Source organism: Echeneis naucrates, chromosome 10 (genome assembly GCF_900963305.1).
Source record: "Echeneis naucrates chromosome 10, fEcheNa1.1, whole genome shotgun sequence".
Lineage (NCBI taxonomy): Eukaryota > Metazoa > Chordata > Actinopteri > Carangiformes > Echeneidae > Echeneis > Echeneis naucrates.
In genome coordinates this window covers 11,915,023-12,057,274 of record NC_042520.1, presented here as the reverse complement: position 1 = coordinate 12,057,274, position 142,252 = coordinate 11,915,023, and the positions used below count along the sequence as shown (strand labels likewise).

The 142,252-nt window shown below is 41.9% G+C and overlaps 9 protein-coding genes across 16 annotated transcripts; 3 read left to right on the top strand and 6 right to left on the bottom strand.

Annotated features, from left to right (window-relative positions):
- The first annotated feature begins 6,389 nt into the window (after nt 1-6,389).
- Nucleotides 6,390-9,117, top strand: hrh2a (histamine receptor H2a). The gene is made up of 4 exons (XM_029513000.1): nt 6,390-7,392; nt 7,533-7,704; nt 7,977-8,134; nt 8,985-9,117. The coding sequence occupies exons 1-3, from the start codon at nt 6,390-6,392 to the stop codon at nt 7,984-7,986; spliced, it is 1,185 nt and encodes a 394-aa protein (XP_029368860.1). The 3' UTR covers nt 7,987-8,134; nt 8,985-9,117.
- Nucleotides 9,118-20,958: 11,841 nt separating this feature from the next.
- tlx3a (T cell leukemia homeobox 3a) lies at nt 20,959-24,042 on the top strand. The gene is made up of 4 exons (XM_029512878.1): nt 20,959-21,087; nt 21,190-21,626; nt 22,620-22,857; nt 23,545-24,042. The coding sequence occupies exons 2-4, from the start codon at nt 21,200-21,202 to the stop codon at nt 23,726-23,728; spliced, it is 849 nt and encodes a 282-aa protein (XP_029368738.1). The 5' UTR covers nt 20,959-21,087; nt 21,190-21,199; the 3' UTR covers nt 23,729-24,042.
- Nucleotides 24,043-26,601: 2,559 nt separating this feature from the next.
- On the bottom strand, nt 26,602-61,255 carry kcnip1a (Kv channel interacting protein 1 a). 3 transcript variants are annotated; one of them, XM_029512174.1, is made up of 8 exons: nt 61,168-61,255; nt 29,414-29,538; nt 28,227-28,296; nt 28,059-28,129; nt 27,810-27,917; nt 27,609-27,713; nt 27,011-27,073; nt 26,602-26,649 (listed from the first exon to the last, which is right to left on the bottom strand). In XM_029512174.1, exons 1-8 carry the CDS (start codon nt 61,253-61,255, stop codon nt 26,602-26,604), a joined length of 678 nt encoding a protein of 225 aa, XP_029368034.1. The 3 variants fall into 3 exon arrangements, with proteins under 3 accessions (XP_029368034.1, XP_029368035.1, XP_029368033.1); XM_029512175.1 differs by lacking the exon at nt 61,168-61,255 and adding an exon at nt 37,540-37,656; XM_029512173.1 differs by lacking the exon at nt 61,168-61,255 and adding an exon at nt 31,933-32,041.
- A 10,691-nt stretch (nt 61,256-71,946) lies between these two features.
- Nucleotides 71,947-80,179, bottom strand: LOC115050140 (uncharacterized). Of its 3 annotated transcripts, none has more exons than XM_029512893.1 (14): nt 79,926-80,179; nt 79,714-79,800; nt 79,244-79,399; nt 78,950-79,066; nt 76,493-76,615; nt 76,334-76,390; nt 75,709-76,236; nt 75,224-75,472; nt 74,503-75,112; nt 73,913-74,043; nt 73,776-73,829; nt 73,513-73,679; nt 73,351-73,419; nt 71,947-72,931 (listed from the first exon to the last, which is right to left on the bottom strand). In XM_029512893.1, the coding sequence occupies exons 1-12, from the start codon at nt 80,049-80,051 to the stop codon at nt 73,551-73,553; spliced, it is 2,367 nt and encodes a 788-aa protein (XP_029368753.1). In that variant the 5' UTR covers nt 80,052-80,179; the 3' UTR covers nt 71,947-72,931; nt 73,351-73,419; nt 73,513-73,550. The 3 variants fall into 3 exon arrangements, with proteins under 3 accessions (XP_029368753.1, XP_029368754.1, XP_029368755.1); XM_029512894.1 differs by having other exon boundaries at nt 74,503-75,109; XM_029512895.1 differs by having other exon boundaries at nt 79,316-79,399.
- On the bottom strand, nt 80,063-81,717 carry LOC115050421 (protein FAM184A-like). The gene is made up of 3 exons (XM_029513264.1): nt 81,398-81,717; nt 80,528-81,308; nt 80,063-80,076 (listed from the first exon to the last, which is right to left on the bottom strand). Exons 1-3 carry the CDS (start codon nt 81,659-81,661, stop codon nt 80,063-80,065), a joined length of 1,059 nt encoding a protein of 352 aa, XP_029369124.1. The 5' UTR covers nt 81,662-81,717.
- A 650-nt stretch (nt 81,718-82,367) lies between these two features.
- LOC115050420 (protein lava lamp-like) lies at nt 82,368-85,335 on the bottom strand. The gene is made up of 4 exons (XM_029513263.1): nt 85,140-85,335; nt 84,325-84,497; nt 83,855-83,984; nt 82,368-83,282 (listed from the first exon to the last, which is right to left on the bottom strand). The coding sequence occupies exons 3-4, from the start codon at nt 83,909-83,911 to the stop codon at nt 82,368-82,370; spliced, it is 972 nt and encodes a 323-aa protein (XP_029369123.1). The 5' UTR covers nt 83,912-83,984; nt 84,325-84,497; nt 85,140-85,335.
- A 351-nt stretch (nt 85,336-85,686) lies between these two features.
- Nucleotides 85,687-105,137, bottom strand: jakmip1 (janus kinase and microtubule interacting protein 1). The gene is made up of 23 exons (XM_029512217.1): nt 104,881-105,137; nt 99,623-99,933; nt 98,708-99,040; nt 98,016-98,177; nt 96,530-96,742; nt 95,875-95,988; nt 95,564-95,710; nt 94,547-94,717; nt 93,787-93,846; nt 92,391-92,519; nt 92,073-92,201; nt 91,830-91,913; nt 90,758-90,820; nt 90,267-90,365; nt 89,267-89,368; nt 89,121-89,180; nt 88,973-89,038; nt 88,737-88,805; nt 88,451-88,528; nt 87,264-87,473; nt 86,092-86,157; nt 85,818-85,894; nt 85,687-85,716 (listed from the first exon to the last, which is right to left on the bottom strand). Exons 2-22 carry the CDS (start codon nt 99,776-99,778, stop codon nt 85,844-85,846), a joined length of 2,562 nt encoding a protein of 853 aa, XP_029368077.1. The 5' UTR covers nt 99,779-99,933; nt 104,881-105,137; the 3' UTR covers nt 85,687-85,716; nt 85,818-85,843.
- Nucleotides 105,138-110,653: 5,516 nt separating this feature from the next.
- wfs1b (Wolfram syndrome 1b (wolframin)) lies at nt 110,654-118,133 on the top strand. 2 transcript variants are annotated; one of them, XM_029512294.1, is made up of 10 exons: nt 110,654-110,814; nt 111,877-112,260; nt 113,344-113,420; nt 113,596-113,740; nt 113,838-114,011; nt 114,221-114,301; nt 114,491-114,657; nt 114,760-114,996; nt 115,115-115,233; nt 115,509-118,133. In XM_029512294.1, the coding sequence occupies exons 2-10, from the start codon at nt 111,879-111,881 to the stop codon at nt 117,064-117,066; spliced, it is 2,940 nt and encodes a 979-aa protein (XP_029368154.1). In that variant the 5' UTR covers nt 110,654-110,814; nt 111,877-111,878; the 3' UTR covers nt 117,067-118,133. The 2 variants fall into 2 exon arrangements, with proteins under 2 accessions (XP_029368154.1, XP_029368155.1); XM_029512295.1 differs by lacking the exon at nt 110,654-110,814 and having other exon boundaries at nt 112,122-112,260; nt 112,687-113,420.
- Nucleotides 118,134-120,492: 2,359 nt separating this feature from the next.
- Nucleotides 120,493-137,836, bottom strand: LOC115049558 (serine/threonine-protein phosphatase 2A 55 kDa regulatory subunit B gamma isoform). Of its 3 annotated transcripts, none has more exons than XM_029511858.1 (9): nt 137,761-137,836; nt 128,681-128,778; nt 128,232-128,397; nt 127,210-127,322; nt 126,384-126,561; nt 125,463-125,627; nt 124,092-124,261; nt 122,098-122,189; nt 120,493-120,862 (listed from the first exon to the last, which is right to left on the bottom strand). In XM_029511858.1, the coding sequence occupies exons 1-9, from the start codon at nt 137,834-137,836 to the stop codon at nt 120,568-120,570; spliced, it is 1,353 nt and encodes a 450-aa protein (XP_029367718.1). In that variant the 3' UTR covers nt 120,493-120,567. The 3 variants fall into 3 exon arrangements, with proteins under 3 accessions (XP_029367718.1, XP_029367717.1, XP_029367719.1); XM_029511857.1 differs by lacking the exon at nt 137,761-137,836 and adding an exon at nt 134,429-134,510; XM_029511859.1 differs by lacking the exon at nt 137,761-137,836 and adding an exon at nt 134,429-134,510 and having other exon boundaries at nt 128,232-128,373.
- Between the last annotated feature and the right edge of the window lie 4,416 nt (nt 137,837-142,252).

Sequence of the window (142,252 nt, the reverse complement as noted above, 5' to 3'; positions counted from 1 at the left end):
TGGTGCCAGTCTCCAGAGATTTACTCAACAGCCTTTCACCCAAAAAAGCTCCAAACAAACTTTAAATCATTTAAGTATATGAAGTTCTGAAACAAAAGGCATGTACGTCAACATGAGGGAAAAAAAAAAAAAAAAAAAATATGATCCACGTGTTAGAACCATTCTTTGCTGCGTCTCTCTCCACTACAAACAAGACTTATTTGCCAGCAATTCCATTAGACCTGAATGCAACCAACTCAGGTAAAGCAGCCCCGTCTCCAAAGTCAACAGTTAGTTGAGACAAACCCACTACATTGCAGCAGCTGACACATGCAAGTTAGACGGCATTATAATGGGGTGGAAGAGCTATTAAAATAATCTCAAAAGCAAATTACTCTGCAGAGATGAAGGAGAATAATATGAGGAGACACGAAGAGAGCAGAAGACGAAGATAGAGCTGTGTAAGTCCCTAGTGTGCTACTCGCACACATTCTTTCCCTCACTCCTCTTTCCCGCACACCCACTTGCACACTCATTAGACACACAAACACACGTACACACACGTACACACATTTCATGAGTGAGACTGTGGTTCTCTTGTCACAGTGGGAGCAGAGCACAGTAGCTGGGGGAGTCGTCAGACAAGAAGAAAAGCAGTACTTAGGTGAGTTGTTAAATTCTTACTTTATACATGCCAAAATACAGCTAATGTTATCATTTTGAATGAGTTGTGTGCGAAAACACTGTCAGTCCAGCTGTTTTAGTGGTGGGAAAGCATAATTAAGTTTGCTTTACTCTGCACCATTTCACGGATCGGCACACTATGAAAATATTGAATGAACCCTTAATTTCATTGGGGAAAAAAAAAACAAAAAACAGCTTTAAATCTTATTGCTTGTCACTTTCAGTTATTTGTGCGTTTCTGCTTTTTTTCCCCAATTTTAAAAATGTTTAAACTGAAACAAATCAAGGAAAGAAAAATATTTGCTAGAGAAGCAATTTGTGTGTGTGTCTATTGACCGCAGTCATAAACAGACTTGGAGAATTAAAAGTCCCTGCAGAGATTGTTTGTCAGCTCAGCTGAATGGAAATGATTTCTTTCTTATTTTGACATTGTGTTACAACTTATCTAAAATTCAGGCATAAAGTTGAAGAGGTTTCAGTGGGCTATTATTCACAAAAACAAATTTATAATACAACACACAAGGGGGTCATTGAATGAGACCTGAAAATGAGGAAGTAAGAATATTGTGTGTGTGTGTGTGTGTGTGTGTGTGTGTGTGTATGATTCTGGAGCAATCCTGGAGTAAAAGAAGTAATCTCCCCATTACCTGTTACAATATGCGTTTTAGAATTTGAAGTTTTACATTTCAGTTTCACCTTTTCATTAACTCATTCACAGAAAGATACATAAATGAACAGAGATAAAAATAAAAAAAGAAGGCGCATATTTGACCATAAACTTGTTTCCTCATTTCATTATACTGAGAAATGAGGATGGTTGATGATGGTGCCGTGGTTTGCCATCTCACCCAGGCCTTAAACCCAGGTAGTGGGGCTTTTTTCTGTTGCCCCTCCATGTGGAGGTTTCCCTTCAGGTACTCTAGATTCCACCCGCAATCCACAGACATTTCCATTAAGTAAATTAAAACGCTGAAGTACCCATAAGCACAAATGATGTGTTGGCCCTGAGGTAGCCAGTGACCTGTCTCAGTTGTACCTCTTCCCTGGCCGATGTTAGCTGGGAAAGTACTAATTAACAAAATATAGATTTTGATGCTCATTTTATTTTGATCAAATCTAACAAACCCAAGCCCTGCCATCCAGTTTAATTAAAATGTTACAATAGACTCTCAAGATATTTCAAATTGGAAGGATTAAGCCAGCTGTGCAACATAATGAACCTGCAATGTATCTTTCAGCAGAAACAGTCAACAAAACAGCGACAGGATGTGGTTAGGTGTCATGACTTGGTCAAGGAACCACATGGAGACAAGTTCCCTGCACAAAGAGATGTAGAGAAGTGTAACTGTAATATGTGACAGGAAATCTGTTCATGCAGGACATGATGGAGTGTTTATGATTGTGCGTTTTCTGTTAAACACTGGAAACATAAGTTCACATAGCAGAGGTGTGGTACGACTTACACATTGAAGGCAATCCATCATCATCCGCATTTCAACTCAACTTGCTCATGTGTCTGTGTGCGTACAATGCATGCTGGTAGCAGTGGCTCATATTTTATGCTTCTAACGTTCCTGTCTGTGTACCTGTGTGTCGGCGTGTCTGTCACTCGATTTGTCAGGATTCCACGGCTTTCCTTCATTGGTCAGGACACACAACTGTTATCAAGCAAACGCTTTCCCAGACCATTTCCCCTTTCATCTGGTTTCTCTTTTTCAAGGACAAAAAGAAAGACGAACAATCACAATCACAAAGACAGCTATAGGGTGAAAGTACAAAAGTGCAGGAAGTGACAATTTGTTGCTCAGTCGAATCATATTAGAAATGGCTGATTGTCTCATGATGCTTTGATTGATGCTGCATGTTCAAACAAAGCTGCTTTCAACATCTGTGGGCCTTTTCTAGTTTTACAGTCTCCACTGATTAAATGTTAACAGACCTGATACCAGTTTCTTATCTATTATGTATATTACATACATGGAGTGGAAAAGCAGCAGCACCGTTCAACTCCCACAACTGTCTCATATTCAGTTAACCAACCCATATCAGAGAAATCGCTGGATATCATGTAAGTGACTGCATATCCTGGTACTCAGGCCTGTTCCAATTATTACAATAATCGGCTGATCGCAATCATTTGATATGACCAGAATTATTTAGCATTCATTAAAATCGTTTCCAGTCATTTTTTTTCAGCTGGATGAAACAAACAGAAAAGTCATATTTCCATCCTATCCGACACATCACCATGGTGTTTTCCTGTTTGAAGCTCTACTGGCGCTCTTTGAACAACATCGCCTCGTCCATCCATGTGTCTGCCCATGCGGTTTCACTTTGGCGATAGAGACATTGAAAGTATGAATGAAAAATTGAATGAGTGAGTGAATGAATTCTTGATTTGTCTTTTTCAACTGGATAAATATTTTACACCATACTGGCAATTCAGAGATTCTCCCTAAATTGTGATTACAGAATAGAACTAAAACATTTCCTGACGCTGTGTAAACATTATGAGACATTATCTTGTTTAGTGACAATATGCATGTTTTTTTTTTTTTTTTGTTATTCTTTGGACTGGAGAAAATCTGTTTATTTCTAAACAGATATATCTGTTTAAAAAAAAAAAAGATTGTAAAATGAGTACTTTGTATCTGGAGAATCTAACAAATCTGGCAGTGAATCTTAGCTGAGAACCAAAAAAACCTAATGTCTCATCTGAGGGCAGACCACATCTGATAAAGAGTCACTGTTCCCAGTTCTGATCTTCCTGCCTTTTATTTCAATATCGAAAATGTTGCTCGTTTCACCCAGCCACTTACTGAAAGATCTATATGAGCGTAAATGGGGCTCATTTACATCTTTTGTATGCTTATAGATAGGAGACAAGGAAAGGAAGCAATCTAGAGGATCACTTGATATTTCTTCGGTTATTTCCACCAGTCGTTGCGTGTCGCCCCGGTCACACAGAAATGCGGATGAGACAAGCTGATGAGCTCCTTGGTCTCCTGCAGCAAGCTCCTGTAAGGACTACTGTGCAAAACACAGCACTCAATGTCCATTTGAATCCATTACAGTCCTCCAAATCCATTACCAAGACATGTTTTTTTTTATTTTATTTTTATTATTTTGTGCATTAGTGTGTTCCTGTGCACGCCTGTGGATGTGCATGTATTTGGTAATATATACAGACTCAGTAACACTCACCACAGTTTTCCATTAAGGACAATTAATGAGACATTTGTGAAAGAAAACAGATGTTGAGAAATAAAGTATCACAGACATAAATGAGTGCTGCTCCATTTAGTCATATGATATTTCTCAACATCATGATGAATGACTATTGACTTAAAATGTCATTTGCACAAACTGAAAGTGAATTAATAAATAAAAAGTAACGCTAATAAAATACATTTTGAATGAACAAAACATGTGAGCTTCTTGATGAGGGAGTGTGCAGGATTGTATATTCATATGAGCTTCATTAAAAGACATGTTTATGCAAAAAATAAACACAGGAAAGAAATATGGTTATGCTCTCAGACAAATCTACTCTAAATGGCCGGCATTGGAGCCAAGCCAAAGCTCAATCCAACTGTTTGCTTTTGTGTGTGTGTGTGTGTGTGTGTGTGTGTGAGAGAGAGCGAGAGAAAACTGTTCAAAAGTGAGTGACAGTGAGAGACAGATTTTGATGATGAAAATGGATGAAATGCGTGGGTCGTCAATTCGGTCAGTGATGCAGTCAAATATAAAAGTGGAGATGTCATGTGCATTTGAGAGCTGCATTTGATACGGTTGACTCTGTTATCGGTGTTTGCTTTGGATGCAGTTCAAAGGGGCGAGATGGTGACAGAATTGTGTCTACGGAACAAAGAAATGGAGATTAAAAGAGTTCACAGATTAGAGATGGGGGTCGGATTCCATCGACCAAGGTGTAATTAAAACCTCTCTCTGTGTTTTATTTTCATTCCAACTCTTTCTAACTGTCCTTGTACAAAGTCACTGCATCCATCTCTTGACGTCTCTCCCTCTCTTTGAGGCGATAAGTGAGTGACTCTGATCCAAGTCATGCAAATGTCCCAATACCCATTACAGTGTTAGAAAATAGACGAGCAAACATTACCCACCACCCACTGACGCAAACACATGCTCGCCACACACAATTATCAGGGAGTTATCCCCATTCCACCAAGCACACATTATAATCCACTGCCCAGATGCCATTAATAGTTCATGGAGGACAAATAACTTAACATTATTTGCAACAGTTAGTGTCTTTATTACATCTGTCTGTTCTTAAGCTTTTTCTTTTTGACAGAAAAGCGGTCATGAATCAGATTCTCTGATACCAACTCAAGATTTGCATTCGACACAGAAATATGTTTGACAGTGTTGGTTCTCTGAAAGCAAATCTAAAGGCTGACCATCTTAGCTGCAGCAGAACAGCTGACACCATAAAGAGGAAGCTGAACTTTTGCTTGTTTTATGAAACGAACTCATTACATGATAAGCAATTAAGACCAGATAGATCAGTAGATAGGTAGATGAATGTAGACGCACACAGTGGAGTCCAGGCCTCGATGACTCTGGGCTGTTTCAGTAGCAAAAGGGGGGACTTGCACATCATGTTAGGACTGAATGGTGTATATAGACCTGAAGTCAATTATTTAATGCCATTGGACATTTCAGCTGAAGATTATCGGAGAGTAAAGGCAGTATTAAAAATTAGCAGATCGCCCATTACAAAATCTGTCAGTATTGACTAATCTATCATTTTTAGCAGCTATTACTACTACAGTCCCAAATTAATATTTTAGGGCTTTAATTCTGCTCTATTCCATGTATGTATATATTTCTGTCCATGATCAACAGCCTGGAATAATGTGTGTACATTTCATTATTGTATTTTTTCTTTGTAAAGTATTATTCTAAAAAGCAGAGGCCACATTCGTCAAAAGGTATATTTGGTTGCTAGTTCACCTCAAATACTTACTAAGTACGTTAGCACAATCTATTAAAGCCATTTTGCTAAATGAGGTTTGTGGTCAGTATGTTATATACAGGTTACAGCTCGAACCTGCTCTTTGCTGTTTAACGTATGGCTGTGCATGATCTGAAAATCCAATCAAATGATTAATTGTGCTGCTCCTCGTTGTCCACTAGGTGTCACTACAGCCGTAGAAGACGCTGTTTAAGCCAACACGATGCCATGGACCACTCAGGATCAGCCACTCAAATGAAAAGCTGTTGAACAGACATTACAGACATTTCAGCGTCATGCTGATTTTCAGCTCTCAGTGGCTGCATCCATCAAAAGACAAATATGGTTAAAGCCAACGTCGTGCAAGATCTGTTTAGATGAATGTTTAGTCGATCAAGAGAAGCGAGCCGTGAAAGAGCAGATTACAGAGGAAGTACAGGGGAAGGCAGGAAAATAGAAAGATACATGTGGCCGAGATCTTAAGTCACATTTAACCATGGTGACATTAAGACAAGCTAAGGAATGGCAGCAATGAAACACAATTATATGTATACAGTATGTTTTTAAGGCCGATGGTCTCAATGTCTTCTTTGCAAAAAGTAAGACTTCATGTCTGCCTTAACACTAATTAGAAAACAACAACAACAACAACAACAAAAAAAGAAAAAAAAAAAAAAAAAAAAAAAAAGTCCACAAAAAGCTGCACCCATGATGACATCTCAGCGTTTCCAGTGAACTTACAGCAATAATGTTGTCAAAAGCGATGCTGGGTGTCATCCTGTCCCTCCTCATCCTTTTGACTGTCGGCGGTAACGTGCTGGTGTGCCTAGCTGTCTGTGCCTCTCGACGCCTCCGCTGCCTCACTAACTGCTTCATTGTGTCGCTGGCTGTGACAGACCTGCTGCTCGGCCTGCTGGTCCTGCCTTTCTCCGCCCTCCTTCAGCTCAGTGATGAGTGGCCGCTTGGCCCGGTGTTTTGCAACTTCTACATCTCCATGGACGTCATGCTGTGCACTGCCTCGATCCTCACCCTTCTGGCTATCAGCGTGGACCGCTACCTGGCAGTGACCATGCCCCTAAGATACGCTTCACTCGTGTTACCATGGAAAGTGGCTGTAGCCATGGTCAGTGTGTGGACAGTGTCCGTGGGCGTGTCTTTCCTGCCCATTCAGATGGGCTGGAACACTGTTAATGGGACAGTGCAGAACCACGGGCCTTGGGCTCCGGAGAGAAAATGTCGTTTTGAACTGAACAGGCCTTACGTACTGACAGACTCCCTTCTCACCTTCTACTTGCCTCTGGTGGCCATGTGCTGGACCTACCTCAGAATACTTCGCATTGCACGGGCACAGGCTAAGCGCATTCTAAGTGCCCGACCCACTTGCATCGCCAACTTCAACTGTAGGAACAATCCATCTACAAGTACCACTGTGGTGTCCAGTGTAACAGCAGTGGCTCTCCGGGAACACAAGGCCACAGTGACACTGGCAGCGGTGATAGGGGCTTTTGTTGTGTGCTGGCTGCCATATTTCATCCTGTTCACAGTGTTGGGCCTAAAGGAGCACCCAGATCCGAGCATAGTACCAGAATTTCCCTTTGTATTATGGCTGGGTTATGCCAACTCAGCGCTCAACCCCATCCTCTATGGAGCGCTCAACAGGGACTTCAGGTCCGCCTATGCCCATCTACTGAGATGTCGGTACCCTACTTACTTACAGAGAAGTCGACAGCCATCTCTCACCATAACAACAGGTTGTACTTAAAGCACGCATGTTTCCAAATTAGTATAATTTAAGAGTGGACATTTAAATAAAACATTGCAATCCACTGTGAATTTGTCCCATTTTCTAATCCCCAGTGCTTTATTTCTCCTTTCGTTCTCTCGACCTCAGCCAGAGAGCAGCTTACAGAGGTGACATTGCTGTGTGGCCACACCCCTGACACATGCAGCGCAGGTCTAACAGATCAAAACTTCATGCTTCAAGATATGAATAGTAGGGCGACTACAGCAACTATCCAAGTTACAAATGGCACTGCTGCCACAGATGTCAATGGCAACGAAAGGTAAATTGTGCGTCTGTATACCTCGGCTGTGAGATGGAATTTCAAATAGAATGATGCTTCATACTGTAACTGTTATATACATACTACAGTACAGTACATACTGTTATACTGTCAAACTTTTGATTGTTGATTTTTGCTGCTTGAATGCAATTCTGCTCAGTCAGTAAATATAGGCAGTGGATTATGAGTAGTATATTGTTTCTGTTTTACTTTAAAACATAGAATCCAATAAGCCACACAAACACAAATGTGTGTTCTTCCATCTCTCCCAGGTCATGCTGAGCCTGTGTGGGTGCGGTGGATGCTGTGTTCACTCCACTGAATTTATCATGAGGAGAAACTAAACCAGCTAGACAAAAAGATGGACAACGCTCACAAAATCTGTGTTTGGATGCTGTCAGTGCCACGGCAGAAGAACCAAATACAACATGTAAGTACATACACACACTGACAACCGTATTGCCCCCACAGACCTTGTCTGTCCAGAGCAAATGAACTGTGACATAGAGATCCTTGCCTTGTCATCCGCAGTGCATCAGGCCATATGGCAACATGCATATTAGGCCAAGAAATCTGCTCTCAGCGCAGCAGAGATGCATTATCCAGTTTCACATCCTGCTCTCGTTTCTTTGTTTGCATTTTGTGACCTAATCATTATCTCTCACTGAGAGCGTTGGTCAAGTGTGTATTAGTTAAAGCCTATACAGCTACAAGCTGTAGCTGTTAGTACACAAATCAATTCAGTGCTTACACATGCACACAGTGACTCACACAAAAGAACCTTGAAACTATGCTGATCTATGTATCTCACGAATACCAGCACACAAAGTACATTTTTAAAAAGCAGAAATCTTCAAAGGACTGGGGGAGAAAGAAGAAACCTACAGATATTCTCAGTAAGGGCTAGATGTCTCTGCAGCTGATACTGCACTCTGTGGGTATTGGTAACAATCTTTTATTGCTAATTTCCACTTTCCAGAACAGATTCATTGGCATGGTGTTGATTGCTTATTTCAAAGCAAATATTAAATGAAATTTGTGTTTGAAACTTTATGAAGAAATATATTATATGTGCTCACCACTATTAAGCTCCAATCTTTGTCATTCAGACAGAAAGTTTGTTTCATATGCGATTGGAGTTGACCGATCACAAGATAACAACTGAGCACTAGCCACAATACTGATTTGAATGGTTCTTTACTCTAAACTTTTAAATCCTCTCTATTTGTGCCTGTCTTTCTGCTTGCCATAACTGTGTTTGTTAACTCTAATTTAATTAGACACAGGAGAACAAGGACCTCCACAAGGCCAAAACTCAGCAGCAAGAATCAATCTCACGCACACAACTGGCCTCAGTACATCCTGGACCTGACAGATGAAAAGTGTCTAAATCCACATTTAGTCCACCGGATCCAACTGTGACACCGGGCAACAAGTGGCCCTGACATGCTCTTGAGCTACCAGCGGTTAGTATGCAGCATTGGAAGACTGGATAATTAATGTTGTTCATAAATATAATGACCTGCACTTTTTAAATTGACACAAGACTGCACTCCAGTGGAAACACAAAGTATCACAATTTCATCTAAGCAAATGGACTTCTAATTGACGATGGGCATGGCAAAATCAAAGAACAAAAGGGGAGAACGGGATAAAAAGTCTTGAATGTGTTGAAGTGTTTGACATTTAAATGTAGACCAGGCACTTTTGTGTCACTTTTGAGAAAAGTAGCTGCCTCCAGACTTTGTCGTCCATTGGCATAAAACTGGCAAATGTAATCGTTGTATCATACTTTGAAAACAACTGAGGACTGAAAAATTATCATTTACTGAGCCTCTAGAAGAGATCATTACAAACGACACTGTACAAACAAAAAGTAAATAAAGAGTATATAACATTTGCTACCATTTGGTAGCTGCAGTTCAGCATGGATAATGAAGGAATGATGAAGAAACACAGTGGGAGTGGCAAATAATGGCAGCACACTGGAAACAGTTAATGAAAGCTGGGATCAGATTAACACTTAAACTTTCCCATTTTGACCCATTTCTTCTGAGGTGAGCACTTACAAACCCACGTGTGCATGTGAGCGGCCAACTGGAATCAAGCGATGCAGTGATTGTAGACCCTCAACCGCACCGCAACTTATCAAAGTTAGAAGATGCTGTAATGGATGCTGCAGCACCCGGAAGGCTTTAGATCACATTCTCATCATCTGCTGTATGTGCTCCACAGTGAGTGGCTTCACAGCAGTTGACAAGGAACAAAAAAAGTGGACTTGAAAAGATAAGCCTGTCTTGAGCCAATAATCACTTTGGCCGATGTTTTCTAGCCATCCATCTGCTTTTCTAGTGCGTCTCACTGTAAAATGTGAGGGATAAAGTTCATGGTCCTCATTCAGTCAGACACACCTATGTTAAACACGAAACTGTTCTCAGCAGATGTTATTTGTATAGACATATTTGTCATCAAAGGCGCTTCTCTTTAAGGGCTCTCTCAGCAACAAGAGTTCTGCAGGCAGAGCTACTCCCCCAAAACACATACAGTAATAGTAGAAAATCAAAGACACGTCCGAACATAAAAAAACATTAGAGCCTGGAAAAACAATACCAAATATTAAATTATATTAGGAGAGGGGTTGAGGTAGCAGAGGGATTTGCCGCAGCAAGCAGTATTGGCATCAGAAATCAGCAGTAAAAAGTTTCAAAATAGTAAAAGTGTTCCATCTGCCGACCCAACTACAACTGTATGATCCAACTAAATTACCGCAAAGCCAGAGGTGAGTAGTGGTGAATTTAAACTGTGGTTACATTGCATTTAGGCCTCCCAAATATCGGCTTCACCGACCCTTCACTATGACTGAATCCCACAAAGTGGCCAAGCAAGTGTTTTGATGCACTTTCTGGTCAAATTCACAGGTCAAAGTTCACCTGTCATCGACTTTAACAAAGTAAATGTGTGCAACACAGATGAACAGTGTTTTAGAATGCAATATCTATGATTGTAAGATGTTTTTGCCACTGTGTTAAGTAAATTTTTAGTCTATCAATCTAAAAGTTGTATCATCTTTCTCAAACATTATTTACTGTGTCCCATTCCTCCGAGCAAAATGTATACAATAACCACTTATTCACTATTTAAAACATCTTGACCTTTGAGTTCAAACCTTTCTGATTCAAACGAGAGGTCGTGTAACTGCATCTTTTCCAATCTTTGAGCTGGCAGTTTATGCTTTTATCATCAATTTTGGCTCTTGGAAAAATACTGCCAAATAACAACCAGTACATATCTCAGCAGCAAAAAAAAAAAAAAAAGGCCATGGATTTTGTTTTCCATATCTTACAGCATAGTGTGCACCTCTTGAAGGAAAATAATTCTCATCTTTTATTAACAGTACAAGCAGTGACAAACGTATACAGTACGTGCCTTTATGAGGCTTTAAACATCTGACTCAGACTCAGTAAATACTTAATTCATTTTTCATGGTTAAAACCAGTGCTGTCCTATCTAACTGAAAGACATTTGTTATGCTTTCATCTCCCCGAGTCCCTCTGTTCCTACATAAACACCTCGTGTCCCTTGGTAATTCTGGCCACTTGCAAGTTTCTCCCTCTTTTCCAGTGACCACCAACAGCTCAGACTACATGAAAGCCATTTATCACTGCTTCTTTAACATTAGATTAATGTGTGGAATAACAGAACATATAAACTCTCTTTCTCTCCTTCTGTCACTCTAACACATGCGCATGCACACACACACACACACGCACCCGACTAGCACTGTATAAGCTATCAATCATAGATATTGTCATTATTCAACTGTGTCATCGACAAGCCTCTCTCTCCAGTCTTTGTCTCTTTTTCTTTCTCCCTTTCTGTTTTCTCTTTCACACACACACACGCAGAAGGAGAGAATCATGAATCATAAATCTTATGAATGCCATCTAAAGACTTCTCAGAGCTATGAGAAAGAGAGATGATTGATAGACATAAGTGACTGTGGCGAAAGCAAAGAAGATGGACAGAAGGTTGCAACCAGCAACACTGAGGTCAGAAACTGCAGTTCAGGGGTCAAACGTATCAGAGGGAGCACAATATGGCAGAGAAGGAAGAAAATGGATGGATGAGAGGAAGGAGGGGAGGGTGTAAATGGTTGAAGGGGAAGAGAGAGAGGAGGACGGGAGGAGGAGGAGGAGGACAGTGTTGGGGGGGGATGCTGCCACAGTGAGGCTAAAGCCATAACTCATCTTTTATTAAAAATAATGAAAAAAACTTAATGAGTTAATAATATCTGGAGAAAGAGATAGGGAGTGAGACAGAGATGGAGTAAGGGACAGGAGGACGGAGGAAAGGAAGGGAAAGAAGAAAGGAAACGAGAGAGAGGGAGGGAAAGGGGCGGAGGGACCAGTACAGGCAGGAAAAAAGAACAGGTCAGAGTGCCATCACCTTTTGGTCATTTATTGCAGTTTTAAAAGTTCAAACAAGATCCATTAGACAGCCAGAACGAAAAAAAAAAAAAAAATCATAGTGATCCCCCTCTTTCTGCCGACCCAAATCCCAAAGCCTGCTTGGTAATTAAAGGCACTTAACAACCAATTAACAGTGATGAGCTAAATTAGCAGGATATTGTCTCCTTTGACTAGGCTACTGCATTATCAGTGTATTGAAGGAGCGTAGAACAAACCTCAGTGGCCCGTGTTTGCATGTTGGCAAATGACGGATTAATTACTATTAAAACATCAGCGTCTTAATGAGCTTGGAAACAATTAGAGAGGTCGTTAGCATGTGGAGAACGACTGAGAGAAGGAGAAGGGGGGAGCCAGCGAAAACAAGAGAGAAATCTTCATTGCGAAGCAATACTGATTAAATGGACGTACGGTTGCACTCATCGTCCAATATCCATGGACTTATTAAATACATGACATCGCCATTTGTCTTTTCTACCATCAAGCTACTTTTCTCCTGCCATTATCTTTCCCCCTTCTTCACCAGCTTCCCCAACTCTCTGCCTCCTTTTCGCCTCTCATAAAAAGCCTTTTTCTTTCTCTTCTATCCCTTTTCTCCACTTTCTGCTTTTTAACTCCCATTTCTTCCTTCCCTCCTTCATGCTTGAGGGGCACAGTCCTGTGAAGGAATTTAATATGCAACTTTTATATGAGAAACCAATCGCATACGTCTGGGTCTATTGGGCTCGCAATCTATCGGCCCGGACGGCTAATGCAATAGAGGGAGCCGGGGCTATTTATCACACGGGGAGCTATCTTTTCCTCTCTCCCTCTCTCTCTCCCACTCTGCCCTCGCTCTCTCTGTCTTTATTCAAGCCCAGATTCCTGGCTGCCACTAAATCAGGCCAACTATGAGCTATGGCTGCCCAGAGGGCATCTCCTCTTTTATGGGGGATTTGGATTTTGTATCTACTGGTTCCTCAGTGGTCGTTGAGACTGTGCTAACGGAAGCTATAAACATTCAACAAACAAAGGCAACAACTTAAATGTCCCTCCATCCCCACTGCAATGATCATGAACCTGAATGTAGGGGATATAGGGGAGGAGGAAGGAACATAAACCTGATGAATAAGATATCAGTGGCATTCACAGTGATGCTGCAAAGATTTGTTTACGTGCATGTCTTCAGACAGCGAAGTAGAAACAGACACTACACATGCAGAGACGTGTGTATGCATACTATACTATTAAAGTAGCAGTCACTCATTACTAACACTGTTCTCGAACAGCAGCATACAACTTCAAATACCTCCAGCTGAAAAACAGAGACGACAGTGCACAGAGGACACTGCCCACCTGCAGCAATTAAAATGCCTCAGAAAACCAAATTCATTTCAACAAATTAGCCACATTACTGGCCACTGTGTAATCGCTGATGGCAATTAATAAGAAATTAGTCACAATCAGCCCTATATTAACATCTCACCCAGGGGTCGCGGCTGGAAATTAATAACCAGAGATTCATCTCTCTTACTGTCTTTCTGGCTCTCTCCCTTACCCTCAGACGCGCACACACAGACACACACACCTATGCCCACCTATATTTTTCATGAATCACCTCTAAGACAGATTTTTTTTCCTATGTGGATCGTCTCATATGAACTGCAATCTGCTCATGTCAGCCAGCCAGCTTCCTCTTTACTAAAGTGTGAAAACCCCCTGAAAGACATGAGAGCAAGCGTGTGCGTGTGTTTTCCTCACATATCCATGAACAATCAGCACATGTTTTACAAAGAGCTTGTCGGCATAAATATAAAGAGAAATATACCATACACTGTAAGCCACGCTACATCTGTGAGGTGTTAACTGTATTTGTGTGTGTGTGTGTGTACATGCATGTGTGCGTGAGGTGATACACCAATGGGGAGGGGGCATCAGTGGAGACAGGGCCCGCCTCTAGGGGTCCTCACACCAATCAGCAAAGCACACCAAGAATCAATTAACACCAGTGGGAGGGGGCAAAGGGTACAACACTACACATTTAAACTTCCACACACATACACACACTGCCCACATGCACACTGCCCACACACGGTACTGTCTGAGGAGATATCCATCAGATCACACATTGTGCGATATGCCAACGTGTGTGTATGTGTGTGTGTCCCTATCCTGGTGTGCCCCGGTCTCTCATGGTGTGAGGTTGGGGAACAGATTGGGGGTCAGCAGGGGGGTCAGGCCAGGGTCACCCCCATCTGAGCTGTGCGTGTGTCGATCTGTGCGCGTGTGTATGTGTGTGTGTGAAGCCTAAACACCAGTTCCTGAGCTCACTGGCAGGCAGAAGTGAATAAGATGGATGATGTTGATTCATACTACAAATTCATTGTTCCTCCCGAATCCATAGAGAATAAATACATCAAGAGAAATGATGAAGCAAGGGACTAAAATGAGTATCTCACATTTCATATTCCTCTTCCTCCCTTTCTCCCTGTGTCTCTCTCGCCATTTCTCTCTCCCTTTGTCTCAATGGTGCGGGGACAGCTGCTGGCTACATGAAAACCATTAATCATTGCATCTTTACCATAAAATTATTGACAGACAGGAGAACAAGGGGCTACACTGGCGACATTTTACAAGGTTGGAGAAAGAGAAAAGTTACACATCTCTGAATTCAGTGATAACACAAGGAAAGCGTTGTTCTCAAACACTGTTAATGAGAATACAGAGCGAGAAAGTCAGACAACAGAACAGCCAATAAAGTGATCAAAGCGTGTCTGCCATTTGCCCATGAACGTTCCGCCGCGAAAACCCCACCTCTTCCCTCTTCCTCTCTCGCTACACATCGCCTTCTCCATCTGTTAGTCCGTTGAAGTCGTGCGTCCACTACCTCCCCCCTTCCTCGATTTCTCTCCTCCCTGCCTCTCTCTGGCCTTCCTACCCTTAGGGAAGTAAGGTGATCTCCCTGTGCTGGAGTAAGTGACTGGTATTAGTCTCCTTCTCTGTCTGTCTGTTTGATCCCGGCACTAATGACTCCACAGGGACTGGGGTCTGATAATGGGAAATCAATATAGAGAACAGCGCTGGAGCGGCCTCACTTAGCTCTTGCTCTTTCACGCCTCACAGCAAAGTGCCTCTGTGCATTTTTGTGTGTGCGTGTGTGTGTGGGTGGGTGTGTGTGTGTGTGTGTAAGAGCATGGATATTGAGGAAATGTGTGTGTCTGTGTAGCTGTATTCAAATAAAGGTCTATTGTGTATACAAGTGTGCAACAACACGTCTTTTTATTACCAAGCTTTTCCGTAAAACAAAGAATTACTTGCACATACGTGGGATGAAATTATTTTGCTTTTTATGAGATAGTAACAGAGTACATTGGATCGATTCAAAGTTTCTGATGAATTGACATTTTTAGGGTCATGCGGTAGTAATATGCATGTGGGGTCGTATATATCAGAGTGTGTGTGTCTAATCTGTCACACTCCTGTGCCTCGGGCAAGACAGGTGGGGCTGGTGGCATGAGTCTGGTGCACAGACCCCCCTCCCCAACCCTGAGGGGCCAGAAGGCCCAGCGAAGCAGGGGGCTGGAGTAGCTCCCTCTGCCAGGCAGCAGAGCACTATAGCTGGTGGCAGCTGGTCCTGTGTCCCTCCCTCCCTCCTCCCCTGCGTGAGCGCCCCGCAGGCAGGCAACAGGAGGGGTGAGGAGGTCAAGAGGCAGGAGAGAATGAGTGAAACGGCGGCGACATGCAATATAATCGGCTTTTATGAAGCGGAGAGGACACAGACAGAGAGAGACTGGAAAGAGGGCTCTGACACAATGCGACCGACTACAAGCAGTAATGAATTAACACATTAGCACCACAACTATGGGGTGTTCAGGAGCGCTCAGCTGCTCTTAAACACAAGCCCACACTGGTACGCTCCCTGACACATGCACATAAATCAGTCATAAGTCATTAAAGCAAGCACACTCACTTATTAATTACATCAGTCATTTTGTCAATAGCAGATCCCTCTGAAAGCTACTGAGAACCATCCAAAGCTAAAAATGGCTCCACAAAAACAGCACAGAAACTTTTACTTAGCACTCAGAATAGATAAGACAGAGGTCAACTCTCTAAAGCGCAACCGCACACATGCACACACACAGACACACACACCAGACAAGACGATTCTATGGAAATCCTCTTATACAAACTCAAACCATGTGTTCAATTATCATCAGCCCCGAATGATCCCCATTAATGCTTTAAGTCTTTCTCTCACATCTCATCCATCCATCCTGTTTTTGCTCTCTGCTCTGCGTCCATCCCTATAATTCACGTCTGTGCGGTTTCTTACTTCCCTTTCTCACTCTCTTCCTCTCCATCCTCCCCTCTCTCCCTCCCTCTTTGACTTTTAACCAGCGTGAAGAGGCAGCCATGCATTCAACCATCAGACAGGCTAACATGGTCTACGCTCACACATGCACACACACGCGCGCGCACACACACACACACACACACACACACAGAATCTAAATGTATTGTTCCTCAAGTGTAACAAAAACGCAATGTCAGGGCATCTTTATGTCGTTAAAAGTGCATCCTGGTACTTTCAAAATTGTTGATAAGATGACCATTCCTCAATGTTGCCTTACTGAGTGCTGTTTGCATGCGTATAGATTTCCAATAATGGACCATTGCTGTCTTTTAAGTGCCACTTTGATAAGAAACTGCTACATCACCTAAAAAGCTGAATTTCTATTGTCATCAATCGCATGGAGAAATATGACATGTTTCTTGCAATAAAGAGAACCTTTTGCGACGGAAGCCCTCATTTTAAAATCCTTTAATATCTAACCAAGTCGTGTATCTGACATTTACGGTGACATTTCACATGGTTTAGCAGCTTTTTAAGTCTACAGCAGATAAACTGTGTGCACACAGAACGGTGGTCCAGTGACAGCCCCCGGATGGTGATGGTCCTGACCTGGTCCCTGATGGGGGATCCCATTCCTCTCTTCTCATCCAACAATCCCACTGAGCATGTCAATATGAAACACTATCGCCCCCCGAGCCCCCCCCCCCCCCCCCCCCTCCCCCCTCCCCTCCCCTCCCCTCCCCTCCCAACACTGACACCATGGCAGGCTATCCCTCCCATTATAGACGAGACAGGCTTATATTGATAGGCCGAGCCTGCAAAACTCCAGCATCAGTGTGTGAAAAGAAACACGGCGTGCTATGGAGGAAAGTGTAAATTAGAGCAAATCAAGTCTCGCAACAGTAAAACACATTTCCACTATATTGCACTCATTGTGAGCGCGATTTACTACACGACTTTTGTTGTATGTGGGACAGTGGAGAGCGGGCCATAAAGCTTTGTTTACCCAACTTTAAAAAATCCACAGCCTTGTAAATGTTGTCAGATGGCCGATGCCAGTGTCTTTCAGCTTAATACTACCTATATTAAATAGTTTAAATATTTCATAAGGGCGGTTTTTAGAACGAGGGAGGGGAAATCGTTAGCTGCGGTAAAGTTTCATTAACTGGTCCCCATTTCGCTGCGAGGCAAACTCATCTCTTCTTATTGTAATAAAACAATCTCTCTCTCTCTCTCTCTCTCTCTCGGTGCTGCTCTCCACTCATCTCCCTCTCTCTCTACCGCCTCTCTCCTTCTCTTTTACATCATAATAATACACTACATCCCCTTTAAATGCACTATTACTTACCTCTGCCTTTTCATATTGTAACATCACGGGCACTTTAGCGACAATATAAAAGCGTGTCATTCATTATTCAGAAGCAGCCGGCCTCGTCCCCCTTTTAAAAAGTCAGGCGCGCTGCTGAAATTGATAACGGCGAAGAGACGAGCAATAAAAACGCAGCCCCCGGGTACCGAGCTGCAGCCCAGACCCCCGATTATGCAGATCAAGTGGTAATTTCTCAAACAAATCGCACTCTTTCACTCTTTTGTTGTCGTTTCTTTTTGGACTTTTGGAATCAGGGTGTCAGCTTTTATATTGCTGGTGGAGGAAAAGAAAAAAAAACGAGGATTTATGTGCAACCTAATTGCTTGTGCGGGCTGCAGGCTTTTCCCAAATAAAAAAAAAAAAAAGGGGGGAGCCAAATATTTTGGTGTTAAACGAAATAACCCCAAGGCCCCTTTGTGTGTTTTCTTTTAAGTGGACTCTGGGTATCCATTTTTTTTTATATATATGTATTTTTTTTCCAGCATTTCCGGTGTAATCGTGGAGTAATGAAATGATCCGACACTTTCTCCAGCGTTCACACCATCACGCCATCAATAAATTGACAAGAACGCGACATGGGGCCGGGGCTGCTCCGGGGTGAGTCTTGGATAGCCGGTGTCACGGTGGTATCCCGGTAGGTCAGAGATAATGTGTCCTAATCGCTCATAATCATTGGATTACATCGGAATACTAACACCCAACATCTGCAAGCGATGGCACACCGTCTGCTCAGCTCGGGCTGGAGGGACTGCCTTCACCCTGCAGAGGAGTCAGGGATAAACGCAATAATTATTAATTTACAAAGCAATTATTCGGTTGTGGTCGAATGACTCATCTTCAAATAGTAGCTGGGAAATTGTTACAAATCAATTATGTCAATTTATATGTCGTCCATGGGTGTTTCCTATTCACTGAGCCTGCCATAATTACAGCTGGGGAATTATTATTTTTTTTTTCTCCAAATGTCATCAAGAGAAACATAAAAATGTCCACAAAGATGACAGCTATAACAGACCAATTCTCCCCCATCAAAAGCCACCGGTGAGCTCACATATGGCGGGGTGAAGCAGCCAACACTCAGTCTGTCCATATTGCCAAACAAACACCTCGGGCCTTGTCCCATCTCATATTGCTTCATAACATTTTATTGTGGAGGGATGCAGATCCTTTTTAAAATATATATTAGTCTGCCAACCACAGAATCTTTGCATTCCTGTTTGCTTTTCTGGCGCGCGAGCTCGGGAGTTTTGATTTCAATATTACTGCATTGTTTTTGTGGGGATGTTTGTTGTTGGGTGTTTTTGTTTGTCTGTTTTGTTTTGTTTTGTTTTGTTTTGTTTTCTTTTGTTTTGTTTGTTGTTTCGGAGTTTAGCATTAGCAGAGGACTTCAAGATTTTGAATTGCGATAGCAAAAATACCAATGGACTGACAATAAAGGATTGGACAGTATTAATTCATACAACATTGAAAGGGGAGTGATAATTCATGCAAAAACTTAAACACGTGCAATAAGAAGCCTACAAATATAACCCCATTGTCAATAAATGAAAATGTTGGCCATTAGTTTGTTAACGGAGTGTAATGTGATAGTCTAAAAAGCCACCTGCCGCATCCAAACCCGAGACGCATTTGTCTGTCCCAGAGACAAGTTAGTGAAAATGAGATTATCTGGTCACTTTGGGCGCCTGCTACATTGAATCTGAGCGGTTTGCAGCTTCCAGAGCCCGGACACTTTATCTGAGGTAGCCCATGGCCGTCTCTTGTCAGGCCATTTAATGTGGCACTGGCCGTCAGGAAAGAACAAGGCCACGTAAGGCTGTGCCAGGCTCAATAGGTGCTGATGATTCACTGCCAATGTTCAATAAAGCTGCTGCCCTTTTATTTAAAAGAGATGAGCTCCATGTCGAGTGAGCTGAAGGTGCGTAATTGCGCACCGGTAAATGTTGTTAAAACACGGCTTTACCATTTTTATTCTATGTCCTTCATCTCATTAAAATAAATAAATAAGATAAATCAAACAAACAGCTGAAAAGCCTGATGAAGCATTTATATGTAATTTGTGCCTAACTAAAAGCCAAACCTTCATGAATTAATACGATGATCACTCTATTGCATTTGATGACAAGGGGTGAACCTTTGAGGTTTTAAATCTGATATATTATGAATATTTAAACAAAAAATCTTTATGTCCACTTAGAAATGAAACATGTTGAATAGTTGAACAGGAAACGCTACGGTAATGGCTGATGGCTGTCACAGAAAAATAAAAGTCACTGATCATGCACGGACGATTTTAGGGGATTGGAATGAAAAAGGGAAATACATTGAGGCTGACTTTCTCTCTCTATATATATTTTTTTTAATACATCTGTGATAAATAGTCTTTAGGTTAAAACACATCCCCCTAATAGCTCTAAACCAGCTTTACAGCGAACTTATTATTCCTGTTAATTCCCCGTGTGGAAAATGGCACAGACACGCAGGAGGACAGATGACGCGCCCTTTAAAGTCTTCAAACGATTTCTATTCATGAGACACGAAGGTGTTTGAAAAGTTTATCCGACTGATATCATTTGTCACCAAAACTTATAAACCCGTTCACGGTGATTATGTGTATGGGATGGAGTGGAACACGGACAGATGACTGTCACCACACCATTTGGTTGATGTTATAAAATATTAGTCGTTTGTCACCAAACATCGTAGGAGAACATTTCTTTCTGGGATCCGTGCTGCTGTGTGTCACATAAGTTTCCATGAACCTGTCGTTTGCTCCTTACTCTTTATCAGTGACACACACAAAAAAAAAACAAAAAAAAAAAAAACGACAACGTCCAATACTGGCTCACTCAGAAGACATGAAGATGACACTTCTTGCCATGTATGCATAAGGAGCTGACGCCTGTGGTTGGGAAAGCTTGATGATGGTGCCAAATCCTGGGCCTACCCCATTAACATTCAATCAGTCATTGTGCTGCCAGCCAATGAAAGGTGGAGAGGGATGGAGGCGGACGGAGCTGCTAGACGGAGCGTTTTGACGCGCTGAGAGGAGGACAGAGCGTCACATCTCTCCAAACGCCCATCAAACTTCCAGCACAGCCTGGAAAGAGGACCCAGTCCTCTGAAGGAGGCCTGCTAGAGACAGCGAGGACACGCTGGATTCTGGGAAGGCGGCTGGACAGCGATGGAGACACAACTGGCGATGACTTTTGGTACAGTTTGACCCCGCTGCGGATCCCACTGAAAAAATAACACACCCAGCTCAGCTTTTTTTTTTTTTTCCCCCCCATCCTTTTTTTCTTTTTTTGCGACAGAGCTGCGGGAATGGAACAAGCACCCAGCGCGCCGAGCCCTCCTCCAAAACCTGCCCATCACGAGCCCATCAGCTTCGGCATCGACCAGATCCTGGGAGCCGGTACGGAGCCGGAGAACGGGCGCACGGCCGGGAGGCAAAGTGGATCAGATTTAAGCAGCGGGGACGGTTATTACAGTTTAGGAAGCCCGACCGGGGCCAGCGCGCCCTCCTACACCGCGCTGTCCATCTCCCTCTCCGGCATCATGCCTCCGGTGGAGGCCTCGGGTTCATACGGGGAGAGCAGGAGTCTGGGCAGCCGGGGAGTGATTCGAGTCCCGGCACACAGACCCGTGGCAGCCCCGGGACCCCCAGCCCCGGTCCAGGGCGCTGTGCCGGGGTTTGGAGGACTGTGCTTCCCCTGGATAGGAAACAGGTTCGCCAAGGACAGAATATCAGGTAGGCCAGAAGTTGGACATAATGTGTCCCCTCATTAATATTTCATCATGTTTAAAAAACCTGAGTAACTGCTGCTGGACCATCAAAACAACAAACAGCTGTCTTTGACAGCCAGCTAAAACGTTCCCCTTTAATAATTTAAATGGACTGAAGCAGATGGTAACAGAACACATCTTCAAAAATATTTCATACAACGCTGTGTGCACAAGGCCTGCATTCACAAACTATTAATAAGCGCCTGATGTCCAACTGACTTCACTCGTGTTGGAGGATTTTAATATTTCCTTAAAGTAAAACGGGTAACGTACAATCCCAGCTGCTGTGTTCAAGATTCAGTTTTTAGAGCCAAACACTAACAGCATCATGATGGTGTAGTGAAACGGACCAATGCACTTTATTAATAGGTTAAATAAAAACAAGGCGCTGTCAAATAGTTCAATCAGTTAAGTAAATTACAAAGAAAACCTTGAAAAAAAATCTACAGAAATATAAAGGTGCAACACATTTTCTCCCCATTAACACGAAGTAAAGAGAGTAGAGAAAGCAAATTATAGTTTGAGGGTGATTTAAAGATTTAACCAAACAGGCAGCTGTGCAGTCTGTTATTATTAAAGAGATATAAAACAAAGGCCTATAATCCGGAATGTAAAGAAAATGGACACAGGCCAACAGGCCCGCTGGCCTCTCTGGAATTAACGGGGTCCATGTTATCTGTTCAATAACAAACAACTTCAAAATGAGAGTTTTGTTGTTGTTTTTTAGAGTTGCATTGTTTCCAATACTCTGACTAGACTCATCTTTCACAATTAATTTCATCTCACATATTTCACATGTGGCCTACACAGTCTAAATGGGGAATTATTGTCAAACAGGGCAGATATCTGTGATGTATGGAGGTGAATTTCCATACAGAGTGGGAAGTGAATTAGTCTGTTTGGTGCTGTAAGGAGTCTCACCCTGCACTCACCGGTGTTGTGTGTCTCTTCCCTGCAGCCGCTCTCGTGCCCTTCGCCGTCACACGGCGGATAGGACATCCGTACCAGAACCGGACGCCTCCCAAACGGAAAAAGCCTCGCACGTCCTTCTCCAGAGTCCAGATCTGCGAGCTGGAGAAACGCTTCCACCGGCAGAAGTACCTGGCCAGCGCCGAGCGGGCCGCCCTGGCCAAGAGCCTGAAAATGACCGACGCACAAGTCAAAACCTGGTTTCAGAACCGCAGGACCAAGTGGAGGTCGGTAGGAAATTTAGACTTTCGTGTCAAGGTCGTCACTTCTTACAGATAAATCCGCATTCCATCACACCTCCACCCTCCAAAGCACAGAAAAAACCGATTATGTGGCTTTCTTCTCCGTCCATGAAGACGTTTCGGCGTCCCGTCCAAACAAACTTTGCTCTAAGTGGATGACCCCGCGCGTAATTTCCTGTTTATTGGCCCCACTGAGCCGGAACAAAAAACCAAGGGATAAACCCAGATAGCAAAAGATTTTAAAATGTTTTAATACGGATTCATCAAGATTTTTCTTTTTATCTCTTCCCGACAAATATGTTTTAGGGCGAACATGAACAGCAGTCAAAATTCTTCCTCTTAATATTATTCTTATTACTATTTAAATCTCCTAAATACAGTTTTTAATATGTATTATAGAAAGTAAAAAAAAACTTTAAACTCTATTTATTTTTTGATCTATTAAAAATATTCTCATGCGTCAGACAAATCTTTTAATCTCTGCATCGCTCTATATAAATCCTTTCATTTTATCATCACAACTTACCACCGCTGTTTAATGGTGCCTGTGTGATTTTAATTTTCCATAGTCTTTTTGCTTTTCTTTAATCCAATGTAAGAGCTTTTTTTTTTTATATTATTCATTCATAATTGATATATTGGCGTTGAAATTCCTCCCTCGCTTTCCTCCAGGAGACAGACAGCCGAGGAGCGGGAGGCGGAGCGTCAGCAGGCCAACCGGCTCATCCTGCAGCTGCAGCAGTCCGCCCTCCAGAAGTCCCTCAGCGAATCAGCAGTGTCGGATCCGCTGTGCGCCCATAACTCCTCCCTGTATGCCCTGCAGAACCTCCAACCCTGGGCCGAGGACAGGGAATAAGAGACCTAACACCATGTTGCAACAATAAGCATCGCCTATTTCCTGGGAGGATAAATGAATTCAATTAGGCCTACGTGAGGACAGTGGGACTTATTTCTATCCATACAATGGAGAAAAAAAAAAAATGTTGGACCAGAAATCCTAAAGAGTGGGCCACAGCCATTTGACTGGATGGTTGTGGAGCTGGACCTGAAATGATGGTGAGTGAGTGATGCCTGTCCTTAAGCAAAAACTGAACTTTCTTGGACTAAATCTTGCAACTGTGTACCTGGGAGCAGTGCGACTTTTCAAATTGAAAGAGGAGCCGAAAGAGAACTTGTCATTAAAATTTCTTGTCAACCTGTGATTGTCCTGTTGTGCTTGTTCTTATTCGGTTTATTAGAATAAGAGTGAGAAAGAAATTTAGCCCGTAGACTTTGAGGGAGGTAACTCGTTTTCCACAGTGAGACACAACAATCTTTAAACATTTTGTGTTTTTTTTTTTCCTGATCCTGAAACAACCTTTACCACACTTTGAAAGAGTTAGCTGTTTTTTGTCTTTTTTTTTTTTGCTTTTAGCAGAGAACACCAGCCAAACACTCAGTGTACTTGCATATAAATGTGCCAGTGAGTTTTAAATAAACAAGTTTTATCGAAATATAAAGGAAAAAACTGAGATATTTTGTTTAAAATATTCTGGTGCTCTTATTCACACGTTTGCTCCCCAGCCAACTGCAATGCATCACCGCACCCTCCTGTACAAATACAGGTGTGGTAAATCATCTTAGCACCCAGAAATGATGCCAACATTTGAGAGCAAGGGAACCCAACTGTTGTGAGCAGTAATAAAAGAAAAATAAATGTCAAGATTATTGGGGAGTAGTGGTTAAAAGTCAGGCGATAAAGGGAGTGATGCATGTCCAGTGATGGTGGTGAAGTTTTTTCATATGCACATTATCATGCTTTATTCGAGGGCGCGTGTGCTTTAGGATAGACTCACAGATGTACAACGCCTATTTGTACTTTCATTGTAAATGTGTAAATGACAGTATAAACTGCTTTTGTGATCCTCTTTCCTCATGTTCTTTATGACGCGCCATAAAAAATGGCTGAAGCTTTTCAGACACAACAGTAATAACTGAAAAAAAGAAAAGCTACAAGTGAAAATATAGCAGACATGAAATAATTTTTGTTTCTCGAAAAGTTTATTGATAAATATAATGATATTATACAATATTTCAATACACACATTATTTCATCCTAACAGTTGTAAGCTGTCTGTGTGTCGGTGTGCCTGTCTATCCGTTTGTCTTTCTGTCCGACAGCCTGTCTGGATGTGTGACTGGGTACATTTGCGATGGCCTAACGCATCTCAGCCAAGATTTTCATTACGCGATTGGTGGCACAGTGAGCGGGCATGACAGCAAATCATTGATAAATCTTTATTTTTGTCCTGCTCAATCTTCAAAACAATGGCTCTTTGTTTGAATCATGGCTATCATTCCTTCAGAATCAGTGAAAAGGTCTTTACTCTTGTCTTCTGTCTTATTCTCTCATCTTTCTTACTGTATTCCTTCCTCCAACAACCTTCTCTTCTAGCTCCCTCTTCTGTCTGTCCCTCACAGTGAAAGGTTGGTCGCTCTCTGAGTCGACATTTTCAACAGACACAATCGACGCAGAAACTCTCCTGCGTGGCAGAAACACGGTCAGTTCAGCTGGACTCATTGCTGTGTCCACAAGATGAAGCAAAAATAAATAACAGTGGAATATTCAGACATAAAAAAAAAAACAACAACGTTACATTAAGACATCACACACACACACACACACACATTTAGACGCATGCACATCCCTGTATCCTTTAGCATCTGTGCAGCAGTGAAAGTGACACTGCTCAGCAATGAGTGCCAGGCAGAATAATTACCCTTACATCCAACTGTACAGAAAGACAAGACAGGTAGTCAGAATCGGAGACACACAGACGGACGCAAACTATTCCTGACACAGTAGAAGCCACAAATATAAGAGATAAATATCTACATGTCGAGTCATTACAACATTGAAACACTGACTGACACCACTGGAACATACATGGTAGGACTAACAAGGGCTTTTGGAGACTGTTGAAAACTGCCGCATGACACAACCTGGTTGCGTTCACCTTTACAGGTCTGTGTCTGAAAACAGATGACGTGGCTCTGTGAGACGGAGCACGCAGACCCGGCCTCCCACCAGCTCTTAGGAGCAAGGCGATGATCATGTTACCACTAAGTTGTTTTTTTTTTTTTTTTGATGGAACATATGTGTTAGATGTGCCGTAGGCTTCTGACTTGCATGCTTTGAAATATTGCTCGTGTTTGTCGTCTTTACGCAGAAGCTCTTGATGAAAGAAGCTTTTATTCAAGCCTGCAATGCAGAAAGATGCATCGTTTGATTTCACAGCCAAGCTGCTTTTAGGAATCCAAGTTCTGAGTGATGCCGTGGTTCAATTTACAGATTTCAGAAAGGATTTGACCAAATGCGAAAGAATCAGTATTTACACAGTGGCATGAAGTACACACTGTCCGACATGATGGTAACCATAACGACAGCAACAATCAAGGGAGGTAGAGATGAGATGATTGCTTCACAAAGAGGTCAAATGAAGGGTTTAGGACTGATGGACATTTGCCAAAACCAGTGATGGTCTTTTATGGAAAGACACCTCCCATGAAGTTTTGTGGCAACCGTCGCACACAAAGCAACAAGCTCTTTGTTTCGTTTCAATTGCAAGCTATGTGATTTTTCTCGTGCATGTTCATCTCTCCGTCTGCCTCCTTTTTTTACTCTTTGTTCTTTTCTCTTCTCTCACTATCTGTGCCTTCATATAGGGCCGTCTCCCTCTTCTTTGTTGTCTAGATGACGTTTTCAAAGAGCTGCAGAGACCTCATGATGTTTTCATCCTGTACAAAAAAAAAAGATGGGAAATTAAGAGGTAGATTGTCTAATCATCAGTTAATTGCGTTGAGCGGCCACTAGGCGGCACTGAAAGTCCATGAAATGGAGACATTAAGAACTGTCCTTAATCTCACTCCATGGACAAACACAGTGAAACGGGCTGAAAACACCATAATTAATAGCCAGTATTTGCAAGAGACTTGCACAGCAGAAAAATGAGGCACTCCATGAGCAAAAAATTTTTTGTGTATTGCCCAGCCACAATTCATCATCGTTATTTGGGGAAAAAAAAAAAAAAAAAAGCCAGCAAAGTAAAAGGGAGGCTGTGATTTTTCTAAGAGGAAAGACCATGAAAAGTACGGCTACCTCTTGACAAGAAAGGATGAATTCATCGAGAGTGACCACGCCATCTCTGTTTTTGTCCATTTTCTGTGGAAAGACACACGCATGTATGAAGCCATCTGTGCATTGTGAAACAGAACATCGGAAACAAATTTGTAGTAAGCACACCTAACCTAAACATTAGCAGCGTTTTATTTCAGATGACCTTCTTTGTCCTATGCTGTGATTGTTTAGCACTGAATTTTGAAAAGATCACCAGCCAGTCAGTCTGCCGTCTTACTAACCATTTCTTAGTTTTTCATGATGATTTGTGCTAATTATTCGTTAATTATTTTATTAATTATAATTTCTTTATTGTAGCCGTTTCCATAAGTATAATGCTTTTGACTGAAACATCCCTCCATGATCAACCATCAATGTTTATCGGATAAATTGACTTCATTGTAAATGAATGCAATGTTTTGGCGAAACAGCAGGTATTCTCCAGGCAACAATTAAAAAAGAATGCACATTTCCAATCATAGGCGTGAGATGATGCATATACATTACATAAAAAAAAAATATAATATATTGTTGGATTTGTATTTGATGCACTAAATAGAAGGAATAAAGATTTGTTTACCTGAAAGAAGGCATCCACATGCTGTTTGGGTGCATCAGTTTTCAAGACAGGATAAGTGTACTTCCCCATCATGTCATATATCGCTCTGACAATGTCTGTCATTTCCTTTGCGACAGAATAGAGATGGAGACGTTGTGGTATAATTAGTTCAAAATTGAAAATGATTGCAAATGCTCGATACAAGGTTTCCCAAACACACACCTCTTTGTTGATGTACCCATCTCTGTTGATGTCGTAGAGGTTAAACGTCCACTGGAGCTTCTCAGTGACGGTGCCCCTCAGCAGGATGGACAGAGCCGTAACAAAGTCCTGATGGAGAGAGAGACAACGGCAGAATGACAAACCGAAGATGGAGAGGTGGTTAAGACAATAGAAGAAGACAAGAGCGTCATTTGGATCAGACACCTCCAAGGCCTGAACTGCAACGCACAGAAACAAGAAAATAGAAACCTCAAACTTTATGGAGCCGCTATGTGCTGCATCAAATGCATTGAACAGGTAGTGTGCGTAGGTGCTGGCATCTGCAGAAGAAGAAGAAAAAGTTTGCAGATGTGGTAGAAAGAATACAGAGACAGGTATTGACACACACACACACACACACACACACACTCTCTGTACCTCCATGTGGGAAGAACTGGGAGTATATTTGCTTGAAGGTTTCCTCATTTACAACACCACTTGGACACTCCTGGAAAGAGAGAGGAAGAAAAAAAATAAAAAATAAAGAGGAAATGAGGGGAACGTGTAAATAAATGAAATGGCTCATTCCCAATGGCCGGTCAGGAGGTGAACAGAGACTGGAGGAGAGTGTGGCATGAGGAAATTAATTCAAGGAATAATCACAGTCAGTGAGAGAATGGATATTGAGTACAGCTACATATAAAGGAATTAGCACCGATATTATCTCTTCCTTTGGATTAGTTTAAGACTGCATTGTCTGCTTCTGCTGCTTCTGACATTTTGTCCAAGGTGAATCATATAGCTGCTGAACGGCCAAAATAATATACTGCGCATCATCCACGTGTCCCTGACAACAGATTCTATTCTTATCTTTTAGCATTCATAACACCTAAAAAGTATATTTAAATTGTAAGTAAAAAAAAAAAAAAGTGCAGTTGTCAAATGATGCAGTTATCTTAACACAGTGTAATGAAATGGGAAGTACCCTGCAGCCGACAGGAAGGGGCTGCAGACGCTTGTGAAAGATGCCAAGAAGATCAGCATCCTTCCTTCCACTGATGACAGCTACAGTATATCAGTCAGAGCAGTGCGGCCTGCATCATGGGGGACAACTCAGCCCGTGGGCCGTTGGACCCCTCCCCTCGGGCAAGAGGCTGCAGAGCATTTAGACCAGAACAACTAGGCTCACACGCAGCTTCTTCCCAAAGGCTGTGGGGTGGTGAACTCAGAATACTTAACATGGGACAGATATTATAGGGTTAATTATTACGTTGTTCCTGACCTGAATACAGATTTCATTTCGTGTGCAAACATGTACATTACAAAAATCAACCTTGAATCTTGAAAAACATACTGTCACCACTAATAATAATGCATGTACATTATAATGATAAATACACGTAATGTAGTCTGTCCCCAAGTGAAATCAAAACCTTTACAGACTGTTTCCAAAACAAAATAAACATAGTGTGGTCCATTCAAATTCAAATGTCAATCCTAATTTAAAAAAAAAAAAAAGTCAAGCCCATCTCTTGGTTTTTTTGTTTCCATCTATCTTGTACCTATCAAAGATACATGCACATCTCTTGGGAAACTTAAACTTGTTTCCTTTTGTGCTCACTTACATTCTTGAAGCCGCGATAGAGCACTTGGAGCTCTCGTTTGCTAAAGTTAGTTTGAGCTTCTAGCTGGTCCAGGCCCTCTGGTCGGTGGCACACCATGGTCATCTCCAAGTCATCATCAGCTTTATCTAAAGCGACAGAGACAAAAACAAGTGGGGAGGGGGCAACTATTATTAACGTTTTTATTCTCTATTATTAACTATTAACTCAATGATCACCTTCAAGACAGCAGATGCAGAGAAGAAGCAACTGGACAAATACACATGGGCACTCATTCATCATCTCAGTGAACAAAACTGGCACACGTCATATTTCACTTACACGGAAGTGTTTTAGGAAAGGCAGATTGCTATAAATTGTGATCACAAGAAAGATGAGTGAAGAGAGTGAGCGATGGAGGTACAGAGAGGAGAGATCAGTCCAACAGCCCCATTTTCTTTCTTTCATCAGCCATATCATTACCAACTCATTACGCTCCTCGCTGTAGGGGAGGAAAGAGAGGACAAACCATCGACTCTGAGACAACGGACAGGTGAACATGACAGTACAACAACGAGCCGTCCTCTTTTTCTCTCTCCAGCATTTACATATTCCCCAAAGCAGACTACAATGCAATAATTACGCATATTGTTATAACGGTGCATAATTCATCACATATAGTAATAAAAGAATCACAAAATGATAAAGATGTCAGAAGGTGCAGTACTAAAATGCTGCAGCCAAAAAAAAAAAAAAAAAAGAACATTATTGTTGGTTAAGTAATTAGATGTTTTATGAAGGACATTTCAGAATAATGATTGCCCATCCCTCATCTGTCTTGGTTTGTCCATATACAAATCTAATAATGATAAATAAATAATAAAATAACATGAATGATGTTGAGGACTGTGAGAAGACACGTGTCCACATTAAGACATTGGCCTGTGAAGACTGATGCGTTTTTAAGAGCTGGCTTTCCATTCAGATGGCGAATGGGGGCCACAGACATTTCAGCTTTTAAATTGGCATCATTCAGGTCCAGAGAAGTATCAGTGTCTGATTTACAAATGCTTACATCAGAATCCCACGTCAGTAATCTGATTATTGCGCTGCCATCAGAAAATCTGGGCTGACTGTGCTGGTACAGTCACAGATCCTGTTCTGCTATAATTGAGTGTCACAGGGTCCAAGGCTCGCTGTGTCCTTGGCAACCCAGATTTTGAAACATCAACAGTCTTGAAATAGAAACATTTTTATCTGTGCAGAAAGACCGTTATTACTCCGTGAAGGTTCATTACACCAATACCTCTTCAGCTGCATTCTGGCAACGTGTCATGGTCGGCATTTTTACTGTGCAAAGACGGCTCGATCTCGCTGCTAAATTAAACCTCACCGTTTTAGATTGAGTCTCAACCATAGCTATTTAATACATCAGCAGATTTTTGTGTGTGTATAGCTGCGCAGAAATGCTGCCATCATGGTTTAAGAGTCATGTGAATTTGAATCTAAGTGTCAATTATGATGCTGATATGTGGCACCGTGGTGTCATTGTGAATGTCAACATATTACAGACAACTATGATAATCAGCAGAAATGACAAACATTCATTTTGTTTCCCAGCAAAAGTTTATTGCATTGTTGCTGTTAATTACTTAGCAACTTCAAACATCCTGTATCATTACCCTGTTTACATGCATGCAAATACACACACACACACACACACACACACACACACACAGGAACAGGGCCCCAAGGCCATTGTTTAATCACTCTGACAGTTCAGTCATTGTGAAGGTGAAAATTCAGACTGATGCCCAAGGCGATATTTAATTCCCAGGGCTCTTTGGGTATAGCGGACATTACGCAATGTATGTTAACAGACCTTTAAACATTAATGCAACACAACACAACAGTTATGATAAGAATTAACACAAGGAATTAACACTGATCATCAGAAAGTACAACATATCTTATTAATGCAAACAAAAATGATGACATTTGGATCATTGTATTTGTACATGTACGCCTTACCAAAAGATCCAGAAAGGGGGAAATAAAGTGTTGGTGCTTATTATTAATCACATTTTGTCATTGTTCATTTCTTTACCTCAGTTTTTGGGTGTGTTTCATCATTATTGCTATCATTTGTTTGATAATTGCATCAGTCTATGTACAACTGCTTGAGTGTTACAGCAACAGACAAACTAATGAATTTGTTGGACAGCTGGGGGTCGCAGGTTTATATTATAAAACGCAGCAGAGGAAGAAATTTAATCCCTCCCCTGGAGGCATGTTAGTTATGAAAATAGTGCTGAATAATTTCTTCAGAACGTTGAGGAAGTGAATATTCGCCAATACGGAACCACTGAACAGCATCGAACAGTCAGTTATTTAAAATGTCATCTTTTATATTTTTAGATTTTCTGACACAGTATTAGGCCCAACATAGTTCACATTTTGAATGAACCAATCAAACCTGTTTTCAACATAACTGGCTGATAGACAGACTGTGCTGGATTACAGCGATAGAACTTGTCACTCACCCTCCACACTGATGACTCCCAGTAGGTGCAGCATTTTGGCGGCCCCACAGCACAGTAGAAAGATAGCTATAGCATGTAAGCTATTCTCACTTTGCTCCTCTCTCTCCATTTTGGTTCATTTGTTCCTCCTGCTGGATTTGGTTTGTCACTGAAGCCCACTTTTTATTCCATCAATTCACCGTGTAAAACTCCAGTCTTTCTGCAGTTCTCTCTTGTGTCTAAAGTTTCAATTACCGCTGCGCTGTCCTACAGTGAGATCAGCACTCGCCTACCTCTCTTTATTTTTGTCTTTTTATCCCCTCGTCTCTCTGTTCCCTGGGGCCTCTCCCTCTCCTGACCTCTGCTTCCTTCCACCAACTCTTCCATCTATCCTCTCTCTCTCTCTCTCTCTCTCTCTCTCTCTCTCCGCCCTCCTTTCTGCCCTCCATCTCTACCCCCCGCCTTCCCTCTCCACTCCTCCCTCTGTGTTACAGTCATGGTGTCCTTCACTCTTTGGGAACAGGGCTTCAACTTTTGGGGCCGACCTGAGCGCACTGTAACAATGATAAGCTCTCCTTCTGCTGCGTAACCATGTGTGTCTGTCTTGTCTGTGTGTGTGTTTTTGTGTGCGCGCGCATGTGCAAATGTGTGTTCATGAGAAGATCAGCACTTGATTAATTGTCCCCATTAATACACAGTCATCCCGCAACATTTATATACCACAAAGTGACATTTCTGTCTACACAGGCCTAGGTCCTCAGTTAGGACTCACATTGCAGCGCAAAGACTTTCACTGAAACAATATTTAATAATACAACTGTGAGAGGACAGAATCCATCTTATATTCACTATCACCATTAATCTTTACTGATCGACAGGAGGACAGAGAATTAAAGTATTTCTTCTTCCGATTCAACTATGATCAAAATACACCAGCAGGGGGCAGTAAAGAGTAGCACAGAGACAACCAGCGTGTGTCAAAGCCTTTAATAAAGATGTGTTGAATGCTTCATTTCATGTATTACGTCAGATTAGCACCGTACGTTTAGTCATATACTAACGCTTACAAAAATCGTACTAAAAAAGTTGAAGATGACATGTTCTGTAGTATTCATGTACTGTGACCAGCTGACACTCATTTATAGTTGTAATGTGAACGCAAGAAGAAGCTGTGATTGCCCAGCGAGCTGAAGTGCAGTCGCTGATTTGCAGACTGCAGGGGGCTCTGCTGTATCAAGAGGTTTCCAACAGAGTTGTCAATTGCAGGTTTGCTTTATTTACTGCTCTGGAGGTAGAGCTGCAGGTCTGTGTAAAATTCTATTTAGTGGCAAGAGGAGAATTTAGTTTTCATTTATGAGATATTTAAAAATGCACAGCAGTGCAAATATCACTTACGACTCGATTAGTATGTTTGTTCACATGATCAACTTTAAGCCGTCTCTTACTGTGGCCATGATGCCATGATGCTTGGACACCTTGAATCAGATGCTATACAAGTTTCGCGGGTTGTTAAGGAACCAACAAAATCATGTTTTTCCATTCATGTATTTTAGTTGTGTTGTATCAGCGAAGATTTGATATCAGCAACTATTTGAAGTTTCAAATAGGAGCAACCTGATGTAGCCCATTCTGTCCAAATATGCATCAACAGCTAGCACTTGAATGGTCCGCAATATTGCCCTGGATGAGAGAGGCCATCATTACCTGGGCCTGCTGTTCCTCATCACACATACATTGTCCCCATCAACCTGCCAGCTGAAAATACTCACCACTGCTAATGTGTGTGTACTTTACTGCAGTAGAGTAGAGTAGTCCCCCGAATTTAGTCTTGTTTGAGTGACACATTTCACAGACTCCAGGGTCCGACTTTTAAATAAAAAATTGACAGATATCTTGGCCGTTCCTTTAGCAAGAAAAATGGTCAAACACATCATTAGTTCATTTTGTTTTATTAGCTGATATAATACCAAATAATGATAATAATGTGAATATTTTCATCTGTCTGCAACAGGGGGATGTGAGAGGGCTTAATACCATAAGAATACTTGGAAGTTAAGGCTGGAATGGAGGGAAGTGTTATTTATATCTCGTGTGTAAAACTTCACTATCCAGACTTTTTATTGCCAACAGCTAAGAGAGAGTTGAAAAACAGCGTGATTCAAGACCCAGAGCTGATTCTGCATTTGTAGCAGTGAGGGTAAAACCTTAAAAAATAAAATAAAATAAAATTCTTAAAAGGCAACCTCAAGCACTTCACTTCCATCTATTACACAAGCTATTATGTGCTGTAGAGTCTGACAGTGACCAAAAGTCTTTCACTCTCCCAAACCTGTATAACGAAGCACACACACTTCCTCCAGCCCTGAAACAGGATTTAACTCTTAGCTCTCTCCTTAACTACTGCTGGCTCATGTATTTAATGTTAGCTGCTCAGTTTCTCAGCCATCTCCCCCTTTTCCTCTGTCACCCACTGAGTGCTCCTCCCTCCTCCACTTCTTATTTCTCTCTCTCTCTCTCTGCCACTATATCTCTGTCTTGCTCTCTCTTCCCTTCTCACACTGTGTCCTGTAATCCTTGCCACAGTGTGTCATTTGCATAATCTGAATTAGGATAATCTGTTGTCCTGGCAGCAATGGAGAGGGCTCGCTCTCGCCGTCCGCTTTAATGGCGACGAGCGCTCTCTAAGAAAGTAGCATATCCACAGGCGTTGGGCTTCTGGAAGGTATGGAGGAAGCATCTTAAAAATAGATTTCAGCTGCAGCAGTCTGTTTTACACATCGCCACACGTTTCACTGGGCGATGTTAAAATGTTGTTCTGACATGCGTTGCTTCTCACAGTCAGCATCTAAGTCATAGGACGTCAGACCAATCCCTGAGTGCCCTCTGGTCGGTTCACTGAACGCCCAGTGACTTATTCTGGGTGAAAACACACATGTAAAGAGCCAGTCACAAGCCCTCATAGAAGACAAACACGAATGCAAGGTTCTGTAGCATGTTTCATATAATCGTGTACAATGTCGGCCCTGCATCCTCACATCCACACACACATCTGTTTGCTTACTAATCTGTAGTCTGTGAAGTAGGACTGAAGTGATGGATGGTGCTTGCAGAATTGCAGGGTGCTGTGTTGCATTCAGGAGGCTTACACATTAGTGTGCCAACGTTTGTTTCGATTAGAAAGTGTGAGTCAAATACAGACTGGGCAGGCCACAGACAGAGCAGCAAGACAAAACATGTCCAGACTTGAATCTGAATTCACACGCAAACACAAAGGCATTCACACTCTCCTAAATGCCAAGAGAGGAGAATGATGAGATGACTTAATAAGCACTCACACCAGCTAATGGGAGCATGGGTGATGGGGAAAGAGAGCAAATGAAAGAAAAATAGAGGCATACAGTAAACGGCACAGGAGAGAGAAAGAGAGATGAGGATGCCTGGAGCAGATTGTGGTTGTGGCATGTGCGTGTGATCGGGAGAAATTAGAACAAAGTCAAATAAAAATGAAAGAAGTGTGCAGAGGGACTGGTGGAGGAGAAGAAGGTGTGGAAGTGAAAAGGTTGAGGGGTGGGTGGGGGCGGCGGCAGAACGCCGAAGGAAAATACGATAAAAGGAGAAGCAGAAGAGTGGCAGAAACGAGAAGGAGAGAAAGAAGATTGAGACAACATCGCTGCAGGGAGTAAGAAGGACAGGTGGAGGTATAAGGACTGAAAAAAGAAATGAAAAATGCACAAGGGTGGGGGAGGAGGGGGCGCCAGGTGAATATTTTTTCTAGAGATATGAGCTGTCAGAGGCTGCCAAAACAGAAAAGAAAGAAAACAACTGCTACTCCGTCACAAAGAACTAGGCAGACAAGACAACAGGTAGGAGAGAACTCCCACCATAGACAGTCTGTCACACAGAACAAGAACTCCTGACAGAAAATAAAGCAAGTGGAAAGAACAACAAGCAGCACTGATGGAAACAGACAGTCCAGACAAGCAAGCGTACAAATATTCGCCAAGATGTACAGACAGCATGGCCTTTTTTTTTTCCCCCTTTCAGACCACAGTGATAAGCTAGTGCTTAGAGGATCAATCATGCAGGAATCTAATCTTGCATTATTAGAGCAGTGCACTGTCTCTCTCAGCATTACTGCCAGTGTCGTGATCCCGGATAACAAGTTATCTGTAAGACCACAGAATAGGATGCTGCACACATACAGGCCCTGCTCCACTAATCCTGCATGTAGTGAACATGTCGGAGAGGGAAAATAACACAACACCAGAATTAAAAAGCAGCCTCCACATCCTATTCTTTCACCTTTATTTTTCAGAGTATGTGTTTCTGGCTTGTTTTCGTTTTCTGAAAGGGAACGATTTCATACCTTTGCACAACATGAGCATGTCTAAAATCACCTCCGTTATTCAAAATAGCAACAAATTTACACCTTGCTTTGCTGACACCCGGGGGGAAAAGGTGTTTGTTTGTCCTTGTCGGGGGGGGTAAAAAAAAAAAAAAAAAAAAAAAAGCTTGTTCAAAACATGAAATGAGCTCACTCACTTGGAAAATGTCCTGTATGGTCTAATTTATTCTGAAAAACCAATAACAGCCTGCCTCAACAAATAAGTTTAAATGACTGCACACTATTAATAGAGGAAATTTTCACTCTGGCACCAATCTCATGCTCTGTGCAGTCATTCACTGGAGCAGCCAGTTTAGATTTGTTAGATTTATATACCCTTGGTTTCCCTGAATGAACAACAAGGGACTAAAACATTTCTCACAGTCAACAGGTCCAAGCAGGTCCAAAACAAAAACAGAAAAGAACAACCCTCCATTCTCGCTTCTTTACCATAACAATTGCTCACACTGCCTTGACTTAATTGGGAATATCCCCAGTCTCATTCGGCCCCTCTCCCTCTGCCTCCCTCACATACACCCCTTCCCTTCCCCTCCAACCCTGCCCACCCCAAAAACTGACATCTTTTGTTGCCATGGCTACCATGCTTCCAAGGTAACAGCAAGACGGAAGAGCAGTGTGTGAGCAGAGTGACAAATACCTCCGACGTGTGTGTGTTTACCAGTGTTGAGCCTCGCGTCTGCACAAACTGCCAAGACCTACAGAGCGACACACAGACACTGAGGTGCAGACACACACACGCACACAAGCAGACTCAATGAAGGAAGCCCTCTCTTCCTTTCCTCCCTCGGCTGGCTCTGTCAAGAAAGATAAGCTCAACAGCGGTTGTATGGGTGCACACACACGCACTCACACACAGTCAAACTAAAACTTTCTTTTGAGGTTGTCTTTTGACCCTGGGAACACCTGTTGGTCTCTCTCTCCGTCTTTGCTGTCCCTTTTCCTGTCTCTCCAGCTTTCACACACTACAAACCATACACTCCCTTTATCTTGCTGCGTTTGGACCGATATACCCGCAAATTTTCATCTTTGCTCTGCAGTTTACATTTGTGAGCTGTATATTTATACTGGAGTGAGTTTGTGTGTAGAAGAGTCACTGTTAAAAGTTCCACCGAGCATATGAACACAGTGTGCGTGTGGGTGTGTGCATGTTTGCATACGTGAGGGCTTGCATAATCATCCGTTTGTGCGTGCGTGCGTGTGTGAGTGTGTGTGTATTCCCTCACCCCTGGATGGCCTCCTCTGCTTGGTCTGCATGGTCAGCGTACCCACCACGGCCCCCATGTTTGCTGTCGTCGTCGTGGTAACAAGCGCGTCTGTATGCTGAACTCTCTATCTCGTCGTCACGTGTTTTATCAGCTACGACGCGCGCGCGCACACACTCACACTCCCTCGTCCTCTTTCCTCTCTTCATCCTCCTCCCTCAGTGGCTGCTCTTGGCAGAAACCCTCTTCCTATCATCCTCCCTTTCATGCTTTCCCACTCCATCTCACAGTGCTCCTCCTCTCTCTCTCTCTCTCCCTCTCTCTCTCTCCTTCTCTCCCCCCTTTTTCTTCCCACACTCTTGCACTCTCTCCCTCCTATCTCCTTGTTTTTGATTAGGGGTTGTAGCCTCCAACCATCCCTCACTCCCTCTCTCCCTTCCTCCCACTTTCACCACAAGCCGAGAGCCTGAGTGGAGCATCAGTGATTCAGGAAGAAATCGCAGGATGTTGATTCACTGAATTATAAATTAATATGGTTCTGCCCATTGATTTGGAATGATAATACTCCATGAATCTCTCTCAAGGAAAGAAAAATACAACCAACATGGCCCGTTACGTTTTCACACCTAAACACAACTGTTTTCCACTGATGGAGGAAAAATATGTAAATAGATGCAAATATTGACAAGAAAGGTAAATATGAATCATGTAGTGAAAGGAAAACATATGCACATAACACAGGTTGGGAAGAGGATCGCTTCTGTTTTTTTTTTTTTTTTTGGCCTCCCCACCAAATGGTTTGCTTTTGAAAAGGCCACTTCAATCCAGAAAAACCTCCAATCATCCCATCCATCATTCCTGCTCATACACCCATAACCCCCACATACACACATACGGGTACGGTAAAGGACAGAGCGTCTGTGGCGGCTGAATTGCTCCCAGAGCAGGAAGGCAGGACAGACAATGGAGTGATAGTCAAGGATGCAGAAATGGAGAGTGATTAAAAGTATGAGGAACGGAGCAATGAGAAGAATGAGATTTGGGGTTAAGACAAGTGTCTGATCGTACTGCAGGAGTGTGCGTGTTTGCTTAAAAGAACTGAAGGCACACACGCCCAATGAAATCGTATTTTAATTACAGCCCAATCAATACAAACAAGGTATGGAGAACTACAAATTAAGGCGCAAGAGACAAATTGGGAGACATCTACAGATGACAAGCTACAGAACAACATGAAGGACATCCTCAAATTCTTTCCTACATTCAACAGTTGACTCGACTGAAGTATCCCCAGCAGAATCTAAAGTATGAAAAGTGAAAATGCTCATTTAGCAGAATTACACCTCCTGAAATGTAGAGCTCTTACTCACACATCTACACAAGATGCATCTGTAGTCTGACACACTGTCTACTGTTGCCTAAAATCTGTTTCTTAACTCTCATAGAGGATTTTATGAAATGCTAGATTTCCTAGATTAATTCATTCATTCATCTTCTACCGCTTTTCTGTTTCCAGGTCGCGAGGATGGGTTACACCCTGGACATGTCACAGGGCCAACACACAGAGACAGCCAGAGACCAAGAACCACTCACACTCAGACGTAGACACTTTAGAGTCATCAATTAAATCAAACATGCATCCACGGGACCAAACCAACCGAACCCACGACCTTCTTATTGTGGGGCAACATCGCTAACCACTATGCCAGCATGCTGCCCCCTGAAATCAGTTAAACAATTATAATGGAATTTCCACTCTGATAATATCAACAAAAACCATGATTAACTCTGAATGTAGACGACAGAGCTGCTGTATTGAATTACAGCAGACACAGGTGGCGCTAATAAAGTGGCTGCTGACACATGCTGCATTACAGAGGACGACAAATTTTAATGCTGATGCTGGTTGAAATGGAACAAATTTCAATTTCGTGAAATTGCCTTCCTTTTTTCACGTAAAATCCTTTGATTTAAAATAACTATAACAGCGGGAGTGAAGAGAGCAGCAGCTTTTCAAATACATATAATACTAATAAGAAGATTTGCTCTCAAAAACAGCCCGACTGGTGGCCTGAGCTTCTTAATGTAAACGCTCCAAGCCTTAGGTCACAGCTCATTTACAGCATGAAAAATATTTCATTATCAGCCATAATAAAAGTTATAGTTTGTTTTCATGCTCAAAGCGTTTCATATTGTCCTTTTTTCCACTAAATAATTAAGCAAATAAAAGACGACAACAGCGGGTTGTAAGCTTCCCGTTAAGTTCGCAAAATAGACACATTTTACATCAGTGAGGTATTAGTTAATGGCTCTGTGAAGCTAATTTTTTCAGCCAATGGTAAATAATGATTATGAATAAGGTTAGGAAGCCATATGGACTCAGCAAAAATGTGCTCATGAATGCTCAGATGTGTGTGTGTGTGTGTGTGTGTGCGAGAAAGAGAGAGACAGAATGGACAGCAGTGGGGAGTCATGTTGTTTTCACCCACACACAGAAGCGCAAACATGCACTTGCACCAACCGTGAGCAGAATGAATGGCTGATCAAATGAAGAGGTCTCTGCGGACTCTCATGGTATCCAAATAGCATCCAACACCGTGGAGAACAACCATTCTCTGCTACACACACACACACACAGACACTGCTCTTCCTCTTTTCTGGCTCTACCCTGCCAGTGCCAATAGGAATTTACAGCCCATCAAAATGATTTCTTCACTTGCTCCCTACTTCATCTTTAGCCTTAAAGCATACCTATCCGTCTTCCTCCTACCAGTTACCTACAAATTTGTCTCCGGGCATATGCCCGATGCCAATTCTCCCTTATCACGCTATCTCTCCTTATAAATCTCCGTGTTCATGAATCAACCTGGTGCTGATTCTGTTTCAAACACTGTTTTCAGTTTGTCCTGATGACATTTCCTCATCCCTCTCCATCTCCATCCAGCCCCTGACAGGCCAACTTCCACGCACTGAGAAATATCACTCCTTCTGGTAATAATTTCAAAGTCTGTCTGAAGAGCAGAGCAAGCAAGAGATGGAGTGTTTTTGTGCTTGTATGTAAAATATCGCTGCCTAGTGTTTCCCAGCAGACATGTGAGAGAATAGCTGCAGACTGTTTTACGAGACCCCTGTCACACTTTTAAGGAAAAGAGAAAATATGACACAGAGGAGAGGAGCAAACAAAGAAAGTAGGAAGAGGTGGGAAAGCGGGAGGAGGAAAAAAGCAGTGAAGACAAAGATGGAGACATATTTGACAGAGAAAGTGAAAGGAGGGGGAGGAGGAGGAAACAAACCAGGAAAGGATCCAGGGGGAGATTAGAATGCAATGCAGGGAGGGAAAGAAAGCGAAAGAAGTGTATAACAAGAGCCAGAAGAGTGGGCGAGTGCCATCAGAAGAAAGCAAAGGCGGAGGAGAGAGTAAATGGGACATGCAAACAAAACATTTCTAAGGACGAAGATGGAACGACAAAGACGTAAGAAGATGGGGGAGCAAATGAAAGAGAAAATGAAACTCCAAAGTTGATTAACATTAAAAATCTGGGTGGAAGCTTTATCAAATCAGCTCAGCTCAGACCAACCTCAGTGCTGACAACGTAAAGATCCATCCGACAGTTAAAGACATTGCATCTGTCAGTCTGCTGTGTGACAGCCTTTACAATTACACATCAGGGGCAGTGCAGCTTTGGACAGGGAAGAAATGCCTATTAGCAAAATCAATGCTAATATCTACTGCTGTCCAAATTATTTCTCTATCTTCCTCTGTATCTTTGTTAGTGGGCACATGCTGAACTTGTTAGTTCTCATCACATTATGAAAAAGGGGAATAATTAATGGAGTCTCCGCTATTGATCTGTCATCGTCTAAGGACAGCAGGAAAAGAGGAAAAGAGGGACAGAGGGGCCGAACAGGGACATAGATTAGTGCAGAGAGCGAAAAATAATGATGAAAGACAGCAGAATTAGCAGCGGGAGATGCAGCAAGAGATAAAGTTTGAATGGGAGATGGAGAGTGATTAAAAAGGGAATCAATGAAAAAGACTAAATAGAGACAGCGGCTGAGATTGGGTAAAGAGGATAGATCTGTCTACCACTTCGACATGATTTCTGCTTGGCCATTGTTCTTTCTGCTCACTAAATGGACATTAGAGACCTCTGAGGACAAATAGGCTGCCAGCAGAAGGACCAGCAGGAACACATTCTTCATGACTTAGCTGGTTGTTTAAAGGATGTTTCGTTTTGTTTTTTTCCCCTGCCGGATTCAAAGATGAACAGAGACAGCAGAGGCTGATGCAACAAACGACCTCTTACAAATACAAATTCACAACTCTGTGCAATCTTACACATTTCAGGAGAGCTGAGACTAACAGTTCATTTCATTCATTCAGTGGTCTATTGACACATTAGCTACTTTGTCGGCGACACCGGCAACCTTCAAATGTGTCCGAGCTCGTCCAGTGGAACATTTTGACAAATTGTTCTTCAAGTCTTTTTTTGGAAATAGACAAGAAGCTCCAACACACCATGTTAGTAAGAAAACATTTCTAAGACAAAATGATTGATCAAAATGGATCCCATCAATTACTCATCACTGATGACAACCATAAGTAAACGGAGAGCAAACGCAGAAGTGGGGAGCAACAACAAAAGCGTGTTGGACTGCAAACTTGCTCATTGTTGTTTAGTGTTTGTGAGTTGGGGGATGAAGATACACCATCTTTCCAGGGTATGACACAACTGTGGTCCGTGAGCCACAGACCTGATGCTCAGACAGACCCAACGATGCATCATGTATTATTCACAGCAAAACCAGGAGGACACGCCCATGCCGCCATGGAGTCAGATGACACTTTTTGACAGTCCAACAGACAGTCAGTGTGTTAGTTCAAGTGTCAGATGGTTCTCCAACAACAGCAACTCAAAATCAGCTGTCTGGCATGCCAGTAAACAGAAAGCCACAAGGTCCTGGTGGGCGCTTTTGCCACTCTCCCTCCACCAACCCTGTCACTCTTCAAGCTGTCCTCTCTAATAAAGCCAAAAGTAAATCTTAACAAATAAATAAATAAATGTGTGTGTGTGCATGTCTTAACCTTAATACCATTCCATTTTAACAGGTTATTAGATGCTCGCAAGATCCAAGAGAACAAATGCAATTCCTTTAAACGAAACCTTTTAGATTTTAGAGACTGAACATACTGAACGTACTTCTCTCCTAAAACTCTGCAGAAATGAAAGAATTCTGGATGACTAAAATATGGCTACAATTACATTTCACCTTTAGCAAAGGACTGAGAGTAAAAATAAATAAAAACTGCCTGTAAAAGTGAACACCGGTGTGCATATGAATGTCAGTGAAAGCAGTGATAAATCAGCCCTGTTTCTTATTTTTTCCTTCCAGAATCACCTGAGCTCTTTATTTAGCAGATAATTGAAGCTGTTCCTCTTGTCTCTGTCCTTCTTCTGCAGTGCAACAGCTCTTTAATTCTCAGAGGTCATAAACCAGACTGGAGGATGAGGATTTGTTTGCGACATTATAAATACATCATTTATAATTTAAAAAGGCATAAATGTGACATTAATGAATCAGTTTTCTTTTTCTGCCAATCTTCTGCTCCATTTAAGACTTTGATGATATTTATGTAATAAAAAAAAAAAAAAAAACACAAATATGAAAGTGGGCGTAATTAGTGTAATGACTATCTAGAAAGAAATGACTAATTTGTTGTGTTTGTTAACCTTATACCCCCTCAAGTCTATATACAGGGATTCTAAAGACCACATTTAGATGGAAACATGAGATGAGATAAAAGGTGGAAAAACAGAATTGCAGTTATCCTTCTGTGGCACACTGAAACTATTTCAGTGACTCTTTTTGTTTTATTCATCGGATAAGTAAAGCTTTATGCATATCATCTGTACGCTCAAATTCACTGTTTATTTTTCCAGCATTGATTTATGTAGCTACTGAAAAGAGCTATTTTTCTTTCTTGTGCACGAGGTGTAAAAATATACAGTGGCAACATTTACAGTTTGCCGTACACAAATCTTAATTCAGCTGCCGCATGATTTTAGTTCAAGGGATGTGCGTCACTGCTAATGTTACTGTGCATACGGCCCAAACGATATAGTCCGAGCTAAGTAGCTATCTGTATTCATCATCTGCATTTCTCTTATTGGCTCCAATATGACAAAGGCCTGAAGGCAACCAAAGGGCTGAGCTGTCTACGGAGATAAATAGCGTAGAAATTTTTGTTTATCTTGGGAGAAGTGAGCAAAACTGTTGCCTGCAAATATTATGCAAATAAAGCATTTTTATTTATACAGTATAAACATTTTGTTAATAAAATGTGGGTTTCATTCAGAGGATCCAAAATGACAGGCAGATCTTTTAAAATGGAAATCATGGTTTCAGTGAAAATACAAACTGTATTGCGGAAAAGAAATCTGAAATTTGAGTTTGTAATATCACATTTTCATCACTACATGCTCATAGTCGGTCACACACGCATGCTTCAAGCATGGCATTAGCCAAATACCCCATTTTCATGTTGCCATGTGCCTAATAAATCTGTTTAGCCGTCCTAATTGGCCCTTTTGAGGCACTTCTTTTGATGTGCAGGGATGAGAGAGCGGAGTGGAAACTGTAACGCCTGTTAAAGAACCACGGCTTCTCTCACTTTGTCAGCTCTGCAGAAAATGAAAACATTGAGCCAAATGCGTTTGTTCTCCAGAAGGGCCACACTCAGCCACACACACACACAGGCAGACAGCGATTTACATTCAGGCTCCTGGCCCCAAACAAAAACTCTGCGTGATTAGTGAGGCGTCAAACTGTCGGACTGATCTTAGGGTAGAACAAGGATATACTGTGCAAAAGTCAGAGCACAAAGAGATGTGAGGGTTGAAGCGAGAGCAAAAGAGCCAGAACCCTGAGATAAACTGGAAATGCAGACGAATCGCCGTAGATCAAGAAGAGAGGCTCAGGGAAAAGAGGAAAAAAAAAAAAAAAAAAACCTTGAAGGGAAAAAACACATAAAAGACAAAATGAGGAGGTGAAATGAGGTGAGCGCGAATACGACACAGAGAGAGAGTGAAAATTCACTTGACAGAGCGAGAGAAAAACAAATGGAGCGAACGGACAGGGAGATGAACGTGTCAAAGGGGTGCAGGTCTTGTAGTTTACAACATAGCTCCGGGGAAATATTTCATATGGGCAGAGCAGTTTGTGCACAGTGTCAGTGGATACATTTCTTTTTGTTTAGCCCCAGGTTTGAAGCGATAGATGAATGCCTTCACCCCAACCTATGGCTGCTAAGGACACTGGGTAAATATCTCTGCTTTCTACTGTCCTGTATGGAGAAAGGCGTGAGCACAGCTTTGGTTTGCCTCCATTTAATAAACCCTACTGAAAACCAACGGATTGCCTGTAGTTTGTGTTGCATTTCTCTCGCCTTTATCTCAGTCAATCCCTGACTATAAAAAGCTCTTGATTGGAGAGTAAATGGACTGCATTCACCAAACAGCAGCATAAAGCCTGGAACAAGGTCTACGCTGCATATCTGTCAGCCTAAACCAAATGTTTCTGACCAGCACCTTATAAATTTAAGAAAGCCATTTGTGACACTTTCTCACGGCTTTCAAGTTTTGGGAGCAACATTTTCAATAATAATATAACAAAGAAAGAAGCATTTTTAATTTAAATATACAATGGAGAGTTGATGGACTGAGCAGAGGACAAAGTTACGCCCATTCTGTGTTTCAATCAAAGCTCTGTTCTTTAGTTTGGTTTTCAGGATGAGACCAGCTCCCGAAGATTTGTCAACACACAGGCTCTGCCAACACAATAAGAGGCACAGTGCAGTATGCGGCACCCTGCAATATTGAAGAAACCAATTTTTAGCTAAAAGGGAAACCAATAATGGTCAAGACATGCCCAGAGGACAGCTGGACTGACTATGGGGACGACTGACTCCAATCCCAGTCCACCAGTGTTTCATCACCACATCCATTCAGCTTTTCAAATTCATACCATTTCTGTCCGTTTTTCTAGCGGCTCTGTCGACGTCATGTATGCAGCCAGTCCAAGCAGGTGTCTGAAGCTGAATTTCTCTCCAAGTCAAACCTCGGAGCCAAAACTAGTCTGGCTAAAAGCTTGAGCCTGACTTGGAAAGGGCTTCTGCCAGCTGCCTAACTATCAGCACTGCTGTAGAATAAATTACAGCCATGTTAGAGAGGGCTAATGGTTGTGGCATGATTGTTTTTTTGTTTTTTTGTTTTGGCTCTTACAACTCGATTCACTTTTGTCTTGCAATGTGTGGCTGCTGTCACTGGAATTAAACACCTTACTGAAGACAAACAGGTTCTCCTGGTGGTCTCTCGCATAAAATCATCAAATCCCTGCTGAGAAAACCTGAAAAAAAAAAAAAAAGCCAGTTTGATACAAAAGACAAACCTAGTTTTTTTAAACATACTCATGACTCCAGCGCCATAACAAGCAAACATATAGGTAATTTGTTCCAACACTGGCATGAGTTATGTCTCCTGAAATAGTGTCCCTACAGTGCCAAACATCACATTTACAATGATAACCACACAGCGGCAGCACAGCGGCATAGTGGTTAGGGCTGTTGCCCTCCAACAAGAAGGTTGTGGGTTCGGTTCCCGGACCTTGGGCCATGTTGCATGGCTCCAGCAACCCCCATGACCCAGAAAGCAGTAGAAGATGAATGAATGACTGGACGTACTGAAGCCAAAAAAAAAAAACACTCATGGATTTAATCTTGGATACAAAAACTACTTGGTTAGGTTTAAGAAAAGATTGGGGTTGAATTTCATCCTTTCTTAAGAATTGATGCTTGATGATCTCATCATGGTTATGTTGATACGTTTACATGGAAATCGAACACTGATTTCCTGTGTAACAGGTCAAAGTAACTTCCTCCTCACATAACCTTCTTGCTGTTTTGTTTTGTTTTGTTTTTTTAAACATAGTATATTTTGATATTAAAGTCATCCTTCTGGTATCAATAATGCAAATCTGTCAGGGTCACAGGGGGCCTGAGCCAAGAGGGCAGGAAAGACCTTGGTAGGTCACCAGCCTATCACAGGGCTCACATATGGAGAGAAGCAACCAGTCACACTTACACCGAGGCCTTATGGGAAATTTAGAGTCACCAGTTAGCCTAAAGCTGCGTGTATTTGCTCTGTGGAAGGAAAGCAGACTACCAGCAGAGAACCCTGCAGCAACAGAGAGAATATGCAAGCTCCATATTCTAATTTTGTCATCATGAAAGAGTTCGACTGAAGTTATGTCTGATATCTGATATAAAGAAAGTCAGGCTGTATCCTAGAGAGACACACTTCCCCTGAAAAGTTTGGGATTCTCAGCAAGTTAACTTTGAGCCCTCTCAGCTGGCTGCTGCCTCATATTGAGTTTGGATCGAGGATGCGCCGACCTTCCGCGTAAAATAAATCCTGCCCTGCTTTCATTAGTGTACTTTTTTAACACTGCAGCAGATGTTGAAACACGCGCACACAGACACACACAGTCACTCACTCACTCACTGACACTCACAGTGCCCCCTGAGGAGCAACCTCGACTCCTCTCAACTTTTCCAAAAATCTTCTCTCCACTTGTACTCTGTCGTTTCCTCCTCACACTCCAGCAGTGCTGACTTCAAAGTGGCTGCTATTTGGAGATTACTCAAACTTGAGGGGAGTCTTTCCTGCAGGAAATAGGCTAAAAATACATTTTTGACATGAGCCTGGTTCAGTATTTGTTCACATCTGAGGGGGGCAGAAAACATTCACCTTGAACATGTGCCTCAAGTTTGTATTCAGCACAGATCTGAAGCATCTGCCGTGCAGTGAAATTTGGCTTAGGTTGGAAATTAAAGTAAGTATACCTGCATTTCAGAAACCCCTTTATAAGTGTTTTTACAGCCAACGCATCCTACAGTATACTGTGTGTCCAGGCAATAAGAGCCAGGCTGAACATATAGAGCTAAAATGGATTTCCTTTGGGACTGTGGGACATATTTGACTTACATCGTCTCCAGTGTGGTCTCAGTATATGTACCACAGTCTGTTTTTCATGATCTCCCTCGCATTAAATGTCCAATTAGAGGTTTTTGTGAGATTTTTTTTTTTTTTTTTACCCCCCCCCGCTCCTTTCCTAGATATGACAGCATAGTAAAACATGATCTGGCTCCTGCTTTCTGTCTCGAGTGTGTGTGATGCAGCTCCGTGTCTGCCCGTGATAATCATCAGGTTTGAGGTCAGCAGATGCCGGACAGACCGTGGCCAAAGGCTGACAGATTACACCACACTGATTTACTGCACACGTACACGTCGCTGCCACAGCCGCCACACACAAAATGCACTCCCGCTTACACAACCACATCTTTGCCGTGAATTATGTGCGTTTACATTTTTCATGGTCACGTGAACATTGGCATGCGAGCGTTAAGTGCCAGTGCCAGCTTCCTCCTGTCAAACAGTAGCAGGGCAGAGAGGAAGCAGGTTGGTTTGGAGAGCACACGGGTGAATGCCATCACCTTTTATGGACATACAGTACCCAATGGCACAGCTGCACACACAAACACATGTACAAGGACGCGCATTTATATTCTTTGCATCCACTGTTCAGAGGACCGATTGCTTGGAGATTGCATCATAAACCAATAATGAATGACAATTTTGCAAACTTTGCATCAGTGCTCAGTATACGTTCACTCCCATAATGCACTTCCAGTGCAATATTTATGACAGAGAGCAAACATACATGACTCCATCATTAAGGCACAACAGGCAACATGGCAGGTCGCCCTGTTATGTGACAGCCGCAAGCACGTGTTTGTATTGAAGAAAAGGCACAAACACACATCCTCAGGAATTTGATCATTTAAAACACAGGAGAAAAAAAGAAAACAAACAAACAAACAAAAAACATTCTTACCTTTATGGTAGTTCACCTGCTTGGATTGCAAGGAAAATGTTCCCATCACAAGACCCATGTTGACTTCTTCACAAAGAGATTGTGTGAGCTTCAAGGGGAGTGTGTATGTGCCTAAAATCAAAGTATGCTAGTGCGTGTGCATACAGCATGTATGTGGGTGTTGTAATGAAGTTAGTCCATCAGACAGATTTATGGGTGGAAGTACAGATATCACCTCTCATGCTGCCTCACACCCTAACAGCTCTGCTGCTTCTGCTTGAGGGTGTGCGAGAGTGTGTTTCTCTACAAGTGAAGGAAAAAGCGAGACAGAGAGCGAAAGAGAGAGAGAGAGAGAGAGCGAGAGTGTGTGTCTGTGAATGAAAAAGAGGGCGCACATGCACTCTGAAGCTACCTTTGTCTAAGCTGTCACTGAAGCTGCCTATTTTACATCCTCTCTATCTCTGTCTCCATCTCGTGCACACCCCTTCCTCCCCCCTCTTTATCCTTCTCACTCGTGCTCTCCATTTCTCTCCATCTCTCTCAGTATGTTCCTTGCCACCAGATTGTCATTCCGTCAGGTCTTCTGTGCGTCTTCATGCATCTGCCTCTCTCCGTCTCTGCTTCCCCCAGCTTCCTCTCCTTCTATTCGTCTCTGTCGCTCTGTCTCATTGTCTGTCTTGTGGGGAAATAGGGATTGCACACTGTTGCGCAGGAGGAGACAGAGACAGAGAGAGGAAGACGGAGAGAGGCAGCGGTGTGCATGTGGAGAGGAGGACATAACTCAGGGGAAGGTGAAGGAAGAGATGGAAGAGGGAATGAGAAAATGATGGAAGGGGGAAGGAGAAGAAGAAAGGAGGACGGGGGAGAAGAGATGAAAGAGACAGAGATAAATTAGGAAGAATTACAAACAGTAGGGGAGGCAAAGTGATGGGGAGAGGAGAAGAGGATGAAGGGGAGGGAAAGAGCACAATGAAGAGGTGACTGGAGATAAGGAAGGACTAGACTGATCGGCCCCCCTTCACTACTCAGTGGGCAAACAGTCTCAGTGTAGAGAGCATGCACTCATTTGACGAGGGTGTGTGTGTGTGTGTGTCTACGTGTGTGTGTGGGTGTGAGATTATTCTGCTTGCAGATGGGCCACAAACAAAGCACCTTACATCTGACACCACTACATTCTGTCACAGCTCCGTCTCACATATGTCAGCGTCGAGGCAACACGTCATTTCAGATGGGTCTTTGTTCTCCAGCCTGCTGATGAATCCAACAACAGCACACAGACACAACCAGGCTACACAATAACAACAACAACAACAACAATACAACTGGAGGAATGACTCCAGCCCACCTCTCACATGTACTCCCATGTCAACAGCATTTATCCCCTCCTTGTTCTCCTTATAACACCCCGTTGTTGATTGGCGGGCTGCTCCGACGCTATTGACTCCAGCCCTTATTGAAATTCTCCATGTGGCCTTAGTTAAAAAAACAATTTACAGCTGAGCCATCGCTGTGGCTGAGCTGAGGCCATCAAGGCCAATGATAAAGCCATTAGGGTAAGGCATTCATTAAAAGCTACAGCCTGCAGTAGCCTGTGCGCTAGGGATCAATGCAGAAGAAAAAAAAAAAAGAATGAGAAGGAAAGGAGAAGTGTAAGAAAATGAGCTGGAAAACAATATGATATGCAAAAACACACACACGCACACCTCCTCTGTCTCCTAGCTACGCAGAAAGAGACTGATCTGACAGCAGTTTCAAATGAAGATCAAATACTAACAAATGTATTTGTACACAACTACACACATGCATGCACAAACACCCGCTGGTGGCAGTAAATCAACAGAGATTCTGTTCTTTTAATACACACCACAGCAGCAACACACATATGCTGACTCACACATTCTGAAAGCTTGGTTGAACAGTAAGGGAGCCTGATTTGCTCTAGTGATGATATCTAACTTCAGTGAAGAGCTTAGGTACACATCTAACGGTGGAGAGTAGCGGTGGGAATCTTTTACTCTCTCACGATTCGATCTGATTCCGATTTCTGGGGCTACGAGTCGATTCAAAATTGATTTGATTCGTAATGATTTCTGCTTCAATCTATAGGTGTGCAAAGGGTCCTCATGATCTACTCCAGTCTGCTTTGCAAGACACAATGACAAATATTTAAACATTTATTCATGCTTAAATGGAATCGTTGCATAAAAGCAATGTCACATATTGCCTAAGTAACAAAAATAAAAGTGTCTCTTTATTTAAAAAAAAAATAGTTCAGTTAAGCATGGGTTCCCAAAGTATTTAATCCTCATTTTGCAAACCTTGCGCACTGTGAAGTTCATGTCACGCTCCATCTTCCCGGGCATTCGGTAAATAGGGACCTTTAAAATCCGCGATCACGGAATCCATTATAAACACAGAATTGCAGAACTGGCCAATATTACACATAAATGTTTTTTTGTTGGGATTTTCTTGGGAATGAGGTGACTTGAGCAAAGTGGGCGTGGTTCGATTCCCGTGTGGGCACCTGAACATGTCTAAGTTAATTGGTTAATCTGTGATGAGTAATGGACTGGGCTAAGGACTGGTGACCCCCAGCTCCTAGACCAGACCAGACCAGACTACACTGGTGGCCGGACCCCTCCAGAGACGGGACCCCTGCAGAGAGTAGAGACTACACTAGAGACCAGACCAGACCAGAGACCAGACACCTCCAGAGACTCGAGACTAGTCGAAACGAGAAACTGGACTCCTCCATAGAAAAACTGTTAAAAAAAAAAAAAAGGAATATGGTAAAATTTTAAACTGAATTTGGGAAAAAATAAAATTGATTTTATAGGGCTCGAGGTAAAAACCAAAATGGGTCCAAATATTTGCCTTCAACGAGGACGGGGCCGGTTGAATCTCTCCTCCATTCCTCCATTATTGTACTTTCCTCCTTGTTTTCTTGCTTACTGCGCGTGTATTTTCAAGAACCGACTCCGTGGTGACGTCAGGACGCCCCGCATACAAAATGGAGGCAGTCAGCCTGCGAATTTCTTTTATATATTAATTTTTTTTTTCTTTTAAATCGATTTTGGGACATTTTAAATTCATTTTGAATCATAGCAAATGAGAATTTTAATTCTTTTGATGAATCGATTTTTTGGCACAGTGGAGAGAGAGCCGTCGGTTGATCAGGCTCTTTGAAAATCCTCCGGATAAAAGCTGAAAAGCACACTGTTTTGATCATTCTCTGCAAAGCTGACATTTTGTAAATACCAAGTTTTCAAACAGCTGTGAGTGAATTGATTTGAAGAAAACAGAAAGCAAGCATAGAACAAACCAAATACAATATAAAATGGCAGAATAGTAGCCATTCAAAGTTCATTCTTGTCTTCGGAAACAGTAGTTGATAAGCCAACCATGCATCAATCTCCTGAGAAAGACCTTGCAACATGATTGAAAGCTCCAGCTGGTGATTGATAGGGTTTTGTCAAAAGTGTTTTCCAAACTAGAGAATTTATTTCCACTTCGACATCAGCAGCATAAACAAAAACAAAATGTCTTCATCAAAAATGGAAGCGTGAACATTTGATGTTCCACAATAGCTTCTGAGGAAGACTGTGACACTACGGCACATTTAAATGAACCTTGTTGAATGCCAATCACAATTCAAAAACACACAAGTGACTGATTGCTCAATATCCTGAACAAAACCATTCCCCTTAAGAGTCAGTGCTACTTTCTTTTTTCATTCTTTCACTGCTATAACTTTGAACATCAAGAAAACAAAGCCTTCCCTGATTTTTTAAGTCACTCTTTCCAACAACACAATGCTCCCCTAACCCCAAACAGTTTCAATTCAACAGATTTCAACTCAAGATTAACAAGTAAATGTTAATCTTCACTGGTGCATTTGGACAAGTTACATATTTTGTTCCTGGCAATAGTCAATCAAATAGACGATTCATTTTCCAAATTTATCAGGAGAAAATACGTTTTTTAATTAATGCAATCAAACATGCAAGACAGGCTCCTTTATGCAAATTGATTAATAACAACCAAAATAACCCCAAAGTACTTTTCTCAACCATAAACCTTTTAAACAATCCTGCTTTTAACCATACGTATCATACAAATTCATCTTGTGAAGATTTTGCCGTACGCTTCAAAAGTGAAATAGATTTTATGACATCAAACACATTTTATTTACTCAGAAGCTCTGCTTCGAATGCTGTAATGCTTGAGATTGTTTCCCAAAAACCGGGTTCTTAGACCCCGTTCCAACATCTCTCTTTAAAAACACTGGCAGATATTTTAATTCTAATCTTTTAAAAATGTTTTAATTCTCTTAAGATGGGTGTCTTTCTAGCTGATTTTAAGACTGCCATGTCATCTGGATGTGTCTATTTTCGATAATTACAGACCAGCATCAAATCTATCCTTTTTTAAGAACTATTTTAAAGAAAGTAATTTAAATGGGACCATCATTTTAAAAATTTGCATTGTGTTATATGGAAAAAGACTTGAAGCAAGCGATGAACAACTCTATACAGAGTTGTTTTTGGAGTCATGCCCTGCTAGTCTTTAGATTTAATGCAGGTTTAAGCAGTTCCATATTGGCCTGACATTTCAGTCAGATGTATTTACATCTATTTTTACATACAGTCTAAAATTTTGTACACTGTAAAGAGAGAAGGACAAAAGTGGAGCTGCTGTCGAAAAACACAGCGTCAGTAAAGATGGAAAACACCCTGTATATGAAGGTGAAAGAGCCTCGGAAACTGACGACATCAGCTGTCTGCGAACACCAGACCAAGACAGGTCAAGCGCTGATTGGAAAGGGGGTCGATGTCATCAACCGGGAGAAAGCAGCCAAAAAAAAAAAAAAAAAAGATCAAGAGATGGAGGAGGTCATTCATATTCAGGCACAAGACGTGTTAACAGACTGCTTTTTTTTTTTTTTTAGTTAATATAATTTGGACATAACTAAGTATTTTCATTAGTATATTTAATAGCCTGTATCTGGGATATGCTGCCAACTGGGTTCACTGTCTGTAACAAAGCAATCAAAATAGCTTTACAGTCATAAATTTGCAGAGACACTCCCAGCAACAGGTTCATCGCATTAGGCCGACTGCCAATTCTCACAAGATGTTACGCTTGATATCACCTGTGCTGCTACTTAGTCCTTTCTGGGCCACTGTGGATCAACCCATTGGCAGACTACATCTTTCTCATTATTTATTAACCATTGCACAACAGACCTTTTACTACAGTGAGATGGCTGCCTCAATGTAGAGAAAAAAAAAAAAAAAGACAGAAATCAGACTGTGGAGTCAAAACGTACAAAGCATTTGACAGCAGAAAGAGTAAGGTGATGACAAGCAGCAGAAATGTTTGGGGCAGGCGGTGAATAATAAATTGGCTGGTTATTCGCTGCCTGGTCTTATCAGGCAAAGGCTGAATGGAATCTGTCATAGTGATGACCACACAGGGGAGAGAAAATGAGGACAACAAGAGCAGAGAATTGGGAGGGAAGGAAAGGTGTGTGTAAAAGAAGTGAAACAGGGGCAATAACTGTAGAATGGGAGGGAGGGAGGTGGGGAGAGCAAGACAAATTATAGTGTGGGTTTCGGAGTGCATGATAGATGGGAGAGGGTGAAGGAGCAGGAGGGAGGAGGTGGGGAGAAGAGAATGAGAGCAGAGAATTGGGAGGGCAGAGAAGATGGAGGGGATATAGGTGAGGGAGGGAGAGATGAGGAAGAGGGTAGATGGACTGAGGGAGTGGAGGATGACAGGATGGCCTCAGAAAACAGTGCACCTGGCCAGCGACTGGCTCGAGCAGGCTCAGTGTCGTCTGAGTCATCAGAAACAAACAGATTGATTTACTGCGGCGAGGAGTGGATCAGACAGGCTCAAGCATCCTGATAGACATGGGAATGAGGTGTAACGCCGCTGATATCAGACGATTCCTGCTGCAAAGAGTCGCTCTTCCTCGAACCGAGCCAAATGTGTCATCTGCTCCTACACAGACTACAAAACACAGACAACGCTGTGCAACAAGGCCTGTCTGCAATCAGTGTGCCAAAGTCAGTTTGCTGCTACAATCTGCTGCCAACGCAAAGTATCATTCAAGGACCACTTCATCCAAATTCTTTAAAAAATAATAATAATAATAACAATAATGTATGTTTCTGCAATAAAAAGGAGCTGAAGTCATCCTAAAACACATTTAGAAATACAGTAGCAACAAACAAGGTCCACTGGGACAAGTTAAAAGCCAGAGAGCTGCAATTTGGATATTACTCATTATTTTTAACGAGCAAATGGTTTCAGATTCTGAAGTGCATCTAATTGGAAGTGACTTTCTAAAAAAAAAAAAAAAAAAAGGATCCTCTGAACATTTGTTTGTAAAAGAGGCCTTTGGGTGTCGAGATGGACCCTGTTTGATTGTCGGCGGGTATTTTTATTTGTTTTCGGTCAAGCTTCACCGCAGCACTGTCTGTGTCCAGCGAAATGAAAGTAGAAACGTGGACTCACGCTCACACGACGCCAAATCCCCGGACGCATCTTTCTTGGCAGGTTCGCCACGAGTTGTCGCCACTGTTATGTTGTTGTGTTACAGTTTTTCCTTTCCGCTGCCCCCCGGTGGTGAAATAAACGTACCCCCTCAATAGCTAATAGACACCTGATGAATGAATGAAACGAGCAAATAAATTGTTTCATCAAAACTAAAGCAATTTAAAACAAATAAATAAATCACACAGTCAGGTCTGTAAGAAATTAAGCAGATTAAAGAGAATTAGCTGTAGCTGTTAGCAATAATTAGAAAATGAGGAAAATCTTACATTTCCTCTTTAGAAGCGCTGCTTCCAAAAATGTTCTAAATGTTGCATCATGAAGATCAGAAGCAAAATGTGTTTGTGTTTGCATGCGCTCTTTGTGACTGATAGTCTCATATGTCACATTGTTAGATTGTTAACACAACTGCGGTTTGAAGTCGAGGACCTGATCCAATGTTTGGCCAACCAGGATGAAAAAAAAAAAAAAACTGCAGCTCAGGTGAAGCTCTTTGGTAACAGCACAGAGCCCACACGCTTCATGTCGCCTGTCACGATGTGGAAAAACTCAACTTCACGGCCACCATCTGACCAAGTCCCTCAGGTCGATACACAAATGACAGAGCTCTTTAAAATCTGCTCCACTTGAGGTGGATTTACATGGAACATTACCCTGGAAGAATCAAACTAACACCCAAGCTGTTCAGCTTTGATGAAATATTCAGTCTTTCTTTTTGCTATAAATGTCTTACAGACAACATCCCCTTGCCTGGGGGTGTTACTGTACTGGAGTCCCATCACCCTCTGCTACTATTCCTGGACACAGACATTTATAACACGCGGCACGCCGGGATGTTTGCTTCATCAGGAGTGCAAACGAAGTTTTTGTTCACACTGCTGCTAACTGTAGCCTCTCTTCTTTCTTCACTGACAGTAAAGTGCCCCGGTGGTTTGTGTGAGCTGAATACAAACACTGGCATTGACAGCGCCCCATTAGGCCTCCCTTTTCCTCCCCCGCTTCGGCAGATGTGAGCTGTGGAGGTGTTAATTGTGTGCTGCTATGGGGATGGATTCCAATGTCTGTGACTCAATTGCTTCAACTGTACAGCTGACCTAAAATGCTGACTGGTATTATGCGTTATATTTTGTATTAAACCCTGTGGTGCATTAAAAGTGATGTGACAGCAGCTTGGAGATCATCAGCAGCAGCACACCCACAGGTACAGTATAGTAAAGCATGTGCGCACAAAGGCAAACACACGCTGATGTGGTGTGTGATGAGGAAAAAAATGGAGTTGCTGGATATTTCATTCAACGTTTGTGAGGATCACCTCAGATCGGAGTCCTCGTGGCTGCTGCCAGCGAACCCTGAAAATCTGAGTCAGAGTCGGCCGTCGTTTATCAGCCATCAGTGGAAGAGCTGCCTCATCAGCGGGCACTTTGGGTCTGAATATTTAAAGCTTCATTTGGTTCAGACTCAACTCCACCTCTCTCATCTGTGTGACAGAGAGGTTCTGGGGAGAAGTGAGAAAAGGTTATCTGACGCCCCCTTCTGTGCAATCTGAGAAGCACATCTGAAGAAATGACGTAAAAGACAATACAATTGACTGATTCTAGATATTTTACAGGAGCTATTCTTGAGTTCTTTTTTTTTTTCTTTTTTTTTTTTTTTTTCAAACAGGAGGGTAATGTTTTGTTGTTGTTAAAAGTAATTGATGAGGATCAGCTGCTTTTTTGTCTTTCTTTTTGTAAATTAGCTTTCATTGAAGTGAGGTTCAGTGAACAGTCAGTGAGGACTGGAAGGATGATTAACGTCGCACGTTCTTCCTGTTCCTAACAGAAGAATGCTTGGAGGACAAAGAGCAGTCTGCACATATAAAGTCCGTAGTCTTGTTCTACTAGGAAGTTTCTTCTTTCCCTGAGGGGGTCTTATTTCTGATTTCCTTGAATCCTGCATGCACAAATTTAAACCAGTTTGCTTTATTAACTAACAAAAAAAAAAGTGACAAACTGATTCAGATAGCTGGAAGCTGCACCCAGCCGTACTTTCTGCGTTTTGCTGCATATTCTGAGCCAAACGGGGTTTTGTTTGCTTGATAGCTGCCATCAGGTACAAGCACCTGTGCCCAGACCACCGCAGAGCGCACCGTACTGCATCCAGTCAGGTTGGATTTGTAAACCGAACACCAGAAGGCAGGCAGCACGGAAAGGATAAGTGAAATCATGCAGACTGTTTACAGTTTGGCACGGCTTAACAGGATGTTCGGTTCAGAGGGGTCTCAGAGATGGCAGGAAGCTCAGGAGAAGTTTAGGGCCAAAGCAGTGCAGGAAGTGGCCGGCGGTCAGAGATGAATTGAGTTAAAACAAAGTGATGAAATGGATTTGGAATAATCAGCTTGTGGCTAAAACAGACAAGCAGAGCTGCAGAGAGGCCCCAAAAAATTGCAGCCAGATTTCTGTGAACTGAAAAATGAAACAGATTTAACCAAGGAAAGTGTTTAGTGATATTTTTGATTTTAATGCACTGTCAGGGAAAGACAAATGCATCACAGTAACATTTACTCAGACTGCAAACCAAAGCAGCCATGTTCAAATATTTTTCAGTTACATTTTTACATTTTCATACTTTATTTCTGATATGTACAACATGTAATGAAACAAATAAACGGAAATTGGCAATTACTCTCATTAGCACAGTGCAGATTTTATACTACACACCGTATCTGAAACGCAAACATACCGTTTGATCAGACATTTTTATATTTGTCCATTTCATTATCCTTCATTTTTACTTTTTCAAGTGTACGGAATAAGCTACACATTATCAGTGTCATGCATTTCAGCAGACTTATGGGTACTTTTCCTATTTCCTACTTTTCCTCTCAGCTTTTCAACATGCAAAACATGCACATTCCTCTCAAGAAATAGTGATTTAATTTGACCTCATACATGATTTATGCTGTTTCTGAATCGCGCCAGTCTCCGATTTTAAGAGATTAATAAAAAATGAATTCTTTGGTTCTTGAAAAGAAGCTTATTTCAACATCTTATGGTTACAATATCGCTTCACAGCTAAAAATTCTGACAAAGGAAAAAACTGACCCATTTTGTCTCGTCCCTGTGGTCCCTCCAGGATCCAGGCAAAAAAAAAATGTATGATGGAGAAAGAAAAAGAAGGAATTTCTAATTTAGCCTGCCAGCCTGTTTACCATTGAAGCTGTGTTAGATAGAGATTAGAGATTTTTTACGACTTTATTATATTTTTTATATTATATATAATCACAATTTCCCTCCAGTAGTATAAAAAGTATGACATGTTTTTCTGTGAGTGAGAGGAAAGACTATATGTAGGATCGGGATGTCAGAAGTGCACATCTTTAACTATTTAATGACCTTGACTGCCACTGATCGGTCTAAACATCAAAATGATGGCAATACATGGCATTTTCTCTTTGATAACTTGTGTTTTGTCAGAGCTACCAGCAGAGGTCAACGCTGCGCTGACAGACACTTGACACAGCCCTAAATCCGCTGAATGAAGCTTCACCAGCAGTGCAGGAGCTGTTACAGGTACTCCTGAGGAAGTCGTAGCAAAAGTATTCTTTCTCCACAATTTATTGCTGTAACTCTAGGGACTGACCAGAAATGCTGACTGTTAAAGGTCATCTGAAAAAGAGTCAGAAATTACAGCGAAATGCAGCGTATAGGCAGCCAGGCCTCCTGGCACGTAGACCTACCTTCCCTCTGATGTCAGCATCTTAGTGAAGTAAACGATTTAGTGGCTCTGCAGCGAGTGGATGGATAGATGGATAGACCACTGTATTAACACACTGACAGTCCATGACAGATGTAATTTACATACAATTAATCATACGGATTATGAAAGCAAAGCTAGCATTCAAGATGAGGCATAGAATGATTTTTGCTTCGATCTTTGACAGTAGGAATCCATTAATCGTGCTTTGACTTTTGCCTGCAACCTAAAAGAGAACATTTTATTCTCTGGCAGTGTTAAAAAAGAGGGAGAGTGCACAGGGAGGCAAACGGGGATTATGGCAGCAGAGGCAGCAACAGCTGGCTTTCAGAGAAGAATAAGGATAAGAAAAGGAAAAATATTTTTTCACGTGAGGGTCAATTTACTTGTAGGAATGTGAAACAGAGAAAATGGGGATGACAGATGGTAACAAGTTGCAGTATGAGAAGCGTAGGATCTATGGTTCTGGAAATACAGACTTTTTAGACATAAAGTCTAAAAACCCAAGAGCATCAATTTCAATCATCTTTTGAACAATGTGTCACACTGGTCCCCATGGAAGTGTAATAATAGATGACTGGAGTATCTCATTAGGAGCAGGGTTCAAGTCTGACTACTTTTAGTTCTTTAATAAGCTCCAGCACACTCTCCTCACTTTCACACACACAGTGATGCAGCATTTTCGCCATCTGGTCCTCATGACTGATCTTGAGAAAAGCTAAATATTCAAATACTAAGACACCATCAAGCATCATTAAAAACATATAATCAAGCATGCATTAGAAACTCCCTACAGATGGCTTCACAACTTATTGGAAATGTCCAGTTTCTGATTCAGAGCACTTCTGAAAGTTATTTAAAATGGAACAGCACTTGATGGAAGCCAAAATAATGGTCAAATAGTTGTTAAAAATATGAACTGCGAAATAATTCCTACTGCAGCATAACAAGTTGTTCGGCTAGTAGTTCTCTCTACCCTCAGCACTTAGAGGGCAGGGGGCAGCTTCTCAAACTGGCAAGCAGCAGCTTTGAAACACAATCCATAAAGCTAGAAAATCGTAATGGCCCTTTAAGGAGCTGAAATTTGAGCATGTGTGTGTGTGTCTTCATCATTTGTCTTTATGGCTGTTGTCTAATAAGATGTTGTTACAGCCGCAGCTCTTGCTCCCACCGGAGGTCTGAGAAAGAGCCAATGTAGGCCCGTGTGTGTGAGCATGTGGATGTGCAGCGCAGCTCACCTTATTTCCTTATTGACTTTTTGACTGTGTGGGTGTTTTAATGGCCACATATTAGTGGCATGTGTTTTTCGTTTTTGGTTTGTTTTTTTTAAATGCCCATGTGTGTGTGTTCGAGTCTTTTTCAGTTAAATAAACGTTTCCTCCACTGTGTGAGTTTCAGTGAGAGACTTTGTGTTCATGCTTGCTGCTGCGTCGTCTTTCTGCAATGTTTGAGTATTTCTTCTGGGGAGCAATTTGTTACGCAACCAAACCTCAGCAGCGGCAGCTTCTTCATGATGTGTGTGTGCGCATGTGAGAAACCTCGGAGGCAGCTCTACCCACTGTGGCTGAATGCCTACAACATCCAACAAACACTTGTGCACAAGTGTGTGTGTGTGTGTGTGTGTGTGCGTACATCTTTATGTGTTTACTGTATGGCTGTGACTGACCTCTTTGATGTTTCCCATCCTTCCAGACAAAATGTCAATAGGTTCACAGAGTATTATCCTGTAAGTGTGTGTGTGTGTGTTTGTGTGCGTGGGTGTGTGTGCGCATATGCTTTGCATGCCTACAGGCGCCTGCTGCATTGCCTACGATTTCTGAAGCATGCTGAGCTGAAGCAAGCAGCTTTGTGTTTATTTTCTTTCTCCTTTAAAAAAAAAACCGACTTCCATACTGACTGCACGCACAAAGAAGCAGGGCACAGGAATATCAGCACATGTGCACACAAAATAACAAGTAATGAATCACAATAGTAAATCCTCCCCTTCCTCTTAGCGCCATCTGTGTACAGCTCTTCTTCCCCATTGCCACACTGACACATTTTATTACTCGCATTCATCACAACACACTCACACACACCCACATAAGCACACAAACGCTTTCTCTCTCTCTCTGCTCTATATCAACTTTATCTCTCCTCTCTATTAGCCGCTCACTCCCTTCATCTCTGTCTCCTTCACTTCTCCCTCCAGAGAGCACACTGAGGAGAACAAGGTCAACTGCAGATGAAGAAGACTAAAGAAAATAAAGGTAAAGCTGTGGATGAAAGATGACGTTGATCAAACTGCCTCTTCTCATTTTGTGATAGTTAGAAGTTCATTTTCCTGCTGAAGTGTAGTTCACACACGTCACACACACGCTGCACTTGGAACATGATAAACTATATCTGGATTAATACAAAGGCATTTGAGCGCTTACATACCTTTAATAAGAGTCCCAGTGACCAGTTTATGCAGAGACAAGGCAAACTTGACAAGTCCCTGTTTGCAGCGCTTGGCACACCCCGACATCCTGACAGTGACCCGAGACAGAGCAGACCGAGCAGGGCCAGAGCGGGACAAGGGTTTCCAGGGCAAAATATGCAGTCGCACCAGCAGTTGCTCCAGCACCCTCAGAGCGAAGTGGCAATCAATAATCAACTTCTTCAGTGGTTCCAACAGGGCAGAAGAAACGGAGTAGAGAGCAGAGTCGCCTTTCTTCCTGCTGAGCTGGAGGGAGAGAACAAGAAACAGTGATCTTTCCCTCCCCCACTCCTCCACTTTCTCCGTCCTACCCCTTGTGTCCAAATTAGTGTCTGCTTGAGAGCAAGACATGCGAGACGTAGAGTAAAGTAAGAGAAAAAGAGTGAAAGCGAGTGTGTCAAAGAAATAAATGTTCACTGTCAAAGTGAGACAACTAAAGCTTCTTTACGATGTGCTTACGATCCAAGTTTCCAAGAAACTTCCTGCAGCCAGCGTCGGGGGTCGTAGTAATGAAGTAATCTCATGAATTCTCCTTGGTATTCTATTTCTTCTGCATCTTCTTTTCTTCTCGCCTGCTTATAAAGTGGAGGATCAGCAATCCACTTTCAGCACCAGGGACAATGGACAGCTCCCCACAATGCAGTGCATGCACACTGTGCTCCTGTTTCTCTCTGTAGGCAAACACACACACACACACACACTCCTCCCTCGACCCCTCCCACGGCCCTTATAGCACATAAAGATTCTTTTTCAGCTAATAAAATGAGCTCTGTGTTTATTTATCACATCACCCTTTCTTTGTTTAAATAGCTGACCGACATTGAAAACAAACCTATTTTAAACCAACATGTACATTTCCTGTAGTGACTGCTTTGTGTTTTCCAACTGTACATTTAATCCTGTTTTGGTAATCATACGTCTCCATTATTTTGTAGCTGTGTAATCCAGTGGTGGATTTTTTTTGGTTTGCTTTGTTTTGTTCTGTATTTTGTTTTTGTTTTTTCAAAACACTGATGTACAAATAAATTACAAATCATATTTAAAAAATGTGAAAACCTTTAATGTAAATGTGACGTGACCCGTAATATTACCACACTGAAAAGAAATCTCTAAAACAAAACACAGAAGTTAACGTACGTTATAGAACAGTGAAATAAAATGTCTGTGTTCTCTTGATGAGTTTAATCTTATTTCTAATCTTATTTCTTGCATTAAATGTTTGATCTGAAAGCAAACCAAACTTTAGCTGGAATGCAAATGTAGCATTGCAAAATGTCTCTTTTGATGAAATAATAAAAGTTAGTACTCAAGGACAAGTTCCTCCACAGACTCTAAATGTAAATGCTTTCGTCAAGGTATTCTACTTAGTTATTTAATGCATCTCAACTAATATATGCATCAGCTATCCCAAGACCCTCTATTTTATTGATTAATTTGACCCCAACCTCAACTCATCAATATACCTGCAGTCAGACAGGAGAACTGCCAATCAATTGATCCAGTTGTATTTGACCAGTTTTATAATGGATCACATGGGGATGACCTCTAGCAGGTCCCTGATCCATCCCGACAATGCTTTATACAGCACAAACGTCATCCTCTGAAACTGGCACATAACTCAAGAGAGATGACAAGACTAAAAGAGAAGAGAAAATCAGCACGGGAGGGAGAAAGAAAAAGAAAAAGGATGTCGAGGGATAATCTTATTATGTACTTCTGGGCTATATTTAGTCTTGCATTTTATATGGCCACTGCATTGAAAGCTAAAATGCTAAATTCAGAGAAAGCTGCAATAAAGGCAAAGTTGGGAGGAGGAATAATGAAGAAACAGATATAAACAGACATTACGAAGGGAAAACAGAGAGAGAGGCAAGCAATGAAACATTAAGATGAGTTGTGTGCCAAGAGCAAGAGATGTTCGCTGGAGCTGGAATGAAAAACAGAGCGTCTCGTAGAAAAGCTGAAAGGTTTGGCAAAGACAGGGATCAATATTTTCCCCCAGCTTCTCAATATTCTACTTTACACTTCCTTAAAGTAGCGAGAGGCAAAAGAAAGAAACAGGAGAGGAGAGTAAAAACAAGTTCAGGGGAAAAAAGAAGGGGTCGGGGGGGGATTCTTCTGAGGCACCACCGATGCTTTTGCTATTAAGCATGAAGGAGATTACGGTGTGGGAAAATTTCCATAAACATGCTTCTCTATTACCACCTCCATTGTTCATGATTAATGAGATTAGTGTTGCCTTTGCAAACAGATTCAAGGATGTAATAGCAGCTAATTGCTTGTCTCTTCCAAAATTAGAGGCTGCGTTGTTTGGTTCAACATGAATTTGCTCAGAGTGATGAAGCTGCCTGGTAGACACAGATGAAAATGGGATGAAACTTCAAAGGGAGCTAGAACGGAGAAGAGAAGAAATAAGATGAGCTGAAGGAGAGATCGAGTTTGTGAGGAAAAGTGCAATAAAGCATTACAAGACCTGAGAAGGGGACCAAAGCAAAGACAAAACTAAGAGAAAAGAAAAAGGGCTGTAATCTTGACGGCTTGGATGAGAAAATAGAGAGGATGGAATCAGGATTGTTCGCATGTAGGTGTGTAGAGACAACGCAAGTTTGAAGTACAAAGGTGAAAATTATTTGAAATCTTGAAAAAAAGAGAAACAAAAACAAAAAACACTGAAGTAGTCCAGTGAAGAGACGGGAGGACGACGATGAAGGTGGTAGAGCAGGAGTTGGAAGGGGGTCGGCACAGACAGAAAAATGAGCAAGACAAAAAGAGAGGAGATTGCTTTGAGCGCTGTAGATCTGTCAGAACTGAATTACAGGAGGCCAGCTGTAAGCTCTGATAGTGCTTTGCCTCTAAATATAACAGGCTCTGAGATGGACTGATATGGCCACAACAACAGACACGGACATGGTGAGAGAAAAGAGGCTTCCCAACACAAGAGGAGAGAAAGAGCGGCTAGAAGAATGCCGAAGCACACAAATTTGTACATGAGGAGATTTTTACCATGAATGAAAGAATGACAATATCCACACAAACACACATCTCATGACTATTACACAGCTGTATTATTCCTGAATAAAACACAACAACCTTCCAGCACCGAGACCCTTCTGCCCAGACACAGCAGCGGCTCAGACCCACTTTTAGAGCCCATCTGTGGGTGTGAGCAACAGAAGTTGCCCTGGAGCTCCGGAGGCCGACTCCAAACCACCACCCCACTTCAGCCCCAGATGCTCAAGGTGTCAGTGGCAATGACGGACTGACAATGTCCCCTCAGGGTGAAATTAAAACCTCAACACAGCATCCTCCTTCTCGTCTTTCTCATCCGCCTCTCTTTTTCCAGCAAACCCCCCCTCAAGACACATTTGATGATGACAAGTGCCTGTCCGCATCGCTGCACTTACACAAACACAGAAACACACACTGCTGCAAGGAGGAGATATGCCCTGCAGAGCTGACACACTCACTGACACATTTGCACAACACACACACACACACACACACACACACACACACACACACACAAAGAAAACCAGTCGTCCCTTTATCTGTTTCAACAGAATATCTTACACCCATTAGTCGCTGATACTGAAACCCCTTTGACAAGACACACACACACATACACACCCTCTGTTTTTACTAATTTTTACAACTTTCCCTCCATCTTATCTCTGTTCTCCATCACTCTCTCTGTCTGACTCCCATTTTGGCCGACATGGGAAGAGAGCTGAGCTTGGCATCATTATCATCCAGTGGAGATAATTAATTAACACGGAGGTCATTAACTGATGTAAACAAGTTGCTAAGCCCACACCACTGAGCCCCTGCCCATGTATGTTGGTGTGTATACATGTCAGCTCATAATGATGGTGAGGCTCCCTGGAGGAGAGTATAATCAGTGTCCTGTGGGTCTTGCTGAGATGGCCAGTTGTATAAAAGCAGCTGCTCGCCAGAATTTATTGAAGCTTCTTAGTTGGTGCAGTACACGACCACAGTCGATAATAAAAAACCTGAGTGTAACCCAACAGGTAAATATATATTGATGCGCTTAAAGGATTCATATAAAGTATTAATAAGGCTGGGGCAAGATTTCAAGGTTGAATAATCAGCAAATCTTTGCTTATGCAGAGTTTGGACAGAGATTGTGGAGAAGAAAAAAAAAACTAAACCACAAATAAGCTAATATTTTATGATTATTGCGGAATATAGTCTTTAATAAAAGTGTAAGTACAGCTTTACAGTGATTCATGCAAAAGCACCAAAATACAATTAGCAAATAATGCAGATAAATGAGCAATGGTAGTGTTACACTATTCATACAACCAGATGAAAGCTTGTGCATCATAGCAAATTTTATGATTTCATAAGAGGTACTTAGGCCTACAGAGGTGCATCAAATATTATGATTTCATTTATTTGGCTTACATGTAAAATCTTCATATTTAATGCAGAGCAGTCAAATAAATGTAAACAGTTAAAGAAACATATTTCTGAAATAGGCATGGCACTCAAACAGCGACACATGAGGGCTAACATGTCTGACTTCTGACACTTTGGGTTCATTTGCCACGACCCGCAAGGAAGAAGACAACAAGGCAGGCAGAGCAGAGAGCGTCATCACGCTGACACAAAGGTCAAAGCAAAGGTCAAACAACTCTAGCTCCAATCGCCCCTCCCCATTGTGGCGGACACGCTGGATAGATGCCGACTGTCTCAGGTGTTCAAACCTGCCGTTTGAATGCACATTTCAGCAACAGTCAGTCACTTTCCTGCTCGTTATTGTGTCTCCAGAGAAAATCTGTCTGGACCAAGTCAAGTTCAGCTCATTGGTGGACCACCATATCACCCTGGCTCCAACAATTACTTTCCAAATGTACTGTCTCAAGAACAGGCTGCCACCAGACATCTGCTATTGGATTGTGGCACTGAGTTATTGAAAGGGGTCTCTAGTCCAGGCTGCGCTGCCATCCAGGGGTGAACAGAACAACTGCTCTCCTCAGACATCGTTTTTGGTGGCCCGCCATGGCAGATGACAGGGGAGGATCCATCAGTGCCTGCCCTACCTGTGCCCAGATCAAAAACCCATCACCATCCAGCAAGACAGCTCCTCTGGCTTCCACTGCCACATTGGCTGTGGCTCCCGTAACTTTTTGGGCTCACGGATTTCCCTCCCTCACAACGTAAAAGTGTCATTCTCACAGTGATTAACAGACTCACTAACCCTAACCCTTCACTCCCATGCCTTCCCTCCACAGAAGCCAACCTGCATCATCATCATCATCATCGTCTGTCCAGTCTTTTGCCAGATTGTCTTTGTTTCTTTTTTGCGCATAGCTCTCTCACATTGTCCCTGTGTATGATCTCAGCGCATGATCTTTTGCCTTGCTTGGGGTTTTTCGGATTTGTTTGCCTGATTGGACAGATCACCTGCGCATGACCTTTGCCCTCACTCGTAAAGTTTATGTTTTACTTTCTTACCTGATATCATGTGTTATCTCTGCCATCAGTTTGATTGTCCCAAAACTGTCACACACGATATTTGAGCTCAAACACCTGAGCAGGGAGTCCTCAGTCGCCAAGAACATATTCTGCTTATCATGACTCCCTCTCCCTCCGTATCTGGTTTATCTTCCCTGGCAGTATCAAAAGTAAAAAAAAAAATTGCTGAAAAAACATTGAGCGAACAAAAGATGACATGATTTTTGTTGTTGAGTGACCAGCTGCAATGTTACTACAGCTAACAGCTTTTGGGGAAACACACACACAGACCTAGTTGTTAACTTACAGGTTAGAATTACCAGAAACTACTGCTCCTGTCATAAACATTAGCAAATATGACAAAAACAATACTCGCCCGCTGACATCTATCTTCATGGCTCGATGACAGGCGTGCACCATCAGTTGGTGCACGCCTGATGGTGCACCATCACCAGGCGTGCACCATCAGTTGCCTAACAGTCACTGTCAGAATCACTGACTGTTAGGCACTTACAGATGCCCCAGAGAGAAATTCTGCTGTGTGGTAGCTAAATCTTCTAATAGTTAAGAAGTGTAAAGTCCAATGGCAGTCAAAGGAATGTTTTTCTGTATTTTCCTATCCTGGATCGTAGATGGATTTACTGTCCCTTGCTGTGCTTATGAAGCGGATGGTCCCAGATGGTATTTTAAGATGGTGGTATGTAGAGGACTCGAATGTGTTTATTTTATGCGAACTGCGGGGGGCTGAGTGTTTGACCTCGAGTCTCAGTAGGTGTAGAGGCAGCCCACTTCAGAGTTTTCATTCCAATCTTTGATGCTCAGTCTCCTCAGGAATTCATTTCCTGACTGTAGTGGTTACAGGTCTGCAGAAGAACCAGGTTATGACCTGACCCACCTAGAGGAGGTAATGCAGTAGCTCTGCTTCGACAGTGGAATAAAGAAGATCAAGTGTTTCATTTCCTCTGCAGGGACAGTTAACACAGTGCTAATCTAGCCAGGTGGGAAGAGAGGGAAACATGATTGAAGTCCGCAGGTATGACTATGAATGCTTCAGGATGTTTAGTTTGTATCCTGTGAATGGCTTTATGGATGGCATCACTCAGACCATCGGTATTTTGCCTTTGGTGGGATGTAAAGGATCCTACACCCTCCAGGGTGTACCCCGGCCCTCGCCTGGAGCGTTGGCTGGGATTGGCCCCAGCAGCCTGTGACCCAGAAACGGAAAAGCAGCAGAAGATGGATGGATGGATGGATGGGATGTAAAGTAGTGCTCTCATATGACTAAAATCCTGTGGAATGAAGTCAGGTCTCTGACACCGTGGTATATTCCATATTTACTCAGTTTTAGAGAAAGAAGCTCCCCTCTTGTGTAAATTCTTTTTCCACCATAAGTATCCACCACAAATACAGTAAAAATAAATAAATAAATAGATCAATCTCAATGGCTAGCATACTTGCAGCTACCCAGCGGAAGCACAGCTTTTCAAAATCTGTTGGTCTCTTTCCTGTCATCCTGACCTCACTATGTTAAATTCCCTATGGCAACTATGCTGAGCTGCCTGCTCCTTCTCTTTCCCCCGGTTTTCTTTTAAACTCACACTGTTTGTTACCACAAACCAGATTTACGGTTTGTCTCTCTCAGTATCTGCTTTTCTCCATCTCCCCTTCTCCTTGTTCCTCTTGCCCTGTGCATGAGCTCAAAACGTCTCCTGTGGTTTATTGGCTGAAAGTGTCCGACTCGGTTCAACTATTTTCTTTACACAGACGCAGTTCTCTTGAGGAACACCTAACCCGAACCCTAGCCAGTGAGATATCCACCAAATTCTACTGAAAGTTTATCAGAATTGCCTACTTGACCTTTGTGATCACAGCTTAGTTTGAGTCTTAGTCTTAGTCTCTATGGACCGTAAGCTATTTGACTAACATGTAATAAATACAGAGTTGTGTACAACGCTTTGATTATTTCACAATGGCGCTGTTGGACATAAATAAAAAGAAAAGCTCACAACTCAGTCTAATTTCTGAGCCACCTCAGTGAATTATTGACCTCGGCCCAGCAATCACCATGATAATTGCTCGGAAACACCGGATGTTTCCGACAATGTGAGCAATTCTCTGTCCACACCACCATCATTCACTCTGGTACTGTAACTCTTTGCACAGGAAGATGTAGAGACTGAATAGCACCCGCACACACACACACACACACACACACACACACACAATGCTACCCACAAAGTCAGTGGTTTTCACGCTGAGAACTGCTGCCACCTAATGTTCATTGGTAAATTGTGTTTAAATAAAAACAATTTGCTCTGACAGGTGTGTTCCTTTCCTAATCAAGTAAACACAGCTGGACTCCAATGGAGGTGTAGAACCATCCCGAGGATGATCAGAAGGAACGGACAGCGGCTGAGGTAAATATGCGAGTGTCACAGCAAACGGTCTAAATACTTATGGCCATGTGATATGTATGTCATTTGAGTCCAGCTGTTTTCAATTAAATTGATGGGACTTGATTAGGAAAGGCACACACTTTTATTTGGCCTTGTTTTGTCCATTGATTTATTTTAGAGTCTTTAGCACTTTGAAATAGCGCCATTTTCAATGTTATATTTTATCTTGGCGTGTCAGGGCGTGAGAGCCCTGTTGAATCTGCTGGATTTTGTCTTTATTATTTCACCTAAACAAGAACCTTCTTAGCAGCCTAAACATGCCCCGAAGCGCAGAAACAGGTGTGGCCCCTGGCCTGTTGATCATTTCTTGTTTTCATTGGACACATTCAAAAACCTTAATAATAATAAAACAAAAAGCAACAGAAACACTAAATAATGTTTATGTTTTTATTTGGACATTTACATTTCAGACAGTTCTCGTAAACCACAGGTAAGTTTACCGCTCTTGTCACCGAGATTGAGAAGCCCAACAAGAGCAAGCACTTGGCTACAGTGGAGAGGAAAAACCCCCTTTAAGGGGAAGAAACCTCTGGCAGAACCGGGCTCAGGTTGGGCAGCCAGCCATCTGCCTCGACTGGTTGGGTGGAAGGGGGGTGAGAGGGTGAGAAAACTGCACAGAGTCGGTGCTGCCGTTAGACCAGCATTCGGTCGAGAGCCGTTCTTTGGCTGCAGGAACATGAACTGGTTCAATATTAGGCACCGCCCTTTAAAATCCTCTGGTGAAAGAGGGTCACTTAGCTGTGGAGTAGTCCTTATAAATATAAGTTGAGGTATAGCATGAAGAGTCTTGGTGAATTTGGAGTTGGTGGTTACTGTGTGGGTGGGGCAGCAGTTGGTAAGTGGGTGGGCTGTTGGGTAATTGAGCTGGATCGCTTCTTTCTCGGTCTAAAGATGGAAGTCAGTGTCTTCTGCACTCTGCGGAAGAACTTGTGAAATGCATTGTAGTGACGACGTTCTGTCTTGATGGCATCAGCGTCAGTTTGGATGACAGCTGTTGCTCCAATGGTTGGTGCAGAGTCGGCTGATGGGCCTGCATCGTCACTGGAAACTGGCACATGGCGGTTGTTTGGATGTTGTTGTGTAGAGCAGAGCTGTCTGGCTGTTCCTTGGATGGAGCGGCTGTGTCTCTGGCCCCATCAGGACAGCTGCTTACTACTGAGGGTCTAGGGGACTTGTTTGACTCTTGTCATCTGTTGTCATCTGATTCATCTGAACTTTCCTGTGGACAAACAGTCATCAGCTGAATGGCAGTATCTGTATAGGAGCTGGCTGCCGTTTTCAGGTGATCCATTGTTACAAAAGTGTGTTTTACAGCTTCTTCAGGAGTGATTCTCAGGTCATAATCTGGACACAGGCAACTTCTCAGAAGGTCTAAAAATGTCCTCCAGTCCTCATATTCAACATGGTCTGATGTTGGTGTATAGTTCATTACGGCATGCCTTAAGTTCCGGGCAGAGTCAAAAGGCCTTTTATAAATCTCTGGCTTGTCACCAGTCACCTCCTCGAACTCCTGCGGTGTCCTTAGTCTCAGCCCTGTGGAGCCATCTTGAATGAAAAACGCCCAGGTCCACATTCCATCAAGAATGTGGTGGTTGGCTGGCTGGCCAACCATTTGGACCATGGTCTTCATCCAGTGATATTCACATCTGTAAGGGAAGAGGTCGCCACCAAAGTACAGGAACGCCAGGACACAGCCTACTGACCACATGTCAACAGATTCGGACAAGGGGAGTCCCAGGTTTACTTCTGGAGCTCTGTATGCTGCAGTCTGCATCATCAGTCCAACCTCCATTCTGCTGCTGTGAGTGGCCAAACCAAAGTCGATCAGCTTGATCTTGAATGGTTGATCCTTGTGATTCACAAGCATCACGTTGTCAGGTTTCAAGTCCGTGTGCATGATGCCAATACTCTTCAGCGTTTCAAAAGCGACGAGCAGCTGGTGGGTCACGGGACGGAGTTCATTAAGATTCAGCGGCTTCCATTGCCTCTTCTTCAACAGGTCCAGAAGGCTCATATCCAGCATTTCGAAGGCCAGACAAAAGTGGCCGCGGTACATGAAATGGTCTATGAATCTGACGATATTGTTCTTGTTTGGGTCAAGGACGCTAACTGCCTTCAACATGGCCACTTCTCTTTCAATGAATTAATCTTTGTTGCCTTTGTGTATTTTGATTGCCACAGTTTCGGATGTTTCGGAGGTTTAAGTCGATACACGTTGTAACTTTTCGAAAGGCACCCTCTCCGTTAAAATCCAGTATCTGGTAGAAGGTGGTATTGCTTTGCATTATATCTTGTTCCTCTGGTAGATCTTCAGGGCGTGCCCGTGAAGTTCCTCTCTGCTTTCTCTTCTCTCGTGTCGGTGAAGGTGTCTTTGCAGAAAAATCTTCAACTTTTCAAGCACAGTGTAGGTCACCTGTGTCTCACTCTGAGGAATTAAAAGGTAAAGCACCTTATCAAAACAGGAAGCTTGATCAGAGAAACTTGTTACTGGTGCAGTGAAACAATCTCCAGAATGCACAGACAAGACACTTATTTTAGGCAATATATTTTTCTGAAAATCCAGCGGGCTGTTTCAGTAGCATTCTCTGCTCATGACAGCACTGAATGCTTTGTGTTTGAAATAGTCGGTTTTCCAAACATCAACTCTGAATCCATTTAACAAACACAAGCATGCACGTGCAGGGAGAGAGGTCGACACTGTAATGACAGTTAATATCATATAAACATTTATTCTCTGTACATTTAAAAGCAAACAATGGAGAATCAATATTATCAATTACTAATAGAAAAATACATTTGCTGCACCATGGTCACTCCACACTCGTAGATACAATAAGTAGCAAAAGAACATCACGTGTGTGTAGTGAACTTTGTATAAAACAAAAATCAATATGAGCGTGCAAATATGACATCGATTAGGTATGAAAGAAAAAGTGTCACTCATACAAAAAGACGTGGTATAATCTTGTATACACTATTGGCATCTTTTTTAATTATATTCTCTACAAAAAATAACAGCAGTACTCTCTTTTTTTAATTAATGATTGTGTGCAAATTTAGGAACTAAAATAACATCTGGCTTTTGTGTTTAAAGAAATCACCTATGAGGAGTAGGAAACAGATCAGTCTTTGGAGTGAACCTTGTTCTCATATTCTGTTCTCATATTTGGCTTTATGTGTAAAAATCAAGTAAGATGACCCGTGGGTACAATGTTGTGTCGGCACATTATACAGGAAGTGTAGCTTTAAAACACGCTTCGCATACAGTGAATGTCCCATCAGCCGGCTCTTCACACTTCAGAGTCCAGAGAGGCGGCAATGGCGATCTATCGGAGTTTAACACAGTGTAAAAGTGTGCAGCAGATGCAGATGTCCCTCCAGTGTTCCTAAATCTTGGCGTCCCAAGACGCTTTTGACAATACCAGCATTTGCTTCAAGGAATTCTTCAAGATTTGTTCGATTGGCAGCCTTTGACATTGGCATTCAGGAGGTGAATCCAGACAACAGCAAGTTGTCCCAACGACTGAGCCCATCCTCACATGCCTTTTCTTGCAGATTAACTATCAGTGCAGGGACAGGCATTTTCCTTTGTTTTTAGTTTGACATCTTGGGTTAATGAATTTGAGGTTAAGTGGCAGATCACAGATCATTACAAGCTCATTGTTAATGACCATGTGAGAAAAGTTTTTCTGACTGGTTGACCTGAGCCTGATGATGCATCCCAGCAGCATGTCGGGATCTCTGCTGAGCTGTAAGCTAAAGCCGTCCCTCAGAGGGCTGATATACATGGCTTTCCATTGAAGGGCAGCCATACACGTACACACACAAACACACGCACATAGGAGAGAGGGAAAATACGTTTTCACAAAATTTTGGCAAAGAAATCCATTGTAGGCTTTTTTTTTTTTTTTTTTAAATATGACATAAAGTTCTATTGGACCTTCTCTTAATGAACTTAACTGTCTGAAATATGTCTTCCATCATAGAATAAACAGTTTCACAAACAAAACATTAACACTCCTTAATTAATAAAACTAACATTAACATTAATTATACTTATTATTAACAACAACAACAATCATCATCATAATAATATATAATATAAAATAATAATACTAATGATACTAAAAACAGCTGACAAACATATTGTCTTGATCTTCTAACCCTAACCCTAACCCTTACATGGACACAAAGGCATATAGAACTTACCATTCACAGCTCGGCCCCTGATGGGGAAGGTGTTCACTGAGAAGATGTCGAAACTTAACAACAGCAACACTGACAAAAAGATCAAAAGTAAAACCTATGTAAGTTTCACTAAGTAAAACTAAAACAGTAAAACACAGAGGAGTCTAATATTGTTGGCCCTACTTGTTGATCTAAGCCACAGTGTGAGATGCTGTAGACAGTCAGTGTTGGTCTGCCCTGACTGAGGTCCTGTATGTGGTGTGGACGCTGTTTGAAGTCAGACCATTATCCCCCAGCGTTTGGACACTGATATGGATGGGGAAACCAAGGTCGACATTCTCTACGATACACTGTTGAAACAACGATGCAGCACTTGAGTGTCTCTGGTTTGACTTGTGTTAGTAACATGAAGCAGTAATGAAGAGTTTAAGGGAAGAGACTGGTACCTTGGTGCATGCTGAGCTCATGACAGATTTGTGGAAGTTCCCATCTATAAACACCTGACAGGTAAAGAAAGAAAAACAACCTTTTAGACAAACAAATCCAAACTCAAACTTACTGGTGTCAGTGTTCCTCTGCCTACCCTGTAGCCATACACAAACGTGCCGTTGCTGCACCCCAGCTCGTCCAGCGGTGGCCTCTCCCAGCCAATCATGAGGCTGCTCTGGCCCACTGTTTTGATGACCTCAGCAGAGCGCACCTCTGCTGGAGCTCCTATGGAGGATAAAATAGAAAAAATGGATAAACATAATTCGGTAACTCTTCAGCTAGTTTTACACGCAGGACATGCAATGTAGTGTAAATACCAACTTCTGCTTCTTCTCTTGTTAAATGACATGGGACTTTTATGAGAGCTCTCTTATTACTTACATTGTAATATAATAAACAGGACACTCAAGCCATTCAGCAAAAGTTTCTATTCATTAACTTTAGTTTTCTATGAGGGAAAACACAAAATCATCCAAGCGTGAAAATCTGTTGCAAGGTTTCCCTCATCACAAGAAATAAAAACAGAGAATGGACCAGCTCATGGTCGAGTCATAATTCTACAATGTGCAACCAAAAACTAATATGTTATACACAAGTGTAGAGTGCAGAGTGCAGTTTTTAAACAAATTGAGGATTTCATCAACAAGGACATTGTGACTTTGCAATAATGAGCATGTGCGTTACCTGGTCTGGGTCTTGCTGTCTTATCTAAAGCAGCAGCAGTCTTTCTGTCAGACTTGTTGGATCTCTCAGTAGAGTGATGAGCAGACTGAGCGCAGGGTGCAGCAAAAACAAGTCCATCATGTGGGGCAGTCTTGTCTGAGGCAGTGGCTTTTGAATTCGTTTCAGAACCAAGATCTATTGCATCAGATACTTTGGGGAGAGCTGTGACTTTCTTTGTCTGTATTGGGGACATCGTCACATCAGTGCTAGCTGCTTCATTAGGTACCGTAGCTGCAAAAGGACAGTTAGATGAGCTAGAAAGATTATACTCTGTAGTTTTTGATGTGACTTCTTTCAAAGTATTATAAGTAAAGATGTTGGGATTCAATGTAGCAGCTCTGGAGGCAACTGCATTAAAAAGTGTTACTGACTTATTAGTAGCAGCAGATTTAGTTGTCACTACAGGAGTGTGCTGAGCTTGAACTGAAGTGGTGACTGTGAGGCTTGAATGTAATTTATTAAAACTGGGACTTGGTTTGTTTGTGCGAGAGTTCAGGTTCACATCTGCAGGAGCTGAAAATGAGAGACTTTTTCTGGGCTCATGTCCTCTTCCTCTGCTTGAAGGAGCCTTCTGACGAAGGAAAACATTTATTAGACATAAAGGAACAAAAAACTTTCTCCGGACTTGGTGCTTCTACGTGCTATTTATAAAAAACAACAACAACAACAAAACTTATTTTACCAAACAGCTGCTCATTAGCGTCTTCTGCAGTTGCTCATGCAGGTTGATAATCTTCTCAGGACTACTCAGTCTCCTGCTGCGACCAGTGTGTGTGCCACAGGAAGGAGAAGTAGGACTCTGTTGGGATCTGGGGGACCTGGCAGAAGTAGCCACATCTGGGGAGGGCTTTCCTTTCACATCTGGATGATGCAATCCAAAATTCTCTGGATCCTTGATTGGTTGGTCTGCTCCACCAGCAAAGGGCAACATCTGTGGCAGTATTGGGAGACTATCATAGTGTGTGTACATTTCAGAACAGGTAATTGAAGGTGTTTTTAATCAAATAATTAACATCAAATTACAATTCAGGCATCTGGGCCTAAATATTTGTCTTTTAGAATAGCTTCTAAAATAAATACAAATTTGAATGGCAGATATCCAAATCTCCCCACCATTTTGGCTCCAGTAAAGGTTTATCTTATCATAAATTAGTTTGCTAATCTGACCTGAGCTGGGAGAACGGCAGTCACTGGGAAACTCTCTGGGACATTCTCTTGCTGTTGGACAGTTGGCACAGGTGAGTTGACTTTTTCCTTTCTTGTTTTTGTTGTTGCAGTTGAGACTTCCCTCCTGCTGTCTTGAAGATTTGTTGAAGATTCACCAATGGAGATAGAGATGTGTTCGTCACTTTTCAACTCTCTGCATTTTGCTTCAGATTCAGGGGTGATTCCAATTTGGAGCTGCTTGTTTTCAGGAGTGCATTCAGCAGCACACATCTGATCAGGTTTGGATCCAATGGTGCAGTGGTGGTCTTGAAGTGCAGAAATAAATCGTGGTGTAAACGCCTCTGTCTTTGCAGCACTTCCTGGTGTAAACACTGCTGTGTAGTCCTGCAGAACAACATCACTGAGCAGCTGATCAACCCGCTGTTTGAGTGTGGAATCAGCACATCCATGTATCTGCATGGTTTTCATCATCTGAACTAAGAGGCTGTTCCGCTCCTGACACTTCACCACCAGGCACGATAACTTGGCCTGTTATTGGGCAAAGCACTTGTAAGCTGGATGAAAAAAGAATGAACATGACCACTATTAGCTTTCACACAGTGCAGCATGCAGTAAATTTGCTCACCTTTAAAGGAGCTAAATCCAGGTCGGTCTGGCTCCGCCCTTTCAGGAGTGTATTATACTACAATAAATATATGAAATAACATGGAAACAATAAATGTGATACATGTAAGAAAAGGTTATAATGGTATCATGGAATATAAAATAGCTGATTGGTGGGCACCTTTGCTCTGATGTTGTTGTAGCGGCTCTGGAGAGACATGAGTGCAGAGCTCAGATCATCCTTGCTGACCTGTTCTCCCTTTACAGCGATATACTCAGAGTTAAGCTCCTCAAGAGCCACCGTCTGTGGGATTTAAAGACATACACACAGTGGTCACACAAAGTATTCAAAACATAGTTCAAAGTTGAACAATTGAAGACGAAAGATGTTTAGGATTATAAATGCATGGACATGAGAAATGACCAGTCTCTGTAATCTGTATGTGGCATATCCATACATAATTTAAACAACCCCTCCAATAATTAAAGCTTTGTAAGCTCAGTCTGATGATTACACATGCTTTCCGAAAGTGATGGGAGCAGAGATCACATTTATTACCGTGCCATATACAGTTACAGGGCTTAAACTAAGAAAAAACCCTGAGCCTGAATTTTTTCCCACAAACTATTTAATTCTTGTTCTAAATACAAAACAGGAAGTAAATAACCAAAAGCCTTGCCATCTCTGCCCCTCTCTTCTATCCACTTATTTTAAGCCCTTTGTGTTTTAGGACATCTTACCCTGGCTTCATAAACTCTCCATCATCTCCAACAGTAACTTCGACGGAAAAAACGATTGGTTGCTGCATTAATGAAAACTCGAAATCGAGAATTCTACATAACAATTCAGAAATTTCCAATATCCTACTACTCCCAATATCATAGCGTTCACACAACAGGTCAACTTGGAAGGAAAAAAAATAAGTTTAGCATATTGCAATTTATGTTTATTTAGGAAGTAGTAATTCCCGAGTTTCCCAAGTTGTTTTAGATGTTTCCTGATTCAAATAAGTGACTCCTGATCAGACTTCAGCATTGATGACGAGCTGATCATTTGAATCAGATGTGTTGCAGCAGGAAACATCTAAAACATTCAGGACAGTGGCCCTCCAGGACCGAAGCTGGAGACCTCTGGACTGCTCTCTAGTCTCTGAAGGGATCCGGTCCAGTCTCTCATCTGTGCAAAACATATTTTATATGGACACAATACACACAGTCTCACACTGCGGGGGGTCTGTGGGGGGTCCGGTCTCTGATGGTTGTGTTGTGTATTACCTCGTGTTGCTGTTTCTGTAATTCACCTTGATTAACAGACTGTCCTGTGTGCTCCATGTCTAGTTCCTCCTCTGCCTCCTTTTATGATAGTACTTCTTGTCATAGATTCAAGAGGACGGCAAAAATGGAGGCGAGAATTAGCGAGTTAGAGTCGCGGCTCCGCACTTTAGCTAGCTCAGCTTATGCTAGTGTAGCTAGCTATTAGCTTGGCTCGTGGATGCTGGTAACCATGGTAACTAACTAACTCTTATCTTCCTTCCAACATCACAACGCAGGACTTTAATGGCTGCAGAGTTAAGTTTCATCACACTGACTATACTTCTGACGTTACTTCTCACACCGTTCACCGGAGAGAGGGACACACAACAAGGTTACGTGCTGACTACGTCACACATTACCCACAACAAGGGGAATGCTTATTGTTTGTCTGTTGGGTGAGTGAATTTCCCTCAAGATAAATAAAATAGATATCTATCATATATATCATGATTTTAATAAAAAAAAAAAAAAAAAAAAAAAAAAAAATATATATATATATATATATGACCAGAAAAAAGATCAGACCAGAGTGACACGTTTTGTTGCGGGCAGCCGAACTTGGCGAGGTTACTAGGGTAACTGGTTATGAGTAATGGATAGTGATGGCACCCCTCCAGAGACTGGACCAGACTTGAGAGACTGAGATTTGACCAGATCAGACCAGAGAATATGGACCAGGAAAGAACAGAGCGAATCACCCACTGAGATGACTTATTTATGGAAGAAAAAGATACAGTTCATGAAATGTAAAAATCTATATAATTATTTAACAATTTAATTAATTATTGCATGGTTCTATTGCAGTGCTTCATGAATTTATTTTATCTTTCAAACTCGTCCATCGAAGTTTGACACCCCCCCCCCCCCAAACAAATGGTTTGGCCACCGATCCTTCGCTAAGCCCCGCCCCCCTTTGGTTACTGTTAAGTAGCCAGTAATGAGAGCATCAGTAGAAATGTAGTGGACAAATATTTGTCCTTCAAATGTAGTGAAGTGAAAGTAAAAGTATCCCCCAAAAATAATACTCAAGTAAAATACAGATACTCAAAAAGTGTAAATTTACTTTGTTACTGTCCAACCCTGCTGATTGGTTAGTGATGTTAGTTTGTTTGAGAGGGAAAGCTGTTACTCTCTTTCTATTGATAGGTGAACTCAACTGACTGCTCGAACCGGACAATATCCCGGATAAACAGGTTTGTTTTTTATGTTGATTTTTTATTAATCACAGTACAACGAAACTCACCGGAATACTTTAAGCCCTGCAGCCAATTTATTTCTGTGGTATCTAACAAACCAAAAGAAAAAGACATTGTACCCTTCTTACCTTAGCTTTGAGCTGAGCTGTGAGGATTTTGTACTGCTCCTCTATCTGTGTCTTGAAGGTAAGAGCATCAGTCTTCTCCTGGACCAGCCCTCTCAGTTTGGTTCGCAGCTCCTTCACCTATGGCAGACAGAACCACTGTTTAGGTTGGGGACCATGCGACTGAGTACAATATAAAAAACACCAAGTTGTCCCAATTATAAGGCATATTTAGGGATATATGGTTAAATAAATGTGTGAATAAACAAGCAGACTTGATGTTACACAGTGTGAATATTTTCTTTGTATAGTTAATACCTGGGCATTAAGTATCTCATTTTCCCTCCTACTTTCTTCCATCTGTATGGCTGCATCTGTCAGTCTAATCACCTTCTCAGCTTCATCAGCTGCCTTCCTCTCAGCTTCATCCCTCCTTGCTTCTGTCTGGCACAATTCACTGTACATCTTCATGGTCTGAGCACAAACATAAACATGAACACACTGACTTTGTTCGCTGTAAACATGATAAAATGGAGCACAAAGAAAGCATAGTCTTGCATAAGGAATACACTAATATCTTGTGGTCTTGTCTGAATTAGTAAATTTAGCTGATTCAAAATTCACGTTCTGTGTCATTATACTCTTTCAGATTCTGGTTAAACAATATAGAGATAAAACATAGTTAAATTTGAATGTATTGTCTCAATCTCTGGTGACATTGGAAAGAGAAAAGTAAATACCAAACATAGCAAATGTGAAGGAAGACAAGGAAAATTGTGCAAACTCACTTCATTATGCCTCCTTTGCAGTTCCTTCTGTGATTCGTTCAGTTTTGCTCGCAAACTCTCATTTTCACTCATCTGATAACTTTGTTCCTGATTTTAAAACCATTTTGTGTAAGAAACAGAAATCAATCGCAAAGTTCAATGAGCCAAAATGCTCATAAGGTGGCACAACACTGATACAACATACAAATGCATAAATCAACACAACACTATACCTGTATAGAGTTCTCTTTGCAGGTCGTAATCTGACATCTTTGTGTAACTGAATCTTCAGTCCCCACAACGACGTCTGTCTTCTTTGTCGTACCAGTACTGTCTGGATTTAACTGATGCTGCTCCATATTCTTCTCGTTCACTTGTGTTTGGCTGGGAGGAGCAGATTGAAGAATGCTTCTTTCCACTTTCAAGCCTTGAATCACAAATATTAACTGCTTTTCTTCCTGTTTTAAACAACTGACTGAATTTTCAATTCTTTCTTTTTCTTCTCTCAGACTGCTAACTGCCTTCATCAATTTGTCCCAGTCGTCTTGTGAGGTGAGAGATGTTTGCTGTTCTTTCAGACTCTTTAAGGAAAGACTTAGTTGGTCTCTCTCCTGTTTCATAGTGAGCTGTGCTTGGATCAACTGGTCCTTCTCTGTCTGTAAATTTTGCAGGGACTGTATGATTTCATCACTCTCCTGCTTTCTGCTTGATAGAGTTTCTTTTAATGCCTCTTTTTCTTTTTCAAGACCAGATAAAGACTCTGTCAGCAACTCTTTCTCTTCTTTAAGGGCACTCATAGATCTAATAAAGTGATCTCTCTCATCTCTCAGCCCACAGACTGCTCTGGTAAGCTGCTCCTTCTCTTGTTTGAGACCAGCAAGACTTTGAGCGACGGAGTCTTTGTCCTCCTTCAGAGCCCAAACTGTCCGAGTTAAGTGCTGTTTCTCTTCTGTCTGCGCTTGGACTGACAAAGCAACTTCTTTTTGCTGATGTGTGAGAAGAGTTATGTTGCCTGACAGCTCATCATGTTCTGCTTTGAGGCTCTGGATGGTTTTCCTCAGCTGATTCACTTGATCTGTCAGTGAATTAGCATGCAAAGTGTTTTGTGGGCTGCTCTGCCACAGTTTGTAGTGGTTGCTATTTTGAACTGCATGTGCTGGAATCATAGACAGATCATCTGGTTGTTGACTTGACATCAACTGTGATTCCCCTGTCCCTTTTATCATACTCTCCACTAAAGTGTCCACACATTCACTTAGCTTTATCTGTTCTCCACTCTCCTCTAACTTTTGTTGGAGCTGCATGATGGTGTTCAGATCATCCTCAGTCTTCCTGGTGAGCTCTGTGATCAAACACCCTTGCTCCTGGTTCTCCTGCTCCAACCTGGCTTTGTCCTCCTCTAAACTGGATATATGTTCCCTCAGTTGTGTTTGCGCGGTCCTGATTTGCTTCTCTCTGAGCTCAATGTGAGCCAGCAGCACCTGTATCCGGTCAACCAAGGCCCGGTTCTCCTGATTCAGACCCTGGACAAGATCGTCCTCAGCAAGAACTGCAATGTGTTGGGTGGGAGAGGACTGTTGAGGATCAGCTCCATTGCAGGTGGATGGTGAGCCTATCTGTATTTCAGTGAGATTGAATTTGATTAGTGATACACTGTGTGTGGCCGTGAAAAATAGTGGGGAAAACTAAAACAACTATGATATACCTTTTCTTTTGAAGACCATTCGGTTTCCTCTGGTTCCTCTACCTGTTTCCTGAGTTGTAATTTCAGTTGAGTATTCTCCTGAGCTAGCACCTGCAGTTGTTCCTGTGTGTGCTGCAGGGTGGCTTCCAGATGGTCACGGTCTTGTTGAAGAGCTTCTGAATCTTCCCCAAACCCCAGGCTCCTATATGCTTTCCTTAGGGCATCGGCTTCCTCACTGGGGCTTTCTTCCAGGTTTAATAGCCCTCTGGAGCACCAGGCGTCCATTTTAAGCTCATCTATTGTCTCTGTACTGTAAGACAGTGACTGGAGGCTGAGGTTGTGTTTGCACCCATGGTGAGCAAAGGGGTTTAAGGGGGCTGTGACTGACAATATTGAGAGATCCTCTGTGTTGTTATGTCCACTCTCTGCTGTGCCCTGGTGGAGGAAGCACAGAAGTACAGATGAATTTGATTGTTTAGTAACCCATTTCAGTGATGCCTGGACCTCTGCAGAGATCACAATTTAACATCATATGTGTTAAAAAGTGGAAGATGTGGTTATGTAACAAGCTGACACAACAGAGCTTTCTTCAGCATTAAGCCTTCTTATCCTGTAATACCGTCTCATGAAAGGAGAGATTTATGGCATTGGGTAAATAACATTAAGCGAAACACTTAATGTTATTTGTCGTTTTTTTTTTTTGTTTGTTTGTTTGGGTTTTTTTTTTTAATAAAAAATAGCCTGACTAATGTCAAACGTCAAATGAAAAATATCACTGCTTATAAAGTTATGTTTTTTTCTTGCTGAACAGTTTCAACATTTGATAATTTTAAAATAGGAATGTTTACAGTTTACAAAGACACAACAATTGTTCCTTATTGTGAGTATTTTACTGCCAAAACCGATTATATTATTTTATTCATTACTGGAATCCATGTAGTACAATTGAAATCGTCCTATATTACATATATTTGTACACTGTAAGATATGATCATGTCTTACACACCTCACCCAAGCTCCCCACTGAGTCTCCCATGGCGGTGGTATACAGCTCATTGTTGAAGGAGTCAGGACAAGTGACAGGGCTGCAGCTGGGCAAGCTTATCCCTGGACTGGGGCAAGTGGATTCCCAGACTGTGGATGGCTGAGTGGATGTTTGGTTTGCACCATCCCTGAGGATTTGTTGGAGCCTAAGGTTCTCTGTCTCTCTCAGCTCTTCAACCTCCAACATCAGGGAGCTTTCAGACAGCTTTAGCTGCTGCACCTCTGCCTTCAACTCCTCCACTTTGCAGCCCATGAAGACTCTATTCTCCTGAGCCTCTTGGAGCTGCTCCATCAATCCCCTCTGCTCTGTCAGCCTACCCTCCTCTCTCTCCAGCAGCACCCTGAGGTCCTCCTGCAGACTCAGAATGAAGCCTTGCAGTCTGGCTTCATTTGAACTCTGTTGCAGGTCTTTGTTTCTTCCTCCTTCTATTTGTTCCTCTGCCTTTCCTTTGTCACCCTTTTGCTTTCCTTCTCTTCCAATTCCCACACTCGGCTGCAATTGCTTCCTCCTCTCCTCCTTTTTCTCCTCTTCTCCTTCACACTCCCCTCTGAGAGAAGTTAGCCTCTCTTCCTCTAACCAGTGATTTACAGTCCCAGCAGTTATCCTGACTTCACTGATTGTTTTCATGCCAGTCGCAGCATTCACAGTCATGTCAAGTAACTGCTTTTCTAAAGTGTATATCCGTTTCTGTAGGATCTGCTCTCGGTCCCGGGCTAGGCTGAGCTTGTGTTGGAGTTGGGTTTTAAAGTTTTCAAAGTACTGGGACTGGCGACTCATCTCCTCCTCTTTGGCCCTCAGCTGCCTCTGACAGCGCTGCAGTCGCTCCCTCCATATCTGCTCCCCTCGCTCCTTCTCCTGAGTCTGAACAGGAAGGAAGATGGAAAAAGAGTAAGACCAAAACAAAATATATACATATACAATACAGGCCAAAAGTTTGGACATACCTTCTCATTCAAATGAATAGGAAAGTGTGTCCAAGCTTTTGGCCTGTACTGTAGGAAAAAAGATACCTCAGTCATTGCAACATTGATACCCAAGCTTGGAGAACAATATGGTTTAAAGCTGATGTCCTCTCATAATATTTATTAGTATTAATAATATTATAATATTATTATTAGTTTGTTTGTCAGTGCTGTCATCGTGTTGTCTCCTGACTTCTTTCATATATAAAATAAGATTAGTTTTACAATTTCCATAGAAAAAACTGTGCAAATACAGTAAAGTAGAATTTCATTTAAATGAACACTCTCGCCATCATTATTACCTCAGCATTGTGATTATTATCAAAATTTCAGATCTGACTTCTTTATAGCCGTTATTTCCATTTAATTTTCAGACTTGATTTTTCAGGTTAATACAATATGGCAGTTCCACAATTTATTGTGATCCATGCCAATCAATGCCTAAAAAACCCAAAAAACAACAACACTCACCATGGTCTTGACTTCCTCCCTGAACACTCTTTGGTCCAGCCTGTGGGAGTGTTGCATGCTGGGTTGGTGGGAGGCAGAAGCTGGATTGTTGTAGCAGCAGACTCTTCTTTGACCTCATCAACCCTCTGATCTAAGCACCACAAGCCAAGATGTACAGACAAGCTCATATCACACCACCCTCTTAACCTCACACAAACTTCCAGAATGAGCTCAACTGGAATGTTGAGCAAATTCAACTTAAACCTACATCTGAATCACCCCTAATGAGCATAAAGCTACAAATAAAATCCCCGACAGTATTTCCAAGGGAGTAAGTAGTAAGTAAGCAGCGGTATCCGTACATGCAAGTGTGCCTTCCACTCTGGTGATATGTGATCTCACCTTGGCTAAAATTGAGTACATAGTAGCAGGTGTGTGTGTGTGTGTGTGTGTGTGTGTGTCACTGGATCTCCTCTCCTCCAGCTTCTCACCTGTTCCTTAGGAGGTTGTCCAACCGGATGGCTCCAGAACCTTCAGTCTATTACACAGAACTCGCAGGTCCAGTTCAGGTCCCATAGAGTCAGTTGCCATGGTAACGGATGTTCTTCCAGTAACCAAGGTGTGATCCTTCATTGGGTAGCCTGTGCCTTGGGGTGAGTTTTACCTGTGGCCCGAGAAATGATTTCACATTTACTCATCACAGGAAGAAAATTGAAAAATTGCATTCAATTACATTTAGTTCCCATCCGCTTGGCTGTTTGTTTATTTTTACTATCTACATGTAAATACACAGACATGCATAAAGATCAGTGACTTTATAGTATAAGACGGATATGCACGAGTACAGCTATGTATTATTCACACTGTCAACAGCTTGGTAGCAAGTTGTCCAGCACAGCTCAGTAAGCTCAGGTTACTGAGAGATGCCTGGGAAATAACTTGAATACTACATTCATCCTCTACCTTCCAGCACCTCCTACGGTGTTTTAGAAATACACCAGTCCTTAAAACTTGACGTGACTTGTACATTTTATTTATACTGTCCCTTATTATTGTGTTTTCAGTGTATATGATGTATTTGATGGGCAACAAAGTCCACAGTCTTCATTCTGTGGATTCTTCAGGGTGAATTTAAACTGTACAGACTAGAACACATAAGTCAGGAACAGTAGAAATTAGTACCACTAGAAAAACATTAATCTGCATATAAAGTACATTTATATATATACAGCAAACTATAACCAATTTTAAACAACAGTTGTAGTAATGAATGGTTTCAATGATCAAAGTTCAACTGAATAATTACCTGGGTGAATGCAGTTTCATCCTCTCAGGGAAGTAACGAGCTTCCAGTATGTTCTGCTTCTGGACTGTGCACTTAGTTTCACTGTTGTTTCCTTAGAAACATCAAACAGGTTGACATTTGCCAGAATCCTCCGTCTCCAGTTGGCTCTCAACTTATTAACTCCCTCACTCAGCCCGATACTTTCACTCTTCTCCTCCTCCTTGCATCTCTGGTTTTCCATTGTCTGACAAGCAATTCCTTGAGCTGAGTCTGTGACTATCCTCCCTTCAATAAATCCTCTGATTCAGAGTTTCTCTCTGTAAATCCATGTTTGCCTCTCACAGAGGAGTTGAGGTTTTATGTTCCAGGTCCAAGAACCACTACAGTAGATTTTTCTTCATAAATAAATTTCACTTTAATCTTCTGTATATCTGGTTATTTATTAGATTTTAAAATATGTTTGCATTCCAGGTAAGGGTCTTCAGCAAAAGTGCACGTTTATTGAAAAGGCCATAGGGTTTTCACGAACTATCTAAAAATGCATAAAAAACAATTAGGTTTTGTTTCATCCTTGCTTGCCTCCACAGCACCTTAAAACCTAAGAAAAGGAAAAACAGTTTTAATTTCCTTACCAATCATTGATGTTACTATCAGCACCATAAGTAAATACTGATATGGTACTTTGAATAAAGTTGCTACCTGATGTGGGTCCAAAGTCACTTTCATTAAGGCCAAAGAATAAATGCCAAAGAGAAAAACAAAAAGAGGAACAAAAACTAAAAGGACATAAAGAATTTAATAAAGAGGTGAAAAAAGAGAGAGAGGAAAAATGTCAAAAACTGGATACAATAACACACAACATGAGTGCATGTCATCTTAACACCCTCACTTTTTCTCTTGTCTTGTTCAGTTACAGTTCAAAATCTGTCCAGCAGCAATAACAGAAGGAAACAAATAAAATTTGGATATGTACCTTTTCCTCTATCTCCTTTATTTGTCTCTTTTGCAAGTCAATCCTGTCCTCCAACTCTCTAATTCTCTGCAATGCAAAGAAAGAAGTTGTTAGGTGACTGAAATATGTTCAAATATAAAACTAAAAGCATTCGATCCCAGTCATTCCTTCATGTACAAAAAGAAACAGTTGATAAACAGTTAGCAAGACAACAATCCAACAATTTGTGTAACTACTTCAGATAGTCTGCCACCTTCCCATAATGCCCTCTGTCTCCATGGTAGCTGTGTTGGGTAAGAACGAGCTGCCATGGCAACTAAAGAGCAGCATGATGAATAATGGAAGTTACTCCATCTCTTTAAAGCTGGGCGGCTCATTTGCTGGCTCTTTATTCTTTACTCTTTATACGCAACACATTTGTTGAACAGCTAATCCCTCTCACCTACAGAAAAAAGGAAGAATGCAAATTCTTCTTCAAATCCACAAGGAGAGTAATACAACTCTTAAGTTAAATGTGTTGCAAAAGAATTTCGAGGGATGCTAAATGCTTCAATTAAAAAGGCCTTAAACACTCATTAGGACAATACAAGAAGCCGTTTCAGTCTTATACTGAGGACGGGGTAAGTATGCAATTATAACGCCAGTGACTAAGTTTAAGTGAGAAAATGAAAGAGGTTCACCGAATATCCAGTGTTTGCAGCCTTCTAAAACTCTGATTTCTGACCTTTGCTGCAGATTATTTTGTCCATCTTCAGATTCTTTAAATGCATTTGGGGCAGTTAGTTTGTATTTCATGAGTTGATTAGCTGTTAGTAAGTTAGACTAGAACTGATCCAGATGAAGTTTAAGGTGCCAGGTGTTGTTGATATGGTGAATGAATAACATACTGTACAAACCACAGTGTAAAACTACTGTGAGGCCTGCAGTGTGAAGGGATACTGAAGCAGTGGGGGGGTATTCAGATCACAATGACACACGCACACACAAACAAACAAACACTAACACAGTCATTCTGTCCCATCTTCTCACTCTCCCCATTTCACATATACACTTACAGGAGGAATCACAAGCATCACACATAGGGATACTGCATCTTTTTCCAGAGCACCAGAGGTCTCGTGGGTTCAGACAGGTACCAGGGGTCAGATTTAGGGTGGGCTCAGTAACCTGACTCAGTTTGTTTTAAACCTTACCTGCTGGGCCTGCTGTAGGAGCTCCATGCGCTCCTGTAAGATCTGACTGTCATACTGCCGGCTCTGCCGGAGAATCTGACGCCGCAGCTTGTCCACGGCTAGCCTCAGCTCCTCCCTCTGCCTGTCAGTCAGCGACTCGGCTACTGCTCGGCATGCCGGCTGCTCCTGCTGCAGAGCGCTATACAGCGTGGCCTCCAGCTCCTCGATTCTCTGCACAGCCAGCCACATACACACACACACACACACACACATACAGACAGACAAACGGACGTGCACATTCACATGCAAAAAACCCCACATAGGCATGCACAAGCACACGCATGGTGTCACACATATGACAGACAGACAGATACACATGTGCACATATACACACACGTACACACACACATACACACCACTGTGACCATGGCAGATATGAAGACCACTGTTCCACTTTATGTTGGGTGTTTTCTTTTTCATGGTAACTTAATTATATTAACACAAGCCCTGTTTTTATTCTATGCAGTTGCCTGACCCTTCCAGAGAAGTTACCATGTAGAAAAGCATGACTTCACTGACACAATATAAAGTGGGACCATAGATAAACCAACACCAAAACTGAACAATAAAATTGTTAGTTATTTGAAGAGTGGGCTAAGGGTCAACTGTTCTGGTTACAGCCTATTTGAGTCACCAGGACAAGACAACGTCTTTAGGTCATTCATGTTAACAAATCTGGCATCAAAATTATATTCAAGCTCTTTTTCTAGATTTTTTCTGTGAGATTAGGTGGACCCTTTCACTTAGTCACAAATAATACTCATATATTCATATAGGCATTTTATCTTTTTAGATCAGTGACGGGCCCTCTATGGAGATAAAGGAGAAATGAGCCAATAACCTCACCCAATCCATTCTTTTTAGATTGTTCACAGAATTTAGACTTCAGTAGTAAAAGATGCAGTATCCCGACACAAAGATTTTACCTTCATGGAGTGTGTTCATGATATTTAATGGTATACAAAATGTTTATGTGTCATGGTGAAATGATAATGTTGCACCCGCGCATTTCAGAATCACTTTAACCTTTGACCTTTTACACAACCTCAGTGAATTTTACTGATCTTACTAGTTGCATTTAGCCTATTAGACTGGCTTTGGCCTTCATCTGTGCAATGGGAAAGGTCATATTACTGCAGGCTCCATACCATGTAAGCCTGGTCCAAGGCCTGCTTCCTATAGTCCAGCTCTTCCTCAAGAAATCCTTTCTGCTTGCTGAACAGTTCCTACAACAAGGTGGAACAAAATATAAAGTAGGACATGCTATCAAAACTGAATCGACATAAAATTATTGTGGATTGACTTTTTAGCAATAAACCAGCAGGAGAAAAAAAAAAAAATCAGATAAATGGCATGTTTTATGCAACATGAGACAGTCTATCATGTACATCTGACACAGTCAAATGAATTGAAAGTGGCGATTTGATTGTTTACCTTGTCATTTTCCAGGTCGATCATCTTCTGTGTAAGAGCGGCTTCTGTGCTATCTATTTTTTTCAACCACTGTACAGGGAAAATTGGGATAAGAATGGATAAGAAAGGGGCTTAATATTTTGTCATCCATATTTACCTCAACCAAAATCACTCATGTACTGGTTAAATGAATGAAGTGTAATTGCAACATGTGTCCACAGAGTGTCAGTAAAAATACAACAGGAAGAGACACTGACCTTCTCACACAGGGAGATTACTGTGCCTGCCTGGATCACAGCAACCTGCTCCTCATTTCTGAGGTTCTTTAGAAGGCACAAGTTTAAGGACTCAAATTATTAAATAAGGTAGGTTTAAGCCCATGTCATTCTGCAACACTGTGTCTGCACTCACCCCATTATCTCCCAGGATATCCAGTTTCTTCATGAGCTCGGGGATAATAACATCCTGCACAAAAATGAAAACCTGACATGATGTTGTGTGTGTAAAAGAGCATCATAGTAAAACCTGGGTCTTGTGTAAAGTGTCAGCACCTTGATTCCTTCCTGATGGCAGTAGATCTGCAGGGCACTGCTGCTGTTTTCAGGGAATGTAGACATGTGGAGATTCAGAGCAGGAGATCTGCGCTCCCTCTCCTAAAGGGGGTACATACTAAGTTAATACTCATAAACACACAACTAGAATTTTTTTTTTTTTTTTTCAAATTGCAAGAAATTAATAGTAATGTTAAAAACATTCCTCACGCTGTCACTGGGGTTAAGCAGCGAGACACAAATTGTGAATGACAGAGAATAAATGTAAACGAGTGGAAACGGGAATGAATGTGGGATTTACTTACATGACATGGTGGGGATCTGCCAAAATGAGGGAGATGGAAACCCATAGATTTAAATAAGAAAACTAAACCAAACTGAACTTAAAAAGGGATTTAAAACACATGCTGAGACTTATTACTGTCCAAATTCAGAGAGAACTGCTACAAAAAACATATCCAAAAACAACTCGCATTATTTATTGATTTACTGATGATGATGCCATTATTATTAGTGTAATTATAAGCAAATAAAATCTGATCTCTAATTTCTTTCCTATCCATACATGTATGTTGGAAACTTAAATGTTTACGATAAGATTACTAAGCAGTTAGACAGTGGGAATCTCCGTCCTTAATTATCTGTCGGTAGAAAACAATTTAAAATGAAGACATGCATGCAAAAATGAAAGACAAAATGAACGTAGTTGGGAGTAAATGTTAAACTTAAATACATTTTTATTCAGTTAGAAAATATATTTATCATGACATAAAATATTTTTATTCAAAGAAATATTCCAGTTCAGTGGAGGGGGTGGTGGGTCTGGGAAGGGTCAAGACAGCTGCCACGCAAAACAGGGGAGCACAGATGTATACACAGAAAGACAGTCTGTCAGTGAGCCTGTCTCTTTGTTGTGTTACTGTATGTAGGTCTTGCGCCTGGAGCTGACATTGTTGTTGTCGCCTCCTGGTGACAATTTGACGCTGCTACAGTCTCTTACTTCCAATTCCAGAACCCTGAATTCCAGCAGCTCATTCTGGTCTCGAGCATCCTGAACCTCAGCTTGTAGCCGCGACTCCACCTGCTGCAACGCACACATCTACGGACACACAATGGCATCTTTTTTAAAAACAATAACATAGTATGGCATGTTTGCTATGCTTTCTACAGTTATTACTAAGGACAATGGATATCCTGGAGTTGTATTTTACCCATTTAAATTATCAAGCAAGCACAATCCCAAATTTAGAATCCTGAATCTACTCCACTTTTATTTTCCCTTCCCTTGTCCTGACTTTGAGGCCATGTTGTGATTAGTATTGCTTTGTTTGCGTTTATTCTGCAGAATTGGCACTTAGATTGAGAGCTAAGGTCAACATTCATACAGAGAGATGCAATGAGATCTCAACAAAGATCATTGCTGGAAATACAGTAATGCATTTAAACTGGATATGGATCTAAGTCTGTAGATAAGTAGATAAGTGCACCTACCTTTTCATGAAGATCTAGATTGGTCTTGAGCAAGTACTGCTTCTCCTCTACCCACTTTGAATCCTGCAATAACAACCAAAGCAAACATCAGCAAGAAATGACATCAGCAAAAGTAAGCAAGGTGAAGGAGAGGATCCCACAAACCAGGTATATAAAAAAAAAAACCAAAAAAAAAACACCCCCCCAAAAAAATTTTATAAAATAACAGTCATAAAACAAACAATCATCAGCTCAATTTCTAGACAGCACAATATTAAATATGTACTGTATTTACAAATGACACATGCAGAGGTAACATAGACACATACAGACAGGAACAGATTGACTTTAGTTTACGTTTATTGTTCCAGAGAAATAAATAAAATCCAACTTCTGAGATAACAGAGGAAACAGAGCTGAATTCACAGTCATCTGGAGATCACAGCGACAGGAGGAGAAGAGAAAGGCAATCTGAGCTGAAAAACAGCAGAGCAGCAAATCAAAATAACAAAGCTTGCCTGAGCCATAGTGGAACAGGCAACATGCAGTAAAAATGCAGTCATACAAAGAGTATTGATATGAAGACATCATACTAGTTTCATAGGTCCTCATGAGACTCTGTATGGTTAGTAATTACTTTGTTTCAATTTCTTAAATTATACTTAGTTTTGATAAAATAGCTAATGCTTTTCTTCTACGTGTGTAGGTTTGGTTAATATCAAACCAAAATTGTTCATGGTGAAAAACTGGAAACGGAAATCAATATAAACTGTGAATTCAGAATTCAGAAATACCACTCGATTAACACACTGTATATAAGTTTAGTCTTAGCTGACAAGACTCAAAGTTGGCCGGCCTCCTCTTTGTGGTCAACAGCCCAGAAAGTCACAACCAACAAGAAAAAGGACAGAGGGTGATGCAGAGCATGCAAAGAACTGTGATGGCACACATGCAGGAAGTGACATCACAGGATTCTGCGGCAGACCTGGTCAGCATAGCGCCAGCCCAGGAGCAGAGCAGCCAGACAGACATGCAGGAGGGCCAGTGAGAGCAGGACCACAGAGCTCCTTTCCCCATCCCTTGTCTTTGTTACCTGCCCCCTCTCTGCCAAGGCCTTCTCCAGGTCGACAATCTTGGCTTGGCAGCTGCTCAGCTCGGTCTGCAGCTGCTCACGTGTCTGTGGGACGGAAGATTTACATAAAGGGACCAAAGTGCAAACCAGCCGGATTTAAAAGAAATCAAATGTGAAAACCTAACAAGGTGCCACTGTAAAATATTAACTAACTGCTGGGGAAAAAGCTGACGAGGCAGAAAGTTTAAAAATGCTGGTACCCACCCTGGCCTCCCTCTCAGCATCTAGAGAGCCCCCGGTCTGCTCTTGCAGGAGTGCGTAGGCCCGTTGAAGAGCCTGGTACTCTCTGGTGAGTTGACGGAAACGGAGCTCGGACTCCTCACGGGAAACACTCTGTAGTACCAAGCAGGGACAGGGTGAAATTAACACAAACTTTTACCACAGCTTATCTCCAACTTTGAAAATAATTTCTTAATGACATGTCTTTTTTTTTTTTTACCAGTTATCTCAACATTTACGCTACACTGTCTGTAGAATATAGTTCAAATGATAGCTTTTAATGTAGGAAAAACATTTTCTTACCTCTTCTAAATCTTCCTCTGGAGTGGCAGGTGTGCGGTCAGTGAGGTCAGTGTTGTAGGAGGTTAGAGAGGAGGTCTCAGAGTCTATGGACTCCTCATCAAATCCAAAATATGTCTCCACAACATGCCTCTGAAGTAAGAAGAGCAGGAAAAAAAAAAAATCAAACCAAAATCCTGAGGTACAGTTCTTTCAATAGCAGGCCGGTTTTTCCTGTCTGCCTGAAAAATCCAACAGTCCATCACACCTGATTTCAGATGACAGAATTCCCGTTTTGAGTTCTTCTGACACACATGACTGGGTTTCAAAAAAAGTTTCCATTTGGAAAGAAATAGGAAATTCTTCAACATTTTGTGTTTGCCAGATGCTATCACACTGTCATTTATTTCAGTTTAATCAATTTAAATCATATCCAATAAAGTCTCTGCACGTTTGTTTACATCTTTCCCACTAGCTCTTCCAAACACCATCAAGTTCTTACCATCATGTTTATATGTCATCTCCTGGCAACCAGAGAAGTAGAGACAGACCAGCGCACACAGGCAAATGAAGGCGGAGAAGTAAAGGATAAAAAGGATGTATTCCGTCATTATGCTACTAGATAAAAAAAAAAAACAACTTTGGTGTACTTTACTACACCAGCCCATCTATACAGCTCTCCGCAGAGCTGTCCAAAAGCACAAATGTTTTCCGTTGCCCACCCAAACAAAATGGAAAAGCTGACAAAAAAGCTCCTGGCTATGATTAAAAGACTGCTACAGACAAAGCAAATGGCCAACTTCAGAGTTTTATGCAAGCTACCTCTGTCTTAAATTCCCAAAAATTTTCTTTTCTGACCAAGAGCCAGATTCTGCCTAAAACTGCATCCAGCCTTGTCAAGGTGACAAACTGGTTCCAGCACGAAATAGATGGGAGACCCCTCCCCCTGACATCATCACAGACATCATGTTCCCTGGTGTGATAGCCAAACATGCTCAATCAAACGCGTACAAGCATGATAGCAGCAATTATTTTTTCCTTCCTTTTCCAGGCCTGTTAATGTCATCCCATTCCATCTCTCTTCATTTAAAAAAAAAAAACTGCTCATCACAAATAAAGCTTGCAGCTTTTGTCATGAAGGTATTCAGCCTTAAAATAACACAAATTAACACTAGCAGAAAAAAGTTAAAAAAATTTTCAGTCGATGTGGGAATGGTTCACATGGAGGTCGTGTGTATTCATTGTTATGTTCCCATCTCTGAGGGACACTGCCATTATTGTCTCCTGAGCCCAATTAAACACAAACACAAGTGAAAACAAACACACACTCAAGTGAAAAGAATACTTAAGCATCAGTCAAGCACAGATAGGGTAGTTGCTTGGTTACCACTCGGTTAACAGAGTTCTCATGGACACATACTTTTGACAGTTTGAGAGGTTTCCTCCTGTTTTTTCTGCTCATCACCAGACGGTCACGTTCCTAAAGGCAAATACAAAGCAGATCAACATCTCATACCACCTTCCTCCCTGTTAAGAGCAAATCAGAAATTCTGACATCATTGAATGAGCCCAACTTCATACGTACTTAAGTCAAAATATTAAAGTTAATCAGAGTATCTCATGCAGCACTGGACATTTTGGCTTTGGACGTTACTTTGACACATATAAACTACTGTACCTCAAGATTGTTGCAGACCATGACCAAGACAATGAAAACCAAACTGTACTGATGACTTGAGATGAAGTGGTAATGATGTACAGTAAATAATATCATCATAAGAAGAAAGCCCAAAATGAATCTCTGCATATTTTGACATTGATTTCAGATCTGAGGTCAGTAACCTGAGGGCTGCACTATATACAAAAAAATCGTTTTGGGACTCTTTTGCCAGATATTGAGCCATGATTTCAGATGAAATTGGTTGTTTTTCGCACAAATCACTGCACAAATACTGAAGACCAAATGATAAAAAGGCAAAATGTCAGACAAAATTATCGTACCTGACAGCAGACAGTACCCCCCCACAAAATAAACTGAGAACAGTATAGGAGGACTCATACGTTTAAGACAAAGACACTTTTGGTAATGTAAGCATGTAAAACAAGTTGAAGCAACGCATTTCTTGTGAAAGAATAATGGGCATCTGACTCTGGGAAATTAAAAAAAAAAAATGGCTTACCTGCGTGAGCTCGTCAATGATGCCACGTTGCTCGGCAACCTGCAGCTTGAGGAACTCCACCTCTTGTTCCTCGTGGGCATGGCTCAAGTCTGTCAGTGAGCTTGGTCGCTTCAGCTGTGGTTGAATGGCTTGTTGCTGTGAGGGTGGTCGAGCAGAGGAGGCTTTTTCCTTCTGAAGGAGGGACAGAAAGATTGATGCTGTAAAGCAGTGGTATTCAACCTTTATAAGTCCAAGATCCCTGATCTCGGCCTTGGTGAAAGGCAACATCTACCTATTGAACTGTTCATTGAAAAAGACAGCCAACACTGTGCTTCCAAATTCAGACCTTTTATTTGCCTGTATTTGAATTATATGCACTTTGGTGTAACATTCACATTGATGCAGCCAAGAAAAGACTGTAATTAATTGAAGGAGCCAAAGCACTTTTCTGATTTTTCACTGTTATAGCACCATCTAGTGGACAGACGGGCTTTATGCATAAATAGATCTGAGGTTAATGAGTTTGAGATAGATGGATTCAATAGAACAAACAATAAAACAAATGTTTTAAGTAACATTTTAAAAGTAAATACTGAATGTATTAATGCCACATATGCACAGCTGTCTTTCACCCTTGTCTTTCACTGTAAGGTAAATAAAAATTCCTCCTCCCATTCTGGGTGGAAATTATCTGTTTTTGCCTCCTCCACCATGCTAGCTAGCAAGCTCCTTCGCTTATCTGGATGGAGAGAGAGGCGCTTGCAAAACTGAACAGTAATAACGTGGGCATTGGCTCTTTGTCTATTTCTTAAGCTGTTATTTTGGATAGCTACAGGCAAAGTCTCTAAGATCTACCGGTAGATCGTGATCGACGGGTTGCCGACCCCTGCTGGAGAGAATGATTTCATGCTACTGTCTGTTTTACCGAAATTCTAATGGACACCCAAAGCTCCACGACCAAATAACTATTGTTTTCCACAAGTATATGAGCATCATCCTTCTCCATGATGATGCGGGACACAACAGAGAGCAGCTCACTATCTCAGCGTTCTCTCGGCTCAGGTTCTTTAGTTTCTCCTCCATGCGCTGCAGCGTTTGCAAGAGGTCATCGTTCTTTTTGGACAGCCGCTTGTTCTTCTCAAACATGGGCTTCATCTGGCTCTCTGCCTCTCGCACTCGCTTTAACTGGACAGACGAAGGAAAAATAAGGGAAATAAAAATCCTAGTCAGACAAAAAGCTTGAGCAGGACAGGTGAGATATAGGCCCATGTTGATCTGTCCACAAATTTTCATGCCAATAATTAAGGAATGTATATGCATTTTTATTTCTCTTTATGTCTTTTCCTCACCAGCTCATTCCGCTCATCTGCCAGCAGTGCATTTCTGTCCTCCAGTTTTCTGATGACTGAGTGGAGTTCTGCAATCTTGAGTTGAAACCTCCTTGTGTCACGTTCCTCCGCCTCCTGTTGAGCAGGGGAGAGAAGGGAGGAGGAGGAAAGCAAAAACTGAACCGAGGGAAACCATGCAAACAGGCAGGTAAATGGAGATAAATGGGAAATAGGGGGTGACAGGATGATGGATGAGTTGACATGTTGCAACTGTGAACTTGACTTACGTATATACACACACAGGATATCTAAATGCCTCTCATGAATATATAAGTGAATTGGCCTCAGATGATATTTGAATCCAAGGAAGCTAATTATGCACTCAAGGTCGACAGGTGTCCATAAATATCCTTAAAAATGAAAATGGTCGGGTGGAACAGCCTCCCATTTTCTCTTTATTCTAATGCTCTTTGATACAGAATATAAATCACCTAGTGTTTTGCATTCTTTCTATGAAAATAAGCAAATTGAATCACCAGTGGAAGAACAAATCCTCCTACATAAATTTAACCTTTGTGTTTTGGCTTTAGCCACCTGTCATATTACAAGCGAATCAGTGCATTCATCCTCATCTACAAATGGATGTGCGTACATATGGTTTTGTTTCTGAGCTTACCTGGTTGTTGAGCAGCTCGGTGTTGTCACCTAACCCAGGAACCACCTCTCTCTTGGGGCTGCCATGGTTGTGTCTTTCAGCCTCTCGTACTTGGCCCAGCTGCTCATCCAGGGCTTCCTTCTGAAGCTGAAGCTTCTGGGCGTAGCCTGCCTGCACCCCCAACTCTCTCTCCAGAGCACACACCACCCGGTCCTTCGCCTTCAATTCATCCATCTACAAGAGGGATGAGTGGGAACAGAGTGGGGAATGATAGAAATAATAAATGATAACCATTTGTTCATATATTTCTGCAATCATGGCACAGATACTATTTCGACACAATGATGAAATCCTGCATGAATTGTTCTGAATCACTCATTTGACCATCAAATTGCAAGTGATCGGTTTCAACAAAAATGTTTTCCCACTTATTATTTACTGTATGTGTAAAAACACTAAGATTTACCTGTATTCTATCTATTATAATAGGTCTATGTCTCACAGTCGGTCAGCGTGGTGATGAAGTGGTTAGCGCTGTCACTTCACAGAAAGTAGGTCTGTAGATCTGTAGTTTCTGACACAGTTTTAGCATTTAAAACAAAAACACTGTCCTCTAGCTCTGATTCATTCATCAGCTGTTCCTCTGCACTCAGACTTATCTTCTGACAAATGTTCCCACTTCTACTTTCCTTTGCATTTTCTTGTTTAACTTTGGACCTACAGCCATTGAATATCCGCGTTTTAACTATTCTCTTCTTCTTCTTCTTCTTCTCCGATTCCAAATATTATTAAGTCTCAGATATTCCTAATAGTAATGCCTGTTGTTTTAGCTGTATTGCACCATATGTAATAAGGTTAATTAGTAACTGCAGGTCTACAGTTTTATTTTGACAGATAAGCAGCACATGGGGAAATAGAGCATGCAGAATTTACCCTCCAACCTTTACAAGAATGAGATAACGCTGGGCTGGACCTGAACTTCAGAAACAGGAAAAGACATGTCAATGTGTGAGGGACTTGATATTCAAATATAGTTGGGCCAGACAAGTGATATGAAAATGGCAGCTGCTTGATCTAAGGTGACTGGAGAACAATATAAAAGGCACTATAAGCTTTGTCTTTTTATTTTATACATTACAGCTTTCAGTGTTGTAATTACATTTAGGTTGGTTCATTATGTCCATCAGGACACTTTCTCTTTCCAACAGAATTATACAAAGAAGTGACCATCTAAAATTTTGAACGGCCTGGAAAATGACTCTCTTAATCAGTGTCTTTCCTGATGAGGTGGAAAGCTCAGTAAGTAAATAAGTAATTAAATGTCATACAATAATCAAATTACTGTTAGTTTTGAGTTTTGGAAACAAACCAAACACAATACACACAAATACAAATTTGTGACTGTCGTAGAAAATGTAAATAAACATGTAATAAACTAAATTATTTAGAATTTATTAGCCTTTACCGAAAGACAGAACGTGTGCTTTGCAACAGCATGTGGCCTCACCAGTCTGCGGATATCTTTCTCACAGTCCCGTTTGATACGATGGACCTCATCTTGGTGCTGTTGGTAGGCTGTGCGGAGATCTGCTGCTTTTGCTTTATCAGCCTGCAGAGCATTTGCCAGCGCCTCATCAGCTTGCTTCCTGGCTGTCTTCTGTTCTTGGATCTTAAAGACAGCACAAGTGTGATATTGAAGCATTTATGCACACGTGCCTCGTCCCATTGAAGAGTTGTAAATATAGATGCCCTTTTTGTTTCTAATGCAAACAGAAATCATTTGAAACAATAGCTTGGCAACAGGGTTTTCCATCCTGTTTCCTGTTTTTCAACAATGAATTTACAATGGTTCACCCAGTTCCACATCACCACTCAACAACAGATACATACGTGTGCATGAACACACATAGTATTTTCAAAATGGCAACTTTCCACACAAACTGTTTGACACTTGTCTGAACTGACACATTATGAAAGCTGTTACAGCTTACAATTGTTGCCAATTTTGTTGTGTTTTAAACATGGTCGGATGAGTACTGACATTGAAAAAAAGGATATACTAGATAGGGCATGAATGCAGCATTGGTCATAGGATGATATTCAAAGTGTTTTAGGTGATATCGCAGTTACTGCTTCCATATATTTTTATGTATTTTGGAAGCATAATCAATACTCACTTATATATAAGATGCAGCCTACCTCCTGCTGTAGCTTTATCCTCTCCCCGTCAAAAGCCCTCCTGGCCTCCTCCCGAGCCTCCCCGAGAAGTGCATTTTTGAGCTTATCAGCAGCTCCATCTCTTAGTGCATTCACAAGCCCCTGAAGCCTCTGCACCTCTACATCCCGGATCTTGATGGCTCTGGCCAATTCAACTTCATGCTGCCGAGCCAAGGCCTCCCGGGCAGCTGCTATCTCGCGTAGCTTTTCTTCATGGAGTTTGGCTCGCAGGTCAGTGATTGCCACAGCATGTTTGTGCTGTTCGAGTTCACGAGCCTGCCGCTGCTCCTGCAGTCGCTCACGGAGCTTACATACCTGGCAAACAGGCACAAGAAGAAAGAACACAGCTGTCAACCACTCATCAAGATCTACAATAGCACCAGTCCCTGATGTGCTCATCCATTTTCTCAGACTGTGTGTAGTGGGGCTGCCCTATAATAGGTGAACAACATTAGTCCATGATGGAAGTCCTTGTTTGTCAAGTTTTTATGGGCCAGATGGTCACAGACTGTCACAGTGTATGCGGTTATCAGACCGTTTACACTTGTGTTTGGCAGGAAAGTCAAAGAATTGGATGGTTTAAAGAAAGTAAAGGACAAACTGAAGATGGTGACACAGAGATTCTAATGATTTAAAAATGTAACAGAGGGACAAGCTGTTAATAAGAAATAATGATAATAGGCAGGCCTGACATCCACTGAATAAATGTGCTGTTGACTGAGCTTGATAAAAAATAAAATGCCGTATAGATGAGACCATCCTTTGTGGAAACTGTGCACCTGGTTCATCCAAGCACTTACTTCTATTGTGATGATCTAAAGAGAACTACCTCTCCACTGTCACTGCTAACAGTTTTTTTTTTACACAAGGCCACCGCTTCTTCTTCCTCCCCCTCACCTTTCCCCGCTCCTGTTGCAGCTCAATCTGGACATCCATGAGTTTGCCTCGCAGCTCTTCGTTGGTGGCCTGCACTGAATCAGTCATCACCTCTGATTTCTCCGGCTTCCTTCCCTTCTTGAGGGGTGGGGCCGCAGGGGGCGCAGATGATGACATAGCACTCTAGCCGTCCAGGCAGGACGGACATAAGAGTGCCAGGTGTGGCAAAGCAGAGGAGAGTCAGTTGCTGCTGCTCCTCCACCCTGTGAGATCCTGCATCATCATCGCGTGGTTGTTGTGTCTACATCATTGCTGGACGATGCTGAGGGTTTCTATTCGACCAAAACACAGACAAAAGATGGAAAAAGGGTGAGTCATTGTTAAAAGAACTGGGTTAACAAAACTATTCTGAGCAAAACATTGAACCCAGCTCACGCAGCACACTCCAGCCTTGGGAAAACAGACTATTTGGGGACTAACACTTTTCTCTGTCACCCTCGACTTTCTAACATACACGTGGGTTATTTATCATCAGTCCCTGGGCTACACTTAGTAGCTCAGCAGAGCATGAAAATGTGTTTGGCTAGTCCGGCCACCATCATTATAGTCCTTGCCTCTAACACTGGATGCTTCTCTCCATTTGGGGATGAATGGATTGTGAACTGTGATGAGATTTGACATTCTTAAACCCAGACATGCATTAATGTGTTTTTGCATTGCATGATTAGTTTTTAATTTTTTGGGGGGGATTATTTTATTGAGGTTGTGTACACTAATGGCATCCATCCCCTCATCTGAGAGTTGAATTGTAACCCGGTAACCTTCCAGTCTTTTTGCTGACTATTAAATAAATAATGCAACAATGAGGGAGCTGAGGCATGAAGACTTTAAGTGCCGCCATCTTTTTCTACAAACACATAACCAATAACGTACACAGATGGCAGTAACCGTTACCAAGGCAACTCTTGCTTTAAAAAAACTCTATTCCTCTCATAGCAATGGATGATGGAGATGAGAAGTCTCACAGTGTATTTGAAACACCCATATGCACATGATGCACACACACATTTACACCATATAGTAGATGTACATTTGGAAGAGAAAAAAAAATACACATACACGCACACAACGTTGCTATCTCGTCCAATCTCTGAGGCGATATTGACTGAAAAAGAGAAATGCACTGCTGCTAGGGGGCAAGAAAGCCTTCTTCACCATGGATTTTTACACAGAATACAAGTGGAGCTAGTGGAAAAGAAAAAAATGACAGAGGAAGACTTAAGCCAATAAGAGGCAGGCAGGGAAGAAGGAAAGAGTGGGAACACCGTATAAAACATGCAAACCAACCATCGACTCTTGCCCTCTCTACATCCCTCCTCCCCCACTGACTGGCATAGAGATGTTACTGAGCAGACGCAATCTGTGATCTCACCCTCATTCACAGGGAAAGAGCGAGAGAGGGGGAAGAGTGAGATTATTCTTACACAGAAAGCTCTGACACAAGCACATATTCTCCAACTCTCCGACAGAACAACTAGGGATAGATACAGTCGACAGCTATTCACACAGGCACTGACGCTCTCTATACTTATTCACATTTGTATTCATTCAGAGGAAGTCAATAAATTTCATGTGCAATTGTGTCTTCTGGAAATTGCAGATACGGTTTAATAGAACATCCTGTCACCGTTTTCACCATGTTATGCATGTCTGTGCCTGTTTTAGACGACGCGTGCCAAGATGAAATGGCTGAGTATGATGGCCATTTACATGGTTTTCTTAATATGGTAAGAAGGTGTGTATCTTAAATGGTCAGTTGGATTTATTTGTAATATTCAGAAACTTTCTTGGCATCATTAAGAACTAGAAAAGATAGGCTGTAGTTTCATATGCTACAAATCCCAAACATTTTACACAAGATTAATATAGTGTGTAGAGGCACAAAAACACATGCTATAAACGGTGCATAGTTCCCACAAAGCCTCCTTTGCGCCACAAGTGTTTAAGACGGAAGCCAGAAGCCAACTCTCAAAGTTTATAGTTCATGGAAAACCAGGAAAGTTATATTAGGAAAGTGGAACATTTTATAGGGGCATCAAGAGGCTAAAAAGCCCCTTTAATGTTCAGACACAAACAAAAGCCAGCGCAGGTCATAGACCTTAAATTACCTCCTCCATCCTAAATATTTTCAGCTGCTGTATCTAAGACTGTTTTGGAAAGCCTCAAGAATAGGTAAAATGTTTCAATAAACAAAACTGGAAGCCGAGTCTTCATCAATCTTGCTGAAATATACAGTACACATTATTGACATAATCCCACTTTTACAAAAATCACCATGAATGATACAACAAAAAACTTGCACCATCAAAGTCTATTTAAACCCAGTTAATGACGCACTTAAACAATCAGCTTAAACTATCAGTGGGGCTAAATCACCTGATTGTGACGGCAAGAAAGGAGTGATGAAGAAATTCTGCCACAGCTGAAAAATTACACAACTGAAGTAATTGCTCCTTGATAAATATTTGAGAAAAGGGCTCTGATTATGTCGCTTTTTTCTTTTCTTTTTTCGCGTTCAAAAAACAGCGACAATATGTTCCCATTGGCACTAATACAGCATACAAGTATATTATGAAACATAATCAGATTAAAAGTAACTACTATATGTGCCGTTTCATAATCACCCCTGGAAATCCTTCACTGTATGAAATAATGCAACTGTACGGGATTACAACAGCACACTAGTTGGTGGCTGTTTCTGGGCATTGCCTTTTAGTTTAAGACTTGAAAAGCAGGATGTGAAAATCTAATGGTCGTACTTGACTTCCTAAAGTAACCAAGTTCAACAGCTGGAGATTGTTAGAAGCCCTTCCAAAAAAACATGTCCGTCTGCCAGTCTGCAATAAAACCTATGACCCTTTACCGATTAGTGGCTTCAGGATATATGGTGGCAGTTTCTTTTCAGTTTGCAGCATATCTTAGCAACACAACAGACAATAAAATGAAAATAACTAAATTAGATCACATCTTTTCTGCTTTTTTCACCTCACAATTCCATGTTGTGTTAAAGGCATCAGCCGAAAGTACAAAAAAAACCCAAAAATTTTGGTCAGAGAGTTTTAATAGCTTCAGTAAAAGTTGAATATTTTAGTGTGACTAACTGAATGACTGTAAACTAATATTTGCTGTTATTGTATGCCAATTAAATCATCAACTTCAGTGGGGTGGATTAAGTACCAGCATGAAGTACAATGAATCTGTACATATACAAAACAAAGAGATGTATTTCTGAGTGCATATGTGAGTAACTGACAAGATAAATCAGTAACAAATAAAGACTAATAAATATAAATGAAGTACAAAATATGGGTAGCAATTCTCATTACACGCTTACAGATGAAACTCTTTCAGGCCAGAAAGACCACACACGCGTACTCCCAATGTGTCAAACATTACCTAGACTTCAGTGAGTTATACAGCCTCATTAAATCCATAAAAGAGCTACAAAGCAGAGCTCAAACAAAGACACCTCAATATTCTGTCTAGGTTCAAAATCAACAGTGAGGGTGTGGACACACAAGATCTACGGCTCTGTTTATGCTGCACATTTCTACCGATGCTTCAAAGTAGTGTGTATGGACACACCTTCTTACTGTAACATATTAGCACCCGCAGTTTGGAAAACTGTCAGCGCAAGTCCAGCCACACTCCCTCGTCAGTCTACATAGACAAACACACACACACACAGAGCAGGCTGGAGACACACTGCAGACACTGTAATGACCCCAATGAGTGACTGATTAACCCAACGAAGTGAAACACTAGTGGAGCATACGACCTAAAAACTACAATGCCAGCAGAGTGACTAGTCACTCCAAAGAGATAAACAATAAGTCTTGTGCCATTACCCAGTTTGTACACGGACGCCCAGTCATGGGTCAGTTTCCCCATCCTTGTGGAAGCATTGTGTGTTTTTGGCTTGTGTGTGCATCTATGCTTTTGCATGCATGGGTGCATCCATGTGTGTCTGTGTGTCCGCAGCAATGGCTGCCTCTCCCCCATCAGGAGGAAATGATAGTGCAGTCAGTAATGTGATTAAACTCGCCTCTCTCTCTCTCTTTCCCCGAATAGTAGACAGTGCATCGGTCAGCGCTAGCTGCTAGCCGTTTACCTACTAACTGATGTCTAGCCATTAATACACAGCACAGTCATTCTTGCCACTTCCTGCATTGAAAATGCAAGATGAATTGCCCTAATATGTCTTGATGCAAGGGTTAACAGGGAAGGTGTCACAAAGGGAGATGAATACACTTGTGGTTATAGTCCACAGGGATTATCCTGATTGTCACTCAGTGTTACAGCGAGGACAGCAGGGGTATGGACAGGGAGATGAGATTATGAATAAAGAATAAATAGGATAAATTAAGTTAGGAAGATGAGAGTGGAGGAAGGCAGGGTTGAGGGGAGAAAAGGAGGAAGGCGGGGGGGGGTGTTCCAGTAGCTGCGTTATAAGAGCTATTGAGCACATAATGCTTTGTAGGTTCTGCAGCACCGTCCGATCAGGCAGAAGTGAGTGTGCAACACATGCTGGCTGTCCGCTGGGGCAGATTTACTCTGCCACAAGCAGCACAAATGTTATGACAGACAAGCGTCCCTGGCTGGGCAGGGAGGGGCGGGCTGCGCTGCACAGGACGAGCTTTTGGTAAAGTGATAGGCTTAATGCAGTGAGTCCAGGCTCTGTAACGAGCTGTCAAAGGGGACCTCCGCCCGCAGAGCGCTGCCAACAGCCTACCACACCCCACGGCGACATGCGTGGGGCCGGTGGGGCCGATGCAGCAGCAGCAGCATCCTCCTCCAGCCACAGAGGTCGGATGTCCTTGCACCCAAGCTGCACAGGATCATGCCATGTCGGCCACAGACTAACGTGCAGGGCCGTATTCTGCCCTCACCTCGGGTAAGAGGAGGGGGAGTCGGTAAAGAGGGCTGACAGCAGTTTGACATTAGCATTATCGCAGTGCTTCACACTTCCTCTTTGGCTCCAGATGTTACACAGGATCCAAGCCACCCCTGCCGGGCTCGGCGCACACAGAGCCGGACCCCAGACATGATGGAGCCGGAGCCGGGTCTGAATCTCCGGCAGCGATTGCGCCGACAAAAAAAAAAAAAAAACAACCCGGATATCGGCTGTGTGACAAGGTAGCAGGAAAAAAAAGAAAAAAAAACACCAAATCCAAAAAGTAGCCTGCAGGAGTTTTATCTGACAGGATGAATGAACTTACCTGAAATGGAGGTCACAAGTGGCCTGATGTTGAAACGTCGCTGCCTGTAATTCACTTCACATCCAGGAAAAGGAGGCTGGTCTTCAGAAGTCACCTCAAGCGGAGCTCCGCTCGGAGCCGACGGCCCCCACGAACAACTTTCCTCGGCCGGTTCGCACGGCAGCTGGAGTTGTGTTACGCTGATAATATCCTCCTATCCTCCGGCTACAGCCCGCTCCCCGCTCCGCGCTTCTCCTCCTCTACAGACGCACGTTGACATTTTCATCCACGCCCACATGGACTCACAAACACACACACACACGCACACACAAATACACTGAGTGCACACGTGACGTCATCCGTCACTATACATTTCATTCATATGGGTAAAAAAAAAAGAAATAAATAAAATGGTTGCTTTGACCGTGTCGACGTGAACGTGTACAAAAAAAAAAAAAAAAAACAACTCAAAAAAAAACAAAAAAAAAAAAACAAGCGGGCGTCGCCAGTAGCGTGATAGAAGCGCGACACCTGACTGCGTGTTCAAGAATGACACCGCGCGCGGTTAATGCGTGGACACGCAGCGTTTGCGGGAGAAACGTGCGGCGTCAAGCCGTAAGCTGCCGGTAGAGACAGCCTATAACACAGCAGCACCATAACACGGTGGCCGTTCGCGTGAGGCTGAAGGGTCTCATGTGTTTTCGTATTAGGTCGAGAGGCAGACAAATCCAAATCAGTGAACGAAATAAGCCTGGAGAGCCCGGAACATTTCTGTTCGTGAATTATCATAAACACAAAGAAACATTAACAGTAGAGTCTTCATTATTACTTCAACAAGCTGTAACGTTAGTAGCTCAACTGTGTCGTGTCTCATTTGTTCTTGCACCGGTTTGTTGGCATTAGACTAAAATGAAAGGCTATTAATTTTATTTTGAATTTCATTAATTTATAGGCTAGAATTATATTTTATATAATAGATAATATTACACTAAATCATTGTAATGGGCCAAACATAGTGTGCTTCCTGCCTCGTTTCTTTGTAATAATCCTTATTAAAGCTTAACCATCACCATCATCACCACACACACACTCACAAACAAACACACTCAAAATCATCCATGACTGAAAAACCTCCAATTGCAGGTACTGCCTCTGAATTCATCTAGGACAAAATGACTCGTCAAATCATAAAATTAGGTGAAATAATCTGACGATATGAAAGTGCTGTGGGACCAGTGTGACCCAGATTCTGGAGGATGCATTACTTACCCACAGCTGCCTGTCTCGCCCTCTCCACACTGTGCCCGCCTGTCTGCCATTCAGAGGGCACACCACGCTCATCATCACAGCATATGCAGCCTATTGCTGCAGGGCAGAAGGGGCTAAAGGAAGTAGGAGCGGAGGAGCACATCCAACAGGGATGAGTTTGAAAGGTCTACATCATGTTCTCTCCTGTAATATTTGCTCAGTCATCCCAGGGGTGCAGTTTATATTCATGGGACATTTCTGAGCAAGATGAAACAGAAAAGCAACGCGGGGCAGTTTGGAGTTTTAGGCTTTACTCCATTCAGTTTCCTGTTGACGCCAGCAAATATACACCCAGATGAGTGATAAAGGCAGAGAGCAGTGAGGAGAAGGTGGGATTGATCCTGTTTAATTCTGCTAAAGAATTGACTTGGACGGTAAATTTCAGTGTGTGTGTTAAAGAGCGATTTAGTTAATTGCTATGCCTGAGGTATTTTTCACTGTTTTAGGCTGAATGGTGTTTTTACGAGCCTGTGTTTGCACCATGCTCATTCTCAAAGAGAAACAGGAAAAGATAAAGTAAGCCATTCTTTATTTGACATACAAAAACCTTTACAGGTAAGCATTACAATACTTCATCTTCAGACAAAAGAAAAAAAAATTGGGTATTATTAGATGTGGTAGAAAATTAGGGTGGTAAAATTATTGTATATGTCCTCAGCGTGTGCTTTACTTCAAGGAAAAGGTTCTCCCTTACTCCCTTACTCATTAGCACTGGTAAGGATTGATCTACTCAGTAGGCCTTTTTCCATTTTTGGGGGGGTACACAGTAATGTGAGGAGCCACTGTTTTAACAGAATTACTAAAGATTTTCAGCATAGCCATTGGAGCTGTCCATAATAAGCTTAACATATTCATGACTGCATGCAGATTGAGCTTATTATAGCTTTTAGAGAAGCATTTTGGTATTCAGAAAGGGTCAGATAATCAAATGAGGAGCTAACCAGCCGACTGTGGAAGATTTAATTGAAACACAATCCCACACAAAAGAAGGATACTGAATCAAAGATTAGGCACCTTTCTGGTAGTATCTAGAGCCAGCCACCAAACTGACCTCTTTTCCACAATGTAAACCCACATAGCCAGTCTCGAGCGCTTGCAGTGATGTAACATTTTCATATGAAGGTAATTACGCTTCCCAGGCATGACTCACCAGTAAGTCATTAAAAAATATGAGCTTGTTGTTCCATGCCTATTCCCAAAACCATTCATTCATAAGATAAACATGACAAGACAGCAATCTCTGTAATGTATCAACAGTAAAAATGTCTTAAAACTCAGTAACATGTATCTTCCTGTTGCTGATTTTACAAGTAAAATATGAGATATGCACTGTTTATTAGAAATGTGATGTTAAATGTTCAATTACACAGTCCAGTACCTCACTCTGCAAAGGTACCGTTACTGCTGCCACCCAGTCTCACATTATAATGATAAGTGAACTATAATGGTACAAAAGTATGACTAAATTTGTGGGGTTATTAAGGTTATAGGATTGAATTACTATTAGTTCCCCTGACTCACGTTGCATGATTTGAAAAAGATAAATTGCAAACACAAACAGAACATAATGTAATATTTCCATTTGTTGATTCATTTTATCTAATTGAGATAACACAAACTTAAAATCACAACTATTATAAACTATGTACTATCACTTAATTTCCATTTTTTCTGCGGCTGGTTTTCCACCCAAGTCTCAAAACTGTAGCAGATAAATATAAAGAGAGCTTGTATTTGTGGTGGAAGGGATGTAAACCACAGGAAGGAGATTTTTTTTTCCCCTATTAGGAAAACATGTTGGATGGAGCAGGGATTTAAGCACAACTCTATAGAATTATATCAACAAATGTTTTAAGATCAGTCAGTGGCTGCAAATATACAAGATGGAAAATTTCTCGTAACCCAGCAGATTGTATGACCTTGGTTCTTATATTAGTGGCATCAGATAAACAGTACGTGTGAATCCAACTGTCATAAGTCTTAACAATTGAGCTAAATGTCAGTTGGCTACTGTCCATCCAGAATTACAGAGTACTTTCCTTCAGACGGAAAATTCAAAGGTCAAAAGAGCTGCTGGGCTAGATTTGTGATGGAAATACTCATTACCATTGCAAGCAATGTCCACTCTCACATAAACATCCTGGTTTCTATGGTTGCTGGCCACATACAATGCCATGGTAGCCCAAAGGAGGGAAATGAACCGTATATACAAGGACGTGTTACCATAGACATAGACCAGATATGATGAGGGGTGTTTCAATGAATGTAGGACTAATGGCCTCCGTTACACTGTGTTGTACGGAACTTTATACTCACTGAAAGTGAGTGAGAGAGCTTGGCACATATGGAATTAGGAAAAATGATGGTGAGTCTCCATCACTTCAGTCTTGAGTCAGTACTTCCAGAAGAGGGGATACTGACAGACAAAAAACAGGCTGTCATGTCAAAACACCAGCTGTTTCAAATTTCCACCATTCAGCTAAGTAACCACATGATAAAAAAGCAACAAGTAAAGACTGAGACCATCTTAGACATTGACCATAGACCAAACAAATCTAAAGGAGATTGCATAATCAAAAGATTTGGACTCATAAGAAGCTCATTATTATAAAAATCTGTCCTGAGCTGCCTTGCTTAATTTATAGTTGCATCACTGACTGCATGCGCGTCTAAATTCTCTTAAAAGACAGATTGAGGGAGTGCATTAGAAGACTAAAACCAGTACAAGAGCCCTGTTTATCCCCTCAACTGGATTGCATTAATCTACTAATCGGCAGGCATTTACATAACTGCTTTAATGCAGCAGCAGTTAAGCAATTACTGCCCCCATTCCCTTCTTTTCCCACAATGTGGTATCTGCGCGCCTTCCCAGAAGTGAACTTTAATCTCACTCTTTCTGTTGAGTCCTTCTCTTTGCAAGGCCCTGTGTCTTTCTTTCCTTTGCTGTCTAGGTCCTGCTCCTCTGAACCTTCTTACTTCATTGTCTAATTTGTGCTCTTTATGGGGGGAGGCAATGTATGAAGACAGAAAGATACACCTCAGTTAGAAACCTTCAGTAACACACACTGGAGTTTAATCAATCAAAAATACTACACACAAATTACAAATCACAAATTTTAAGTGAGATTGTTTTTCCTTATAAGTAACTTCAAAATTCTGTGCCCAGATTCTCCAATCATAACATTTAGTTTGGATCATGTGATGAAGCTTTAAACATTAACATTAACATTGTGTACCTCAGTGATAGGAAAGTCGCGGTCTGTGGGCTGAAATCCGGCCATCAGAATTTTTGACCCATTCACAAAAAGCTGCTCTCCGCCTGCACGGCTTGCATCAAACGCAATGAAGACTCACTCATCTTACCAACCCAACTCTGAACTCCCTTTGGGCTCCCCCTGCAAATCACTGAGGCACCGTACACCATCTGCTGTTCCTGGTGTTTCACTCGCCAATTTGAGGGTCAAAAAGTATAACCTTAATTTCATCTATGTTGCCTGATAGTCTCCTCGTGTAACAGTGAACCCTGCATTGTGTTATGTCAATGAACTAAGCTTAAAGTTTGAACTCTGTTCTCCAAACAGTCTGCTCCACACTTGTTTTGGTTTTCTTTAACGAGAAATAAATTGCCATCTCAGCTTTGTTTGAGGTTCTTTTCACTGATTTTGTCAAATTACTTGCATTGGATGCACTAGAAAGAAAAAAAAATGTCCTCATGTGAGATTTAGACAGGAAATGACTTCTGATCTTGAGTCTTTTAACTCAAGATGAGCATGCACCTTTTAAAAAAGTAAAACATAGGTTAATTCCATAGTTCTTACCAGAAAGTTCATCTCATGCCAGACATGCAGGTGGCTCACAAGAGCCCTGGTTTGCATGTAATCATTTTTGGTATAATTAGTCCTTTTGAAATGAAGGACTAATTATAACAATGAATTGCATCATGAAGTCTATAAAAATACAAATGTAAGAGAGAAGATAATTACAAATCAAAACCAAAACAAATAAATATCTATATGCGTTTTTTGACTGTGAAAAAATTTTGTGTTTTTATAGTGTTTTTGTATAGTTATTTGTTTGTTTTGTCAAGTTGAAGTCTTGAAACATGTCATATTGGCTACTGCCATCTCTTGGTAGAAAACTAACATACCGTCATTGCAAACATAAAAAAACACAGAAAAATAGTTCATAAAACTGAAAAAGCATTTTAAAAAATTTTGATAAAAATGTTCTTTTTCCTAAACCTTTTTTGTGTGTTAATAAATAGTGATGGATGTTTCTGATTTTCAGGATTCAATCGTTTAACCTATAATATGAAAGCTTTCGACAGTCGATTGTTCAGGACTGACGGAGGTTGTTTGCGCGAGTGGCGCCTGCAGCCAATCAGATTGTGTTTATGAGAGTCAGTTCCTGTGTTTTGTCCAATCACAACAAGCATAACAGGAGTGGGCGGGGCGTGTGGCTGACCAGCTGACACTTTCTCGTACTTTGTGGCTGATTTGGAGTTTGACCGACAGCAAAACGGCGACAGGAGGCAGAAATTACCAAAGCGAGAGGGAAGAATGACGTGGGAAACCCACTAGGAGGAAAATCACACATCTCTCTGAGCCGTTTTTTATTTTACCTGGACGAGGATTTAGAAATAAAGCGGTACGTTCGCGATAACGGCGAGCGGTGACGACTTTAGCATTAGCAATAAAACCTTTGCATTTTTTTAGCTGCCGGTGTCTTCATGTATGTATGTTACCTTACGATCGTAACATACGATGTGCTTAAATATAACCGTGATTGAATTTGGGTCACTACTTATTATGAGCACGTCCCCTTCACCAGTTTAATCAGTATCTTTACAGCCCCCTCCCCCGTGCGGGTCAACAGCCGTTTCCAGCCGATGTCACCTTCTTAATATAGCTTCCAGGGATAACCCGAAAATAATGTCCAAACCGGCCACAGGACGGGTCTGCTATTACAGCAGAGAAACTGAAACTAAACTTGAGCACAGCACAGATCTTCCACAGCTATGTTGAGTTAAACTGACCTGTAATGTTTTTTGGGGGGGCTGAAAAAGGTGACCAGCTACAGCCTGTTTACTTCACTTATTATTACCCGTCAGTTTCTGTTGGATGATCAGAAAGGTGAAGTGGTGGCATATAAAAGAGATGTTTTACTCTTCAATGCATTTTTTTTCATATTTTAACTGGAGCCGATGTTGTAATATGCGGTACCATAAAGATAAATTTTATTATTATCATCTATAGTAATAATATAACAGTAGTTTAACCATCAAGTTCATTCACGTTCATTCTGTAGTGTCACATACAGCCAGTCTTAATAATATTTTCAGCAGTTCTCATCAGTTCAAGAATAATTAATTATTAATTGACAAAATAATTCATGTGAGCAGTTGTGTTACATAGTTAAGGTACAGTGATGAATAAATATGATATAATGACCCAAAATGTCCCAATTGTTTGATGATCATAGTCAGGAGGGGATTAATAGATTTGTATTTTCACTACGGTCCAAGTTGTCATCTTCAGTGAGTGAACTCAAAGAGTAAGGGCTCCCTTTACAACAGCTGTTACTGCACTTGTTTTGCCTTGAAGATTAGATTACTCAGAGTTTACCCTTTCTGTTTTCAGGTCTCTGTCATTATCTGATCATGTTTAAATTGTTATTTGTGACTGATTTGTTGTTTGATGTGACTTTCAGCCATGGAGCCATCACTGACTGGCAACTTGTCCACCCCAAATCCAAGCCGATTGTCCCCTGCCACTCTCCGGGCAGGCCCCTCCTCATCCAGCTCATCTGCAACCACGACCACGCCAACCTCCGACCGGCCTAAGCCTAAACTCACCATGCCGGCACGTCAAGTCACACCTGTATCATCTCCCTCTACTGCCTCTCCTCAGACTTCTTCAGGCCCCACTTTGCAAACTTCCTCCCTGTCTACAACACCTACTTCACCCCTCTGTCAGCCCTTGAGGAGCCTCTCTCATGTGGGCAGGTCTCAGCTCAATGCAGCTACTGGAAACCCCCTTACTGCATCCTCAGCTACTGCCGCATCTCCCCGGACTCCTCCTACACCTGAACCAGGTGAGAGTCAAGTTCCTGACTAATGGTGACCTTTGGCCTTTTATAATTTAAGTTGTGCAAAAAAAAAACAAACAAACACCAAAACACTTCCCTCTTCTTCAACAATCAATGTAGCTGACACTCAGTTTACTGTGTGTAATATAGTGTCTCCATGACAACTGTAGACATTCACTATCACATGTAAAGCAGCCTCTCCCATTTTGCTGACTTGAGAAGATCAGCTAAGTTTGGTTCCAATGGACCAAATCCAGCATTTAAACTTCACACAGAGTTGCATCAAAGGAGCTAACAGCTGCTGTTGACTGAGCTAAGCAAACAGATATTTTAGGGTGGTGGGTTACGGATGAGAGGCGTACCAGGAGCATAGGTCAGCATCTGATGGAAGTTGCTGGAGCCAATCACATTTCTTTTTGCTTCCTGTGACAGACAGACACAGACGGTGCACCACCTCCCTGACCCATATCGCTTACAAGCGTGTGGGTGTTTGAGACCTTGGAAAACGTTTCCGGATTTGTTGCCGCCCGCATCTTTTCTAAAAGACAACAACCTTTCCACGTGACACTTCTGGATCTAATGAGGCAATGTGATTTGAGAGAAGCAGAAGTCATGAGCTGAAAAAAGATGATAATTAAAGCTGGGGCGGGGAGGTCATGTTCATACAGCTCATGCAGTTCACGCTGTGGGATTACTCATGTCCCTGAGCTGGTTCCATGTACTGTATGTTAGTGTTTAATGTGGGCCATCAGTGCTGAGTATTTTAAAAGTTTGTTAAGAGTAAAATGTGTCTTTTTTTGAAGAAATTGAAAACATTTCAATTAATTGCGTAATTGAAATCACTGTTCAATGTTTAGTAAGAAAACACATAGCAGACAAATATGATAACTTATAGTTAATAGTCTGGATAGTTGTAAGTGACGTAGAGAACAGACACCATGGCCATTGAAGTGATTTGTTTTAACTGAAAAGACGAAGAAGAAGTGTGTGTGTGAGTGTCAGAGAGAGAGAAGAAAGAAATTAAACTAAACATTCACTTTCTATAAAACATGGTTTTGCATTAATGTCTTTTTTTTCCCTTTAAAATAGAGGAGCCAGAGGAGGAGGTCAGTTTTGAAGATCTGGAGGTGAAAGCGAAGTCAGGAGAAGCTAAAGCACAGACCAAGGTCAGTATCAATGAACTGAGTGCAAATGCCGTTCACTTTGATGGCCATATGGTGGGCACAGAAGAGGTAATGATAAACGTCATTTTAGAGTGACATTGATGGGAAGGGCAAGTCACTGAGTCACAGCGATGTTTGCCTTGCAAGTATAAAAGTGTGTGTGTGTGTGTATATCCAGATGGGGCGTTACTTCCTGGCACTAGCAGAAGAAAGGGATGAGGAGCTGAACAACTGCACAGCTGTCACTTGGCTGGTCCAGGCTGCTAAGCAAGGCCGCAAGGACGCCGTCAAACTGTTGCAACAGTGCTTGGCCTCTAGGAAAGGTACTAAAATGTCTCACTGTTAACACCCTCAGTCTGGAGGTGTAATGAGGAGTTTGTCTTTTAACGTTCTGCACATTTGCCTTCTCTGGTCTTTCAGGCATCACTCTGGAGAATTTTGAGGAGGTAAAAAAGTTGTGTATGGAGACTCGTTTCGAGAGAGGAGTTAGGAAAGCAGCTCTGCTCATGTACTGGAAGTTGAACCCAGAGAGGAAGAAGTCGGTGGCCATTTCGGAAATGCTTGAGAACGTTGAACACGTTCACACAGAGCCAGGTATCAGACAAGATATACCTAAATTCAACGCTGACAGGAGACAGTTTGTCATTTTATCAAACTGAAGCTAATTAGGATGTCAAATGTAAGAATACTCAAAGGATATAAATTATTTTAAGCAGGAAAAGAAATCAACAAGTTTCATATGAAAGATTTTTTTATTTTATTTTTTTTTTAACCAAGTCAAAAAACAATTGCTTCATCGACAGGAAAACCGCTTTCTCCTGGTCCAATCAACAGCTCTGCCAAGAAACAGAGGAGAGTCCTGGAGACAATGGTCACCAATGAGGGTATTTGTGATCTCCTGCTTTAAAAACCACACATCATTACAGTTCTGACTGACTACGCATTTCCTGGTTAACTTCTAAGATGTCCAACAAAAATCGATGCATTATTTTAATTCACTCAACCTGATGAAATCATAGTCACGCAGTAAAAAGCTAGTAGCTGTGTTAACAAACCATGTGTCTCCTCTGTAGCCAGCTCCCATGTAGGTCTTGATGATTTTGTTGAGATGACTAAGAAGTATGCTCAGGGAATCGCACCATCACCAGTAATGGCTGCTGCAGGAGGCGACGATGAAGACGACGACGACGACGATGGTGTCGTAGTGAAGCATCCAGATGAGTTGCCCTTACACCAGAAGGTGGGACGTGGGAATCAGTTTTGCATTTGTCGGGATGGAATCTAATGTGAACTGATTTCGTTGCTCACCTCTATTGACAAGCTGCTGATCAACTTTCTCTAGCTGCTCAAATTCCCTCTGTACGCTCTGCTGGAGATCAAGGAGCACCTCATCGACTGGGCCTCACGGGCTGGTATGCAGTGGCTCAGCGCCCTGATCCCCACCCATCACGTCAATGCACTCATCTTCTTCTTTATCATCTCCAACCTCACAATCGAGTTCTTCATCTTCCTCATCCCCCTGCTGGTTTTTTACCTCTCATTCTTCTCCATGGTCATCTGCACACTGCGGGTATTTCAGGTTCGTGACAACAGCTTTTCATCGTGCAGCTTTTGGAACTGTGTTCAGTTCTGCAGCTGTGTAAATGTGAGCGTTTGTGATTTAACAAAAGAAATTAATATTCATCTCCCTTTCGTAGAATTCAAAAGCATGGGAAAACTTTCGGGCTCTCACAGACCTGCTCTCTCACTTTGAACCCAGTCTTGACATGGAGCAAGCTGAGACCAACTTTGGATGGACGCACTTAGAGCCTTATCTGTACGTTCATCTCTTTTTAACTTGATCCATATTTAAACATATTCGTTCACTTGCTCGGTTTATAACTTTGAGTTGATAATTTGGCTTTATTTGCAGATGAACTTTGTTCAGGGTTACAGATTATTTTCATGGGCAGTAATTTCATGAACCTAAACATTAAAAAGCATATTGAAAAGACATACAGTACTGTAATAGTCATGAAAGAAAATGCCAGTTCACACATACAAAACGTTTATGCAGCCGATTGCATTCATCTTGTGTCTGTGTGTCCCCAGGTACTTCCTGCTCTCAGTGATCTTTGTGGTTTTCTCCTTCCCTATTGCTGATAAATCCTGGATCCCCAGCTCAGAGTTCGCTGCCATCGCTCTCTTCTTCACCATCACTGCCTTCCTCAGCCTTCATGCCTCCGCTCAGCTCTTTGCTCGTAAAGCTCTCCTCACAGAAGTCTTAAGCGGTGCGTGCTCCCTCACTTGCCTCCTCCCGGACTCCCTCTGGTTCCTAAAGGTCTTTGGAGCAACATTCATTTCTGTGCCTCTGGGGGACATTGTGGTATTGAACCTGGGGATGCCCTGTCTCCTTTACGGACACCTTTTCTATCTCCTCTTCCGTATGGCCCAGCTCAGAGGCTTCAAGGGCACCTATCTGTGCCTGGTGCCTTACCTTGTCTGCTTCACCTGGTGTGAGCTCTGCTTGGTGTTCCTCAACAATGCCAGTGCTATAGGACTCATCCGCACCTGCGTGGGGTATTTTCTCTTCCTGTTCGCTCTTCCTATACTCTCACTCGCCCTGGCTGCAATGTTCATCATCCAGTTAGTGCAGTGGTTCCTCGCCTTGGAGGTGACCAAGATGGTGGTCACACTGACAGTTTGCTTTGTACCAGTAGTGCTGAGGCTTTGGACTCGCTTCAGCCTCAACCCTGTTGCGGTTTTTCGGTCTCTGTCACGGAGCAGTATCGTCAAGCTCATCCTGGTGTGGCTGAGTGCGGTGGTGCTCTTCTGCTGGATGTATGTCTACCGATCTGAAGGCATGAAGGTCTATAACTCCACCCTGACGTGGCCTGAATACAGCAACCTCTGCGGTCCTCTGGCCTGGAAAGAGTCCAACATGGCCCAAACTCAGATTCTGTGCTCTCACCTGGAAGGACATCGTGTAACCTGGACCGGCCGCTTCAAATACGTTCGTGTGACCGACATTGAGAATGGGCCTCAGTCAGTCATTAACCTGCTGCCTGTGTTCGTGGGGAACTGGATGCGGTGCCTGTATGGTGAGCCATATCCTCTGTGTGACGAGATTAAAAACGCCACAGCTGAGCCCCGGCCTCTGCCCGCTCCAGCTCCTCCTCCTGAAAACCCCCTCTGTAAACTAAAAAAGCTCGCCAAGCATGAATGCCACGTGAAACGCTTTGATCGATACAAATTCGAAGTCACAATGGGCATGCCACTGGAGAGAAAGATCAAGAACGGGACATACATAGAGGACGAGGATGCAACGAAGGACATAGTTCTCCGTGCCAGTAATGAGTTCAAGTCAGTGCTTCTAAGCTTAAACACAGGAAGCCTGGTGGAGTTCAGCACCATACTTGAGGGCCGCTTAGGCTCAAAATGGCCCGTGTTTGAGCTGAAAGCCTTCCACTGTTTGTCCTGTGGCGGCACCAACGTGCCGAGTCGCAGGCAATACAAGATCGAACATGACTGGAGGGGCAGCGCTCAGAGTGCCCTGCAGTTTGGGTTTGACTTCTTCTTCAACCCCTTCCTGACCGCTCAGTTAGACCAACGTTCACAAACAGGAACAGAGACTGAAGCAGAGACTGCGACAGGAGGGGTAGAAGGGTAAACCTCACGAAAATGTACGTGATTAAATGTGTGTTGATGATAATACTATTTTCAGAGGAAAAACATTAATGATTGTATGTCTGCCCTAAACAGAATACACTTAAATGCAACATGTTCTTATCTTGTGGGAGAGATACTCACTGTATTTATGGTATTTGTATCGTGAGTGAGTGAGGTAGTGTTTGAATTCTTATAGCTTTTCAGCCAAAATGTGTGATAGTCCACAAACTATTGAGCTAAAGTACAAGAACCGTCATCCAAACTTCCTCTCCTGAAGTGTCAGCTGTGCACTTACTGTAAACATTTCATCCCATACAAGCTGCGCTTGTGGCCACCGCAAGAGTGCGATCATGAAGTCACATTGATTTAACTTGTTTGCCATACAAACATCCAATTTTTCCTCCGTCAGTCAATATTGTGACAATTTCTGGCCTAAATATTCAGTGTTGACATTTTACACTTTAGTGCTTGTTATAGCCTGCTCCCATTTCTTTGTAGTGATTTTAAATTTTGGGGGGTCGGTTTTCTGATAAGATTTTCATTTGCTGTTGAACTTAAATAATTTAAAGTTGCACAGTAGTTTGGAAGTGGTTGGTACTGGAATTTTTTTTTCAAGTGCCTTAAGACTTCGTGTCAGTTGAGTGATAATTTTGGAGAGAAGAGACTAAATCATGTCTTTAAAAGCCTTTACCTTGAAAAAGTTCACTTCCCTCCATATGTATTTATTACAGAGCTGCTCTTCATGTGTGTGTGTGTGTGTCTTGATGTTTGTCCTTCAGTTTTCGTCTTCCCCCCTCTTGTGTTGCCTCCATCTCTGCTGTGCAGAGGGTTAGTTCATGTTTGTGCCCCTAGGTGATATTATGTTTGTAAAATAGGATGTCACTACTGTTTTTTTGTATTGTGATCCATAAATATTATGAAAACATTGGCTTGTTGCTGTTATTATTTCTTTTTTGAAAAGTTTGGGTTTGAAACAGAATCAGTGCATTTATTCATGACGCATATTAGAAATGTCACAAAGGGGAAAACAGGCGTGCTGATCAATGAATCACTTTTAGCCTCCTTCTGTTGCTGACTCATGTTCTATCATGACATTTGAATTAAAGTGAGTTCATGTTCTTAATAACTCTTGCACTGCTGCTGAAAATGATGGCCGTGAAAATATTTATTAATCCATCCTCAGAACAAGAGTGGGAGAATAATTTAACAGCAGTTTGAATGGGAGCAAAACATCAGTCCAATGAAATAAAACAAATAAAACACTACATTCTGAATATAATTGGATATAAAACTACGCTTGTGTGAATCTACTTTTTTCATTCACTCAACACTAAATACAGAAAAACATCTGCCGTGCATAATTATATCAATTACATTAAAAGCGGATTATTTTATTTCTAGATCCAGTTATCTTAGCAGTAAATTGAATTGCTTGAATTTTTTTTTTTTTTTTTTTTTCAGCTGCCGGGGAGCAGGATATGTTTTCTGAAGCATAGCAGGCGTGACTCCTGGTATCACTGTGGCTTCAGGCACCAGTGTGTCATGGCAGTAGGTGGTGCCTCGAACCCCATGACTTCACCTATCCCACACTGTAATAATGGCCCAGTGAAGGCCCCTATTAAAGGAAGCCATAAAGCGAGCTCATTATCAGCATGGCAATATTGCCAGCTCTCTAATTAAATTGCAATAAAAATCACAGCAGTACGCCCGTTGGATGCAATTTTGTTGAAATCTTTATTCCGAAAAAAAACATATTAACATTATTTATAACTGTCCATTTGACAATTCTGTCAACAACATACTATAACATACAAATATGTGATTCGACATTAGTTTGGTCAGGACGTGGAGTAAAACTGACAGATGTTATCCGAAAAAAAAAAAAAAAAAAGGATAAATAAAAGAATAAACTGTTCTCTTAAAATAAAAGCTTCTGTGCATCATTAAAGTAATCTGTGAGAAAGGCTGAGGAGATTAAAGTACCATCTCTCTGCTGTAGCTGTGGAGGCAATCATCAATAAAGATGATGAGGTCCACAGTCTGTTTATGGATGTTAAAAAAAAAAACCTCAAACATGTCAAAAACAGAGCTGATATATACAGACACCATTTAGGCCCTTCGATTTTTTTTTTCTTTTTCTTTAAGAGTACAACATTAATCAAACATTCCCCGTTTTTCTTGGTTTTCAGTTTCAGTCAAATCCAAACTGATTCTCGGACGGCTTCATTCAAAATGTACATGTAAGTGTATGAACCGTACACTGGTAAACATGCTTCAGTGTCCGAGGACACAAACAAATGTAGGAGAGCTCGGTCATCTATGGTTATTCGTGCTGCACGGGGCCCCGGGGCCCCTGAAGCCTTTGTACAGCTGGGTCTAAACAGTTAAGAAGGCAGCCAAGTCAGTAAGTCAGTCAGTTTATAAACACCTAGGGCTAAATCAGTTTGACATGCAGCATCATTTTTGCTTGATTGTTGAAATAGTTTGATTTTGAATTTTTTTCTGCTTGTTTTGAACTGTATTAAATGGCGAAGTAGCACATGACGCAAACCTCAGACCAGAATCAGAATCCACAATCAGAGAAGTTGGACGATTGAAGCACACTGTGGCAAAGATATGCGTGTGTCTCCTCACATTGGGCCGCACTGTAATAATCTGTGAACTTCTCTTTCCATCTTCAGGATTGCAAATGTTGGACCTCACTGAACACAGTCCAGTTGAGCTCGGAGGTGTCTGAGTGCTTTTGGGTTGGGGGGCGGGGGGGGGGGGGTCCCGAGTTCATCCTTGCACATCACACATATCATTTGAAATTGTCATTATCATCATAATTACCATCATTAACATCATTAACAACCATTTTACACAATCAGAAGTGGGGTAGTTGATCTGAACTCAAACAAACACCCAGTTACATAAATGCCCCATTTTTCATCAGTGGCACTGTTAGACAAAAACCGAAGGCTTTTTTTACACAAAAACTGTGGGCAAGGGATAAGAATAGGTTCTGCTCAAGTGCACAAATACAAAGAGGAGAGGAGGAGGTGGAGAAAGCAAAAGAGACTGAAGAAGAAGAAAAAAAAAAGACAAACATGGAACCATCCCTCCTGTCTGGGAGGGAGGTGGGGGTGGGTGAGGGTTATTGAGGGTTCTCCCCTCAAAAGCTGCGCTGTAGCAATCAACACACCATCAAGCACAATCCAGAGGTTAACAATCGAAAAATCCAGTTCGGACAAATCTGCAATCCATAGTGCATTGCATAATCCAGCCTGTTCCCTTTCCAGGTCCTTTCAGTGGTGGTGGTTTTTCAGGGGGGGGGGGGGGCGTCAGAGAAGACATACATGTGTATGTTTTCTGCTTATGTGTGTGTGTGTGTGTGTGTGTGTGTGTGTGTGTGTGGATTAGGCATATTCCTGTGTGTGTATACGTTTCTAAATGTGTACATTCTGGCATAGTTGTGTGTTCAGGCGTAAACTCATTCGTGTACGCCGCTGACATCTGTTCACTAATGCATCTCAGAGTTGAGTTTGTCCTGGAAGATGTACAAGTTGTTGGTGGCAGCGATGGCGATGATGTTCTCGGTGGGGTGCCAGGCCGTGTGGAGGATCTTCTTGGTGAAGTCCAGGCTGTCCACGCTGATGTCGTCCTTCCGGCGCTTTCCTCCAGCAGCGCAGACCCTCCGCGGCTTCAGGACAGCTCGGGGTTTGCTGCTCTCTCTCGAGGCCTCCAGGGTCACGTCGCGCTTGGTGTTCCGGTCGAACATACGGAAGAAGTTGTTGTATGCTCCCGTCATGATCACACTAGACATGAGAGAAGGAGCCATTTACAACACAACACACACATCCAAACTAAGCATTTTGTCCAGCATGAGCTAACTTCGTAAGAGTGTATAGTAAAGTAGCACCTCAAACAAATAAAACATTTAAATGCTGTTTGCAACAGCATTGCAATGCAAACAATACTGTTTGCATAGTTAAATAAAACACTCAAACTTTTCAATTATAAACAATGTGTGAACTCTTAACTATAAAAAAAAGGTGTTTCAGGATAATTAAGACAGTAACTCTGGACCTGAGATGGCCTTCAGCTTTTCCTGCTGGGCCCCCCATTTGGGTGACGAGGAAGCTTTCGCAGTCCACCCCCCGATACACAGACAAATATTTTGTTGTCAACACATTGAAATTAATACAAACTGCAACTTTTTGAAAACAAATACATGTAATCTGAAAAAAAAAAAATAAAAATTACAGGTTGCAATAAACTACAACCTCTTTTTGATTAATTAATTTAACAAATTAATGAATGATTTTTTTTAACTACTTAACAGCATTCAGTATTGCTGTGGGTGTGTGTGTGTGTTTTTGCATCTGCAAATTCACTTCATTGAGTTTCAGAAACACGTCACTGAGAAATGCAGGCTTCATGAGGAACTTGTTAGAGTTAAACAGAGTTAAAGAGTTAAAGTTCACGGCCCTCCTCCTCCAAAAAATGGATTAAGGGTTAGGGTCGTGTTTTGACGTAGCTGACTGTGGCAATGACGTCAGTCATGCCATCGTTCAGCTCAGGACTCAGCGCCTCACGGTGTATCTCTCCCCCACTTTGAGGCCCGCTGTAATAGAGCCATACATCCTGATACTGTCCAGAATCAAACCACCGCCGGTTTCAGTTTGGACAAGAAAAAAAAAAAAAAAAAAAAAAAAAATCAATGAAAAAAAATTCAAATACTCTCTGGAAAAAAGTAGTTTCCTCAAGAACTGTTCACAGTGAGGGAAGTGAGTTATCCAAGCTACCAGGGCAGACTGACAGGATGAGCACCTGTTGCTGAATTTCTGTCATTGTACTGCATTTGGGTAATAAAATCGCATCTCATGAAACTTAAAACTGAAACTATTACCATGGCAGGATACCAACATGTGTGTGTGGATTTATTCAAAACCTTTAAAACACGCAGATAAACGCCAGCAGTCTCTCTTTCGACACCTCAAACATGTACACAATAGATACACACACGAAGACATCTGGACACTGCAGGTACCTGTCCGAGCCGTTCCAGGCGCACTCAAACTTGTCAAAGATGCAGTCGTTTTCATAAAGGGAACACAACTTGCTGCGGAGGTAATCATGAACCTGGAGGAATAAAACACACACATGGACACACAGATGAGATATTATTACACCCGACAAACACCAACAGACTGCGGCTTCACTCCCAGGTATCGAATCCCAGTGGGAACTGTGAATAGAAGCGTGAGCAGAAGAAGAAGACGCTCACACTTGAATACAAACCCCAGCAGACACAACACATCCTACGTGAGCAAGTTGTAACACAAACCTCCCTGATGGCAACGCTAATAAGACACAATGGCAGCCCTCAGCAATAAGAGGGTGAGGAGTATATTTTAATCAAAACTGCTTTTCCATATCAGTAAATCCATTAAAATCCAGCTCTCTATTATCAAACCCACCAAGGGCATGAAAATAGAGACACACGTGAATACGTGCACACACACACACACACACACACACACGTATTCACTGATTAATAACTCTTGTCCCTCATGCTTTCATTCAACCTGTCTATGTCAGCACTGTGCTCGCTTGGTGGTGCAAAGATTTGAAAATATACACCTTCCTCCAGCCGCTGTGTTCTGCATTAAGCCCCCGTCCGCATTTTCTGCATAAAGTCAGCAGTCAACAGTCGCCGTGCAATCAATATACGGTCAAGCTGAGGTCGGCTCACGGTTGTACATCCAACCTGGTGACATTTTTGTTTTCCCCTCTGGCTCTTTGAAATGATACCGTGACAGCTGGAGTTGAATATACAATTTTTTTTTGTTGTTTTTTTTTTTTCCAGCCTGCATGATCTCTGATTTACGTAGAGCACGCTGTCTCCTCCTCCGTGGATTTGTGTGCATGTTTTTCATATTCCAGGGAGAAAGGGAGTAAACTCACTCAGAATAAGAGGAGTTAAGCTCTGAAATCATTTTCATCCCCCATGTTTTTCTCAGTTTACTCCATTCACCCACATGTGCTCTTATCTCGTCCATGCCTCCCTCTCTCATCCGCAAATTTTCAGACTTCTCCCTTAATCGTCTCTCCTCCTCTAATCACGCCATCCTCACACCATGTCCTAAACTCTCACCCTTCTTCACCCTCCCTCCCTCCATCTTCCTTCCTCTCCATGCTGCATTGCAGATCTAGGTGTGGGGCTCTGTGCAAGGTATCCCTCCTTCCCACTTCACTTTATGAGTGGAGATTCAGCAGCCTATAAATAGCTCCAGTGCGTCTTAGCCTCCCACTCCTGGCTTCCTCATAGGGCCTCACATGTCAAGCAGACACACACACACACACACACACAGGCAAAGACACATGCTCACCCACGCGCTCAAGGCAGGAATATTAAACACACCCTGAAAAAGGGAGTTGATAAATACTTCTCCTGCACATAAATGCATAAACAGAGGCAGGAGTAACTGATTGAAAACACTTAACAAGTGACTGGAGACACATTTAGAGTGGAGAATGCAACCTTAAAAAAAAAAAGGCCGTTATTGTTTTATGTCTATTTCTCCATCATGCATTGTTTATGTTTATGTGTGTTTGCCTGCCACACACACATAAGCACCTAAAGATCACAGCCTAAAGTTAAGAAGTCACCATGCTTCTCTGGTGATTCTGCACTGATGAGAAACAGTGCATTGTCTGGCACGTAATCAATCTAATTATCCTTAAAAGGTTTCGGGAGAATCTAATCATCATTAAGTACTGTGAATCTGGGAGGCAGCCTTTTTCCTGTGATTCATTTCTGTCCCTAGTTATGCACATTTTCTAGGATGACAGTGCCCTCTTTCAGGGACAGTTTGTCACCTCGCAGTTTGGACACAACTGCGATTTCTCTCACCGCATTTGTGTCAAAGAGTGAGTTTCTGTTGATACACAGTATTTACACATTGAATCTCAAATTCAAATAATCCCTGTTCTGTCTTTCTGTCTCTGGAGATGTATTTTTCATATTTTCCAGTAGCACACCTGGTATGTCTCCAAGGGCTTGCTCTCCATGTTGAGGTCCCAGACTTTGGCAGTCAGGTAGTCTCTGGTGAGCAGGTAGCGACCACTGTGGCTGAACTTGACATCTGACACAGAGGAGATTATCTCAGAGAAGAAGGAGCGAGCGCTCGGGTCCTCGGGCTCCTCAAACACTGGCAAAAGGTGGGAGACCAGAGGACAGGAGTGAGAGTGCTGTTAGTCCTTATGTCAGGCAGAAACACGATTGAGTATGTGCGTCACATAATGTCGTTAACTGTCTTTATTTTGAGTGCAGACCAGATGTACTTGTAAATGTTTGTGTGAATGTTTCTGTATTTGAGCATTTGCACAATTTAAATATCAGGAAAAAGAAAGAGAGACTGTAAATGCATACATTTTTCTTCACAATGGTGCGTCCATGAGAACAACTTGCAGTGTACTGGTGAGTCATACTGATCACAGCTGTAAGACCAGCCATTTCACTATCGAAGTAAACAGGAGCAGAAAATATGACAAAGAACAGAAAGGTGGGAAATAATACATCTGAAGTATAATAAAAAAAAATGGAAAGTAGCTTTATAGAGGAACTAGTGAATATTGCTGTGTGGAAAAAAAGACATCTTGTGATCTACTACATGTGTAAGTCAAACTGTGCGTCACATCTGCACGTATGATTGTAGATGACTCATTTCCAAGTGACTTAACAAACCATACCTCAAAATGAAATTATAAATTGAACAACAAACGCAATACAATTTAAAAGGTCAAGAATGTCCCGAGTATTGACAAAACTGCATTTTCTTATTCTATGATGTCAAGAAAATCTGGGAGTGTGGTGAGGTTGTAGCTCAGCAGTGACACGCTGCTTGCTAACAATAGTTTTAGCAATCCTAACTTTCATTGCCATGCTAACATCTGCTAACAACTACTAAATGCAAAGCAAAAGGGAACGCTGCTGTTACAAAACCTTTGTCATGCAGCGGTATAAAGTGTATGTTGCAAACTAAAAACTACAAATGTGAACCTCTTAGTGAGACCACGGTGAGCCCTCCTCTGAGGACTATGACTGTTTGTGCAAATATCGTTATGTTTTGATCGGGATCAAAACTGACTCTATCAAGTTTTTAAACAGAAATCGTGGACTGAAAATGTTTAAATCATGGCTGTTTGGAAACCTGGCCAATCACCTTAAAACTTTGGGTATACTTTAAGAAATGTTGATTAAAGTTTACATTTCCTCTTGTTTGTAGTTGATAGATTAAAAACGTCCATTATCAGATCACGTGAGAGCATAGAGGGGGGAAAAGGCCCTCGTGGGAAAAAGTTATATTCAGAAATGCTAAGATTCTTTTCCAGCTTAGCAGATTTACTTACATTTGGAGTGTTTGTCGCACAGCGCTGCTTCTCTCATGTCACAGAGACGCAGGGTGCCTTTGCTGCTGCTATAGACAAACAAGTTACAGTGGTGTGGGTGAAACTCAGCCGCTGTGATCACCTCTGTCAGATCCTCCATGTTGGCTGGCTTGATGTCTACAATATCTGGGAGAAAGCATCACTCAGGAAAAGAGCAAAGAGGTCCTGTTTTTTATTTTTGCATCAATAGCACCTGCTCAAGTCAGCCATACTGTATATAAACCCTTTATATTCATATTTATTCATCTTCTTATGAAATTCTCCCACCGAATTGAGTCACTGTGAAACTAACGGCACTGTGTTTTCATAGGAAACCCACACAGGCCGCAATCTGCATAAAAGACAAAAACCTAAATGCACAGCAGAGCCTACCAACAAGATGTAAATCATTTATAGCTGAAATAAAGCAAACTGAACTGAAAAAATGTCTTGAGAGGGTTGTTGGGAGAAGAGAAATTCCATATTCAAATAAAATGCAATATTAAAATCTTGTCTGGAATGGGGATGTGACTGTACTATGTCCCATTGAGCTGGATTAGAACTCAGAAAGGGGCTGAAATATTTATGCAGCCTTTGAATTATTCATTAAGCTACACTTTCACTCCTTGAGAATAATATTCCCCTCCCCCAACGGTGTGTGTCCTTGTGTGTTTTACAAAGTGTGATTTGCAATGTAGGAATTTGTTATGCGTGTGGTTGCGTGCGTGGGCAGGGATGGATTATTCAGCATGTATAAACATCAACTGTTAATGTATGCATTAATTATCTGCGTCCTTGTGCTTTAATAAATCTCATCCTTCTTTTATAGGTGTTTGTGCATCTATAGCTGCTCTTCATCTCTTCTCCTTAACAGATACACACGCTATAAACCATTAAGGATACTGAAGCTGCGGTCAGTGATGTCGAGATGCCACAGGTTGATCCTCAGGTCATCAGCTGACATGTAGGTCTCATAGTCGGAGTTGACGGAAATGGAGTTGACATGATAGGTGTGAGCATTCGCAAACACTCGTCGCGGGCTCACCTCCACCATCAGATCCATCGGCTTTAACACCGGTACCTGGAGAGAAAGAACGAGGGGGGCAGCAATTTAACACCCTTCTTAACTGATTTGGAGAAGAAACATGGGCAAGCGGCTGAGAATAGATCACACTGAAATAATTTTATTGTATCGTCAATTAATATTTAATGCTTTACTTCCTTTGGCATCAATAATACATTATTACTGGATTCCAAACTTGCTAACTTGGTTGTAAAATCAAGAAACAATCCAGCAAATGTATTAAAGACTATTTGAGATCAATCTGCTTAAAAATACATATTCTACAAATTAGTAATCAATTTACTATTTTAACACAGCGTTCAGTCACAGTAATATGCCCTTATTTGGAAACCACAACCGCGTGCATTTACACACATGGACACACTCTGACAACTTATCACTAAGAATTCACCAGAAATAGAAACAGTGCTGCTCTGTATCATTTCCTGCCAGTGCAGATGTTGCGCTGCTGTTCTCTACAGCTGGCAATAGGGGGTTCCTCCTCCTCACACATACACACACGTGCCTGTGTGCCAGTGACCCATTTTCTGTACCCTCTGACCCAGTTATGTTGCCGATATGAATTTTTTAGTGTGACATTCAAATAGATAGATAAAGAGACAGATAAACAGACGGCGAGATGAACGATGAGATAAGTATGCATACCTGCAGGGAGGTGACGGTGGAGATGTCCTTGATACGGCCCTCCTCATCCTTCAGGTTGTAACCCTCCGGCCGTTTGTCTCTTTCACTCACCTTCCACAACTTAATGGTCTTATCTGGGAAACAGACAGGGCCATTAAATTAGTAAATAAATAATTTGGAAATAACAAATGAATTAAATGTGCTCTGAGGTTAGGAAGTTATTTTAAGTTAATGATTCAAATATCAGCATAGAGTAAATATACAATTTCATCCCAAACTAGTGAAGCTAAAAGCCTACAGCCTTACAACTAGAGAAGATTTTGCTTAAAAATAAAGTCAACTCAGCCCAGTTCAACGTTTCCCTCTGGCATGGCCTGTGGGATTGTGTCTCATCTTTCGCTCCAGCTTGTGTTTTTTGCCTCCCTGCAAATTCTAATAGGCGCCTTTTACATCAGAACAACTATCAATCCAGAATCAGCCCATTTTATTTCCCAACCCATGACCAGATGCTTGCTTCATATGGTGTCTTGTGTTAGGTTGTTAGTTATTCTGTTTCCATTTAAGAGAAAAAATTAAAAATGGGATTATTTGTTCTTCCCAGTAGAACTTTCGTCACGGTTTCTGAGTCAAATATTAAACAAATTACTGAATAGATGAGGTAATCCACCACACTCCAAACTGTGAGCCCTGTAACGCATCTTGGACAAATGAGCAAAAAGTTTTATCAAAGCACGGGAGACAGAAAATTTATCCGTATTATACTGGAAACACGCATCACAGGGAGCAACAACTGCTGAGGCAGGTCTTCCAATTTTTCATACCAGCAATCATAAATAATATAGTACCTAAATAAATCAATAACAGGGCTCTTAGGGAAAATGTATAGATCGAACAATATAGTCATAAACACAGGATTTAAAGTGATAAATGGACTTCCGTACCACAGAAGACAAACTCAAACCTTAATGCACAAAATATCCTTTCTGACCTTAGAAAACCTTTCAAAACATGATAATTCAAATAATTGATAATGGACGTCGTACCATTGGTGGAGAGGAGGAAGTGTGCTGCGTTCTGCTGAGGCAGCCATCGGATCTTATTGATCTTCTCCTCGATCTCCAGACTCTTAAGGTAGTCGAACTCGGGCTCATGGCTCTGAAAGGTGCTGTAGACGTTGTACTCTCCCTGGGAGAATGGCTCAGTCTTGCTCTGTGGAAAGGAAAAGGGGAAAACGGAAGAAAAGATATGAGACATTTTCATTGTGCAATCCCAGCGCAATGTAACGCCCCGCGGCTAATTCCATAACCTTAACCTTGAGCTGGCTTGGATATAGCAGGACACATACTCTGCACATCTTACTGACATAGCAGGAGCATCAGCTGTTTGTCTTAATCTGTGGTGTAGCTGGAGGGGAACAGTGTAGCTTTGTGTAGTTTGTGCATTAAAAATCGTGTGTTTCGGTGCAAGTGTGTGTGTGTGTGTGTGTGTCTACCTCTGGTTCCCTCTGAAAGATGACCACTCGGCCCCCCTTGTCCCCTGTGGCCAGGAGCTCCCCTGTGTGGTTGAACTCAACAGTAGAGATGATATCAGCTGGTAGAGAGACACGTGGAGACAAAGATGGAGGAACAGAGAGAGAAATGTGGGACGAGAGGAGCCATTAGCTAACTGACAACACATCATCATTCGTCAACATAATCTGTTTATCTGACTCCAGATTATTAAACCAAGGGAAGAGTCATTGCATTGACATGTAAATGGATTAGATTTAGGCAAATTAATATGCAGACTAAATCAATAATTGTTCACTGCCACAAGGATTCAGCAAAGGTTTAATTGTTGTAAGTTACATCATTTGTTTGAAAGTGGAATTCATATCACACAGCAAATATCTTCAACATAAAACGACAGAAAATCAGAGACTGATTCATACTCCCACAGACAGACACACGCACACACAGCTGCTCACATTAAGCACAGGTGTTGTCTGTGTGTTACTATGACACATACCCCATGACGCAGAGGAACGCGAGAATAACCTCACGAGCACATTTAAATTGTTCGTGTGTTTATGCGATAGCTGCGGTGTCTGAAAATGTAAACACACCTCGGAGAATTTGAAATTGCGATTAAACGTCCTTTCAACTTTATTTTCCGGTACAGCCATTTGCAACAATAAAACCCATCGCTAGCTCCCTGTCCTAACATACCAGCACAGTCTCAGTGTCAACGCTGTAATATGAGTAAGCACATTACTAACCACTTCTACTGGCTCTGTGCGTTCAGTGATCCTCCCTGCATGGCACGATACACGGAATGGTATTCAGCTGTATGTAAGCATGACATCTGAGGCTTGATTCTGGTTTAATCTCCTCCCTCCCCTGTCTGCTGATCCTCTTTCCACTTCTTCTTTGTGCTGCATATTGAAGTTTATACAGGGACAGAGCCGGTTGATCTGTGAAAAACATTCTAACCAGTGGTGTGGAAATAGATGTGGCAGGAGAGGGTGTATCCCAGGCCATCTAATTTCATCTGGTTGAAAACCAGCTATTATTATTAATTAGTCTGGTGCCAACTACATATTCACTGTGTACACACTAGTTTTCCAATCATGACCATATTTTATTGAAGCTCATCTTTTGACCTCATTTCCACAGCCAGGTTTCCTAACTCTAATTTGTTTACTGACGAAGTGAAGTGATTGTCTGCTGTATTAGTCACTATTAATCCAGGGTTTAACCGATCTGCAGTTTTTACACTGTTAGATTGAGGTCGTGATAATGATGGAGAGTTGTGAGTAATGCTGATCACCACGAAGATTAGACGATCGGACTGTCTTCCAATTGATAAGCACACGCAGAATCTTCAGCTTTTTTTTTTTTTTTTTTAATCAAATTTGAGCCAAAATTGTTTTGTCTTCTCGTGACAAGTTATGATCAATGACTATCATAAAAGATGGGTCAGTTTCCAGTTCTTTGGGTGCTTGTGTGTACAGTAAGCCAGATGTTGAATTTCCCTGCATGCATGTTCACTATTTATAAAATTATTTTAGAGGAATAGTGCTTGAGGTTTTCGTATGGCTGTTTTTCCAATCTCCTATTTCCTGTCTTCAAGTTAAACTAAGATGCTGGCTCTGGATTGAGCTTTAGCTTACAGACATGAGGCTTTTGTCTAACTACGAAGATTCTTTCCATCCCCAGTGAAATGTGATTGGGTCTCTGGCTCCTCACACTATGGCTTAACAACCATACTCAGTTAGCACTACATCCAGTTCCTCTTTATGGTAGAGACTGTAGAGACTACAGTCTGTTGCAATATTTTCAAACATGCCTTTTATCTGGTGCGTCTTTAGACACAGTGCTATGAAACAGTGACTCTATAATGAATCTGAAAACCGCCAATAAATAAGAAATAATACTATGTTTCTATGTAACTTGTGCCACTGGCTTGTTAGCTTGTTAACTCCCCATAAATTATGATGAAGGAGATCAAAGTGTGACAAATTTAGAGCATAAAAGAGCATCTGGTTGAACATAAAAAGACGGCATAGATCCATAAAACCTATAAACCCATATCACGAAAGCTTCCACAATTTTCTTATGACAAAGAACCTAAACATCCCACAGGCAAAGGAACACACACACCTCAGGGAAATTTTACTGTACTAGCAAATTATGAAATAACATGAAGATAAGTCATTTCAGATTCTGCATCCTACCAAGCTACCAAGGAAAAGCTTTGACAGGAAAGAGCGTGGACCTCAGTCACTGTTCACTGCAATAAAAACGGAGTATGAAAGGTGTATTTGTTGAGAGCTGAAGTGATTCAAAGCTGTAGCATTGCCTAATTCATGGTGGCCTTGAGAGAGAGATTTTATGATAAGGGGAGGCAGGGACTGCTCATCAATCTCTATGCCAACACAACCTTATTCACCATGTCCCTTCAACACTTTGTGTATTACTGCCTGCCTGCTTCTCTCTCTCTCTCTGTCATCTTTCCATTAGTTATCACACTGTTTCTTGATCCCTCAGTCACTGCAGTTTCTATTTTTTCTTCTTTTCACTGTTCTGGGCTTTCTTTTACTGCAGCCATTCTTCTACCACATATTCTATTGTCGCTGCTTCTTTTGTCATGCCTTGTTCTCAAGTTTCTCTCTTGTTCCCCATTTCACCTTCTAATTTCTTCTTGGTTGTCTCTCCATATTCAGCTCTCTGACTGCCATCCCTCCCCCACAGCACGCTGCTGCCTGGCTGTAAGTTAGTGTGTATGTAGTGACGATGATGCTGGTGGTGCAAGAATGGGAAGCATGGAGAGGGAGGTGGAGGGAAGAGGCGCTGGGGCGAAGGCGGTGGAGGGGTCCTTCAGTGAGCAGGGGTTGCCATAGTAACAGGCTGATCCAACCAGTAGCAGTACTTGTAACGGTTAGCCGTATATGGCAGTCTGGCAAAAGAGGAAGTGGCATTCATCAATCCAGTCCTCGCAGGAAGAAGGAGTGCAGTAAAATGATTGTGGTGCTGCACTTGTCGAAAAACAAACAGTGGTCGATCAACTCCAGGAGATGCGACATGGTGCTCAAAATTCAGGACATGCTGATAAGAATGCATGAACACGCACACACAAACCCCTACACATGCAGTCAAAATCTCAAATGCATGTATGCACACCAGTGGGTTTTGAATCTGTCTAATATATTGATGCACCGCAAAAAAGACGGCATACAGTGTGAGTGTGTGTGTGCACACTTTACAGACAATTGTGTCTCTACTCAAGTCGCACAATACATACAACCAGTGCAAGCGAAAGCATCACGTTGAGTGCTGTGGCTCTCTTCCAAGTGGCACCGCTGGCCAGTGTACTGATGTAATATATGTCTGTGTGTGTGTGTGTGTGTGTGTGTGAGATGTAAGTCAGAGTCTTGTAGTGGGAATGTGTATGTGATACAGTATAGCAAAGTAGCTGTGTCTGTCTCCCACAGTCCATTAGCATTAGCAGGCCTGTCTGAGTCATTGCCACAGTGCAGGAGCTGGGGGAACACACTGTGACTGCAAATGCATGTGCCTACACATACAGGACACATCAACCCAAAACAACAACAACAACACATAGAAATTAATACAATGACGCAGAGAAGCATCAAAAAACACGCTCAAGTGATAAACACCAAAATTCACAAAGAATCAAATTCACAGCGAGATGTTTACAAGAACACTGAGTCCTCGGTGATGAAAGTAGATTATCAGGAGGGATGAAATGATTAGTTGATCACCAGAAAAATAAACCATGCATAATTTGGTGATTTATTAGGAAAAGTGCCAAAATGTTGGTCGTTCCATCCTTTCTCTGTCTTTACTGCATCATCAAGTATGACCTTGAGCTCTAAAAAAAATGAGACCTTGGTGATTTTTAGAAACTATAGCTGACAGGCAGGTTTGTGCTTATTGATCAGCTGGCCAACAGAGAATTTATTATTTTAACATTGATACCTGATAAACATACTTGGCATTTCTATTTTTCTTTGTGCTCATAGTTAAAAGCTATACTGAATATTTGGGTGGACTCTGAGGCTGATGATACCTGTTACCAGCATTTTTTTTTTCTAATGGTGATGAAAATATTAGTTTAATTATGAGGAGGAGAGGAGAGGTTAACAGGCTAGATGATGATAGTGGCATAAAGAAGGGAAGGAGAGTTTTTTTTTTTTTTTTCATGCTTCGATAGGGACAGGCGGGGAAGCAGACGTCCAACAGTCCCAATTATAGATATCTTCAGTCTGGGTAAACATGGACCATTAAAGATGAGCCAAAAACACACACGCCATAAAAGCAAAGACATGCAACCACTCAGCAGGAGATCTGTGTGTAGATGTGTGTTAGTGAGTGCGTGTATGTGTGTCTCTGTGCATGCGTGTGTGCAGCTCAAGCACCCTGCATTTCCTGTGTTCGTGAGTACAAGTGTGTGGACTCAATTGACCTGTAGAGAAATAACCAGGGTGGAGAGAGAGAGGAGAAGAGGGGAGAGAGTCAAGGGAGATATTAAATTGATCCCTGTCCTGCCGTTTTGGAATTATCTGGAAAAAACTGGTGTGTGTGTTTGTGTTAGTGGTCCACGTTTGTAAAGAGAAGTGATTGAAGCCCAGCACAGCAGGGAATCAGCCATTTCTCCAAACACGCTTTGTCACAAAAGGGACGAGCTGGTGTGAGTCTAATGGTTTTAGACACAAACAATTAGAAAGACAAACCATGCTGGCCTCAGATGTGTGAAATACGCCTGTAGTCTTTCTTTACGTAACTGCAAAATCATCCTCTAAGTTAATACTCCAACGTGCGATTCATTTTTGATAAAATCTAATTGTTCTTTCAATAGATTTGTGAAACTGCAACATAAAAAAGATTAGCTTAGTTGGTGTACACCCACTCTAAACTCTGATTAGCTGCCTCATAAATACTGACATGTAAGCCTATGTTCAAAAAACTGTTGCCCTTTTTATTTTGTCCTCCTTATCTCTCTGTCCTCACGCATTCAGGGTCAAAACAAAGGCTCAATTAGTCATCCAAAAAAAGACATCTGCAATGCTTTTGATGATTAGTTGTGAAGTACATTTTTTCAGGCAAAATTTACAAAATTCAGAGGGTCCACAATCTCAGGTACAATTATTTTTACTTTGATAGGCCTATTATTACATTTATATAGACCGTGGGATTAAAGAATAAATTGAGGGAACAATGGAAGCTCACACTGATGGGCGCCTTCACAGTATAGTTTTTGGAAAGTGTTTGTGTGCATGCCCATGTGTATGGGCGTGGAACGTCTATGTTTGTCTTTTCCCATATAAAAAAAAAAAAAAGTACATGTACCAGAGATAACCACTTTGAAGAGGACGGGATGTCATCTGGTCAAATTATTTAAAGAGATCAATCAAACACACAAACACGCACACGCACACACGCTGAAGGAGGCAGACTGCGACAAAAATAAAGTGGCATGTACAAAAATAGACACAAAAAGGATGAGGCAGACGAAGACAAAATGATTACAACATTCACCTGATTCAAACTACTGTCTTTCATACACTTTTTCACATAATCACATGCACCTTAAAGCCAAGTGCACATGTATGCACAGTCTCATACAACCAGCCCCACTAAGGGACACACGTGCACTTTCATATCTCACACTAGGGTCATATGGCGCAACTGTGCGACATAGATATGACCTTTGGGATAGAAGAGGATAGAGCACACACCTTCAGTGTAAGAGGCAAACGGCTCAGGCTCCAGAGAAAGGGAAGTGATGTCGGAGCACAGGACCTGGATGGGGCTCAACATCCTGGGGGAGGACTCCAGGGTGGAGAGGGGTGGACAGGATGGGCGGAGCTCTTCAGGCTATAGCCAGGAGCAGCCCTGCAAGAGGAGCAAGGATGGAGGGAAGGGAAGGGGAGGGAGGAGAGCGAAAGGGAGGATAAGGAAGGAAGGAGGACCGGGCACAGTGGGGTAGGAGGTAGGCAGGAGGTAGGGTTAAGGGTAGGGACTGAGTTACCACATCACCACAAACGGCCCTGAGTACTCACCAAAAAAAATCTGCTGGTGGTGTATTCAAGATCACGATCATACCATGATCATACTTTGTCTAGCATGTGACATGAAATGAAGCAACTAATGTGTCTTTGAAGGCCTTTATTTCGAAAACCCACTTGGCAGTCGCTTCAAACTAACCTCACAGGTAAGACAAAGCCAGATGCTCGATCGCTTTCTAACATTTCCCAAATATAAAATGTATTACTTTCAATATGAAATTGTATTGATGTGAAACATACTGAAAATTGCCCGTTATAAGTTACCAAAGATAAGTTAAATTTAAAGTGACATTAAATGGAAAGAAATCAGCATCACTGTCTGATATCCAGTGAAAATTCCATTTTAATTTAAATTAACTGAATTTTATTTTTATTATTCTATTTACCTATTTGTTGCATCATTTTAGAGTGACCACTATCACTGCAGTATTGCATTCATATACATGTTGAAGTCAGGGATTTAGGTCAGTGCAATTTTACTCTTCAGTAGAGTGAGAAATTTATAAAACCTTTTCAAAGCCAAATGGATTCTGTCAAAAACATCACTCTAAGCCTAGGGTGTTTCTTTTAGGCCCATGAAATGAGACATTTTGTGGTTTTCCTGAAACAGCTTTCACAGATATACAACATTCTAAATATTTCCCACACAAAACAATAATAGGGTTGATTTGTGCGATTTTACATGTAATTTCTCATAAATAACAAAAACCTAAAGGAGGAACCACTTTGAAACTGTTGTAATTTACTCATTCATCCTGGAACCCAATGCTACTCCAGCTGCAGGTGAGGTTGGAGCGAAGGGAGATACTGAGAAAGTCAAATCGAGCGAGAGGAGGGGAGTAATAGATGGAGGGAAGACGGGAGGGGGGGGGGTGAGGTAAAGGGAGGTTAAGCATGCCCTCCCTGCAGGAGTTAAAGGGCAGGGGGGATCCCCATGGGTAAATCTAGAGACACACACATATACTCACACCTAACACACTTGCAGACACACACCCATACATATAGGCACACAAATCTGAGCCAACCAAAAGACAGTATGCACTCAGACACAGAGGCATGAATATGAATGCAACATGGCAAAAAAAAATAAATAAATAAAGAAAGATGGAAACACACAAGAGATAACAAAACAAACCCAAAGATAAAATTTCATGCACCACCCCTGTCTCCACCACCCTCTGTATTCCTCTTGATCACACACATACATAGGCACATTGTGTACAGCACTGTTGGATAATAGTTTGGCAGATTTGCCACTTCAGCACCAGGCAATGCTGTGAGAGTTGCATTAGAGAACTGAAGGGGGGAAGAGAGGGAGGGGTGAAGGCAGTGGGGGATGGAAATGGGGAGGAGGACGGGGGATGGTGTGAGTATGAAGGAAAGGTGGAGGGGGTTGGAGTGGATAGTGAACAAGAAAGGTAATGAATAATTTTATTTATCTGTGACCAAAAAAAATGCCCTTTGTTCTTGATTAGCAGATATTTTAAAGCACAGTTTGCTATTATTCTCCTCCAACTATTCTCTTTTCAGGGCCATTCATGTGTTGCACAGCTATTTCAGGCCAACAGTGTTCAGTGGCGTGTCCATGGGGTGTGAGCTAAATAGTAATTCACCCAGAATAATGTCTGTGTCTGCCTGAGATGTGTGGAATAATTAATACTGCCATTATTGGTGGGTGGAGACAACCTGCCAGTCATATTGGCAAAGCATGAAAAGCAGCATGTTTATCGCCACGGACTGTTGCAAAGGTAATAATGGATGATTGGGGATGGATGTTAAGTCAGATTTTCTACCACTAATTCATCGAAATTCTTCCCTGAAATGGACAAAGACACAACACATTCACATACAGAAACTTTCACGCAGACGAACACCAAAACACAGATAAATAGTCTTCAAACCCTCTTAGCAATTTGTTATGTTCAAAGCTACCACAAGCATTTACTCAATCAACACGCAGCACTGCAGGCCTCCTCTGACTCGAGCATGTGCTCCTGTGCGAGTGAGTGAAATTATATTGGATCAGGAAGCATAATACCTTCTCTGCAGCGATACGAGGATCACAAATGAGCTTGCAACACATTTGTGACCCTGAAATAATAATCCGCTGTTCTGGTCTAAGAGGCGCGTTGAACAATGAGCTGGGTGTAAGAAAAAGATTGGGGGCTGACAGACAGGGAGGCAGGCAGGCAGGAGAACTAGAGTGCAGGTGAGATCAGCGGTGTAGTTGAGATTAGTACGAGCATGGGTTCCAGGGTTATCACTTGACTGTTTTATGAAACAAACACAAGGAACTCAAAGCTACAGCCTAGCTTGTCTGTTGCAGGAGGACTAATATGCTGCATATTTCATTTGACGCTGGCATCTTTTCCAGTCAAGAGGAAAGAGCAACAGGGAGTGTGTGTGTCTGTGTGAGACTAACACAATGTGAGAAATGACATGCAGTGCAATTAGGCTGAAAGAATGTGACAGAAATTACTGGATTGGTTTTCAAAAGATAGCTGCTGTTAAAGAAAAAAAACTGTTCCCCCAGTCTGTCTCTAACACACATACACAAAGACAGAGTCACAGACACACACCTAGACACAGGTCAGATCAATTCTTCCCTGCAGTGTAACAAAGTTGTTGTGCTCCACAAGGTATTAAAGTGAATTTAAAAGCACAAAAAGAAATGAATGGTGAAGTGTATATAAAATTGGATGGGGGAGAGAGGGAAGGCGAAACTTGTCAAAGATGTTTAAATTTAGCAAGAAGTGTTTAGCGCCCTACTTCATGTTGCTCTGTCTGAACACTGATCAACACAGAGCTTATTGAAGATTAGGAAGCCGTCCAGAGCTTGTTTTGTCTGACAGAAAAACAAACACAAAATTTGCCTCACACGCTCAACACAGAAACACACTGTCCAGAAGTCTGAAACAGAAATGCATACTCACACGGGGACACACATTAACAAACACTCTAACATATGAACGCAGAAACACTTTCCTCTGACATTTTCTTACCTTCAGTCACATAGTTGTGGTCGGGGAGGAAGCCGCGGTGGTTGAGTGTTGGGGTGGCGTCAGTGTCTTCGCCCATCAGCGGGGCTGGGGGGAGTGCCCGTCTCGGTGGGGCAGCGTGGTGGTGGCAGATCGGTGGTGGGGGTTGTGAGGATGTTGGCCAGCACAGCGCCCATACTGCTGCCCGCCGACGCCTCCTCAGCACAGGGGCGCAGAGCCAGGCATCCTATCCTTAAATGAGGATGAGGGGCAGGTCGGGAGGGTGTGGGCCAGTCCAGGAGGAAGGATGAGTCCACACAACTTGCAGCCAGATGCAACCCTGCAGGCAGGAGGCAGGAGGCAGGAGGATCATTTGAGAACAGTTTAGAAACTTCCAGGGGTGAGCTTGATTTGTGCTTGATGAGAACACGCCTCAGTCGTGAAGCAAGAAAAATCAAGAGCACCCTGTGTCCAGCTGTGGCCAGACCAATTATACGCTCACAAACACACACATCATACATCAGCCTGTGCTCTCTGATATCGGTAGAGACCCTACTTGCTCGCAGATGCTCCAGAGAAGAAGAGGAGATGATGAGGAGGAGGAGAGTGGGGGGAGGGGAGAGAGGGATGAGCAGAGCCTCTGGTCGGTCTATCTGCAGTGCTGCTGCTTCTGCAGTGAACTCACACGCCTGGACACACACAGTGGCACAAACACACACTCACCTACGCACTCAGCAGCCCGTGGGTCAGGTACTTCTGAGCCGATTCTCCATGAATAATGTCTCCCTCCTCCTCGTCGGGTAACTGTCCCTCTGGTTTCGTGGCTGTTCCAGTAAGAGGAGGAAAATCCTACGGGCCCTCCGTTCTGCTGCAGTCTGCGCTCTGGCGTATGTGTGAAAGGCAGAGTGAGAGGTAGAGAGAGGGGGAGGGAGAGGGAGAGAGGATCTGTTCTGCTGCGCTGGTACGTATGAGTGATGCATGAGAGCATGCCCCGCCCACTCCGTGCCTGAGCCAATGACCACAGAGCAGAAATCTGCCTGACCACTGTCTGCAGGTGATTAAAAATGATAAAGAGACAGAGAGGAACAGAGGAGTGGGCGACTGTGCGGAAGTTGCTGAGTGTCTTATAAGGCGGTGATTAATGGGAGGGAAAGCAGACAGACCACAAGGAGGAGACTGTTTCACTTGACTGAGTGCTGAATATGAGCCACAGCAAAGTGACTACAAGAGGATCCACCTAGAGTCATAATTCAATTAACACAGAGACAACTAAGACCTCTGGCACACACGCACACACACACACACACACACACACACAAACACACACACACACACACACACACACACACACACACACACACACACACACACACACACACACACACACACACACACTTTCTTTCAAGTGTGCACAGAAGGTAAGGCTTGCCAGTAATTCAGGCACTGTTTATCCGCTTATAGTTGTATCATATCATGATATTGTCTCTCAAAAGTTTTTCTTGTACATGATTCTGTGAAACAAAATGTTTTCACTTTCTCTCTGAGAATCAGGGGAAGAAATTGACTATATCGTTCTCACAACTGCGTTAAATATGAAGCGACCACCAGCAGTCAGGAAGCTTAACTTGACTTCACAAACAGTGAAAATTAGGAAGATGCAGTTAGCTTTCTAGTCTTTGTGCTTAGATAAGTGAAGATAAAACAACTATCCTCTCCATATTCAGAGTTTCGGTGAATGTAATCAGTGGGCCATGTTTCCTTGCTTTAAAATTCTGGTGGACAACACCCCATAATCTGGTTTGAATCCAATATAAAGTGCTGATACCATAGCCAGAATCACCAATACTGCTAAAAATACTTTTCACAGCAAAAATATGTATTATTATTATTAGGAGGATACAGAAGGAGTCATACATCAAGATATATATGACAAATTCAGAAATAAGATGCAAATGGTGCAGGTCTTTGGTTTAACAAAAAGAAGGTAGTCACTATAGATTTTTTTTGATAAACTAAGCCTGATAATACTTATAGTGTTATTATAATTAATGAGAAAATGAGAAACCGAGACAACTAGAAAATTCAGAGGATGGAATCAGTTAAATTTGCTGGTGAGTTAAATGGTAAAATTATTATCAAAAAAGTTACTGACTAGCTTTCTGTTCATCAACAAATCAATTATCAACGTCTCTGACTAACCATATTCAAAATAAGAGCATATGCCATCTTTGCATTAGTTTTTACATTATGTAAGGTAAATTTGATGCACATATGCACACACAATAGCAGAAACACTCTCGTTAAAATAGTTTGATAAATATTTAAACTACCCCTCTCACCCTGCCCCACTAGAAGGAACCAGAAATGACCACTGAAAGAGACACACTTCAGTTCACACACACACACACAGAGGCTTCAGTCAGCACGGCAGCAGAAAGAGTAAGGGGCTGCCAGTGACAGTTGGTGCCATCACTGGTGCTGGCTGTCTGCCATCAGGCTTTAACACCCCCCCCCTCCACACACACACACACACACACACACACACACACACACACACACACACACACACACACACACACACACACACACACACACACACACACACACACACACACACACACACACACACACACACACACACACACAGCAGGGGACAGGAAGATCTGTTTATCTGACTTACTCCAAGACTGCCAGCATCTCCCTCCCCCAACCACTACTTAGCAATGATGGGCAACGCTCCACACATCACTGCCATATCTGCCCCTCTAACTGCCCCCCGCCAACATAACATCCACCACAAAGCTCCCCAAAGCCCACCCGCTGTTTGCCACATATAACTCAGTTTTAAACCTGTCTCCACATTTACACCACGACCGTATGCCACCAAGATCTCCCTCCAGTTAAATCTAAACCCATTAGGTTTGGTATTTAACTCTTGCTGAAGGTCCCATCAGTCTCAACCAAGAACATTTTTACTGTTTTCAGTATTTTCCGGTAAATTTTCACATCAATTGGTATCATTATGTAAATTGGGCAAATCTGTGTTAACACTGTTAACACTAATATCTGTGCGTATATGAGAGTTTCATATATTAGGTTTCTTAGGGTGTCCTTGTAAAATTCATTGAACCACTTCATTTTTCAAGCTGTTGTTCAATGAATAAAGACCGGTATTGCTGAAACAGTTAGTAAAAAAAGGTAATCCAAATTGTCATTTTTGAAATCGGTTTCAGAAATGTATCTATTTCAATGTGTTTGGGATTTGCACAGCTGCTCAAGACATAAAAGCAATTTGAAGACTTTACACTGGACTTGTAATGACTGTCTTATGACACACGTGAACTGTAAGAAAGCATGGATTCATTAAAGATAAATTGATCAATAATTGAAATAAAAGAAATAAATAGCTACATTCGGTCTCGTAATCTAGCTCGTCGGAAAGGCACAACTTGCTTTTAAAAAACAGAAGGCTATTTTTTCACAGTGCATCCATCTCTTTTCATTCTTAGGAGCATTGAGGATGAAGAAATAATACATTTAACCTGAAAAACACCTTGGATTAGCATTACCACCCACCTAATTAATTATACTCCATATACTGCCATACAATGGCAGTTTGTTAAACATATAAACAAAAAGCTTAACTAAACTTGCTTGTATCAGTTTCCTGTTATTATTGAGCAGAAAATCAACAAAAAACCTTTCAAAAAGTTGTGTAGGATGACAGACCTTTTTACTCTGGCTGAAGAACCAATGAGTAGAAAAGACTTGCTTCTGCTTTGCCAGATGTTCAGCTTTGTTTTCCCCACAGCTCTGCAGTTGGTGCCGATTGACTGGTAATGAAAACGGCTACCTACAGAAGAACAAAGCAGACCTAGGCAATGATTGGGTTGTTTTATTCTAATGATGATGATAATGATTATTCTTGTTGTTGTTGTTAGTATTATTATAGTATTATAGTCTATCAATCTCAAACCGATTTGGGCCCAAAAAAAAAAAAGAAGAATTTGCATCCTGTAACAGCATGTTGTTATCAGTAGTTTTTTTTTTTTTTTTACTTTATACTTACTATCATGAAAATGGTCTCATTCATGTTGCAAAATAACAGGAAATAATTTAAGTGATCAAGCCAGGCTGCCTAACTCTCCTCACTGTAACACTGTAAAATCCTCATCATTATAATCACCATAATGACATAATCACATAATCGAACAATCACCATCATCACCCCAGCATGGAGTAGGTTTGTTCAGGTACATTAAATCCAGTTCTGCTTGTCCTTGTTAACCTACGAGGGATGACCCCGGGCCTGTGTGAAAGAAGCCTCTGATCTCTCCCTCATAGCGACGGTGCCACTCATCCATGAAGACTTGCCTTGGACCAGTATTGTTACCCTGGTGACAGTGGAGCATGACGACCCTCCATTTTCAAAATCTCTTAAGACTCATTTGCTCATGAGTGGGTGTGTGAGCTATAGTGTGTCTTCACATCATCTCTCTGAGAAGAGATGTCAGGC

What these genes read in the sequence shown, in the direction of transcription:
- LOC115049558 (XM_029511857.1), bottom strand. Translation starts at nt 134,510, where the DNA reads ATGTTGAGCCCCATCCAGGTCCTGTGCTCCGACATCACTTCCCTTTCT. An exon ending in CCACCGTCACCTCCCTGCAG is followed by an intron (nt 126,562 to 127,209) that starts GTATGCATACTT and finishes CTTTCTCTCCAG; the next exon opens with GTACCGGTGTTAAAGCCGAT. An exon ending in AGCCCTTGGAGACATACCAG is followed by an intron (nt 122,190 to 124,091) that starts GTGTGCTACTGG and finishes TTATTCCTCCAG; the next exon opens with GTTCATGATTACCTCCGCAG.
- jakmip1 (XM_029512217.1), bottom strand. Translation starts at nt 99,778, where the DNA reads ATGTCATCATCTGCGCCCCCTGCGGCCCCACCCCTCAAGAAGGGAAGG. An exon ending in TCCTACAGCAGGCCCAGCAG is followed by an intron (nt 86,158 to 87,263) that starts GTAAGGTTTAAA and finishes TTTGCATTGCAG; the next exon opens with AGAATTAGAGAGTTGGAGGA. An exon ending in TAAAGGAGATAGAGGAAAAG is followed by an intron (nt 85,895 to 86,091) that starts GTACATATCCAA and finishes ATGTCCTTTTAG; the next exon opens with TTTTTGTTCCTCTTTTTGTT.
- kcnip1a (XM_029512173.1), bottom strand. Translation starts at nt 32,041, where the DNA reads ATGGAGAGAGAGGAGCAAAGTGAGAATAGCTTACATGCTATAGCTATC. An exon ending in GGGAGTCATCAGTGTGGAGG is followed by an intron (nt 29,539 to 31,932) that starts GTGAGTGACAAG and finishes CTGTCGCTTTAG; the next exon opens with ATAAAGCTGATGATGACTTG. An exon ending in TCATCCTTTCTTGTCAAGAG is followed by an intron (nt 26,650 to 27,010) that starts GTAGCCGTACTT and finishes TTTTTTGTACAG; the next exon opens with GATGAAAACATCATGAGGTC.
- wfs1b (XM_029512294.1), top strand. Translation starts at nt 111,879, where the DNA reads ATGGAGCCATCACTGACTGGCAACTTGTCCACCCCAAATCCAAGCCGA. An exon ending in GTGCTTGGCCTCTAGGAAAG is followed by an intron (nt 113,741 to 113,837) that starts GTACTAAAATGT and finishes CTGGTCTTTCAG; the next exon opens with GCATCACTCTGGAGAATTTT. An exon ending in ACACGTTCACACAGAGCCAG is followed by an intron (nt 114,012 to 114,220) that starts GTATCAGACAAG and finishes CTTCATCGACAG; the next exon opens with GAAAACCGCTTTCTCCTGGT.
- tlx3a (XM_029512878.1), top strand. Translation starts at nt 21,200, where the DNA reads ATGGAACAAGCACCCAGCGCGCCGAGCCCTCCTCCAAAACCTGCCCAT. An exon ending in CGCCAAGGACAGAATATCAG is followed by an intron (nt 21,627 to 22,619) that starts GTAGGCCAGAAG and finishes TCTTCCCTGCAG; the next exon opens with CCGCTCTCGTGCCCTTCGCC. An exon ending in AACCGCAGGACCAAGTGGAG is followed by an intron (nt 22,858 to 23,544) that starts GTCGGTAGGAAA and finishes GCTTTCCTCCAG; the next exon opens with GAGACAGACAGCCGAGGAGC.
- LOC115050421 (XM_029513264.1), bottom strand. Translation starts at nt 81,661, where the DNA reads ATGGACGCCTGGTGCTCCAGAGGGCTATTAAACCTGGAAGAAAGCCCC. An exon ending in AATGGTCTTCAAAAGAAAAG is followed by an intron (nt 81,309 to 81,397) that starts GTATATCATAGT and finishes ACTGAAATACAG; the next exon opens with ATAGGCTCACCATCCACCTG.
- LOC115050140 (XM_029512893.1), bottom strand. Translation starts at nt 80,051, where the DNA reads ATGGAGCAGCATCAGTTAAATCCAGACAGTACTGGTACGACAAAGAAG. An exon ending in CGTTTGTGTATGGCTACAGG is followed by an intron (nt 73,830 to 73,912) that starts GTAGGCAGAGGA and finishes TTTACCTGTCAG; the next exon opens with GTGTTTATAGATGGGAACTT. An exon ending in TGAGCTCAGCATGCACCAAG is followed by an intron (nt 73,680 to 73,775) that starts GTACCAGTCTCT and finishes TTGTTTCAACAG; the next exon opens with TGTATCGTAGAGAATGTCGA.
- LOC115050420 (XM_029513263.1), bottom strand. Translation starts at nt 83,911, where the DNA reads ATGCAACACTCCCACAGGCTGGACCAAAGAGTGTTCAGGGAGGAAGTC. An exon ending in GGGAGGAAGTCAAGACCATG is followed by an intron (nt 83,283 to 83,854) that starts GTGAGTGTTGTT and finishes CTTCCTGTTCAG; the next exon opens with ACTCAGGAGAAGGAGCGAGG.
- hrh2a (XM_029513000.1), top strand. Translation starts at nt 6,390, where the DNA reads ATGTTGTCAAAAGCGATGCTGGGTGTCATCCTGTCCCTCCTCATCCTT. An exon ending in ATCTCTCACCATAACAACAG is followed by an intron (nt 7,393 to 7,532) that starts GTTGTACTTAAA and finishes TCTCGACCTCAG; the next exon opens with CCAGAGAGCAGCTTACAGAG.